This window comes from Erythrolamprus reginae, unplaced genomic scaffold (genome assembly GCF_031021105.1).
Source record: "Erythrolamprus reginae isolate rEryReg1 unplaced genomic scaffold, rEryReg1.hap1 H_23, whole genome shotgun sequence".
NCBI classification, from domain to species: domain Eukaryota; kingdom Metazoa; phylum Chordata; class Lepidosauria; order Squamata; family Dipsadidae; genus Erythrolamprus; species Erythrolamprus reginae.
Genome location: NW_027248477.1, coordinates 213,604 through 357,782, shown reverse-complemented (window position 1 = coordinate 357,782; position 144,179 = coordinate 213,604). Strand labels below are relative to the sequence as shown.

The window sequence follows — 144,179 nt, the reverse complement described above, 5'->3', positions numbered from 1 at the left end:
AAAAGGGGGAGAAGTGTCTGCTCCCACCAGGTGATGAAGTCACTGTTCCACTGGGTCTACATCTGAGTGTTAGCGAACCAAAACGGCATTCCAAGAAATAAAACAATTCCATGCTTATGCTTCTCACCAGGTTTGATTTATTAATGGCCATGTCTGGATTCGACTGGAATCATTCCAACTCTGAGTCCCTTAGATCAGAGGTCCCCAACCGCCGGTCCGCGGACCGACACCGGGCCGTTGGGGGTTTTCAGCCGGTCCGCGGCGCCAGGGCCCCCTCGGCCTTTCCGCACCACCAGCGGCGCTCCCCCCGCCAGCCAGCCAAGCCGGAACCGGCTCCTCGCTTTCCCCCCGCCGCCCGCCGCGTTTGCAGGAGGTGGGGAGGGTCGGGCGGCCCGCCAAGGCCAGGAGGGACGCCGCTGCCCCCCCCCCCTTCCCTCTCTCCGCCCGCCGCTGCGCCTCCTTGACGCCGAGAGGAAATGCCGGCGTCAAGCGGAGGTCTTCAATGTCGGGGGCACACAGGCGGTTGCACGCGCTCCCTATCTCCCTGCTAGCCCACTCGGAGTATTCAAAATAAGAAAAACCTTTGCCGGCGAAGGCTTTTCTTATTTTGAATATTCCGAGTGGGCTAGCAGGGAGATAGGGAGCGCGTGCAACCGCCTGTGTGCCCCCGACATTGAATATCACCTTCGCCGGCCCCACCTCTCCTGCAAACCCCCTTGCTGAGAGCCCGGGGCGAAAGTGCTCTCGCAAAGGTGAGGCGGGCAGGGCGTGCGCGCGTCACCGCTGAGAAGAACGGAAAACGAGAGTGAGTGATAGCAACAGACAGCAAGATAGAGAGAAAGTGAGAAAGAGAGAGTGAGAGAAAGGGGGGGAGAAAGAGATAGAAAGAGAGAGAACAAGAGAGAGAAAGAGCGTGCGAAAGAAAACAAGAAAGAGTGAGAGAGAGAGAAAGCAAAAGAGACAGAAAGAAAACAAGAGAGAGAAAGTGAGAAGAGAGAGAAAGAGGGGGGGAGAGATAGCAAGAGAGGGAGAGAGAGAGAGAGAGAGGGAAAGGGGAGAGGGGGGAGAGAAAGAGAGCGGGAGAGAGAGAGGAGATAAAGGAAGAGGAGAGAGAGAAAGGAAGAGAAAGAAAGAAAGAGGGATAGAAAGAGAGAGAGAGTGAGAGATGCTCAGTGAGCCTTTCTTTGAAGTTGCCTTTCTTTCTTTCTTTCTTTCTTTCTCTTTCTTGCTTTCTTTCTTGCTCTTTTTCTTTCTCTCTTTTACCTTCCCTTCCTCTATTTCTTCTTTTCTTTCTCCTTCCTACCTTCTTCCCTTACTCTCCCCTTTCATAAGTTTCCTTGCTTCCTTCCTCTGTTCCTGTCCCTTCCCCCCTTCTTTCTTTCTTTCCTTCCTTCCTTTCCTCCCTCCATTTCTTGCTTTCCTTTTCCTTCCTCCCTTCTTTCCTCCCTCATTCCCTTCTTTCCCTCCTTCCTCTCTTACTCTCCCCTTTCACACCTTTCCTTGCTTCCTTTGCACCCTTCTTCTGTTCCTGTCCCTTCCCTCTTTCCTTCCTTCCTTTCCACCCTCCGTCCATTCATTCACCCATTCCTCTCTTGATCGCCCCTTTTACGGCGCCGCTGACAGCTAGCTCCCCCCCCCCACCGGGCCATGGAAAACTGGTCTAGCTTAAAGCCGGTCCCTGGTGCAAAAAAGGTTGGGGACCTCTGCCTTAGATTACATCCGGGTCAAAACCCCATCTCACATCCCCACACCCACAAGCGCAGTCAAGAGGGCCAATCCTATGCAGGATTCCTGATTCCTTCCTGTGTTTGTTACTATGGCATCTGCAGAAAAGAATGTGTGGTGGTATCTCTCTCTCTCTCTCTCACACCCAAGCTGTATCAGGCCCACCTTGGACTTCACATAATGACTTTGGGCCTGACACTGAGTGTATACAATTTTCTTTTTCTTTTTTTGTGATTCAATCTCTCCAAGAAATATGTAATGTAAACCATCTTTATCTTTCTATTATTTTACAAAGAGATTTGAGTCCCTGCATGGTATAGAGTAGCTGTTGAATTACAGGCTGACGGCATCAAGAAAGCCTTTAGAGAAGGGGCTCAGTGTTTGCTTTTTTTTTTTTTATAAAATATTTTTTATTGATTTTTAACAATTTAAAATCACACAACATAAAACAGTGCGTAGTGAAATGTGAATTGTGCCCACCACCCCGACATACACACATTCCCCACCACCAAATTGGGGGTATTTCTTTTATAATCCACTTAACCCAAGAGCAATATATCTGTCTACATATTATAGAGTGATTCCAGTCTATTTCTTATAGCTTGGTCTCGGATTCTGCTCGTCATATATCGTCTTACCTTGTCCCACCGTCCCATCAGCCGTCCCAAATCAGTTTCATTATCCAAATTTATCCTTTTTCCATAATTTCAAATTGAATATGGTCCACCATGTACCTATACCAATTTTGCATTGTCCATTTTGTCGCATCCTTCCAACCCAAAACTATTACTGCTTGAGCGCTTTCTATTGCTGCTTTTTTTATTTCTCTAAATTCTCCCATCGCATTACTTTTTACTAGTACTGCCATTTCCTTAGTGATTGTCCATTGTATATTTAACATTCCATTGATATCCTCTTTCACTTTTTGCCAAAATTCCTGCACTATCGGGCATTCCCAAAACATATGCATAAACACTCCTTTATCTTGACAACCATGCCAACAATTCCCCCTGACATTCTGCTGAAAATGTGCAAATTGAATGGGAGTAAAATACCACTTATGTAATATTTTCCATCTCATTTCCCTAATTCTTGTATTTTTAATTTTCCTTATATCTTCTACTATATTTTCCATTTCTTGTACCTCTACTAATATCTCATTTTGCCACCATTTAGTCAATCCATCAATCGTGTCCCCATCTGACTGCACTAGCAGTTTGTATATATTAGTTGCTTGCGCCTTTATCCCCTCACTTTTTTCTCTTATTATTTTCTCTAACCCTGTCTCCTCCCGCCATAATACTTCTTTATTCTCCCTTTCATTTAGATATTTACATATTGCATTTATTTGTAGCCACCTTCCCTTACCTAACCACCATTCTATACGATTTCTACTTGGCCTGCCATCCTTCTCGTATAACTGTTCTATCTTAGTTATCCCTCTTCCCTTCAACTCTCCTATAACCCTATTTAAGTTAATTTTGTTTTCTCTATTTATTACATAAAGCGATGACAGTTTAGATTTATATAATCCTATTTTCCCTTGCCATTTTTTCCAAATTTCCATAGTCCCTTTCATTAGGCCTATTAATTTGCCTATATCACTCCTATTCCACTTCCTAAAAATTAATTCTCTATTGTTTATCCCATTTATCTGTTTTTCCAATTTCGCCCATTTATTTTCACTTAATTGCAACTCCATTAACTTTTCCATTTGAAAAGCTTCCCTATACAGCTCCAAACATGGAACTCCCCATCCCCCCTCTTTTTCATTCGCAATTAACCACTTTTTTCTTATTCTTGGTCTCTTATCTTCTTCAATCCAATAATTTAATTTTTTGTCCCACTCTTTAACCTTACATACCGATAACCCCCCCAACAGCACCTGAAATAGGTAAATCATCTTGGGAGCTATCATCATTTTTAAAGCTCTTATTTTATAGAGTCTCCTTAGCTTTTTATCTTTCCAGCTCCTCATCTGTTTCAACATTTTCCTCCATGTTATTCTATAATTAATCTCTTCCATTTTCACTGGGTTTTTCAATAACCAAATTCCCAAATATTTTATTTTTTTAAGTCCTAATTTCAACCCTGATTCTTTCCTAATTTCTATCTGTTCTCTCGGATCTATATTTAAACACATAATCTCTGATTTTTCCATATTAACCGACAGTCCCGATTCCTGCTTAAACTCTTGTAAAATATTTATTATACCTTTAATCATCTCCATCGGGGTCTGGGTCAATATAATTGCATCATCTGCAAATAAATTTATTTTCATTTCTAATTCCCCTATTCTATATCCTGCCCAAGTGTTATCTTGTCTTATCTTATTGGCTAAGATCTCTATTGCTATTACGAATAATTTTGGAGACAAAGGGCATCCTTGCTTGGTGCCGTTTAATATTTTAATACTCTGCGTTCTTTGCCCATTCACTCTTATATATGCTTCATTTCCTTTATAAATCTCTTTTATAGTTTCATAAAATTTTCCCCCCATATTTAATTTGTTACATAATTTATATAAGTAACTATGGTTAACTTTATTGAACGCTTTATAAACATCTAATTTCAAAATTCCCAATTTCCTTTTAGTAGCGGTAGCATGGTGCATCACATTCATTACATTTCTAATTGGTTCACTTATTTTCCTTCCCTTCACGAATCCATATTGATCCTCTTCAATTATTTTTGGTAAAATATTTTCTAATCTATTTGCCGGTATTTTCATAAATATTTTATAATCCTGATTTGCCAAACTGATCGGACGGTAAGACCCAGGCTCTCTTAAATCTCGACCCATCTTCGGAATGGTAACAATTTCTGAAAGCTTCCATGTCTGCGGGATATCACGATTTGACAATATATTATTAAACAATTTCCCCAAATGCGGCAACAAAACATTCACATAAGTTTTATAGAATTCTCCTGTAAACCCATCTGGGCCCGGTGCTTTGGCTTGTTTTAACCCTTTAATTACTCTAGCAATTTCATCTTGTGTAATTTCTGCATTCAAAATTTGTTTGTCTTCTTCACTTACTATTTTCCCAACCTTGAGGACTTCTATCTTCACTTGCTCCTCTTTATACAAATCTTCATAATATTTCCTCATTATCTCCTCTAACTGGTCATTACCATATCTAACCACTCCACTGGTGTCCCTCAATGCTAAAATACATGATTTTTCTTTCCTCTTCTTCAGATATCTCGCCATTTGCTGCATTGATCTTGTCCCCCAACTCTGTATTTTTTGTCGCATCGCCATTCTCATCTTATTCCATTTAATCTCATCATACACCATCAACTGTTTCTTTTTCAATTTCAATAAACGATTCCAATCTCTACTTTTCGTTAATCTTAACTGCTCTTGTATCAAATCTATTTCCCTTATCTTCCTTTCCCTCTCTCTACCCCACCTCTTCCTAATATCTGCTTCCATACATTGTCCCCTCATGAAGGCCTTACATGCATCCCATACAATTGATTGTTTAATACCACCCACATCATTAATTCTAAAATATTCTGATAACTCTGTTTGCAATTTCTCTTTATCTTGTTCCCTAGCAGTTACAACTGCATTATATCTCCATTTTTTTTTATTTTGTTCCTGACCTATTTCCAATTCTGCCAATAGTGGGGCATGATCTGATATCCATATACTTTTAATGTCTACTTTTTTAACTTGTATATTACCTCCCCTATTCATTAATATGTAGTCTATGCAGCTAAATGTGTGATATCTTGCTGAATAATATGTAGCTCTGTTTAAAATATCTGCATGTAGATCCACCATATTAAGTCTATTTAAATGTAACATCCTGCTATTTGCAGTCCCATTTGTTAATTGCATATTAAAATCTCCTGCCAAAAAAGTTGAGCCCTCCTTAAAATTGTCTAACTTCTTCTTAGTATTTATTATAAATTGTTTTGTTTTCCCATTTGGGGCATAAATTGCTGCTAATGTCAGCTTCTTTTGATTTATTTTCCCTTTAACAAATATCCACCTTCCTTCTCTGTCTTTCTGAATTCCGACCTCTTCAAAATTAACCCTCTGATGAATCAGAATCGCTGTGCCTCGACTATTTTGTGTTCCTCTCGACTCAAACACCCATTTCCAATTTCTATCATTAATCAAGTTATCCCTTCCTCCCCTTCTTTTATGTGTTTCTGTCAAAATCATAATATCCACCTTGTATTGCTTAGCCATCCTTAATATCCTAAAACGTTTCAAATCCGATCCCAAACCATTCACATTTAAAACCATTATCTTACACTCCGTCATAATATACCAAAATCACCCTTTTCCCCTCTTGTTTTGCCCTTGGTTTATATTTTTCCCTTTTCTTTACCCCTATTACCCCCCCCCAACGTGCCTCCCCCTGTGCTCCCCCCACTGAGAGGGGAGAAGACAAGAAAAAACCTTGCCCATACCTGAGGCACATTATCTGGATTGCGTTCCCACTCAACTAGCTCCTCTTTCAACCCTTTTTAATTTTATAAAAGAGAAAATTTCTCCCCCCCTCCTTTCTCCTTTAAATAATTCCTTCTTTAATTTCTTCTTTAATTTTAAATTCTTAAACCACCTTTTTCTCCCCCTTAGACTTCCCCCACTGAATGACAGATATACAGGAATCCCAAGGCATCTCCAAGAAAAATAATAATAATAACAACAATAATAGTAATAGTAATAGTAATAATTCTTTTCCTTTTCCTTTCCCCCCCCCCCCCCCACAACAAGACAAGGGACCAAACACCATCACTTTCTGGCTCTCTTCTCACGCAGAGCCCGTGTTCTTCTCTGCTCCTTTCTGATGGCCTCCACCTGCCCGCTTAACTCCTTCAGCTGCTCTTCCCTTCGTCTTTCCTCCTCATCTGGGGTACTCCGACCGTCAAAAGCCTCTTCTCCTTCATATGCTAGTGCTCCAGTTTCATCAAACTTAATCCCCAGTTGATCCAATAAAGCCTTTCCCTCCTCCAATGAACGTGCTCTGTACATTTTATTGTCCTGGAACACCAAGATGGCCACTGGGTAGCCCCAGCTAAATCTGGTTCCACTTTGATATAGCCGGCTTGCAATTGGTTTCAACACAGCTCTCGCTCTCAGGGTTTCCCAGGAAAGATCCCTCAGAACCCTTATCTCATTTCCGTCTTGTTTGAGGCTCGTAGAAGTCTTGAAAGTTTTATAAATCATCTCTGCTTTTTTTTCACTGAGGAAAGCGATGATCACATCTCTCTGTCTGCCGTCTCTCCTGGGGGCTGCCCAGTGAACACGCAACAGATCCTCCACGCTGACATGCACGCCTGTCTGTTTATTTAACCAAGCACAGACAGCTTCTGTTAACTTAAAATCAGAGGGCAAATCCATTCTGAACCCTCGTAAACGCAAATTCCTCCTTCTCTGTCCTCCAAATTTGCGATTCTGTCATTTATTTGTCTTATTTTTCCATCGTAATCCATCACTTGTTTCTCAACTTTCAGAGATTGCGCATGCGCCAATGGGTTTCTAGGCATTCCACCTCTGGCTCCGAATAAATATAAAATGTAAAGAGTTTTTCTCCCCCTTAAAAAGACTATAAATCTTCCTTAGAAAAAAATAGGAGAAACAAGAATCTGCCGGCATCAAAGTGAATTTGAAGATTTACGATTTCAAGCAAAGACGGAGGCGCTTTTGCTGTAACAAGGAAGTGATAAGTGAGTACAATAAGTCTTAAAATGGTGGAGGGAGGGAAAAAAGAAGACGTCTCTAGCCTGGCTAACATTGAGAAAAAGCTGGATAAACTGCTGGATATCTGTAGTGGATTTGAACAGAGATTTAATAAAGTTGAGACTAAAATGGAACAGATGGATGTAGAAGTTAAACAAATTAAAAAGGAGGGAGATTCTTCTGCTGGGGCTCAGTGTTTGCAAGACCTACAGTAGGAGCTGGCATGCAGGGGGTGGGCAAGTACCCAAGGTCAAAGATATAGCTCAGATAATAAAGCAGGGAATAAACAAAGTCCAGACTATTGCTTGAAGTAGAACGCAAAACTGACCCCATATTTTTTATTCTGTCTGTGTGTGCAAGTCTACGTAGAGAGTATTCTAGTATCCCAGGGAAGGACTCCTATCTTTTAACAGCTCAGTCCCAGGGAAAACCAAGTTGTGCTTTTTTAAAAATCCTGACAGAAATTCCTTAGTATCAGGCCAACCCAGCTGCCTACATTCCATGGACTATGACATGGTTATGGATAAATAGGCCAGTTACAAACTCTGCTTATGGAAAAGGCCAGAATGAACTCTTCAGCTCAAGTGGAAGGGACAAAGTTCTCCCTGCTTGATTCCACTCCTCCTGCTATCAAGGAAATGCAGAACAGCAAACAAGTCTCCAGGTTGTAGCAGGTGGTTTCCGACTCTGAAGCAGAGGGGAATGAGAGAAAGATCTTTCTCCCACTCCCCTAATATGAGTGGGAGAAAGTAGATCTTTGACCTGAGTCAATCCCAAGGACAGAATCAAATTCATATTTAATCAATCACGATCACAGCTATCAAAACACAGCAACCAAACTGATCTTCAAATTGTCAGCATAGTAATATATGAACCATTGCAAGTGCCCACAACCTTAGCAGCTATTCGATTTAACTTCTTGCTGTACGAGGGAACAGCTTTTCTCAAATCAAGTTATTCCCCAGGGTGAGTGATATGAAATTGCTACTTGCTAACTAACCCTTCATTGCTTAAATAAAGTACAAGGAAATACTCCATTGCTCCATGAAATATCTTACGTATCTGATAATTTGTCCTCATTGACCAAAATATCATACAAGCATCAACTGATCCATGTTAAAAAATATATGTTTAGACTTACCACTTTGCAGTGAAAAGTTACAGGAACGATCCAATCCTGAATTGCTAAGTAGACTTTGTCCGCTCACTTATATACCTTCTGTAAAGAGCAGTTTCACTTTTAAAGACATACCTATTAGTCCAACCCTCTTCTTACTTGCATTGTCTGACTGCTTATTTTTCTAGTATTGATGGCTGACCCTCAAAAGCAAAAGATATCCACCCCTTCAGTTCTTGGTTTACAGCCATAATTGACCCTGCCCATTATGGTTGTAAGTTGGGATGGTTGTAAAACAGGTCATTATGTGACTGCACCCAATTTTTACAACTGTTTTGTTGGCAGCCATTAAGCAAATGCAAGAATCGTTATTTCACGGAGAGCTTTTTACTTACAATCAGAAGATCGCCATTGTTCAGCAAAAATATAAATTGCATGTCATGTGAATTACTATATTTTTCAGACTATAAGAGGCACTGGTGTATAAGACGCACCAAGATTTCAAAGAGGTAAGTAAGGGAAAAAAGTATTTGTCCTCCCTGGACCACAAAAGTACTCTGCAAGCCTCCCAAACTCTCTGTTTGCCCCATTTTTCACAAAAAACAGTGGCATTTTTTGGCCTTCCCTAGCCCCCAAGAGCACTCCACAAGCCTTTCAAACCCTCTGCATCCCATTTTTTGCAAAGATGGACGCATTTTCACCCATTTTTGCAAAAAAGGGGTGGCATGAAAAGGGTCTGGGAAGTATGCACAGTGCTCCTGGGGGCTGGGGGCAAACATGCCCCCATTTTTGCAAAAAAAAATGGGGCTATTTTCCCCAAAATTGGGATGAAGGAGTGGGGCTCTGGAAGGCCAAAAATGGCTTTATTCGGTATATAAGACACACCAAAAATTCCACCTTCTTTTAGGGGGGAAAAGGTGCATCCTATACTCCAAAAATATGGTATATGTGACATTGAAAATAGCCATAAATGTAGACCAGTTCCTGAGTGGCCAAAATAGAGTCATGTGGGACATCTGTTGGAATTTCAGGATTGGATTGTAAATATCTTTGGATGGGGGGAGATCTGTCATAACTTCTAACTGCTGCTGAGTGACCAATCCAAAATTCAGGACTATATATTTCTTTATTGTCTGTCCTAAGGCTATTCATTAGCCTTACGACTGATAATAATAATTCCATTATTTTTCACTGTGCTCTTTAACTTTCATTACTGGCATTTACTGGCATTTACAGACACTTAGTATTTTTGGCAATCAGAGGAATGTCCAATATGGATGCTTTTGCATGGACCATGGATGAGATCATATTTTAAAATTGGTAAAGTGGGACACCATTGATTGGGGGGGGGGGGCTTGATTAAAATTTTGGTCTATATGGAGCAAAAAAAATCTTTCTTTTTTTTCTCTCTCCCTCCCTCACTTTCTCTCTATTTCTCTCTCTCTCTTTCTCCCTTTCTTTCTCTATCTTCCTTTTTTCCTCTCTTTTTCTCTCTCTCTCCCTCCTTCCCTCCCTCTGTCTCTCCTTCTCTCTCTTCCTTCCTCCCTTTCTCTCTATTTCTCTTTCTCCCTCCCTCTTTCTTTCTCTCCCTCTCTCTTTCTCTCTTCCTTCCTCTTTTTTCTTTCTCTGTCACCCCTCCTTCCCTTTCTCTCTATTTCTCTTTCTTTCTCTCCCTCCGTCCCTTCTTTCTTTCTTTCTTTCTTTCTTTCTTATTTATTTCTTTCTCTTTTCTCTCTCTCTCCTTCCCACCCTCTCACTCTTTCTTTCTCTCTCTTCCTGCCTTCCTCTCCTTTCTCTCTCTCTTTCTAGTAAAAAGAAAACTCAACCAAAAGAGCAACATGCAAACAAAAACAAATAAAACACCGGCTGCTATGGTGGCCACTGAGCACCATCCCGGGCTGGGAAAAGACCTCTCTACCAATGAAGAGGAGGAGGAGGGGAAGAATTGAAACATGCCCCTCCCCTTCTGCTCTCCCCACACTGCTGGCCCTCCCCATTTTCATTCCAAAATTGGAACATTTTGGAAACACTGTGGGACATGGGACAAATGATTAAAAAGTGGGACTGTCCCACCAAAAGCAGGACATCTGGTCACCTTAGATTATGATTATCAAAATAAAGCATTGTAGACTTTTATTTGGAGTCTGTTAAATTCAATCTTTTCTTATAGTCCCATTTTATCTAATCTTTACAAAGTGAGCAAGCAAAATTCTACAGATATAATAGAGGTTCCATCTATTTTCCATTTCCCATTTATAATAAATTCTCCATTTAATTTGTAACAAAGAGAATAATAACCTGAAGTTAATCTGTCAATAATTAATCTGCATTAGGTCTACAGTGTGACCCATCCAATCATCTTTGAGGTTGGACCCAGACCTTTGATCCACTCATTTCCATTTGTTTACTGTAACTTCAAAAAAATTATTATATTTTAATTTCTTTTGGAGTATTTCTTCCAATGGTAGGTTGCCACCGGTTCAGGTGAACTAGTAGTGAGGGCAGCGAGATGCTACGCCCTCCCATCTGGACATCTCTGCACATGCACAGAAGCCCTGCATGCACGCTCCCAATAGAGAACTGGTAGCAATAGAATTTGAAAACCACTACTGATTCCTTCCTGTAACATTCCAAAATCTATTTCTTTAGAAAGGTATTTCTGGCCATCATTATGGTCTGGGGATAGCAGAGGGCCATGCTATGTAGAAGTATTATTAACAAAAAGAGTTGGAAGCCACCTTCCAGCAGAACCTGGTGGGGAGGGGTATCACATGGCTGCTTCCTCTGTCACCGTAACATAGCTGGCTAATCCAAAGGCACAGAAGCCCCTAGCAAAGTGCAAATGTGGTTGAGGAAAGACTGATGGGAAGGATATCTGCTCTAGTAATACTAGATTTCACTTTAGCGCCAGTGTGGAGATATCTATGGCCTACAACAATATTAGGCCAATGACTTCAGATGTTAGATTACAAAGAGCCCCATAAACTAATGTTTAGCCAGTCACTAAAGTAAACTTTAGGCAGAAGAACTGTTCATTGAATATGGATGGTATTGCCTGTTAATGCTCTGAGTGTGACTAGTTTGGTGTTACAATATATAAATCAAACCAACAATGTAAGTTTAAAGATTAAGTAAAATGTTGCTTTAAGGGTTAATGATTCTGTTGGTCATAAGAGGGCATTCCTCTAGGGGGGACAATTATTTGTAACAACTACTCTGTGTAGCAGACTTTGTATTCTCACTTTGGTTTGTATTTGTATCAGTCTTGATAAGATGCATTGATGTACTGTATTTGTAAATGATTTGGATTGTTACTGACTACGATATTAGTTTTATGTAAATAATATTTATCTACTCAAGCTATCTGGTCTGGGCTATTAGCTGGTTATTCACTACCTCCACATTTACTGTGTATAGTTTGTCTTTGGAAGTATTCCTTAGCATTCTGATATTGCCCCAGACCAGAAGCAATAAGTCATTCTAGCCTCCTACCTTGACGATGACAACAACAACAACAACAACAACAACAACAACAACAACAACAACAACTAAAGGATCAGGATGCCAAAAGTTCTTCCTCTCAAGAGCGGCAACTATAAATGGAGGAGGAGGTACTACCCCAGGGAGGCTTACTTTAGAGGAACTCTACAAAGTGGGATTCCCCCACTCTTTCTCTATTTTCTGAGGTGATACATAATACTTATCTCCAGATCTTCCTTTTCCTATTTATTGTACAGTTATCTCTGCTAAGCCATGAGGACCAGAAAACATATGTCAGTACTTCAAAAATAAACTAATAAGTATGGTTGCATAGCCCAATCATATATTTTATCCTCCTCCAAATCACAAGTAGCATTCTAGTTCAATGGTGGGATTCAATTTTTTTTACTACTGGTTCTGTGGGTGTGGCTTGGTGGGCATGGCAGGGGAAGGTTACTGTGAAACTTCCTTTTCATACCAGTCAGCTGGGACTCATGAGGCAGAGAATAGATGGGATCAACCAGAGGTGGTACTTACCAGGGGTGGGTTCCAAATTTTCATGTGAGCGGGTGGGAGTGCCTTGGCAGTCATGTGACCAGGTGGGAGAGGCTTGATGGTCACGTGACTGGGTGGGAGTGGTTTCATGGTCATGTGACTGTGTGGGTAGGGCTAGGTGTCCAAGTGACTGGGTGGGCATAGCCAATTTAGCAGTCCATTTTGACAATTTAGCAGTCCATTAAACAATACACACAAATTAAACTTTAATTTGTTTTGCTCCTGGTGGTGTTTTATATGCTTTTCTCTGTATGTTGCTCTTTTGGTTAACTTTTCTTTTTACCAAATTGTTCTTTTAAGTTGATTAGGAGTCTAGTGATCCACTTCAGAAAACTCAGTTTTGCAGCAATTTTTCTCAGCCCCAAGGAGCTCACAATCAACAAATAGAACAAACCAGGGAAGGCATTGCCTCTTCTTGTTTTGGGTGGGTGGGGGGCAAGGGACTCAGAGTGAAGAGTCCTGAGACAAGGCTGGTAAAGACGGTTCCTTTATTCAGCTCTTAAAAAGGAGAAGTGACAACAGCGGGAACGTGTCTGGCTTACTTGGAGAAAAGCCGCTCTTTTATACATTTGCGGCTCCCGCCAAACGAGAGCAGTCAGCGTCTGAGCCAATCAGACGCGACTTCCTGCTTTCAGCACAGACAGCGTTTTTTCATGGAACCAACTATTTACATAGGACTCAACACCCCTCCCTCCTTAGTCAAGAATACATCAATCAAGTAAGCCATGTGACAAAATCATCCAATCTGCTCGGTCTACGCAGGACCCTCTCCGATCTGCGCAGATCATTCGAGTCCTCACTTCCAACAGTGGAGGTCGGTTCGTCTGTACCTCCCCCGTGCGGCTGGGGCCGAGTTTGGGCTCCGGCCCGCTGGGTCGAGTGGCCAGGCACAACACCGACCTCTGAGGACGAAGATGGTTCGGCGTTGCTGGAGGACCGTTCCTGACTCGATAAGTCCATTTGAATGTCCAATAAAGCGGGTTGCGCGTTAGAGTCTATTAGAGGGGAAGAGTCTGTTTCAGCGGTTTGCTCGGGGGAGGTTGCCACACGTTTCCGTACATGGTCGATGTGCCGCTTCCACATTCAACCATCTTCCAATTTTACAATGTATGTTTTAGGAGCAGTTTGTTGTACAATAGTCCCCTTCATCCAATTCAACCCCCCATCAAAATTCTTTGCAAAAACACTTTGACCCAAATACAGTTGTCTTTCAGGATTTACATACATAGGATTATGAGTACAATAACTTGGGTGTAGTCTGTCCAGTGGGGATCTAAGTTTCCTTCCCATTAATATTTCAGCAGGACTTATGTGTGTGTGGGAGTTTGGTGTAATATGTTGTGTTAACAAAAATTGGTCCAGATGTTGTTGCACATCTCCAGGGCCTGACCTGTGCAATGCTTCTTTGGCCACCCGAACGTACCGTTCTGCCAAGCCATTAGCCCAGGGCGAGTAAGGCGAGATGAGAGCATGTCTGACCCCCAAGTTGTCTAGAAACAATTCAAATTGCCTGGCAGTCAATTGGGGCCTATTGTCTGACACTAAGATGTCTGGACAGCCATGGGTGGCAAACAGATGGCGCAGAACCTTAATTGTAGCACTTGTAGTTATATTATTCATTGCAATGATTTCAACCCACTTGGAGAATGCATCTACCACTATTAAGAAGTATTGTGACCCCACTGGCCCTGCAAAATCAATATGGACCCTGGACCAAGGCCCTGCAGGTTGTTCCCACTCAGCTGGAGTTGTTTTGGGAGGATTTGGCCTAGACTCTTGGCATGGATCACACTTGGCTACCCACGTTTCAATATCGGTATCCAGACCTGGCCACCATAAGTGCCCCCTGGCTAGACCCTTCATCCTGACAATACCAGGGTGGCCCACATGTAGCATGGTGAGAACTTTGGTCTTTAGACTTTCGGGAATGATTACTCTATCCCCCCACAACAGGCAACCTTTAACATATGACAATTCCAATCTTTTGGTTTTAAAATCACTTAAGTTTGCTTCTACAGAGTCATTAGGCCACCCCTTGAGTACACAGTTTACCACCTTTTTCAAAATTGGGTCTTGCTGCGTGTGCACAGCCACCTCCCTTGCTGTTGTTAGTGGGTTATCTTCGAGTTCTATCATTAACACATCAGCAGATGGGGCAGGGTCTTCCACTAATTCTGCCATTGGGCACCTACTAAGACCATCTGCGTGGTTGATGTCCTTACCCCCCTTGTGATTGAGTTCGTACTGGTACCCTGAGAGGAACAGGGCCCACCTAATTAGTCTTGGAGACATAAATGGGGGAGTAGGTTTTTTAGGGGCTAGGAGGCCTAGTAAGGGCTTGTGGTCGGTAATCAATTCAAAACTCCTGCCGAAAAGATAGTTATGAAATTTCTTCACCCCTGCCACTAACGCTAGAGCCTCCTTATCTAGTTGGCTGTAGTTCCTCTCAGTATTTGTCATTGTTCTGGAAAAGAAAGCAATTGGGGCCTCTGTATTATTAGGCAACACATGTGCCAAGACCCCTCCCACGCCAGATGGGGACGCATCGCACGTAAGCCTGATGGGTAGCGAGGTGCTATACTGGACTACTACACTTTTAGAAGTTAGCAACTGCTTTATTTGTACAAAGGCTTCGTGCTCAGTTCTCCCCCATGTCCAAGGGGTTTCTTTCTGAAGCAATCGGTGTAGAGGCTCTGCTGCTGTTGCCTTCTGTTTTAAAAAGACAGAGTAAAAGTTAAGAAGGCCTAAGAATGCTTGCAATTCTGTCTTATTTTGTGGCTCTGGGGCTTCCCTAATGGCTTTCAATTTTTCAGTAGTGGGGTGGATGCCTTCCCCATCGATTTTATATCCTAAAAATTCCACAATGGTGGTTCCCCACACACATTTGTCAGGTTTGATTCTTAGCCCTTTATCTTGCAGCCTATGTAGTACTTCCCTTATTCTTTTGTTGAGTTGAGATTGGTTTTCCCCTGCAATTAAGATGTCATCAAAGTAGGGAATGGCCCCTTTAATCCCTGATAACAACCATTCCATTATGCTTTGAAAAATCCCTGGGGCTATGCTTACTCCAAATTGTAATCTGGTACATTTAAAAGCACCCCTGTGGGTGACAATTGTTTGTGCGCGTGCTGTCGGTTCATCGACAGGGAGTTGCTGGTAAGCTTGCGCTAAATCAATTTTCGCGAACACCTTCCCTTCCCCCAGGGAGTGAAGGAGCTGTTGTACCACTGGAATGGGGTAAGGGTGATGTTGGAGGGCTTTGTTGAGCGTTGATTTATAGTCAGCGCAAACTCTTAATGAGCCGTCCGGTTTAAGAGGCGTAACTATGGGTGTTTCCCAAGGCCCCTGTTCTACAGGGACTAAAATGCCCTGGCTAATGAGCTTATCCAGCTGTAGGTCAAGCTTGGGAAGGAGCGGGAGGGGTACCCTGCATGGTTTGAGCCGGACAGGCGGGACAGCTGGTGGGCTGAGGTCATCTGGAGCCTCCGCGCGGGAACCCGTGGAGTCGATCTTGGCGATGACTTCCCGTTTGTCGTGTTCCTTCAGTTCTTTGGCAGCAGCGTCGGCGACCTCTGCGGTTTGTGCCAGCTTGATTACTGCTTGGAGAGACGGTTCATCTTCGGTGAGGAGCTTGTTTCGGACCATGGCATTTCTCATGCCGAAGATTAGGGCGTCAGTGAGGCGAGCTTCCGGGTAATCAAACTTGCATTTTGAGAGCACCGTTTGAAGTCGCGTAGCGAACTGGTTGATGGATTCCGATTCCAGTTGGGTCATTCTCGAGAATTGGTGCCGGAAAATGACGGCTGGTTTCGTCGGCTTGAAATGGCTCGGGAGCTTGGTTTGTAGGACGTCCCAAGCGACAGATTTAGCTGGAAGCGGGTCGGTGAGAGTCTGGGCGAGATCGAATATCTCTGGGCCGCAGTAATTCAGGAAAATTGCCCGCTTCCATTCGGCGTCGGCGTCCCCTATTCTGGCAGCTTCGAGGAAAATCTCGAACTTGGCCAGGTAGGCGTCCCAGGAGGATTTCTCCGGATCAAAGAACTCAGGAGGCCGGCCGATTTGAAGGTTGTTCATCTTGCACGCGTGGTTCTTCCATCCGTCGCCGCCAGTGAAGAGTCCTGAGACAAGGCTGGTAAAGATGGTTCCTTTATTCAGCTCTTAAAAAGGAGAAGTGACAACAGCGGGAACGCGTCTGGATTACCTGGAGAAAAGCCGCTCTTTTATACATTTGCGGCTCCCGCCAAACGAGAGCAGTCAGCGTCTGAGCCAATCAGACGCGACTTCCTGCTTTCAGCACAGACAGCGTTTTTTCATGGAACCAACTATTTACATAGGATTCAACACAGAGCAAGAGCTGGGCCTCCTTAGAGATGCAAAGGAGCAGGTTTATGTCCACTCCTATAATATGGAAACAGGCACTCCTCAGCAGCAACCTCCTGCATACTTGGGACTGTTACCTGGCCAGGTCCTCCAGCCAGCATGAGCTCCTTTTGCTCTCCCTCCACTGCAGCTCAGTGCCAGATCAGCCAGGAAGGAAAAGGGGTGCTTCTCCTCTGGGCTTGATTCCTCTGCCCCCTCCCCAAGCATCAGCCATTAGAGCAAGCTCCTTCTGGCACAAGGGCCTCCTCTGTCTGCCTGAGCTGAGCTAGACTACCAAGTATATTATCCTGCCTGCCTCCTTAATGGGTGGTGGAAGGGAAAATAAGGAATTACTAGACTGAGCTGCCTTCCCAGAAAGCACTGCCTCTCCCCCTCCCCATTCCAGCCCCCAATTTGGCTATTGAAATTAAGGCTGGCTTCCCCTCAGCCCCGCTCTTGATCAGGGAGCCCATAGCCTCAATGTGGGACCTCAAAAGAAGGAAAGGAGTGCACAGGAGATGTGCTCACATTTTCCAATTTAAAAAAATCTTAAAATCTACAATGCTCATTTATTCAGAATGTTACGGCAAAACCCTTTTCTTGAGCAGGGAGGAGGAAAATCACGTTTAATTCAGGGCTCCTGCTCCCACTGTCACTGTGCAAGCCCATCTACAGCAGAAGGAAGACCCAGGGAGGCTGTCTCCCATGTGTTTCCTTCTCTCCCTGGACCTGGCCCCAGTCTCAAAGATTGGGGGCTCTGTATGGGAAGAGAAAAGACAGCAAAGCTTGCAAGAGTGGAGATAGGAGAGCAAAACAAGTGGATGAACCTTTGGCTTGCTGCCTGGCCTTTTATTTCCCCTTGCTCCCAAGGATAGCCCTTTGGAACGGCAGAAGCCCATGCAGTTGCAAGAGGAAAAGAGGCCAGGTGAGACCCAGATGCTTTCTGGCTCACCTTATCATAGAAGCATCAACCCCTCACTCTCCCTTCTTTGCTAACAGCCATCACATTGGATCACCCAGGAGGGAGAGGAGGATATAAGCATCAATCCCCTACTCTCTTGTCTCTCCTAGCAGCTCCCCCTTCCCCCTCTCCCTTGAACCCACCCCCACCCCCCATCAGCTATTCCTTACTGGGATTTGATCCTGTGGACTCTGCCTTGTAAGGCAGAGACTTAGCAGTTGTGCTATCAGATCAGATCCCTTCCAGCTGTGTACCAGGGAGGGGCTATATGTTTTTTTTTAATGTCGGATCACCCTGGTATATTTGAAGGAACGTCACAGCTCCTTTTTGCCTCTAGGCCCAACCCAGGGCCACAACTGATAGCACAACTGCTAAGCCTCTGCCTTACAAGGCAGAGTCCACAGGATCAAATCCCAGTAAGGAAGGGTGTGGCTAGCTGATGAGGCCAGAACAAGGCCGAAATGGGACCATCCTAGTCTCCCTTAATTTTAAAAATTCCAGCTAAAAAAACACAAAAAAAACATTTGACACATATAGAATATAGTTGTCGGCTATAAATAAATTAACTGCCTGAAGTGGCCCTGGGTTGGGCCTAGAGGCAAAAAGGAGCTGTGACGTTCCTTCAAATATACCAGAGTGATCCGACATTAAAAAAAACATATATATATGGCAGTGCCCAGTGACTGGTACCAACCAAACCAGGTTTTTGATGTCATCATGACATCACCAACAGGTCACTATCAGTTGTATAGAACAGTTCAAACTGGGAGAAACCCACCCTGACCTTGGGACATTCAAATATAATAGGCTCCAATTTGGTTTCAGTATTTTCCAAGGTATTATGGAAAGAGTCCTGAGCAAGCTACCAGGTGTCATCCTCTATTTCGACAAAGTACTAATAAAAGACAAAGACAAATCACAGTTGAAGGAAAGGCTGAGAGAGCTTCTGACAAGATTTAGGTCTCCTGGACTTAGAACTAAAGCTAATAAGTGCCAGATTAGGGGACCAGAGGTTGAGTTTCTGAGGTATTGAATAAATGGGTATGGGTTACACCCCACGAAGGAGAAGGTTATGGTGATCAGGGAAGCCCTAGTGCCCACCAACAATATGGAACTCCAGGTTTTCCTGGAGTTGTTGAACTTCTATAGTGTTTTTCTGGAAAATAAAGCCACGATCACTGGGCCTTTACGCAAACTACTTAAGAAAGCTCAATGAGTGTGGGGGCCAGCTCACAACACTGCATTTAGAGCTGTAAAGAAGCTCTTTTCAGAGAATAGTTTTTCATTTTTAATTTTTTTTTTAAATAGTCTTTAAATAAATATACAGTGATACCTTGTCTTATGAACTTAAATGGTTCCAGGACAAGATTCGTAAGGTGAAAAGTTTGTAAGATGAAACAATGTTTCCCACAGGAATCAATGGAAAAGCGATTAATGCGTGCAAGCCCCAAATTCACCCCTTTTGCCAGCCGAAATGCCCATTTTTGCACTGCTGGGATTCCCCTGAGGCTCCCCTCCATAGCAAAATCCTACCTCCGGACTTCCATTGCCAGCGAAGTGCCCGTTTTTGCGGTGATGCTGAGATTCCCCTGCTGGGATTCCCCTGCAGCATTGCAAAAATGTGGAAGTCCAGAGGTGGGGTTTCCCATGGAGGGGACCCTCAAGGGAATCCCAGCAGCACAAAAACAGGCACTTTGCTGGCAATGGAAGGTCATAGAATTCGGTTTCATCCTTATCTTAGAGTTCCAAAGACATTTTAGTCAATTTTACACATTCTAATACTTTATTGACAAAGTTTAGGGTAGATGGAATTGAGTCCCTTTTCTAATTTTGAGCGAATAGTATTCTAGCTGCTGTTAGGAAATGTAGAATTATGTATCTGCCTGCTTTTGTAATCTTCTCTCTAAAGATGCGCAGAAGAAAAGGTTCCTGTTTTAAAGGAATAGATTGTGCTGTGATTTGTTCAAGACAGATTTTTATCTTTATCCCAAAATTTTTCTCTCTGGGACAAGTCTACTATAAATGATAGTAAGCTCCTATACCTTTTTACATTTCCAACAATTGGGTGAGAGTTTTGGAGACATTTCGGCCAATTGCGCCAGAGGGAGGTGCCATCGGTAGAACATTTTATACAGGTTTTCCTTATAGGATATTGCCAGGGTTAGTTTGTAGTTTGTGTTCCAAAATTTCACCCATTTGGTTAAATTTATTGAGTACCCAAAATTTTGAGTCCATGCAGGTTCCGGTAGAGAACTAAAAAGTACATAGGCAATCCTGGTTTGTAATAAGTTCTTTTACTCCTCCTCTGGCACAAACTGACAAACAATATTAATGGCAAAGTGTAAATTTTGTCAAAGCTGTCTATTGTGTGCTTCCCACCACCTTTTATATTACCTGCACCACACCCCCGTGGTTACTTATCATCCAATCTTGTAAACAGGCTTGTAATCAGTAGAAGCCGTTTCTCAGTTGTTCCAGCCAGATGCAGGACAGTCTGATGTCATTGGCATGCACCCACACTGATAGCCAATCACAGCAACAAGCAATTTTCAGGTTACAGCCAACCTGTTCTCTCCCACAGCACGAATAATGGCTCTGGTCCAGCAGGCTTACTGGAGCTGACATGCAATCATAGAGCCTTTTACTTCTTCATCTATCATGTCATATTGCAGAAGAAAGTTGTATAATTTAGATATCAATTTTTCATCCGTACCTATCCAGGTTACTATTTTTTTTGAAATCCGTATTTTATTTTGACATCTTTAAATTTTGATTGCACCTGCAAGTAATGCAGGTAATTCCTTTTGCTTTGAGCATTTGTTTTGGTATCAACTCATCATCTCACCATCTAATATGTGGTCATGTGTTTCTATTTTATTAGGACCTAGAAGATTTGGGTATATTATTGCTTCTTTTAACGATAATCCATTTGGGGACTTTGTGATAATGATGTTTTTTAAAATTTTTATCCATGTATCCAGGAGAATACATGTCATTGAAAGTAAGTGTGTGTTTGATAATTTTCTCCCCATAGGAAGGCATGCCCACCCATTTGTAAGTCAAACCCTTCTAGAATTAGTAGGCTTCTATTTCTGAGGAAAATCCACTCTCTTATCCAATTGAGTGTTGTGGCTTGGTGGTAAATTTCCCAGTTTGGGAGACCAAATCCTTCCCTTTTCCTATGATCCTGTAGCAGTTTTGTGAATCATTTTGTTAATAGTGGTAAAAAAAGATGTTCAATTTTATGAGAGCAATCTGGAATAGAGTAATATCCTGGGTAGGATGTTCATTTTAATTGCTTAATTTACCCATGAGGGATAATTGACGTTTTGACCATTTTTCAAGGTCCTTATATTCTGGATTAGTCTTTCATAATTGTCTTTCTTTAGGGAGCTACATTTCATGGAGAAGACAGTTTTTTAAATATAGTTTAGCGAAACTCTGCCTGTTGTACTTGTTTGTGATGCATCACCATTTGGAAAGGGGGCTATGCTGAGCCATAGACTGCCTAATGGCCGCAAGCCCCCCCCCCCCCTTGTCTACTTCTCCAGAACTCTTTCTAGCACTGAAAGGAACTATAGCCAATTGGATTGTGAAGCTCTTGCCATTGTGGCTGGAGTTAAGTAGTTTCACAAGTACTTATTTATCCAAGACTTTGAGCTGGTCATCGACCATAAGCCCTTATTAGAGCTCATTGCAGGCAATAGGCTCACTCCAGCCTCTTTTCCCAAGACTGACTCAACGGACTATTTTCTTAGCTGCTTACTCCTATAAACTAATTCACCAGCCTGGCAAGGCCATGGGGCATGCCAATGCCCTGAGTTGGTGCCCACTACTGGACTTAGTGGACGACTCCACTCTGGGCATCTCTGTACTCTTAATTGACTGTGCAGGACTGGGCCTAATCACATCAGCCAACATTGCAGCTCAATCTGCTAAAATGCTTTATTTTGCACCATTTTGGATATGGACGGGGTGGCCACAAGGTCCAGTTAAGCCCAAGTTTAAACCATATGTACAAAGGCAGCATTCGATATCTGCGCAAGGGAGGTGCCTATTGTGGAGCGAATGCATCATTGTTCCTCTGTTTCTACAACAGGATATACTAAGGTCATTACATGATGGGCACGCAGGGATTGTTAGAATAAAGGCACTGGCATGGAGCTATGTGACATGGAGCTATGGACAATAGGGACAAACACATAGAGGAATGGATTGCAGAGTGTACTCTTTGCTAGGAGTCCTGGGCATTCCCCCCAAATCTCTGGGACATGAGTGAGAACAACCAAGGGCCTCTGGTCTTGCATTCACATTGATTTTGTGGGTCCGTTCCATGGGCAAGCCTTCATGGTAATCATAGACATATACTCAAAATGGCTCGAAATAGTGTTAATGTCTACCACAACCACTGATGCTGTTATTCAAATGCTTAGAAAACTGTTTGCTACACATGGGTTGCCAGAAACAATAGTATCAGACAATAGGCCACAACTTACAGTAATGCCTTTTGAGGAATTCCTAGCAGAATTGAGTATTAAGCATACTTTAGTAGCTCCGTTCCACCCTAGCAGCAATGGGCAGGTGAAACACATGGTACAAGCAGCAAAAGAGGCCCTCAGACACCTAGGACCCTCAGCCGCCTAGGACCGGGCTATTGGCAAGCCCAAATCGACAAGTTCCTCAGCCCAGAACAAACAAGAACGTTCAATACACATGAACCAGTGTTTGCTAGGGACTTCACAAAGGGTCTCCTATGGCTATCTGGGGAGATCCTAGAAATCACAGGGCCAAAATCACACTGGATATTGTTAGCTGGTGATAGAAAATGGTGGTGCCATACCAATTGTGCAGCTTCTATCCATTAAATGCAGACTGCGGACTAGGCTCTAATGATGATCTCCCTACAACTAAAGCTGATCCAAGGGAGCCTAAGAACTTATCTGAAGAGCTAAGTCGCCACCCCTCAACAACTTTGAGTCAGTTTCAGTCAAGCCAGTGGCCCCACTCGAACCATTCCAGGAGGCTCCATAGTCAGAGACACAAAGATAAAACCCCTCCTCTCCACCCAAAGTAAATGCCCAAACTGAGCTGCGCAGGCCAACTAGGGTTCCCCAATGTCCTGCATATGTGAAAGACTTTGTATGTAAATGTGTTGGACTGAACCAGAGGGGGAGGGGTGTTGTGTATTAGGATTTGCATGTTAGCAAACTGCTTCCACTCAGTTCCGTTCTTCAGAGCAAAAGAAAAGAGAGTGCTAATTGGTTCTTCCAGCTGGCAGCCCTTTATTTAAAAGAGAGCAGCCAGCTGGCCTTTTGCTGAAGTTTCACTTGATACTAATGAAGAGCTGTTGTCCCTAGGTCTGCCTTGTGACTCTTTAGTACGAGAACTCAACAGTTTATGTAAAGGAACGGTGTGCAAACCTGACTTTTGCTCAATAGCAGATTATTGGAAATTTATCAATCTAAGAAAGAGAAGAAAATTTGCAATGACCTTTAGCACAACTGGGGTGGAGGATGATGACCCATCCTTCTGCTGCTTTATTTTTGATGGATTTATTTTCCAAGAAGTTTTTATTTTTCTCTACTACATCACATACAGATTAATATGTATATATCTTAAAATATTAAAAGCAACATTTATATCAATTGTTCAAAAATCCATATCTTATTCTGTCCTTATGTCAACCATCATCAATCTGCCCCCTTTCTTTTCTTTCTTATGCTCCCCTCCCTCTCTATCTCTTCCTCCTACTTACTTACTCCTTCACTCCCCCTCTCCCTCTCTCCCCTCCTCTTCCTCCACCCTACTACTTCCTCTTCCACCCTCTTTACCTTTCCCAAAGTGTTTTTATCCTAATGGTTGGCAGATTGATGATGTACTCTCAAATTTAAAACTAACATTGTCTTTTCCAAAAAGCTCTTATTATTATAACATTCACTTATATAAAGAAAGCCCTCTTTATTCTATATTTCTGAAAAAAAGTTACCTTCCGAAAGAAAGTCTAATTTTGTCTTCTGGTTTCTCCATCAATTACATCCAAATTTTAACTCCAGCTTCTCACTGCTATTGGCTTAACTTTTTAAAATAATTATTGTTTCTTGTGTCTTTTAATTTTAGACCTATTGCTTCCTCCCTTTCCTTGATCTCTTTGCTCAATGTTTGTTTTTCCTGTCCCCACTTTTATCATAACTAAATGCCTCCCAAAATACATTTAGATTTATAATTAATCATATTATCTTATACTCTTATTAATTATACATTTCAACTTTTCTTATTAGTCATCAGAATTCATATATTATTTCAAATCAATTAATTCATTCAGGCTTCCATATGATGCATTTCCAAATTTCCATTTGAACTGATCTTGCTTATAAGGATAATTTCTAATTAAATATTAAATCAAAAATTAATCAACCATTATTGTCTGTTCCTTCCTTTGTTGTATAGTGTTTGTGTTATACAAATGGAACAAGGTACTACTACAAATGGCAAAAGTACTACTGTTAATTGTATATATATATCAAATAGTTGTCATCAAGATTCATTGTTATTATATTATTATGTTCATTATATTATTTCAAATCAATTGATCATTTAAAATTTCACATAATTTAAAAAAATAGAAAAAATATTTTAATATTATTATCTAATCATCCCTCTAGTATGCAAAATTATGTTATATAAGAGAAATAAAAAACCTCTTGCATGTATCAAATTTTGTAACAATTCATCATTATCATCATTAAAATTACTGTATATTGAAAAAAGAAAAAGAAACAGTTCTATTCTAACACCCATCATCCATTTCCTTTTAATTTCTCAATTCTTTCCTCTTTATATATATATTTTCTCCATCCCCATCTCCTTAGCTTCTTTTCTTTTTTTTCAGACAAAAGATGATAGATACATCTTTTTTCTTTTTTGTGGTTGTTCTGATTTGCTTTTACTTTTCCCTCTCTTACTTTTATTTTTTTCTTTTTTAGGTAACATGACTAGAAATTAGGTAGAATAAATGTTTTAGTAAAGGGTGGCATGATTAAAAGTTAGAATAAGTGACAAATTAAAAAATGGGAGAATAGTAGTATATATACTTTTATATAATAAAATAAAAGTAATATTAAGAGAAAACATGGAATAATTGAATAATAGATTGCAACTTAATATTGTGTATCATTATTAGAAATACAGGTATATAAGTTGATTTAATGTAACAAGTATGATTAATTTTACTAGTTTTATTTGTATTAGAAAGTATGACATCCAGGTGCCACACTCTTCATGCATTGATTTAATATATTCATAGAATTTTTTTTAAAAAAAATTACAGATAGTCCTCGACTTACAACCACAACTGAGCCCAAAATTTGCATTGCTAAGACAATTAAATGACTTTTGCCTCATTTTATTTCCTTTCTTGTCACTGTTAAAGGGATCACTGAAGTTCTTAGGTTAATAACATGATTGTAAAGTGAATCTGGCTTCCCCTTGACTTTCCTTGTCAGAAGGTTGCTAAAGGTGATCAATGACCCCGGGGACCGGAATGGGACATTTAGCCTCCTCCACTTGGCCGAGCCTGTTCCGTCCCCAGCCTTCAGCCCCGCAGCCATTGGTTGCTGCCTTTTCTCCTTGGCCCTTTCAATAAATGGCTCAAAAGCACTTTAGCCCTTGCCTCTTGGACGCAGGGGACACTTAGCCACCAGCCAATTAGAGGATTTGTTACTTTTCATTCCCCTCCACTCTGCCTGCCCTCCTGTCTGGAAGCAGCCTTTTTAGGAGAAGGAGCGAGATTTTGATATTTTTGCCTCCCCCCCCCTCCTTGCTTGTTTCCAGGTTTTTTTCTCCCCACACCCCACTCTGATTATTGATTATTCCTGTTAATATTTCCCTTCTGTTCTTCTTTCTCCTTTTTTCTTCAATGAGCCTCTGCCTTCCATTCCCCCACCCTACTCTCCATTATTCCTACACACCTTTCTCCTCTTTCTCCTTCAATGAGCCTCTGCCTTCCTTTCCCCCACCCTACTCTCCATTATTCCTACACACCTTTCTCCTCTTTTTTCTTCAATGAGCCTCTGCCTTCCGTTCCCCCACCCCACTCTCCATTATTCCTGCACACCTTTCTCCTCTTTTTCTTCAATGAGCCTCTGCCTTCCGTTCCCCCACCCCACTCTCCATTATTCCTACACACCTTTCTCCTCTTTCTTCTTCAATGAGCCTTTGCCTTCTGTTCCCCCACCCCACTCTCCATTATTCCTACACACCTTTCTCCTCTTTTTCTTCAATGAGCCTCTGCCTTCCGTTCCCCCACCTACTCTCCATTATTCCTGCACACCTTTCTCCTCTTTCTTCTTCAATGAGCCTCTGCCTTCCTTTCCCCCACCCTACTCTCCATTATTCCTACATGCCTTTCTCCTCTTTCTTCTTCAATGAGCCTCTGCCTTCTGTTCCCCCACCCCACTCTCCATTATTCCTGCACACCTTTCTCCTCTTTTTTCTTCAATGAGCCTCTGCCTTCCGTTCCCCCACCCCACTCTCCATTATTCCTACACACCTTTCTCCTCTTTTTCTTCAATGAGCCTCTGCCTTCTATTCCCCCACCCCACTCTCCATTATTCATGCACACCTTTCTCCTCTTTTTTCTTCAATGACCCTCTGCCTTCTGTTCCCCACCCCACTCTCCATTATTCCTGCACACCTTTCTCCTCTTTCTTCTTCAATGAGCCTCTGCCTTCCTTTCCCCCACCCCACTCTCCATTATTCCTGCACACCTTTCTCCTCTTTTTCTTCAATGAGCCTCTGCCTTCTGTTCCCCCACCCTACTCTCCATTATTCCTACATGCCTTTCCCCTCTTTTTTCTTCAATGACCCTCTGCCTTCTGTTCCCCACCCCACTCTCCATTATTCCTGCACACCTTTCTCCTCTTTCTTCTTCAATGAGCCTCTGCCTTCCTTTCCCCCACCCCACTCTCCATTATTCCTGCACACCTTTCTCCTCTTTCTTCTTCAATGAGCCTCTGCCTTCTGTTCCCCCACCCCACTCTCCATTATTCCTGCACACCTTTCTCCTCTTTTTCTTCAATGAGCCTCTGCCTTCTATTCCCCCACCCCACTCTCCATTATTCATGCACACCTTTCTCCTCTTTTTTCTTCAATGACCCTCTGCCTTCTGTTCCCCACCCCACTCTCCATTATTCCTGCACACCTTTCTCCTCTTTCTTCTTCAATAAGCCTATGCCTTCCTTTCCCCCACCCCACTCTCCATTATTCCTGCACACCTTTCTCCTCTTTTTCTTCAATGAGCCTCTGCCTTCTGTTCCCCCACCCTACTCTCCATTATTCCTACATGCCTTTCCCCTCTTTTTTCTTCAATGACCCTCTGCCTTCTGTTCCCCACCCCACTCTCCATTATTCCTGCACACCTTTCTCCTCTTTCTTCTTCAATGAGCCTCTGCCTTCCTTTCCCCCACCCCACTCTCCATTATTCCTGCACACCTTTCTCCTCTTTTTCTTCAATGAGCCTCTGCCTTCTGTTCCCCCACCCTACTCTCCATTATTCCTACATGCCTTTCCCCTCTTTCTTCTTCAATGAGCCTCTGCCTTCTGTTCCCCCACCCCACTCTCCATTATTCCTACATGCCTTTCTCCTCTTTCTCCTTCAATGAGCCTCTGCCTTCCTTTCCCCCACCCTACTCTCCATTATTCCTACATGCCTATCTCCTCTTTCTTCTTCAATGAGCCTCTGCCTTCTGTTCCCCCACCCCACTCTCCATTATTCCTGCACACCTTTCTCCTCTTTCTTCTTCAATGAGCCTCTGCCTTCTATTCCCCCACCCCACTCTCCATTATTCCTGCACACCTTTCTCCTCTTTTTCTTCTATGAGCCTCTGCCTTCTGTTCCCCCACCCCACTCTCCATTATTCCTGCACACCTTTCTCCTCTTTTTTCTTCAATGAGCCTCTGCCTTCCGTTCCCCCACCCTACTCTCCATTATTCCTACATGCCTTTCTCCTCTTTCTTCTTCAATGAGCCTCTGCCTTCTGTTCCCCCACCCCACTCTCCATTATTCCTACACACCTTTCTCCTCTTTCTTCTTCAATGAGCCTCTGCCTTCTGTTCCCCCACCCCACTCTCCATTATTCCTGCACACCTTTCTCCTCTTTTTCTTCAATGAGCCTCTGCCTTCTGTTCCCCCACCCCACTCTCCATTATTCCTACATGCCTTTCTCCTCTTTCTTCTTCAATGAGCCTCTGCCTTCTGTTCCCCACCCCACTCTCCATTATTCCTACACACCTTTCTCCTCTTTCTTCTTCAATGAGCCTCTGCCTTCTGTTCCCCCACCCCACTCTCCATTATTCCTGCACACCTTTCTCCTCTTTTTTCTTCAATGAGCCTCTGCCTTCCGTTCCCCCACCCCACTCTCCATTATTCCTGCACACCTTTCTCCTCTTTCTTCTTCAATGAGCCTCTGCCTTCCTTTCCCCCACCCCACTCTCCATTATTCCTACACACCTTTCTCCTCTTTCTTCTTCAATAAGCCTCTGCCTTCTGTTCCCCCACCCCACTCTCCATTATTCCTGCACACCTTTCTCCTCTTTTTCTTCAATGAGCCTCTGCCTTCTGTTCCTCCACCCCACTCTCCATTATTCCTGCACACCTTTCTCCTCTTTCTTCTTCAATGAGCCTCTGCCTTCCTTTCCCCCACCCTACTCTCCATTATTCCTACATGCCTTTCTCCTCTTTCTTCTTCAATGAGCCTCTGCCTTCTGTTTCCCCACCCCACTCTCCATTATTCCTGCACACCTTTCTCCTCTTTCTTCTTCAATGAGCCTCTGCCTTCCTTTCCCCCACCCTACTCTCCATTATTCCTACATGCCTTTCTCCTCTTTCTTCTTCAATGAGCCTCTGCCTTCTGTTTCCCCACCCCACTCTCCATTATTCCTGCACACCTTTCTCCTCTTTTTTCTTCAATGAGCCTCTGCCTTCCGTTCCCCCACCCCACTCTCCATTATTCCTACACACCTTTCTCCTCTTTCTTCTTCAATGAGCCTCTGCCTTCTGTTCCCCCACCCCACTCTCCATTATTCCTGCACACCTTTCTCCTCTTTTTTCTTCAATGAGCCTCTGCCTTCCGTTCCCCCACCCCACTCTCCATTATTCCTACACACCTTTCTCCTCTTTCTTCTTCAATGAGCCTCTGCCTTCTGTTCCCCCACCCCACTCTCCATTATTCCTGCACACCTTTCTCCTCTTTTTTCTTCAATGAGCCTCTGCCTTCCGTTCCCCCACCCCACTCTCCATTATTCCTGCACACCTTTCTCCTCTTTCTTCTTCAATGAGCCTCTGCCTTCCTTTCCCCCACCCCACTCTCCATTATTCCTACACACCTTTCTCCTCTTTCTTCTTCAATAAGCCTCTGCCTTCTGTTCCCCCACCCCACTCTCCATTATTCCTGCACACCTTTCTCCTCTTTTTCTTCAATGAGCCTCTGCCTTCTGTTCCTCCACCCCACTCTCCATTATTCCTGCACACCTTTCTCCTCTTTCTTCTTCAATGAGCCTCTGCCTTCCTTTCCCCCACCCTACTCTCCATTATTCCTACATGCCTTTCTCCTCTTTCTTCTTCAATGAGCCTCTGCCTTCTGTTTCCCCACCCCACTCTCCATTATTCCTGCACACCTTTCTCCTCTTTCTTCTTCAATGAGCCTCTGCCTTCCTTTCCCCCACCCTACTCTCCATTATTCCTACATGCCTTTCTCCTCTTTCTTCTTCAATGAGCCTCTGCCTTCTGTTTCCCCACCCCACTCTCCATTATTCCTGCACACCTTTCTCCTCTTTCTTCTTCAATTAGACTCTGCCTTCCTTTCCCCCACCCTACTCTCCATTATTCCTATATGCCTTTCTCCTCTTTCTTCTTCAATGAGCCTCTGCCTTCTGTTCCCCCATCCCACTCTCCATTATTCCTGCACACCTTTCTCCTCTTTTTTCTTCAATGAGCCTCTGCCTTCCGTTCCCCCACCCCACTCTCCATTATTCCTACACACCTTTCTCCTCTTTCTTCTTCAATGAGCCTCTGCCTTCTGTTCCCCCACCCCACTCTCCATTATTCCTGCACACCTTTCTCCTCTTTTTCTTCAATGAGCCTCTGCCTTCTGTTCCCCCACCCCGCTCTCCATTATTCCTGCACACCTTTCTCCTCTTTCTTCTTCAATGAGCCTCTGCCTCCCATTCTTCCCCCACCCCACAGCTGTCATTGTTGAGCTGTGTGAAATAATTCTACTTTGTCCCATGTTTCTTTCTTGCACTCTGAATTACCTTGAATTTATTTGTAGGTAGTAAAAAAAAAACCCCACCCCTAATTTAAAACTTAGAAGCTCTGTGTGCAAGCTGTCCTAATCTCTCATCTTGCATGGTTCTCCCTCCTGGCTTAGTTTGAAAATGGCATTTCTCCAGCCAGGTGTTCTGTATACATCCTCTTGAAAGCATCTGTATTTTTTGATGAGCCTCTGTCTTCCGTTCCCCCACACCCCACTCTCAGTTATTCCTCCACACTTTTCTACTCTTTTTTTCTTCAATAAACCTCTGCCTTTAACATAAATGTTAAACACATACCAAACCCAAGGTCACTTAAAATCAGCTTAAAATCAGAACGGGTGGCAGAGGCACATCAAAAAATACAGCTGCTTTCAAGATGATGGGTGGAACAGAAGGCAGAGGCTCATTGAAGAAAAAAGACGAGAATGCAAATTCATAAATGCATGCTAATTGCAAAGCATTCAAATTTTTATCGTGATCAGTTATAGATGTTAAAACAGATAGAGGACTAACTGTATGGTGCTTGAAAGAAAGATTTTTCAGACTTTCACTTGAATATACACTGCTCAAAAAAATAAAGGGAACACTTAAATAACACAATATAACTCTGAGTGAATCAAACTTTTGTGAAATCAAACTGTTCACTTAGGAAGCAACACTGATTGACAATCAATTTTTCCATGTTGTCAGCACATTCAACTTTGTATAGAACAAAGTATTCAATGAAAATATTTCATTCATTCAGATCAAGGATGTGTACTTTGAGTGTTCCCTTTATTTTTTTGAGCAGTGTATTAATGGAATATTACCATATTCTGAATGCAAATAACATACACCAATCAAACAAGAACAACATCTATAGTTAAAGCTTAGCCATTGTCAGGTTCAAGGAACACCATAAGCTGATAAGAATATTTCACTGGATGGGCTGCATTAGCTTGGGAACAGTTTAGGTTTCAGGAATTCTGAAAGTAATTAGGTCTATGTCTCTTCCTGCTCTGCAAGGATTCAAAGCTTGCCGCTCTCTTCACTCCTCCTTCCACACTAGCTGGAGATTCCACCACAGCTGTCTGGTCCATTGCATTCCATTTTCCATTCTGTATAATGTATTTTCCATTCAACCTATAATGAAAAAAAAGTATGTGAATATCTGAACAGAAATCCCTAATAATGTCCCAAAAAGGGCTGTGCTGAAATCCATCTAAGAATCTCTTTTGCGGGGAATAAATGTATTAATGGAAATAATAATCATTTATCAATTTGAAGTACAATGAAGCAAAGCTAAACCTGATAAGAATTTGTTGGTTTTTCCTTTTACCAGAAATAAAAAGGTTAAAGACACAGCAGAGTGATCCAATGCAGTGGCAAAGCATTTTAGATGCTTCCTATAATTCTTTCACCTTGCTATAGTGCAGTGATTTTCAACCTTTTTTGAGCCGCGGCACATTTTTTACATTTACAAAATCCTGGGGCACACCACCAACCAAAATGACACAAATCAAATAAATAAATAAATAAATAAATAAATACATACATACATACATACATACATACATACATACATACATACATACATAACCCCCTCGTATATACAATCCCATGTAACATCCCCTTATAAATACAGTCAATCATCAATCATCCCTACTCAAATTTATATCTCATTTCTGGGTACTTCTCCTGTCTTTCCCCCTTTTCTCTCTCATGTTTGTCATTTCTCTCTCTTCCTCCCTTTTTCCCTCATTCCTTTTCCCTCTCACTTCTCCTCTTTTTCCATCCCTGTCTCTCTCCCCCCCTTATGTGTGTGTGTGTATACACACTGGAACCATTTCCAAAACCAGTTGAGGGCTGGGGTTTTTTCTCTTTTATTCTTTTCAAAAACAGGTGTGGGCTGGGGGGCATTTCTTATTATTTGGGTGCTTTTTACCATATGCTTCAAGAATCACCCCTCTCTCTCTCTTTTGTTTCTCTCTCCTCTCATTCTCTGCCTCAATCATTTCTCCTTTTTTCTCCCCTTTTTGTTCTCATTTCTCTCTCTCCTTTCCTCTCCCTATCTGTCTCTCTTGCTTTCTCTCTCTCTTGCTATCTCTTTTTCTTTTATTTTCTTTCTCTCTCTCTCTTGTTCTCTCTTATTTTCTTTCTCTCTCTTGTTCTTTCTCTCTCTCTTTCTCTCTCCCTCCCTCTTTCTCTCTTTTTCTCACTTTCTCTCTCTTGTTTTCTCTCTCTCTCTTGCTTTCTCTCTCTCTCTGTCTTGTTTTCTTTCTCACACTCTTTCTCTCTCTTGTTCTCTCTCTTGCTATCTCTTTCTCCCCCCTTTCTCTCTCTCTCTTTCTCACTTTCTCTCTATCTTGCTGTCTGTTGCTCTCACTCACTCTCATTCTCTCTCCGTTCTTCTCAGCGGAGGCTGGTGAAGGTGATATTCAATGTCGGGAGCGCGCAGGCGGTTGCGCGCGCTCCCTACCCCCCTGCTAGCCGCTCGGAATATTCAAAATAAGAAAAGCCTTCACCGGCGAAGGTTTTTCTTATTTTGAATATTCCGAGCGGCTAGCAGGGGGGTAGGGAGCGCGCGCAACCGCCCGCGCGCTCCCGACATTGAATATCACCTTTGCTGGCCTCCGCTGAGATAACGCCTGCCCCGTCTCTCCTGCAACCCCCTTGCTGAGAGCCCAGGACAAAAGTGCTCTCGGCAAAGGTGAGACGGGCAGGGCGTGCGTTCCGGGTGCGGGAGGAGCCACGCCGAAAGGCAGGAGACAGCAGAGGAGAGGGGGAGGGCGGGGGGCAGCGCCGAAAGGCCGAAGGGGCCGGAGGCGCCGTGGGGAGGCAGGGGCAGCCGCGGCTCCCTTCCCTTCTGCTGCTGGCGCCTCCCTGCCCCCCGCGTCTGGCAGGGGGATGAGGAGCGCGCGGCCGTGAAAAAGGGTGCACGCGGGGGTATTTTGGGGTGCACGCGTGCACACAAGCGCAGCTTTCGGGGAAGCGACGAGAAGCCATGGGCGCGAGGGGGCCGACTTTCAAAGCAACCTTTGCCGGCCTCCCGTGGGAGGGTGCCAATAGCGGCGGCGGGGGAGGGCAATAGCGGGGGGGCGAGCCGCCTCGCGGCACAGCTGACCATGTCTCGCGGCACACTAGTGTGCCGCGGCACACCGGTTGAAAAACACTGCTATAGTGTATGTGTGAGTACTCATTGTGCTGTTTCTGAATACAGTGGAACCTCGACATACGAGCAGCTCTACTTACGAGCTACTCGAGATACGAGCTGGGAGAGGAGAGAAATTTTTGCTCGACTCCCGAGCTCAAATCCGGGATACGAGCCGAGAAGGGCCGGGCTGGCTTGCTTTGCTTCCTTCCCGAGCTGATGCAGAGCCGAATAAAGCGTCACGCCCCCCTGACGCTTTTGGCGGCTTCCGAAGCGACGCTGGGCTCTTTTGCCGCCAAAAGCGTCAGGGGGGCATGACGCTTTGTTTGAGTGGCTCACTCCGGAAAGGAAGGAAAGTAAACCAGCCCGGCTCTTCTCGGCTCGTATCCCGGCAGTTGGTGAGTGGAGAGGCGGTCGCCTCCCCTGCTGCCCCACTCTGGGGGTCCTTGGCTTCTGCTGGGGATGGGGGGGGTCTGCGCACATCGAAGAGGCACCTCTCGCCTTCTGCCGCTGGCCGCCCACCGTGCCGCTTTCCTTCTTCCCGTCGCGCCTTCCAAAGCAGCGCTGGGCGAAAGAGAGCGGGCGGCCAGCGGCAGAAGGCGAGAGATGCCTCTTCGTGCGCTCAATCTCGGGAGTTGGGGGCGAGCTTGCCACCAGGCTCGGCTGGGGGGGGCTTGGCTTCTGCTAGGGGGGGGCGGCGGCCGGGTCCGGCTCCCGCCGCTGACGCGCCCCTCTGACGGCGTTCGGCGGCTTCCAAAGCACAGGGAAGAGCTTAAGCCTCCGCCTTTTCCCTTCCCCGTGGGAGCGCCAGACCTCTTGTCTGCCCGGCCCGAGGCACGAAACCGCTGTTTATGCCGGGCGGATCGCCTGGAACGCCAGCAATGCCACCGGGCCGATTGCCGAGCGGGAGCTGGGCGCGGGAGGAGGCAGCGCCCCCCCGGACCCCTCAGGCCGCTCCGCCCGGGATGGGGCTCGACCCGGGTGGAGCGGCCTGAAGGGTCCGGTGCGGCGCTGCCTCCTCCCGCCCCCGCTCGGCAATTGGCCGGGCGGCATTGCTGGCGTTCCAGGCGAGCCGCCCGGCATAAGCAGCGGTTTCGTGGGTGCTGGCAAGCCCCCAGGTCGGCTGCAGTCTTTTAAAACAGCCCCGCCGCTTCTCCGCTGACTCCTGAAGCCAAAAGCCAAAGGCGAACTTCCGCGCTTCAGGAGTCAGCTGAGAAGCGGCGGGGCTGTTTTAAAAGACTGCAGCCGACCTGGGGGACTTGCCAGTACCCACCCCCCATCCCCCAACTCGGAACCGTGGCGGCGGAGGAAGGCGAATGCGGCTTGGAAGCTGGGAGGGGGGCGGAAGAGCTAAGTGGCCAAAGACGTTCCGCCCCCCTCCCAGCTTCCAAGCGGCGAAGTAACGTGAAGGATTGGAAAGCTGAAAACGCCCGGTTTCAGCTCCCCAATCCTCCACGTTCCTTCGCTCCTTTCCTGGCTAAATCGTGTGGCAGCGAACATGTTTGGGGGTTTGGAAGGTGCTACTTCTCCTCCCCAGCTAAACCCCCAAAGCATGTTCGGTGCCACACGATTTAGCGGCGAAGTAACGTGAAGGATTGGAAAGCTGAAACCGGGCGTTTTCAACTCCCCAATCCTCCACGTTCCTTCGCTCCTTTCCTGGCTAAATCGTGTGGCAGCGAACATGCTTTGGGGGTTTGGAAGGTGCTACTTCTCCTCCCCAGCTAAACCCCCAAAGCATGTTCGGTGCCACACGATTTAGCGGCGAAGTAACGTGAAGGATTGGAAAGCTGAAACCGGGCGTTTTCAGCTCCCCAATCCTCCACGTTCCTTCGCTCCTTTCCTGGCTAAATCGTGTGGCAGCGAACATGCTTTGGGGGTTTGGAAATTGCTACTTCTCCTCCCCAGCTAAACCCCCAAAGCATGTTTGCTGCCACACGCGAGCGATCCGGGAGTCCAGGAGGGGGAGAGAAAGAAAGAGAGGGATAGAAAGAGAGAGAGAGTGAGAGATGCTCAGTGAGCCTTTCTTTGAAGTTGCCTTTCTTTCTTTCTTTCTTTCTTGCTCTTTTTCTTTCTCTCTTTTACCTTCCCTTCCTCTATTTCTTCTTTTCTTTCTCCTTCCCACCTTCTACCCTCCCTCCCTCCCTTCACTCATTCCTCTCTTACTCTCCCCTTTCATAAGTTTCCTTGCTTCCTTCCTCTGTTCCTGTCCCTTCCCCCTTTCCTTCTTTCTTTCTTGCTCTTTTTCTTTCTCTCTTTTACCTTCCCTTCCTCTATTTCTTCTTTTCTTTCTCCTTCCCACCTTCTTCCCTCCCTCCCTTCACTCATTCCTCTCTTACTCTCCCCTTTCATAAGTTTCCTTGCTTCCTTCCTCTGTTCCTGTCCCTTCCCCCTTTCTTTCTTTCTTTCTTTCTTTCTTTCTTGCTCTTTTTCTTTCTCTCTTTTACCTTCCCTTCCTCTATTTCTTCTTTTCTTTCTCCTTCCCACCTTCTTCCCTCCCTCCCTTCACTCATTCCTCTCTTACTCTCCCCTTTCATAAGTTTCCTTGCTTCCTTCCTCTGTTCCTGTCCCTTCCCTCTTTCCTTCCTTCCCACCCTCCGTCCATTCATTCACCCATTCCTCTCTTGATCGCTTAAAGCCGGTCCCTGGTGCAAAAAGGGTTGGGGACCTCTGTCCTACAGGATTGGGTGGCAGAGAAGTTGAACATATGTAAATTTAAAAGTTTAAGAAAGTTTACAAGTTAAGTGAAAGAAACTTCATTATTCATTTATATGTACGTGTACATTTCTTCATTAAAAACATGTCTTTCTGCATAATTTAGACTAACTTTGTGAGTTTTTTGAGGGCTGGAACCAATTAAAATTATTTACATTAATTCCTATGGGGAAAAGTCGTTCGAGATAAGAGCTGCTCGACTTAAGAGCCCAGGTCCGGAACGAATTAAACTCTTATCTCGAGGTACCACTGTATGGGTCTAATAGATTTCTATAAAAACAGAATACCAGCCTCTAAAAATAATCTTGCTAGCAGGTCAGTGCGATGCAGAGTTACTGAATGAGAGTTACTTCCCTTCTGCTATGTCTTTTTTGGCCATACTTATTTGTCATTTGGGTTATTTGAGATATAGGTTTACTCACTATCATTCCAAAAGTGTACAAGAAAAATATTCAAAAATGCTGAGTAAGAGGTCAGAAGGACTCAGAGACAAATGTAGCAATTTTGTGCTGGATCTAAAATTTTAATTATTATCACTATAATTTTGGTATTATAGCTTCTATTGCTACATCTAACAGTTTTAATAATCTTTTAATAATGCTACTTTTTAAAATAACAAGAAAACAAGAAAAAATAAAATAACAAGAAAACAAGAAAAAAATAAAATAACAAAAAAACAAGAAAAAATAAAATACCAGGCTTCTGTTACACAAGAAAATAAAAACCACAAAGTGAGTAAATAGATTCTTATTAACAACTGTAGTTTGAAAAAGCAGAAATGAAATATTAAAACTTTATTTGAGTTAATTTAAAACACCTCTATAGCAAAAAAGAAAAACCTAAGCAATCAGATGAATAATATTTAAAACAAATATGAATGTATAAAGTGATGTTTTACCATAGCTTATTTAATTTACATTCTGAAAGTTTTAGTTTTCACATTGCAGCTTCTCCTCAATCCCAGTAATGGAGCCACAATATAAATATAACCCACTTAAAGTCTTGTTTATCCTGAGAACACTTGCAATTTTTCTTCTATACAATTCTTTAAAGCACCTTCTAGAAAGTCCTAATTTCCTAAATATATACATTTCCAACAGCATAAATAATGATGAAATGACTTAACCTTGTAAAATTTAAATTGGGACAAGTTTCCGCATTTCATCTCTTTTGTTTATTTTGGCTTTAGAAGTTCTACTAAAGATATAAAACAAGGTGAGAGAATAACGGGTAAAAGTGAATTATATTACTTAATAAATTAAGGGCATTTATAAACAATTTGGTTTTAACAGTTGAAACCCCCTTGGAAGGAATAGATGTATTAATGGAAAAACTGAAATAATTTGTGAATTATCTGAATTGAAAATTAATAATAAGGGATAATTGAAATAATAAAAAATATGAGAATGGAGAATCAAATGGACATGGAAAAGACTGTTTTCAAACTGAGTATGTGTTGTATACATGAATTGTATGCTACTGGTATTTCAGAACAATTATGTTAAAGTATAAAATGAAGTTAATATTTAAATAATGGCAAAAAAGTTTTATGCAGATTTGTATGATAGAGGAAGACACTATGTCAGGCTGAAGCCATCATTGACTTGGAGACTTTGGCCTGCCACACTTTATGCTTTAGAAAGTATTATTATTGTGGGAACTTGGGAGGGGCTGTTACATGAGGAATGTAGAGATGTAGCCAAAACAAATTCCTTCTAGATTCTCAAGGTCATCCTTGTTCAGTACCTGCCCAAAAGCTGCCGGGAGTAGCAGACACGTTGGCAAAAGACAACTGGTCAACATGATGATCTTGTGGGTGTGGGAGCAAGGCAATGAACGTTAAACTGGATGGAGAAACCCTCATAGTCTAGGACACAGCGATCCCCAAACTACAGCCTGTGGGCCGCATGCGGCCTGCTGAAGCCATTTATCCGGCCCGTGGGTGAGTGACAGGAGCACAGGATGCGTCTGCATCCTGTGCTCCTGGCCAGTGTTCTCTCTAAGGCGTACGTCCACGTGGCCACACATGCAAAAACAACCCCTCGTGCAGCCTTTTTCAAGGCTGTGCAAAGGAGCCGGGCATTGGAGTTGGGGTCGGGGAGTGACAAGGAAAGTGCGGAGGCCGACAAAGGGTATTTTTGTTTTGAATGTTGCACGTGCTCCCCATCCCCCTGCCAACCCACCAGTGGGGTGGGTGGGTAGGCCACAACCGGGAGGCTTGGCACCAGCCCATCTGCAGTAGGTGGGTGCGGCCACAGCTCCCTTTCCTTCTCCCACCACCTGTGTCTACCGCTGGCACCTCCTGCCAAACCAGCAGCTGTTGCCGCGGATTCCTTGAGTAGGAGCTGCCACTTCCCTCTGGGTAGCCCAGCCAGGCAGCCATAGAAAGTACAGAGATTATTGCCGCTGCCTCTGCCTCCACTCAGGGAGCCACCATGGTCACCGTGCCTTTTCCTCTCAAAGTGATGGAGGAATAATGATGCATTCACTCCACAATAGGCACCTCCCTTGCACCAGAGTTCATGCTGTCTCTGAGCAGATGGTTTGAATTTGGGCTTGATTGGCCCCTGTGGCCACTCCCTCCATGCCCAGTTCAAAATGGTTCAAAGTACCGGGTTCTTTCCTGTTTGAGCAGCAGTGTCGGCTAAAGTGGTCATGCCCAGCTTGGAACAGTTGATCAATAGCACTGGGACACCTGGAGTGGGGTCATCCACCACTCTGGGAGTGGGCAATGGCTCAGGCGTTCAGCATGCACCGTAACCTTACCTGGCCTGTGAATCAGTTTGTATGAATTTGCGGCCAAAAAAATTGTCCATCGAGTTATTCTTGGGGAGAGTGAAACTGGAGTGGACCTATCTCCAGCAATGAGCCCTAACAAAGGCTTATGGTCAGTGACCAGCTCAAAGTCCCGGCTGAACTCATGAAACCACTTGACCCTGGCCACAGCAGCTTCATGGTCAAGCTGACTATAATTTCTTTCAGCACTCGACAAAGTCCTAGAGAAATAGGCAATGGGAGTCCTTACGGCCATCCAGCAGTCTGTAGCTCAGCACAGCCCCCACCCCAAATGGTGGTGCAACATACGCCAGTACCACTGGCAATGTGTCACTGACCTGTAAAAAGTTTAACTGTCCTGTCTTGGGCTTGGCCCCAAACCGACAGAGTCTTTTTACTCAGCAATTTTTGCAACAGCTCAGTAGTTGTAGCTTTATCTTTCAGGAAAATACAATAGAAATTGAGGAGTCCTAAAAAGTCCTGGAGTTCAGTTTTCTTGATTACCCTGATAGAAACATAGAAGACTGACAGCAGAAAAAGACCTCATGGTCCATCTAGTCTGCCCTTATACTATTTCCTCTATTTTGTTTTAGGATGGATATATGTTTATCCCAGGCATGTTTAAATTCAGTTACTGTGGATTTACCAACCACGTCTTCTGGAAATTTGATCCAAGCATATACTACTCTTTGGGTAAAATAATATTTTCTCATGTTGCTTCTGATCTTTCTCCCAACTAACTTCAGATTTTGCCCCCTTGTTCTTGTGTTCACTTTCCTATTAAAAACACTTCCCTCCTGAACCTTATTTTTTTTTTATTATTATTATTATTATTATTATTATTATTATTATTATTTATTAGATTTGTATGCTGCCCCTCTCTGTAGACTCGAGACGGCTCACAGCAATAATAAAAACAATGTACAAATCTAATATTTAAAAAAATCTAAAAATCCCTTATTTAAAAACAAGACATACACACAAACATACCATACACTGCCTGGGAAAGGAAGCAAGGAGTCACTCGCTTTGATCTCCTCCCCGATGCCCAGCTGATGCCTCCCAGCAGCCACTGACAACCGTGAAATAGCCTCCACCAACCTGGGATTTCCCCCCCCCCCCCCGTACTCCCCAAAGCCAATGCTACTAGCCTGAGCCCCTTTCTCCCATCTGATTCCCCCCCTTCACAGAGCCTTCAAAAAAAATATACAACCTTCGTGTGACAGATGCCCAGCTGATTTCCTCCCCCTAAGCCTCCGTTAGCTTGAGATTTCCCCCCCTCTCCTTAAGCTGCCTGCCCAAGCCTCTGCCGCCCAGCTGTTTCCTCCCCCCTCACCTTTACAGAGCCATCAGTTAATCTTCAGGAGGATTCCACCTCTAAATTCCAGAAGCCCAGAGATCTCTCCTCAAAGCTCTGACTCCTGAAGACCCATCCTGCAAATCTAGCTTCTTTTGAAAGTTGTATCCACCATTAAAGAAACTTTAACCTGGTGGCTTCAAACAAAGCCACTCTTCTAACAAAGAGACGACGTGATCCCATAGGTGAAAGGGACCAAATAATTTAAATAAATCAATCAATTGGCTGCGAGGGGCACTGGAGTTTAGCAGAATCATCTCAGTTTCCAGAGACTACCATAAACTCCAATAGCCCAGCCTAATCATCCCTGATTGCTCCTAGCTTCAGAAACACAATAGACCCATCAGCAAGCTCCAAGATACTTAACCTCACTGACCTTAACAAAGAAACAACGTTTACTATTTACTGTCTAACAGCATTCTACTTCAACCCTACCTACTGACAAACATTATTTTATTAACAAGAATGCCAACCAAAAGATCAAAAAACGCCACAACCCCCTCCCAAATGGATGGTGATTGCACCAACACTGATGATTTATGCTACAAATGCATCAAATCCACCATACATAAAGAAGAATGCACTAAATGCCAAATGTGCCATAATTACATCTACAATACCTGCCTGGAAATTAGCAAAAATGTCACCAACTTCCTACAAAAAACTTCCTCATTTCTACATTTCTGCCATTCATGTTTACCTAAAATGAATGACCTAATCACCATGTCAATAAAATTTCAAAACCTCGAAACAACCATAGCTTCACAAAAAGTCCTCATAGATTCCATTGAATCACGCATTGAAGAACACTTGCAAGCCCACATTGAAGAATGCTTGCAAGCATGCTTCACATCTTTGGATAACAAAGTCTCAGCACAATCAAAAGGAAATCTAGTTCATCTAAACCATACTCCAACTGAGCAACAACAATCATCACCTCAACCATATGCCCATCAACTGCCACCTCCAACATATGTTCAGTCGCAACATCCACTACCTCAACTATCCTCAAACCATCCTAATGACATTTCCCTACTCATCAGAGACACCCTGGAACATGAACAAAAATGGAATAATGCCATTGTATTTGGGGTTGAAGTCACTAACGAATCTGATATAGACCAAATTTGAAAAATCATCACATCCAATTTTCCAGCTGATGAAATCATTGAAGTGACCAGAGATGGCCCAAGATACAAATATAGAGATGGTTCAGTAGCCCCCAAATTCTGCAGAGTAGTTCTCACAAATGAACTCAGCAAACGCAAATTCATTAAGACCATAAACTAATTAACCAGAGATTACTCAAACCCTAAAAAACTTTGCTCTAGACTGGACTTATCAATTTTACAACTCTGTGGTGGCCCCGGCCCTCTGGAACCAACTCCCCCCGGAAATTAGAATTGCCCCCACCCTCCTCACCTTTTGTAAGCTCCTTAAAACCCACCTCTGCCGTCAGGCATGGAGGAACTGAGATATTCTTTCCCCCTAGGCCTTTACAATTTATGCATGGTATGCGTGTGTGTATGTATGTTTGGTTTTACAAATAAGGGTTTTTTAGCTGTTTTAGTATTGGATTTACATGCTGTTTTTATTGCTGTTGTGAGCCGCCCCGAGTTTGCGGAGAGGGGCGGCATACAAATTCAATAAATAAATAAATAAACCAATAAACAAACAAACAGATAGACAGATAAACAAACAAACAAACAAATAAATAAATAAATAAATAAATAAATAAATAAATAAATATCCAATCCCGTGAATTACAAACAGATCTAAAAAACCGTCAAGAACAAGGTCAAACTGACCACCACAACCTCCAATCTACCCTCAACCAAGATCAACCCCTCATTAACCACTACCTTCAAACCACCATTGCCTACAATCATCCTAACTCCCAATCCATCACTACTCAAAACCAACTCTCAATAAACCAAGACTAGGTATGCACGCCCCTTACTTCCTTAACAACATCCACTGCTAATTTCAAATGTAAACTGATGAACTCAAGAAGCATCGTTAATAAAATACCTGAACTCCTTCTCTTACTACAAACTGCTAAATTCAACGTCATATTTATCTGTGAAACATGGTTAAATGAATCCCTCCCCAACTCCGTTATCACAGTAAGTGACTATCAAGTTTACCGTTCTGACCGTGAATCCCACAGAGGAGATGGTGTTGCAATCTTCTACACGAAATCACTCAATCTTTAAAAAGTGCAAGTTAAACAAGAACTTTATCTTCCTGAAACCATCATCTGTGAACTGACTTTAGATACCACACTTCACTTCTTTCTATGTTATAGAGCTCCAGATTATGATATAACACACGCGAATAAACTAACCTCACTACTAACGTGGGCAAGCTCCCACCCTCATCCTCTTATATTTCTCAGAGACTTAAACCTTCCACATATAAACTAGATCCTAAATGAATGTTCCACATTCAACCGTTTACAATGCCATTACTAGCCTAGGACTAGATCAACTATTTACTAACAACACTAGACTTAACAATTGTCTTGACCTCATCTTCTGCAACAATTTATGGACTACAAATAAAAGAACCCTTTTCTAACAGTGACCATAGCATGATTGACTTTTACCTAAACATACGCCCTCACAAAAACCATCTTAACGAAAGGACAACCAACAATAACTTCAAAAAGGCCAATTACAACCTCATCGAAGCCTACCTCTCACCTCTCGACTGGCACACAATGTTCTCTGATTGCATCACTACTGAAGACCACTACAATATGTTTTTACTTGAAATCCAAAGAGTCATCAAATTATACGTACCACTAATATTCACCAAAACTAAGAAAAACAAATAAGAAAGCTCCAAACCAAAAAAAGAACTCTTTGGCGCAATAATAAAGCAGGCCATGTTTCAAACTTCAAAAGCCAGTATAAAAATTTGTGTCACCAAATAAAGACTGAATGTACCAATTATCACATCATCCAAGAAAAAAACCTTCAACAGACAAAGTCTACTCATGCCTTCTACAACTTTGTTAACAATAAACTCAAAAACTCTAGACCCATCCCATCCCTTAAAGCAGTGATTTTCAACCTTTTTTGAGCCATGGCACATTTTTTACATTTACAAAACCCTGGGGCACATTGAGTTGGGGGGGGGGGAGCGGCTAAAAAAAGTTTGGACAAAACTTTTCTCTCTCTCTTCCTCCCTTTCGCTCTATTTCTCTCTCCCTCCCTCTTTCTCTCCCTTCTTTTTTCTCTCTCTCTCCATCACTCTTTCTCTCTTCCTTCCTCTCTTTTTTGCTCTCTTTCTCCCTCCCTCCCTCTATGTCTTTCTCTCTCCCACCTTCCCTCCCTCTCTTTCTCTCTCTCTCTTTCTTTCTTTCTCTTTCTTTCTCTCTCTTGCTCTCTCTCTTGTTCTCTTTCTCTCTCTCTCTTTCTTTCTTTCTCTCTCCTGTTTTCTTTCTCTCATTCTTTCTTTCTTTCTCTCTCTGAGTTTCACGGCACACCTGACCATGTCTCACGGCACACTAGTGTGCCACGGCACACAGGTTGAAAAACACTGCCTTAAAGGACCAAACAACATAGACCATAATGATGAATCAGTCAAAGCCAACTTCTTTAACACCTTCTTCAACTCAGTCTTTGTTAACAACAATGGCTCATGCCCAACATTTCCTAATCGCACCACAAATAACCTCAATGATCTTACACAAATTGATTTTACAGAAGATAACGTTAGAAAGGCATTACAAAACCTAAAACCATCTTTATCTATTGGACCAGATGGACTATGTGCATATTTTAAAAAAATCCTCTCCTCCACCTTGGTTAAACCTCTGTGCATTGTGATACTCATTTGAACATTTCTGAACATAATGAAATGAAAATTGAGCTGAAAAAAATGATGTTCACCCTTTTATTTTGCTCATAAAAAGGCACCCCCCATTTTTTTCAAGTACTTCACTTTATATTTTTTTAGGCTCCTAATTCCAAACATTTTCAATAACTTTGAAATTGATATACTAAAATGAACATTCCTGATCACAACCAAATGAAAATTGAACTGAAAAAAATGGGTGCTTATTTGCTTATTTTGCTCTGAAAAGCCCCCCACCAGCCTGTGCACATTTTTTTCACTTTATATATAAATTATGCTGTAAATTTAAAATTACATACTTGTTTTTAGTAAAATGGATTTCTCCCATAAAATTAGTTGTCTGTGTATCATGTACTTACTTTGCAAAAGGATATTCCAAATATTTTCAGCCAAATCTATGTAAAAATGAAAATAATTGCACACATCCAGGCCGGTAGGTGGTGGCCCTTTTCTCAGCAAAATAAACAAATAAGCATCATTTTTTTCAGTTCATTTCTATTTTTCTTATGATCAAGAATGTCCGATTTAGTATATCAACACCAAAGGGGAAAATATTTGGGATTTGGTGCCTTAAAAAATAAACAAACTGAAGAAAGTGCTCAAAATAATGGGGGGGGGGCTTTTATGAGCAAAATAAAAAGATAAGCATCAATTTTTTCAGTTCAATTTTCATATCATTATGTTCAGAAAGGTTCAAACTAGTAATCCAATGCAAAATGTTTTCAAATAGGGTGGAACTGGCAGGCTAAAAAAATTATAAAGTGGCAATGATTGCACATAGCCGGGGTGTGGTTGGGGCTTTTTTGAGCAAAATAAAAATATAAGCACCAATTTTTCACCTTAGGGAATATTTTTCTGATGATCAGGAATGTTCAGTTTAGTAGGTCAAGATCAATGCCTAGGGTATTAAAAATATTTCAGATTTGGAACCTAAAAAAAATGTCAAGTGAAACTGATTTCACACAGCCGTGGGGGGAGGCCCTATTTCTGAGCCAAATAAACCAATAAACATCATTTTTTTCAGTTCAATTTTCATATCATTATGTTCAGAAATGTTCAAACTAGTAATCCAATGCCAAAAGTTTTAATAATATTTTGAATTTGGAACCTGAAATACATATAAATTGAAAAAATGCACATAGTCGGGGGGGGAGATTTATGAGCAAAATAAAAGGATAAACATCAATTTTTTCAGTTCAATTTTCATATCATTATGTTCAGAAATGTTCAAACTAGGAATTTTCTGAACTGGTCATTCAGTCATATTCACTGGATGTTGAAAGAGTTTGGACTATCTATTGGTTTGATATACATAATTAAAAGAAAGTTTCAATGCATTGCTTGCGATTATTAAAAGGGTTAGAAAATGATTATTGACATTTAAACTGAAAAGTATGTTGAATAGAAAGAGAGAAAGAAAATGAAATTGATCTTTCTTCTTTTCTTTTTTATATATACTGTAGCTCAAGTAATTTCTAAAGTTTGGAAAATATTATTGAAAGTGAATTTGTAGATATATATATATATATTAAAAATAACTTTTTAAAAGATGCATTACTTCTAGCTCTATTCTGATTATAATTAATTAATTAATTGATTTTAGTTATAAAAATTAAATTTGTAAATAAATATTTAGAACGTTAAAATGAATATAAGTTTTCCCTTTAAAGATAAAAAAATTGAAATAATACAATGGCTTTTGTTAATGTAGATGATGTTAACCTAGGAAGATTAATAAGTATAAATAGAAATATGTATCATTTCCCACATCCAGGGGAAAAGGGATTTGGTTAAAGATGGCAATATAAACTGTTTTAAACAAAAAAAAGGTATTGTTTTCATTGGCCTATAGCTTCGAGTTTTTATGCTTGAAACAGAAAAATCAAAACTGAAATTAGTTTGAAGATTTAATAATTGTGTAGTTATAGAATTGGCTTGTAATAATTATAAGTAATATAAAAAGTTGAGACTGTAAATGCATTAGTACTATTCTGCTATGTTGGAAAAAGTCAGAAGTCAACTCCTTTTCTCTCTTTCTTTCTCTCTGTTTTCTTCATCTTGTATTTCTCCCTTCCCTTCAAAAAATCTTTTTAAAATTATATTTTATGCTACAATAAACCTTAATAAAACTATCACTTAAGTGAGGAGTGTCATGTTAACAATCTGGGATAAATTGTTTTCCTTACAAACAAGCTCAACTTTGTTTTCTTTAAATCTTAATTTCATTTCACACCACTTGCTTTGGACCAAGAGTTTCATTTTTAGGGAAAGATAATGGGGGGGGGAGGAGACTTTGGAAATAAAAGCACCACAAGAGAGAAAGGAAAAGGCACGTTCTGAATCCCCCAAATCTTCCTTGACCCAGGAAGCCCTGCTCATTCTCATTCTTCCCAATCCAATCCCTTCCCACTCCTGGATCCTTCTTACGCCGTTCCACCCCCTCGCTTGCTTTTTCTTGAAGCTTGTTTCAAGGTGGGAGGGGAAAAAAAACCAAATAAAAATGGGAAGAAGGCAAGGACAAAAAAATGGTGCATGGCTGCAAAACAGGAGAGCATTTTTCAGCCGCTTTCTAGGATTAAAAAGTTGAGGGGACCCAAGAAAGCAGCAACCGGCTGAGACTAAGATGATCCCTGCTCCCACTCCCTCCACCATCCCATGCCACCTTCTTTTTCTCTCCCTGCCCACATACTTCCCTCTCCCAGTGAAATCCCCCTCCTTTCCCCCCCACCAAACTGAAGAAAGACAGGAGATGACTGTTGCTACCGCTATCAGTCCCAGTGAAGCATCTGCATTCTCTCTCTCTCTCTCTCTCAAACACACACACACACGCATCCCTGATCTAAGATGAACTGATCCAGTGAGCTGATCCACTGATCCAGTTTCTTTCTCTCTCTCTTTCTCCCTCTTTCATTCTCTTTCTTTCTCTTTCTATTCTGTCATGTAGATGAGACTGCAGGATATTTTATCTGGGAGGGTCAATTTAGGTCTGATACTTCTAACGAGTCAATGAAGAGGGGTGGCAGCCACTCGCCTGTTTCCTCCCTCATTGTGTGGGTCATGCAGGATGGCAATAAATGCAGGACTGAGTTCTAACTTGCTTCATTGTTGCTTCACGTTCTCCATTATGGCAATGAAAAAAGTGAAAAAGCATCACTTACTGTAGCATCTCTATTGAACATTGTGGATGTTTGAGGCCATCACTGAGAACTTCCATTATTCTGGTATCTGGGTTCTTGAAGGACAAACATAACTTTCTCAATCTCTGGTTTTCCCTGAATACCTCTGTAAGAGGTCTCATGATGGATTCCTTTGCGATCTCTCCACCAAGCCTGTAGAGAAAAGTCCAACAAAGTAGAATTTTCTTGAAAAACAAACATGGAGAGCATTTTACAGCAACTGAAGGAAATATGATTATGTGTTTCCAACTGAACTGTCTCTGCCAGGATACTTTTCCAGAATATTGCCCATCAAAGGACCATTACAACAGTCAAACTGAAATGAAAAAGATTCACTTACTGTAGCATCTCTATTGAACATTGTGGATGTTTCAGCCCCTCACACAAAACTTTCATTGCTCTCTCATCTGGGTTCTTGAGGGACAACAAAACCTCTCTCAATGTTTTATTTTTTCTGAATACTTCTGTTAGATGCTTCAAGGTGGATTCCTTGGCAATCTCTCCATCAAGACTGGAGAAAACAGACCAAAAAAATTAAATTGAAGGAAATATGGTTATAATTTTGCAACTGAATTGTCCCTCCCATGATACTTTAACAGTGAAAAAGGATCATTGTGGCAATGAAACAAAAATGAAAAAGCATTACTTACTCTAGCAGCTCTATTGTACATTGTGGATGTTTCAGCCCCTCACACAGAACTTCCATTGCTCTCTCATCTGGGTTCTTGAAGGACAAAGATAAGCTTCTCAATCTCTGGTTAACCCTTAGTACCTCTGTAAGAGGCCTCATGGTGGATTCCTTAGCAATCTCTCCATCAAGCCTGCAGAGAACAGTTGGAAATTTTTAAATTGTGTTTCAAAGCAAACATGGAAGGCATTTCATAAGAATTGAAGGAAATATTATTATTTGTTTGCAATTGAATAGATAGATAGATGATAGATAGATAGATAGATAGATAGATAGATAGATAGATAGATAGATAGATAGATAGATAGATAGACCTGGTCAAACTGTAATGACAAAGCGTCACTTACACTAGCATTTCTATTGGACATTGGGGATGTTTCAGTCCCTCACACAGCACTTTTATTGCCCTCTCATCTGGGTTCTTGAGGGACAAAAATAACTCTCTCAATGTTTGATTTTCCCTGAATACTTCTGTTAGATGCCTCATGGTAGATTCCTTGGCAATCTGTCCATCAAGCCTGCAGAACAATTGAGAAAAATTAAATTGCTTTTCAAAGCAAACATGGGAGGAATTGAAGGAAATATTATTACAGTATTTGTTTGCAATTGAACTGTCCCTCCCATCAGTGGTGTATTCTCCCTGTTTGGACTGGTTCATTTCAACCGGTAGTGACCTGCTGGTGATGTCACTATGACATCATAGAATCAGTTAGGTTGATGCCAGTCTGTGGGCACCGCCATCTTTTTCTATTTTTTATTTTTAAATTTTATTTTATTTATTTGTCATTTTGAGCATGTGCAGAAGCCGGGTTTCTAGTACTGTACATATGGTCACCATTTTGTTTTCAGCTTTTTTCCCCTGGATTTTTTGTCACTGAACCTGCGTTTCCACGTGGCAGGAGAGGAAATGAACCAGCAGTAAGATAAGTTAAAACCCAACCTTGATGCGATCTCTCCTTCAAGCCTGCAGAGAACAGTTGAAAAAAAAGAAAGAAAACATTTTATTTATTTGTCATTTTGAGCATGTGCAGAAGCCGGGTTTCTAGCACTGTGCATATGGTCACCATCTTGTTTTCAGCATTTTTTCCCTGGAATTTTTGTCACTGAACCTGCGTTTCCACGTGGCAGGAGAGGAAATGAACCAGCAGCAAGTTAAATTATTTTTCAAAGCAAATATGGAAGGTATTGAATTGAACGAAATATGATTATATGTTTGCAACTGAACTGTCCCTTCCATGATAATTCAACAGTCAAAAAGGACCGTTATGGCAATGAAACAAAAATGAAAATGCATCACTTACTCTAGAGTCTCTATTGTACATTGTGGATGTTTCAGGCCCTCACAAAAAACTTCCATTGCTCTCTCGTCTGGGTTCTTGAAGGACAAAGATAAGTTTCTCAATCTCTGGTTTTCCCTCAATGCCTCTGTAAGAGGCCTCATCGTAGATTCATTGTCGATCTCTCCACCAAGCCTGCAGAAAACAGCCCAAAAACTTTAAATTGTTTTTTAAAGCAAACATGAAGAGCATTTTGTAGGATTTGAAGGAAATATGATTGTGTGCTTGTAATGGAACTTTCCTTCACATGATACTTTTCTGAAATTTAAACACTTAAAAAGGACCATCATGGCAATAAACAGAACTGAAAAAGTATCACTTACTGTACATTGTGAACGTGTGAGGCCATTCATAGGAATTTGAAGAAAATATGATTATGTGTTTGCAATTTAACTGTCCTTCCCATCAGAGGTGGGTTTATCCTGGTTTGGACCAGTTCACCTGACCTGGTAGTGAACAGCTGGTGACCTCATGCTGACATCAATGAACCAGTTTCGTCGGTGCCCATCCTCGGGCACCTATATCTTTTTTAAACATTTTTTTTGGAATTTATTTATTTATTTATTTATTTATTTTTCTGAGGGTGTGCAGAATCTGAGTCTGCAGTACTGTGCATGCTGTCAACATCTTGTTTTCTTCTCTTTCTTTGAAATTTTTTAAAGATTTTTTTTCTTCTTAATTTTTTTTCTTCCGAGGATGTGCCAAATTCAGGTTCCTGGTACCAATGTTCCTTCTAATTTTTTTTCAGTGTGGGCGGAAAAGTATAGTGTTTTAGCGACAGTCCCTTTGGGACTGGGTGGCATAGAAAAATAAATAAATAAATAAATAAGAAAAAAAATCCCTTTTTTAATTAAAAGAAATTAATAATAAAACAAAACCAAAATCTATTACTATTATTATCTTCTCTTTTTCCATCCCTGTCTCCTCCCCCCTTGTGTGTGTGTGTGTGTGTGTGTGTGTGTGTGAACTCTTGAACCATTTCCAATTAGAGGTGAGCTATTGGAAATGGTTCAAGAGTTCACATACACACACACACACACACACACACACGGCTGGTTTTTTTTTCTCTGTTATTTTTTGGGTGCTTTTTACCATATGCTTTAAATCAAGAGTCATTTCTCTCTCTTTCTCTTTCCCCCTCTTGCTTTCTCTCTCTCTCTTTGTCTCTCTCTCTCTCTTTCTCTCTCTCTATTGCTTTCTTTCTCTCACACTCTTGCTATCTCTCTCTCTCCCCCATTTCTCTCTCTCTCTTAGCAGTGGCATTGGACAGTAGCCGTGGGGCGGCGGCAGGGTGATCAGCTGTGAGGCGGAGCTCCGGAACTGAGGCACTGACAGCGAGGGGGCTGGGAGAGTGCTTTCTCCCAGCCTCCTCGCCATTGGTGCCTCAGTTCCAGAGCTCCACCTCACAGCTGATCACCCTGCCCTTCGGGAATGCCTGCCCTGCCTCTACTGCAGCCCCCTTGCTGGAAGTCTGGGAGGAAAGCGCTCCCACTGAAGGGGCTGCGAGAGGGGCGGGGTGGGCATTCCCGAAGCCCATGGAGAAAGCACTCTCTCGCAGCCCCCTGGCTGGCAGCGCTTTTGTCTCGCAGCCGCCACCGTGGGAGAAGTCGCGCGCCAAGGCAGGAAGCAGTGGAGGAGGAGAGGGGGCGGATCGGGTGAGCGGGGTGCAGGGCTGAGAAGCCAGGGGCGCGAGGGGGCCGGAGGCACAGTGGGGAGGCAGGGGCGGCCACGGCTCCCTTTCCTTTTACTGCCGGTGCCTCCCCGCCCCTCCGCAACCTGGCAGGGGGATGGGGAGTGCACACCTGTGGAAAAGGGCGTGTGCGGAGGTATTTGGGGGTGCGCGACTGCTCACGGGTGCAGCTTACGGGGAACGGTGCCCGGTACTGTGCATGTGATTGCTATCTTATTCTTTCTTGAAAAACAAAATGGAGAGCATATTACTGCAACTCAAGGAAATATGACTGTGTTTGCAACTGAACTGCCCCTGCCATGATAATTTTCCAGAATATTGCCCATTAAAGGACCATTACCAAATGCAGCCGCGCAAGTGGTCATGGGCCTTCCTACACATGGCCATGTTTCCCCAACACTCTGCGGACTGCATTGGTTGCCTGTTGGTTTTCAGACACAATTCAAAGTATTGGTAAGAATTAAATCAAATAGAAACAAATCTTCAAATAGACCCAGAAAGCAAATATCTTAAAGAAAGAAAGAATATATTAATCATAAAATTACTTTAATTGAGCAAGAAGAAATTTCAGAACAAATAAAATTAGCAAAAAATTTTGAGCAAGCAAATAAACCCGGTCACTGGTTGGCACACAAGTTGATGAAACAACGAGAAAGGAAAATTATAGATAACTAGAAGATAAAGAAGGTATCATACAACACGGTAAAGAGCAGAAAAAAATAGCATGGGAATTCTTTAAAAAATTATATGCACATGAAGAGGTGGAGGAGGATAAAATAAGAGACTTTATACAATCAATAAATATGAAACCACTTACAGAAGAATAACAACAAACATAGAAACATAGAAACATAGAAGACTGACGGCAGAAAAAGACCTCTTGGTCCATCTAGTCTGCCCTTTTACTATTTCCTGTATTTTATCTTAGGATGGATATATGTTTATCCCAGGCATGTTTAAATTCAGTTACTGTGGATTTCCCAACCACGTCTGCTGGAAGTTTGTTCCAAGGATCTACTACTCTTTCAGTAAAATAATATTTTCTCATGTTGCTTTTGATCTTTCCCCCAACTAACTTCAGATTGTGTCCCCTTGTTCTTGTGTTCACTTTCCTGTTAAAAACACTTCCCTCCTGAACCCTATTTAACCCTTTAACATATTTAAATGTTTCGATCATGTCCCCCCTTTTCCTTCTGTCTTCCAGACTATACAGATTGAGTTCATTCAGTCTTTCCTGATACGTTTTATACTTAAGACCTTCCACCATTCTTGTAGCCCGTCTTTGGACCCGTTCAATTTTGTCAATATCTTTTTGTAGGTGAGGTCTCCAGAACTGAACACAGTACTCCAAATGTGGTCTCACCAGCGCTCTATATAAGGGGATCACAATCTCCCTCTTCCTGCTTGTTATACCCCTAGCTATGCAGCCAAGCATCCTACTTGCCTTTCCTACCGCCCGACCACACTGTTCACCCATTTTGAGACTGTCAGAAATCACTACCCCTAAATCCTTCTCTTCTGAAGTTTTTGCTAACACAGAACTGCCAATGCAATACTCAGATTTAGGATTCCTTTTCCCCAAGTGCATTATTTTACATTTGGAAACATTAAACTGCAGTTTCCATTGCTTTGACCATTTATCTAGTAACGCTAAATCATTTACCATATTACAGACCCCTCCAGGAATATCAACCCTATTGCACACTTTAGAGTCATCGGCAAATAGGCAAACCTTTCCTACCAAACCTTCCCCTATGTCACTCACAAACATATTAAAAAGAATAGGACCCAGAACAGACCCTTGTGGCACACCGCTTGTAACCTGACTCTGCTCAGAATACTCGCCATTAACAATAATTCTCTGATGTCTATGCTTCAGCCAGCTTGAAATCCACTGAACTATCCAGGGATTAAGTCCAATCTTCACTAATTTATCTATCAGCTCTTTATGTGGAACCGTATCAAAGGCTTTGCTGAAGTCCAGATAGGCAATATCCACGGCACCACCTTGATCCAACACCTTTGTGACATAGTCAAAGAACTCAATGAGATTAGTCTGACACGATTTGCCTTCAGTAAAGCCATGCTGATTTGGGTCCAATAAGTTATTGTTTTTTAGATGCTGATTTATCCTCTTTTTGAGTAGAGTCTCCATCATTTTAACTACAACTGATGTCAAGCTAACTGGCCTGTAGTTACCAGCTTCTTCTCTACTGCCCTTCTTGTGGATAGGCACAACACTGGCCATTCTCCAATCCTCAGGAACATCTCCTGTTAACAGGGATTTGTTAAACAAATCAGTCAGGGGGGTAGCAATGACAGATCTGAGTTCTTTAAGAACTCTGGGGTGGATGCCATCTGGACCCATTGCCTTATTTATCTTTAATCTTTCAAGTTCTTCTAAGACATCGGCTTCTAAGATCACTGGAGCTGAATCCGTACAGCTGGAAGCAATGCTATATCCCTCTATAGTATTATTATTATTTTGTAAGGTGTCTTTTGAGAAAACTGAACAGAAGTAGCTATTGAAATGGTCAGCGATCTCCTTATTCCCATCAATGTATGTATTATTCCTGGTACTAAGCTTTGTGATGCTGCAGTTTTTCTTCTTCCTATCACTAATATATCTGAAGAAGGTTAAACCTTAAATAGACCAATAACAATCACTGAATTACAAGCAACAATAAAAGAACAGAAAAACAATAAGCACCAGGTCCGGACAGTATACCAGTTGAATTCTATAAGCAAGAAATAAGTATAATGGAAATAAATATGTTAGAAATATTTAATGAAATAGTTAATCAAGTGAAATTGCCACTGTCATGGTCTGAGGCTCTAATAACTTTGATCCCTAATTTGGGATAAATTTTACAATTGGTTTAAACAAAGAAACAGTCAAATAAGTGAAATAGAAAGCAAGGTTTAAAAGATTAATAATTAATATGTTCATCTCTTTTTTCAAAATTGGACACCAGATTTTCTCCCTTTTTTGAAGTTTTTTTCTATTCTCTTTCAAGTTCTTCTCTAAAATGTTTCTTTTCTTCTTTATTTTCTCTTACATAAAAATGTACAGAATTTACAGTGAACATAAACTGAAATGTTTTCAATTTGATGTAAAAATATGTACAACTCAGTATGTGTTTCTGATGAAAATCGGGATGTAAATCATCCCGGATATGTGTATTTTTTTATATTTGTGTGTTTTAATATGTCTGTTTTGTTTTAAATAAAAAAATATATAATAAAAAAAACAAAACAAAACAAAAAGTGTTGGTAATGACCTATAAAGACTACATGGTATTGGGCCAGATTACTTGCGGGACCGCCTTCTGCCATATGAATCCCAGTGACTGGTTAGGTCCTACAGAGTTGACCTTCTCCAGGTCTTGTGAACCACACAATGTTGCTTGGCAACGCCAAGGGGAAGAGCCTTTTCTGTGGGGCCCCGGCCCTCAGGAATCAGCTTCCTCCAGAGATTCACAATGCCGCCACCCTCCTCACCTTCTGTAAGAGTCTTAAGACTCACTTATGTGTCCAGGTTTGGAGCAATTAGATCTTGGCCCCCTAAGTGATGAATGTTATACATCACTGAGGTCTGAATGTTTACGATTGATTTTTAATATATTGGGGATTTTAGGTTAGTTATTTAGTTTAATTAATTGGATTTAGCCATTGAATTTTATTGTTTTTTATTATATGTTATAAACCGCCCCAAGTCCTCGGAGAGGGGCAGCATATAAATCAAAAAATAAACAAACAAGCAAATAAATAAATAAATAAATAAACCTGGTCAAATTGTAATGAAAAGGCATAACTTACATTAGCCTTTCTATTGGACATTGGGGATGTTTCAGTCCCTCACACAGCACTTTCATTGCTCTCTCATCTGGGTTCTTGAGGGACAAGAATAACTCTCTCAATGTTTGATTTTCCCTGAATACCTCTGTTAGATGCCTCATGGTGGATTCCTTGGCAATGTCTCCATCAAGCCTGAAGAACAGTTGAAAAAATTTAAATTGTCTTTCAAAGCAAACATTGGAGGAATTGAAGGAAATATTATTACAGTATTTGTTTGCAAATGAGCTGTCCCTTACATCAGTGGTGGATTACCCGTTTGGACTGGTTCATTGGAACTGGTAGTGACCTGCTGGTGATGTCACTATGACATCATGGAATCAGTTAAGTCAATGACAGTCCGTGGACACCACCATCTTTTTTATTTTTTAATTTTCTTTAATTAATTTTATTTATTTGTCATTTTGAGCTAGTACAGAAGCTGGCTTTCTATCACTGGTCATATGGTCACCATCTTGTTTTCAGCTTTTTCCCTGGAATTTTTGTCACTGAACCTGCGTTTCCACGTGGCAGGAGAGGAAATGAATCAGCAGCAAGGTAAGTTAGAACCCACCCCAATGCAATCACTCCATCAAGCCTGCAGAGAACAGTCAAAGTAAACATGGAAGGCATTTCATAGCAATTGAATGAAATATGATTATGTTTGCAACTGAACTGTCCCTTCTATAATAATTTAACAGTCAAAAAGGACCATTATGGCAATGAAACAAAAATGAAAAAGCATTACTTACTGTAGCATCTCTATTGTACATTGTGGATGTTTCAAGCCCTCACACAGAACTTCCATTGCTCTCTCATCTGTGTTCTTGAAGGACAAGCATAAGTTTCTCAATCTCTGGTTTTCCCTCAATACCTCCGTAAGAGGCCTCATGGTTGATTCATTGTCGATCTCTCCACCAAGTCTGCAGAGGAGAGTCCAAAATATTTAAATTGTTTTTTCAAAGCAAATATGGAAGGCATTTTGCAGGAATTTGAAGGAAATATTATTGTGTGTTTGCAACTGAATTTTCCTTCCCATGGTACTTTTCAGAAAATTAAACAGTTCAAAAGTACCATTATGGCAATGAAAGAGAAATGAAAAAGCATCACTTACTGTAACATCTCAATTGTAAATTGTGGATGTGTGAGGAAATTCATAGCAATTTGAAGAAAATATGATTACATGTTTGTAACTCCCATCAGAGGTGGGCTCATCCCAGTTTGGACTGGTTTGCCTGAACCGGTATTGACCCATTGGTGACCTCATGCTGACATTAATGAAGCAGTTTCATCAGTGCCCGTCCTTGGACACCAAGAACACATTTTTTGGAGTTTATTTATTTATTTATTTATTTATTTATTTATTTATTTATTTATTTATTTTCTGAGGGTGTGCTTAATCTGGGTCTCCAGCATATGTATGCTGTTACCATCTTGTTTTCTTCTATTTGTTTGGAATATTTTTTCTTCTGAGGATGTGCCAAATTTGAGTTTCCGGCACTGTACACATGGTTGCTATTTGTTCTTGGCTTTTTTTCATTTTTCATTTTGATTTTTTTGACACTGGGAATGGGCACCCATGTGCCTTGGGATGAAGCAAATTGGCAGCAAGGTATTTTAGAACCCAGCCCTGTCTCCCATGATACTTTTCCGAAATTTTAACATTCAAAAAGGACCGTTATGGCAGTGAAACAAACATGAAAAAGCATCACTTACTTTAGCATCTCTATTGTACATTGTGGATATTTCAGGCCCTCACACATAATTTTCATTGCTCTCTCATCTGGGTAATTGAAGGACAAGCATAAGTTTCTCAATCTCTGGTTTTCCCTGAATACCTCTCTGAGAGGTCTCATGGTGGATTCCTTGGCGATCTCTCCATCAAGCCTGAAAACGACAGTAAAAAAAAATTTAAATTGTTTTTCAAAACAAACATGAAAGGCATTTCGTAGCAATTGAAGGAAATATGAATATATGTTTGCAACTGAACTGTCTCTTCCATGATGATTTAACAATAAAAAAGGACCGTTATAGCAATGAAACAATGAAAAAGCATCACTTACTTTAGCATCTCTACTGTACAATGTGGATGTTTCAGGCCCTCACACAGAACTTCCATTGCTCTCTCATCTGGGTTCTTGAAGGATAAAGATAAGTTTCTCAATCTCTGGTTTTCCTTCAATACCTCTATAAGAGGCCTCATGGTAGATCCATTGTCGATCTCTCCGCTAAATCTGCAGAGAGGAGTCCAAAAAATTTGAATTGTTTTTCAAAGCAAACATGGAAAACATTTCATAGCAATTGAAGGAAATATGATTATATGTTTGAAATTAAACTGTCCCTCCCATGAGCCAAAAAGGACTGTTATGACCAGTTGGGGGTTCTTCCTTTCATTGCCATAGATGCACTTTCCTGGTGACTGTCATGGGCAGGCACATGCCCGGTGGGAGCACACACGTGTCGGTGTGAAATTCAACTTCTCTATATGCTCCGGAGGCCAAATCTCACATGAGAACGCATGCCGGAAGTGAGATTTTAGCTATTCTCACTGATATTTTTGCTTTAGTGCATGCGCAAAAGTGAAAATTTGTTGAAAATCACAGAACTCTTACTCTTGCACATGTCCTTGCCTGAGATTTAGCATCCAGACCATGTGCAGAACCCAAATCGTATGCCGATATGCCTGCCCACCCACTGGTAGGCTTGAGTTGTGCACGCAGTTTCATTTTTCCTATCAGGGTGGGGTATTTCCCCATTCCAGTAGGAATCCAATACTGGTTATGGCAATGAAACAATAATGAAAAGGCATCACTTACTCTAGCATCTCTATTGTACATTGTGGATGTTTCAGGCCCTCGCACAGAATTTCAATTGCTTCCTCATCTGTGTAATTGAAGGACAAGCATAAATTTCTCAATCTCTGGTTTTCTCTAAATACCTCTTTTAGATGCCTCATGGTGGATTCATTGTCAATCTCTCCACCAAACCTGCAGAAAAGAGTCCAAAATATTGAAATTGTTTTTCAAAGCAAACATGGAAGGTATTTTGTAGGAATTTGAAGGAAATATGATTATGTGTTTGCAACTGAATTTTCCCTCACATGATACTTTTCTGAAATTTAAACAGTTAAAAAGGACCGTTATGGCAATGGAACAAAAATAAAAAAGCATCTCTATTGTACATTGTTGATGTTTGAGCCCATTCATAGGAATCTGAAGGAAATATGATTATGTGTTTGCAACCAAACTGTCCCTCCCATGATACATGAACAATCAAAAAGGACCATTATGACAATGAAACAAAAATGAAAAAGCATCTTACTGTAGCTTCTCTATTGTACATTGTGGATCTTTCAGGCCCTCACAAAGAATTTCCATTGCTTTCTCATCTGGGTAATAGAAGGAGAAGTGTAAGTTTCTCAATCTCTGGTTTTCCCTGAGTACCTCTATAAGAGGCCTCATGGTGGATTCCTTGGCGATCTCTCCATCAAGCCTGCAGAGAACAGTTGAAAATCTTTAAATTGTTTTTCAAAACAAACATAGAAGTTATTTCATAGGAACTGAAGGAAATATTATTATTTATTTGCAATTTAAATGTCCTTCCCATCAGTGCAGGTTTACCAATAGGCCAGTATTACTGCTACTGGCATCAGGGGCCTGGCCAAATTGAAAAATGGGGGCCTCCAGTTTTGGCCCGCCACCGTGTGCCGGCCCCCTGGCGCCCGCATCAGTCATTGTGCCCAGCACCGTTCCCTGTAGGCTGCGCACGCCTGCGAAAGCGCATCCCAAAACGCCCCCGTGCACTCTTTTCCAAGGGCGCACACGAAGCCGCGGCTGCCCCCGCCCCCCACGCCTCTAGCCCCCTTGCACCCCTGGCTACTCGCCACTGCCCACCGCCCTATTCGTCTCTCTTTCTCCTCCGCTTCCCACCTTGGAGCGCAGCAAAGGTTTTTCTTTGAATGTTCTGGGCGGGCTGGCAAGGGGATGGGGAGAGCGCGCACCAGCCCGCGCACCCGAAATTGAAAATCACTTTCGCCAGCCTCCGGAGAATGAGAGAGAGAGAGAGAGCAACAGAGCAAGATAGAGAGAAAGTGAGAAAGAGAGAAAGAAAGAGGGGGGGAGAGAAAGAGATAGCAAGAGAGAGAGAACAAGAGAGAGAAAGAGTGTGAGAGAGAAAGCAAGAGAGAGAGAAAGAAAGCAAGAGAGGGAAAGTGAGAAAAAGAGAGAGAGCAAGAGGGGAAGAGATAGAAAAAGAGAGAGAGAGAAAGAAAGAGAGAGAGATGAGAGAGGAAAGAAGAGAGTGAGAGATAGGAATAAAGCAAGATAGAGAAAGAGAAAGAAAGAAAGAAAGAAAGAAATGAGAGAGGAAGGAAGTAAGATAGAGAAAGAAAGAGAGAGAGAAAAGAAAGAAAGAAAGAAAGAGAGATGAGAGAGAAAGCCAAGAGTGAGAGAGAGGAAGAAAGAGAGAGAAGAGTGGAAGGAAGAGAGAGAAATGATAGAAAAAAGGGGAGAAAAAAAGAGAAATTAGAAAATGATTGAGGCAGAGAATGACAGGAAAGAGAAAGAAACAGAGAGAGAATTTAAAGCATATGGTAAAAGCACTTAAGTAATAACAAAAAAACCCCCCAGCCCTCCTCACCTGTTTTTATTAATAGTTTTGCTGGTTGTTTTAGTTTTAATAGTAATGGATTTTGGCTTTTTTAAATTATTAATTTCTTTTAATAAAAAAGAAAGTATTTATTTATTCATTCATTCATTCATTCATTCATTTGTTTATTTGTTTGTTTGTTTGCCGCCCAGTCCCAAGTTTTTCCTTATTTCCAGATTGCATTTCTTCTAGGTAAGGTTCCGCCCATTACTTCTTGTACTACCTTCAGGTGGCATGGAGAATAAATAGATGCCATCTGCTCTATGGCAGCCCTTTAAGGATTGGGAAACTACTATTATATTCCCCCTCAGTTTTCTATTTGTTGAGCTAAACATACTCGTTCTCTTAGCCCTTGGTCATAGGATTTAGCCTCTAGGCCAGGGGTGTCAAACTCAATTTCATTGAGGGCCACATCAGGGCTGTGTTTGACCTCAGAGGGCTGGGGGAGGGCTTGCCCAGGGTGTGTGGCCATGGTGGGCATGGCATGGGATTTGGGGGACAGTAGTTTTAAAATGGCGTGGGGGGGAGACACTTAGGTTGTATGAGGCCCCAAAATTCCTGATGGTGGCCCTGCATCAGTGGTGGGTTCCCCCTGTTTGGACTGATTCATTGGAACTGGTAGTGACTTGCTGGTGATGTCACTATGACATCATGGAATCAGTTAGGTTGATGCCAGTCCATGGGCACCGCCATCTTTTTTTATCTTTTATTTTTAAAATTTATTTCTTTTTTGTCATTTTGAGCATGTGCAGAAGCCGGGTTTCTAGCACTGTGCATATGGTCACCATCTTGTTTTCAGCATTTTTTCCCTGGAATTTTTGTCACTGAACTTGCGTTTCCATGTGGCACGAGAGGAAATGAACCAGCAGCAAGGTAAGTTGTTTTTCAAAGCAGATATGTAAGGCATTTCATAGAAATTGAAGGAAATATGATTATTTGTTTGTAACTGAACTTTCCCTCCCATGATACTTTAACAGTCAAAAAGGACCATTATGGCAGTGAGACAAAAATGAAAAAGCATCACTTACTCTAGAGTCTCTATCGTACATTGTGGATGTTTCAGGCCTTCACACAGAATTTCCATTGGTCTCTCATCTGGGTAAAAGAAGGAGAAGTGTAATTTTCTCAATTTCTGGTTTTCCATGAGTACTTCTGTAAGAGGCCTCATGGTGGATTCCTTGGCGATCTCTCCATCAAGCCTGCAGAGAACAGTTGAAAATCTTTAAATAGCTTTTCAAAGGAAACATGGAAGGCATTTCATAGGAATTGAAGAAATATTATTGTTTGCAATTGAACTCTCTCTCTCTCCCATCAGAGCTGTGTTCCTCCCGTTTGGAACCAGGAGTGACCTGCTGGTGATGGCACTAAGACATCATGGAACTGGTTAGGTCGGTGCCAGTCTGTGGCCGCTGCCATCTTTTTTTTTTTTTAATTGATTTTTAAAATTCATTTTATTTATTTTTTCTTCTGAGCAAGGGCGGAAGGCAGGTTTCTAGCACTGTGCATGTGGTCACCATCTTGTTTTTGGCTTTTCCCCCAAGAATTTTTGTCACTGAACTTGCATGTGCACATGGCATGCGAGGAAACAAACTAGCAATAAGGTTGATTAGAACCCACCCATGACGTGATCTCTCCATTAAGCCTGCAGAGAACAGTTGAAAAAATCTAAATTGCTTTTCAAAGCAAACATGGAAAGGATTTCATAGAAATTGAATGAAATGTGATTATTTGTTTGCAACTGAACTGTCCATCCCATGATACTTTAACAGTCAAAAAGGATTGTTATGGCTAGGCAGAGGTTCCTACCTTTCGTCGTTAAGGGTTTGCTCTCCCGGCGATCGCAGTTCGCGCATGTGCAAACAGCAGGTGCACACAGGCAATGGCATAAGATTCAGTTTCTGAGCATGCTCCGGAAGTCAAATCTCATGTGAGGTAGTGCATGTGAGTGAGATTTCGGCCATTTTCACCAATATTTTTGCTTCCGTGCATGCGCAGAAGCAAAAATCATTGAAAATCACCAAAATCTCACTTGCACACACATCCTCACAGGAGATTTGACTTCCAGAGTATGCGCAGAAGCCGAATCTGGTGCCAATGCATCCTCCCATTGGTCAGTTGGAGTTGGACAGCATACTGCCACGTTCTGGTAGGAACCCAATACTGGTTGCGGTAATAAAACAAAAATGAAAAAGCATCACTTACTTTAGCATCTCTATTGTACATTGTGGATGTTTCAGGCTCTCACAAAGAACTTTCATTGCTCTCTCCTCTGGATTATTAAAGAACAAGCATAAATTTCTCAATCTCTGGCTTTCCCTGAATACCTCTGTAAGAGGTCTCATGGTGGATTCATTGTCGATCTCTCCACCAAGCCTGCAGAGAAGAGACCAAAAAACTTAAATTGTTTTTCAAAGCAAACATGGAATTTTGTAGGAATTTGAAGGAAATATGATTATGTGTTTGCAACTGAATTTCCCCTCACATGATACTGTTTGGTCCCGCCATGTCAATTATCAGGAATAAAGAGCCACACACGCTGATTCAAACTTTGATCATAAGCAAATCTATTGGTAAAACAGTTTATGCAATAAAATGGTTAACTCAAGGAATTTCATGCTGGCCACATTTCTCTAATTTGCAGGAGATATGGGAAAATATGGGATGTGAGCCAGATAAAGCTCCTGACAAGAACACTGGCCTGTGATATCCAGTACTCATTCATCTCCTGGCCTTCGAAATTCAGCTGAGCTGAATATGGACCACTCACAACACTATTCTCCACCACAGGGCCTTTCTCCTGGGTCCATTACAGGGGATGTGGTCTGGACATAACAGCCAAAAGTGTGGTGTCTTGATGAGAGCGGTCTGCAAATCTTTTGTAGTCTTCTTTAGCTTTATTCAAGTACCACTTTACCATCTCTTGAATGGACTGGAGGTTGGACAAGAAGTCTTCTGTGATTTGAACTGAAGAGTCAAGAAGCATGAGTAGAAAGAATCTGGATTGATAGCCGTAGTTAGCAATGATAAGAGCGCTCTGAGTGCTCTTGGGGGGTTGTTAAAAGCGAATTCAGCCATGGCAAAGTACTCTAACAAATAATAATAATAATAATAATAATAATAATAATAATAATAATAATAATAATAATTAAAAAAAATTAGATTTGTATGGCACCCCTCTCCGAGGACTCAGGGGGGCTCACAACAACTATAACAATACAGCACAAATCTAATAGTTAAAACTAAAATTAAAGACCCACTATCATTAAAAAAAACAATTGATACTACACAATCATTCCATACTCAAGTCTTGCTAGTCAGAAGGGGGCACATTAATCCCCCCATGCCTGGTGACATAAATGGGTCTTCAGAGTCTTGTGGAAGGTGAGGAGGTGGGGGGCAGCTCATCCCATAGATCCCAACAGATGACATTGTTTAGTCAACAGGACCCAAAATAGTCCCACTCTGTGGGACATAATTGGCTGCTGGGATTCGTGCGGCAAAAGGCGGTTCCATAGATATTCTGGTCTGATGCCATGTAGGGCTTTATAGGTTATTACCAACACTTTGAATTGTGTCCAGAAACTAATCGGCAACTAGTGCAGGCCGTGGACTGTTGATGAGACATGGGCGTATCTGGGAAGACCCATGACTGCTCGTGTGGCTGCATTCTGCATATCTGAAGTTTCCAAACACTCTTCAGAGGTAGCCCCATGTAGAGAACGTTGCAGTAGTCGAACCTCGAGGTGATGAGGACATGAGTGACTATGAACAATGACTCCCTGTACAAATAGGGCCGCAACTGGTGCACCAGGCGAACCTGGGAAAATCCCCTCCTTGCCACAACTGAAAGATGATGTTCTAATGTTAGCTGTGGATCAAGGAGGATGCCCAAGTTGCGGACCCTCTCTGAGGGGGTCAATAGTTTGCCCCCGGGTGATGGATGGGTAGATAGAATTGTCCTGGGGAGGCAAAACCCACAGCTACTTCATCTTTTCAGGGTTGAATTTGAGCCTGTTGACACCCATCTAGACCCTAACAGCCTCTAGGCACCAGCACATCACTTCCATTGCTTCGCCGACTGGACACGGGGTGGATATGTACAACTGGGTGTTATCAGCATACTGATGACACCTCACCCTTGGATGATCTCACCCAGCGGTTTCATGTAGATATTAAATAGCACGGGGGGAGAGGACTGACCCCTGAGGCACCCAACAAGGGAGACAACCAGGGGCAACTACAAGAGTTGGATGAAACCCCTGGCCACAATTTTGTCCAAACAGTCTCGTAATGCAGCCAACATTGAGTAAATGAGTCCTAATGGAAGCCTGGCATTCAGAAGAAAATCAATGGCATAATGATATGGCTGATGTGGGGACAATTAGTTCATCTCTTTCTCATTGAACACACCTGCAAATCCAAGAGGTCAGCCGGCAATGAGACATCATATTGCCCTGGCATCTGAACTTTGCAGACTTGGTGTATGTGGTTCACACACTTAAGGTTAGGAAATGACACAAAATTCTGGGACCACACAATGCAAGACTCATGGGCTCTTAGCTATGCCAAGCCAATGACCAAGGGGAAATGAAGTCCTTTGGTGACATATAACTGGATGGCCTCCTCATGTTGCCTGATGATCAATCCAGACAGTAATACACATCCATCAATTGTCTCGACCATCATCAGGGGCTTGACTGGGCACAAGGGAGTAACAAAATGTCAACAAATGCTTCATTCATGAAATTTGTGGTTGCTCCATAATCCACCAAGAATGTGCTGGAAGGCACCGGGTATGATTCTCAAGAAATACTTTGGTAGCTAGGATCAGGTGTCTCGGTGGTCCAGAATCAACTTCTGCAGAATTAGAGTCCAACTTGGTGTCTTCCTGAGCCAATGTTTCCACTAGACTGGGCTCTGGTTGTTTCCTGACATGGTTGCCTGGAACTGAATAACAGGAGCAGGGGCTGCCACACCACTTCTCTTATTGGGGCAAGAGATGGCAAATTGGCCTGTCTCCCTACAATATAAGCACAATCCCTCTGCTCGACATCTGACCTTTTCTGCATTGGACAGGTGGGCTCTGGCTGCACTGACATCGATGGGTTCCTCTCTGAAAACAGGAGCGGAGTGAATAACAGGATGCACAGATGGCATCTGAACAAAATGTCTTGGGGCTGGAACTGGCAGTATGACAGATGGCATCTGGACAACACAACATCGGACTAGAGAGGGCAATGTAACAGGAGGGACAGGGCCTAGCTGCACAGCATGAGGAGCATTCCTGGTCTGAAATTTGGCATAAATTCTTAAACAAAACTGCTCCAATTCCTCCATCTCATTGTGGGACAATTCATCCAATATTTTATCTGACAGTCCATTCTGGAACACCTCTATCAAACTGACCACATTTCAGGTTAATTCTTGGCTTAGCCGGAGAAAGTCATTGATATAGTCTGCAATAGATCTTTGGCCCTGTTTCAATTTCTTTAATTGCCTGGTAGCTGTTTGGACTCACAAAGGATCTGCAAACTGCTGTCACATCTGATCACAGAAAGCCTGATAATTTTGCACAATGGGATCATTTTAGGCCAGTAAGACCATAACCCACTGTGATGCTCTGTCAGATAACAGGCATATCGTGAAAGCAATGTTATCTTGATATTGTGGGAAATCAATAGCATGAATACTGATAAACATTCGACATTGTCCCAGAAAAGCCGAGAATAATTCACATCTCCCAGTAAATTTATCTGGTACAGCTAGATGGCAGATTCGACAAGGAGGGGGCTGAGCAACTTGATTTTGCAAAGCTCCTAACTGATTCTCCAAATTTTGTATGTCTTGGTGCAGGGCCTTGGTGCAGCTCGGTAATTTTCCATGATGTCACTGAGCTTATGATCAAAGTTTGAATCAAAGTGTGTGGTGGGCGGGATGGTGAACAATCTGTTCTGTTCAGCTGGGTCAATTACCAGAAATAAAAAGCCACACATGCTGATTCAAACTTTGATCATAAGCAAATCTTTTGGTAAAACAATTCATGCAATAAAATGGTTAACTCAAGGAATTTCATGCTGGCCGTGTTTCTCTAATTTGCAGGAGATAAGTGAAATCTGGGAAGCAAGCAAGATAGAGTCATAAATCTCCACTCCTGATGTTTTTATTGTAGTTTACCAAAACTCACAGTCCAAGGAAACTCAGCAGCACTTGAAATGGGCAGAAATAAAAGTCTGTGTAAGCCGAAAAGTCTCTCAACTTCAAGGCACCATTGTCCATGATGAAGAACGATGTTCACCACGCCCCCTTTCCCCCAGGCTGTCCCTTATATACTGGCAAGGAGTGGCCAAGTGTCCCATAGATCTATTAACACCAAGGAAACCTCCTTTGCAGATACTCATGTCTCAACCTCATCCTCCTTACTCTTTCATCTACCAGGGATCCTGCTCCTCTAATTCCCCATTGTCCTCTGAATTGGGGGTTCCTACAGTTTCTGGTGCTTCCCATTCCCCTTCACTCTTACTCTCAGACTCGGGTGACAAGAACACTAGCCTACGATGCCAGTACTCATTCATCTCCTGGTCCTCGAACTCCATAACCAGCTGAGCCAGATGTGGACATTCACAACAGATACTTTAATGAAATTTAAACAGGTAAAAAGGACCGTTATGGCAATGAAACAAAAATGAAAAAGCATCACTTACTCTAGCATCTCTATTTTACATTGTGGATGTTTCAAGCCCTCACACAGAATTTCCATTGCTCTCTCATCTGGTTTATTAAAGGACAAGCATAACTTTCTCAATCTCTGGTTTTCCCTGAATACCTCTGTAAGAGGCCTCATGGTAGATTCATTGTCGATCTCAAGACCAAGCCTGCAGAGAAGAGACCAAAAAAAATAAATTGTTTTTCAAAGAAAACATGGAAGGCATTTTGTAGGAATTTGAAGGAAATATGATTATTGTTTTGCAACTGAACTGTCCCTCTCATCAGAGGTGGGTTTATCCCACTTGGACCAATTCACTTGAACTGGTATTGACCAGCCAAATTGGAAAACAAATAGAATAGAATAGAATAGAATTTATTGGCCAAGTGTGATTGATAACTTCAATGAACCAGTTGGTGTCCTTGGACACCAACATCTTTTTTTAAAAAAAAATTTGGAATGTTTATTTATTTCTTTGTTTGTTTATCTGAAGATGTGCAGAAACTGACTCTCCAGCACTGTGTATGCTGTCGCCTTCTTGTTTTCTTCTCTTGTTTGGATTTTTAAAAGATTTTTAAATTATTATTATTTTTTATTTTGAGTATGTGCAGAATTTGAGTTTCTGTTGCCATGTATGTGGTTACTATCTTGTTTTTGGCTATTTTAATTTTGATATTTTTTTTTTGGTACTACACATGAACCCTAACCCTAACCCTAACCCTAACCCTAACCCTAACCCTAAGCAAACTGGCAGCAAGGTAAGTTAGAACCTCCATAATATTTTTCTGGGATTTTAACAGTCAAACAGGACTGTTATGAAAAAGTATCACTTCCTCTAGCATCTCTATTGAACAATGATGGATGTTTGAGGCCATCACTGAGAACTTCCATTAATCTGTCAACTGGGTTCTTGAAGGACAAGCATAATTTTTTCAATCTTTGGTTTTCCCTAATACTGTACCTCCGTAAGAGGTCTCATGGTGGATTTCTTTGCTAGTTCTCCACAAAGCCTGAAAAGAAGAGTTCAACAAAGTAGAAATATTTTTTGAAAAACAAGCCTAGAGAGCATTTTACAGGAAATATAGAACTGTCTCTACCAGGATACTTTTCCAGAAGATTGCCCATCAAAGTACCATTATGTCGGTCAAACTGAAATGAAAAAGAATCACTTACTCTAGTATCTCTATTGTACATTGTGGATGTTTCAGCCCCTCACACAGAACTTCCATTGCTCTCTCATCTGGGTTCTTAACGGACAAGGATAACTTTTTCAATCTCTGGTTTTCCCTGAATACCTCTGCAAGAGGCCTCATGATGGATTCCTTGGCAATCTCTTCACCAAGTCTGCAGAGAAAAGTCCAACAAAGTAGAAATATTTCTTGAAAAAAAGTATGGAGTGCATATTACTGCAACTGAAAGAAATATGATTATGTATATGCAACTGAACTGCTCCTCCAATGATATTTTCCAGAACATTGCCCGTCAAAGGACTATTACACTGGTCAAACTGAAATGAAAAAGAATCACTTACGTTAGCCTCTCTATTGTACATCGTTGATTTTTGAGCCCTTCACAGAGAATTTCCATTGCTCTAACATCTTGCTTTTTGAAGAACAAGAATAAATCTCTCAAAGTTTGGTTTTCCCTGAATACATCACTAAGATGCCTCATGGAGGATTCATTTTTGATCTCTCCACCAAGCCTGTAGAAAACAGTCCAAAAAATAACATTATTAAAAAAGGAAAAAGAAAATGGAAGTTGTCAGACTATTTGCAGTGTGACTAGTATTAGGAGACAACCCAGGAGGAAAAACACAGCCCACAGTGACTTAGACATTTTACAGTAGTTTATATGTGAAATATATGTGATATGCAAATACCTTACAAGCAATCCATCTTCTTCTTAATTCTTTTTTTATTTTTGTCCCTTTGATGTTATTATCTTTACGGATCTCATTTAACAGAGTTTCAAGTACTAGTATAAAAAGTAGGGGAGATAGTGGGCATCCTTGTCTAACTCCTTTATTTATTTGGAATGTTTTAGTTGTTCCGTTGTTGACAATTACTTTGGCTTTCTGAGTGGTGTATGTATTGTCTATTAGTTGTTCAAATTTGGAGTCAAATTTGATTTGCTGTATTAGTCTTTTCATATATTGCCAATTCACGTTGTTGAAAGCTTTCTGGCCATCCAGAAAGATCAATGCAGTTTGTTTATCCGGGTGTGCTTCGTAGTATTTATTATATCTAATACAATTCTTGTACTATTCCTAATTTGTTTCTTTGGTAGAAAACCATTCTGATCAATGTGTATAGTTTTGTTTAGTATTTTTTTTAATCTTTCAGCTAGTATTAAGGTGAAAATTTTGTAATCTGTGTTTAGGAGAGAAATTGGTCTATAGTCACTGACCTGGTTTGTATTGGCACCTTCTTTCAGTATCATGGTGATATATGTCTCTTTCCATGTTTCAGGTATTTTAGCTTCCAACAATGCTTTATTGTAAACTTCTAATTGTAGTTGTTCTATAGTCTTTCCAAAGTATTTATAATATTCCCCCGGGTAGCCATCCAAACCTGGCGATTTGTTACCTTTCTGTTTTTTAATTGCATTTTGAAGCTCTATTGGAGTGATCTCTCTATTTAACATTTCCCTATCTTCTTCATTAATTTCCATCATGTTATTTTGTAGCAAGTATTTATCTATTTTAGTTGTACCGATTCCCTCTTGTGAATATAATTTCTCATAATATTGTAGAATGATTTCTTTTAATTTTTGTTCATTATGTTATAATCTCCCTTCTGCACCAGTTAATTGATGTATCATCCTATTTTCCTTTTTTTTTAAAAAAATATGTGCCAGCCATCTGCCCAGTTTGTTTGCATTTCCGAAGAATGTTTGCCTGGCTAATTTGATATTCTGGCAATATTCTTGTTGGTCTAATAGGTTTAGCTCATGTTTATAACCCATTAAATATTCATATACTTCCTTTTTCCCCGGTAATTCCTGGTGTTGCTTTTCTAATTTTTTAATGTTCTCTATTACCACATTGTATTTCTGTCTTCTCTTTTTATTCCTTTCTATATTATATGCTATGGTAATACCTCTTATGTAGGCTTTAAGAGTATCCTACAGGTTTTGGATGGTTATTGGTTGTTTTTAATTTTCTTCCATAAAGAATTCAATCTCTTTTGTAATTCTTTTAGTATATTCTTCCTCTAGTAATATATTTAGATTTAATTTCCATCTTTTATTATGATTTTTAGTCCCTTTCCAGGTCACAACTAATGGGTTATGATCCGCCCAAATATTTGTATCTATTTCGACTATTTCAATGTCTTGTAGCATTTCACTACTTGCCCATATCATATCTATCCTTGAATAAGATCCATGTGGCACTGAGTAGAATGTGTATTACTCTTTTTTTGGGTGTGTTAGCCTTCATACGTCTGTCAAATTTAATTCTTCTACCATATCTTTAAATGTGTTAGGCAGCATAGTTCTATTTGTATTTTTATTTTTAGCTTTCTTATGGTCTTTATTTTTATCTATAATTCCATTATATTCTCCTGTTATGCAAGTATTTTTGTTCTCTAAAGTTAGTATTTTGTCATGTAGTTTCTTATAAAATCTTTTTTTGTTTTTTGTTTGGGTCATATATATTTATTAAATTTATTTTTCTTTCATTTAATTTGATTTCCGTAATCAAAAATCTTCCTTTCAGGTCTGAATAGGTTTCTTTTGCTGTTATTTCTTTTTTTATATATGTTTCTACTCCTTTCTCTTTTTTTGTTTCCTAATGATGTATATAATACCCCCAATTTTGGCTTCTCTAGATCTTTAGTGATAGTGGCAAATTTGGTGAAACAAATATTACAGAATTTGATCAACAGATGATCAAAACTGCAGGAATGGACACTGATAGAAACAATGTTAAGACTGAAATTGGACTGACTTCTAGAAATTACTTTCATTCTTCAGTTTTATTGATGGCATAGTGGAGGAAAGATGTTAACAGAGACATGGGATTTCACAGACTTTGTAGTTTTTGTAGTTAAAAGGATTAAAAGAAACAGAAGGTTGAGACTGGATATTCAAAAAGGAGAAAGAAAAAGAAGAGAGCGGGAGTAAAAAGATGGTTTAAAAAGAAAGAAATTTATTAACAGTAGATATAAAACTAAAACAAGATTAGCACTAAAAGGGGTGACTAACCTTGGTTATTTCTTGATAAATTTTTTAGAAATAGTTTTAAAGATGTGCTTAACATTAAGGTTAAATTTATTAGTAATGTTCTGCCGGCGTGTCTCAACCGCCTGTAATTACAGGGTAATTGGTCCAGAAAGACACACACCACACGATAGAAGGAAAACCCAAAAGTCTTTATCAACAGAAAAACAGAAACAGCTCCCTTTTTAAATGTCAAAGAGATTTTCTGGTACACACAAGGCACAGGTTAAATGCAATTGAAATTCTCACCCAATAACTGGGAAATTGAGTCCAAATCTAAAGTCCAGAAAGTCCACACATAATCTTGAACAGCAAAAATCACGATCATAATGAAACTATGAATCAGATAAACTGTCATGTGGCTAAAACAGCAGGCTGCTCTTTTATCTGTAGCACTAATTACAGCAGCCCCACCCAACTACAGATGGTCTCATTTTCTCTTGTAATAATCCTTCAGTTGTTGTCTCCTATGCATCACTCTATGCATGGGTGGATGTGTCATCAATTCTTGTTCCAAATCCAGGGATGATAAGGATGAGTTATCTCCACCTGGGCTGTCTGCCAAACTCCCCTCTTCCAAGTCACCCCCACCTTCTTCTTCTTCCAAGGAAACTTCACTACCTGCCTCTGTCAGCAATAAAACAGGCCTATGACATGTTGATGTTTCCCCTGCACCCACCTCCACATTCCTTGGGGCAGGAGCTGGGCCAGAGCCAATCACAACAAGTAAATTCATATTTTATTATCAAGGGAGAGTTTGAAAAAGTGCTAGTTTTGATGAAAATGTCTTATAACCTTCATTGTGTATTTTACTATGTGTATAGCCACTAAAACCTTCATTGTGTAATGCAGAGGTCCCCAACATTTTTTGCACCAGGGACCGGCTTTAAGCTAGACTAGTTTTCCATGGCCCGGTGCGGGGGGGGAGCTAGCTATCAGCGGCACCGTAAAAGGGGCGATCAAGAGAGGAATGGGTGAATGAATGGACGGAGGGTGGGAAGGAAGGAAGGAAAGAGGGAAGGGACAGGAACAGAAGAAGGGTGCAAAGGAAGCAAGGAAAGGTGTGAAAGGGGAGAGTAAGAGAGGAAGGAGTGAAAGAAGGGAATGAGAGAGGAAAGAAGGGAGGAAGGAAAAGGAAAGCAAGAAATGGAGGGAGGAAAGGAAGGAAGGAAGGAAAGAAAGAAAGAAAGAAAGGGGGAAGGGACAGGAACAGAGGAAGGAAGCAAGGAAACTTATGAAAGGGGAGAGTAAGAGAGGAAGGACTGAAGGGAGGGAGGGAGGGAAGAAGGTAGGAAGGAGAAAGAAAAGAAGAGAGGAAGGTAAGGTAAAAGAGAGAAAGAAAAAGAGCAAGAAAGAAAGAAAGAAAGAGAAAGAAAGAAAGAAAGGCAACTTCAAAGAAAGGCTCACTGAGCATCTCTCACTCTCTCTCTCTTTCTATCCCTCTTTCTTTCTTTCTCTTCCTTTCTCTCTCTCCTCTTCCTTTATCTCCTCTCTCTCTCCCTCTCTCTTTCTCGCCCCCCTCTCTCCGCCTTTCCATCTCTCTTTCTCTCTCTCCCTCTCTTGCTATCTCTCCCCCCTTTCCCTCTCTCTTTCTCTCTCTCCCTCTCTTGCTATCTCTCCCCCTCTCCCTCTCTCTTTCTCCCTCTCCCTCTCTTTCTCTCTCTCCCCCTCTCTCTTTCTCTCTCTCCCCCTCTTTCTCTCTCTTCTTCTCCTCACTTTCTCTCTCTTGTTTTCTTTCTGTCTCTTTTGCTTTCTCTCTCTCTCACTCTTTCCCTCTTGTTTTCTTTCTCACACTCTTTCTCTCTCTTGTTCTCTCTCTCTTGCTATCTCTTTCTCCCCCCCTTTCTCTCACTCTCTCTTTCTCACTTTCTCTCTATCTTGCTGTCTGTTGGTCTCACTCACTCTCGTTCTCTCTCCGTTCTTTTCAGCGGTGACGCGCGCACGCCCTGCCTGTCTCACCTTTGCCGAGAGCACTTTCGTCCCGGGCTCTCAGCAAGGGGTTGCAGGCATTCTCTCAGCGGAGGCCGGCAAAGGTGATATTCAATGTCGGGGGCGCACGGGCGGTTGCGCGCGCTCCCTATCTCCCTGCTAGCCCACTCGGAATATTCAAAATAAGAAAAGCCTTTGCCTGCAACCCCCTTGCTGAGAGTCCGGGACGAAAGTGCTCTCGGCAAAGGTGAGGCGGGCAGGGCGTGCGTTCCGGGTGCGGGAGGAGCTGCGGTGAAAGGCAGGAGGTGGCGGAGGAGCAGAGGGGGCAGATCGGGCGGGCAGTGGGCAGCGCGGAAAGGCCGAGGGGGCCCTGGCGCCGCGGACCGGCTGAAAAACCCCAACGGCTCGGTCCTGGCCTGCGGACCGGCGGTTGGGGACCTCTGGTGTAATGGACAAAATCAATCAATAACATAAAATAAAATAAAATGTTAATGGAATGTAAGATGAATTTGATATGTACTATGGATGGTTAAACATATATATGAATCTATCAGGTGATTGAATGTGATTAAATATATATTAAATAATAGAAAATTAGAAGTACTGTATAAGAAGTGTAGATTTTGAGTGTTAACTGTTAAATTGGGCTTTAAAAAAACTTGGGGAGTACCAAATATACATTACTAAGAGGAAGATGGGGGAAGTTTGAAATTGGATTTGTTTGTTAGTTTGTTTTTTCTTTTAGTTTTTCACATTAACAGGTTATATAGGGGTATTTAACTTTTTTAAAAAATGTATAAAGAGAGGATGAAGGCACTTTGCCTGAGTGTTTAATAAGTTAGAAATATTGTTGCTACTAAATATCTGAAGAAATATTAATGATGAAATTTAATTACATGACAATTGGTTCAACTGGATGACCAAACTAGAATAGCATGCGGGGGGGAGAATGAACTATTTACCAACCAAATATTTGTATTTCGTTGTACTAAAACTGTTTAATTCAGTTTCCAAAAGATTTTGTTGGCTAGGCGTTTGGTTCTGGAGACTAAACAGTCTTACAAACATATTAATTTCCAATGGATTCCAAAGAAAAACAATAACCAACCTAATCCAAACAGAGACACTTCCCTAGAACCGAGACAAAGAACAGGACAATGGGATCACCCTCCTCTCTTATATCAAAGGCACCACAGATAAAATTAGCAAAATTCTCCACAAACACAATATCAAGACAGCCTTTGGCACTGACTAAAAAATAACCAACAACTTAAGAAACCCCAAAGACAAAATCCAGATAGAAATCCAAGGAGTCTATGAAATACCATGCAAAATCTGGTAATTTTTACCGGAATCACACTGGTTGTGCATGCACGGCGCATGCACGCCTGGCAGAAATGGGGCTGGGCTGCACACTCCATTTCCACTGCCAGAACGGGCAGGGCCTACCCCTGCCTCTCACCTACCAGACATCTGGAAACTAGCTCTAATCAACAAATGAATCCCAGTCACGAAAACTGACACCAGACTCAGAACAGTATAGAAAGCTACCACCAATCACCCTCATCAGACCCAAACCCATACCCACCCCACAGATAAAATACAACCACCACCCAGAAGCCAAACTACAGTGGCATCTCCAACCATTGCACCCCCCTCCGACATCCACACAAAGCAAAAAGACACATGCTATAAACACATAGCCAGACACAAACTTGGAGCCAAACCAAAATCTGGGATATTACACCACAGACCTACACTACAAAACAGCTAACTAGTCTGCAGGCATCAACTGCTACAACTACTCAGGATGTCACTCCTAATTTGCAAACATTAACTAATCTGCATACATCAGCTACATCAATTACTCAAGGTTTTACCCCACCAACTAATCAAGATGTTTACCAGTTGCTTGCAGCAGCTGAGCCAGCACTCCACACCCACCAAGAAATATTTATAGAGGGATGGCAGCTCAGACCATGCTTTGTTCACCTGAGCACAAAGCACAGCCTGAAGATGATGAATAGGACCTTGTTGAAACGTCACCAGGAGTCTATCAACCTTACATGGGAAAAGACCCGAATATTCCTAGACCTAGGCTGGTGCTGACATGAGCAAAAAAGATGTTAGAGGAGACAATATGTGTACCTAAGGAAGGGAGAAATAACAACAAAGGGGAGAAAATAGTGATAGGTGCCCCAAAGTAATGCCTCATACTATGCAAAAGGGAAAAAAGCAACAGTAACTTTACCTCTTAGCATGACTAAGCTAGCAACAACAAAGCTAATTACGGGAGGGAAGGAAGGGTGAGGGCCTGCAACGCGGGCAATGAGCAAATTGAGCAGCATTATATAAGATCAAATATGTCTTCAATGGGGATTTTAATACTCTTATGAAATTAGTAGAGGACTAACGATAGCTAAGTAATTTTAGTAGCTTTAAATAAATTTTAAATGTTCCAGAGATTGCAATGGCTGTTGCCTCCTCATGTATATGTATATGTGTATGTGTATGTGTATGTGTATGTGTATGTGCATGTGTATGTGTGTGTGTGTGTGTGTATGTGTCAGAAAAAACCCTAATATATAAAAATACCCAGACCATAAAAATGGAGATACAACAGAGCTCTGATAAAAATGTATTTATTCTGTTAGGAATAAATCAAGAGTACTATATATATAGGATCGCAAGGTGCAAAGGTCTTGCGATTCTGAACAAGAAATAAGGACAAACATTTATAGTATACAACATAGCGATAATCAACCCCCTCCATTATCCATATATGGGCATATTGTTTCCAGCCAACTTCCTATTTCTCAATCCTTTCCCAATACTTCTTCAGAACCATACATCATATGTGTTTACGACCCTCCTGATAGTTCCCTGGCCCATATCTAACTTTGTCAGCAGTCTGGGTTGAAATAAACATGTTTTTCTCCGTCTTATGCAACTTCCTAACTGGCTAAGGATGCCAGGGTTGAAAAGTTCGCCCCTGCTGCTTCAGTATATCTATATACAATACACATTGGGGTTTCCAGCTTCTATATACTTCTCACAATACCTACTCCTCTTTTCATCGGACTGGTAATTTACAGTCAGATTTCCTGCATCATAATACGGACCTCCCTATTTGAGGGAAGACCATTTATAACCCCAATCCTTTTGTCACTCCTACAAGTACAGGTGCTCTTCCATAGGGTTTTCCACAAACTTATACAGCAAGGTATACATTTAATACAAATACATGTAATCAAACATAATACAATAACCACAATAACTCCTACAAACAGATTTCTCAACCATTTAAAATTTGGTAACCAAGAGGTTAATGTGTTCTAAATATCAGTAAATGCAGCATTTTCTGTAACATATTGTAAATGTGTAGTGATATTATGCAAATGCTTAAGCTTAGCTTCTATAAATTGTTTCTTATCATCTATATCAAAACAACATAAGCCCTCAAACTCTTCACAGCCATGACCTAATCTTAACAAAATATAATCAATGGCTACTCTGTTTTGCAACACTGATTTCCGCACCTCACCCATTTCATCAGCTAAAGCAGCTATGATAGATGATGTTTCATTTATGCTTTTTGCCAGGGCACATACCAGATGGCCCATCTGCTGATGGCTATATTGATTGGCAAACCAGGGAAACATGCCAATCAATCCTGCTTCTACTTTTGACAATATCACCACCTCATCACTACACCCTGCATCATATATTTCAGTAACATCCCGTTTCCCCCTATATATATTCTCGTGATCTGGATTAAACAATACAGGGGAAACCGGCCATTGTACTGGCCATTGCACTGGGATATGATCAGGAGGTATATGTTCATGAGGTGTATGTATAACCCCCTCTCCCTCCTGCTCATGTTCCTGATTAGTCTCCCTCTCTATGTTCTCCCACTCATTTGGTATAACACGATTCCCATTATATATCGTAGCATTCATCATTTCATAATAAAACCATATTTCCTGATTGATTTCGTTAATGTGTGCTATCCCCATCATTGTGGTTAATCGACCGATGGTACATGGACCCCCTATCGCGTGAGCTGGGATAAACGAATAAGCTAACAGACCACAGAATAGGAACCAACCTTTTGGGAGATATAACACATGTCCCAAAGCTTCTACTTCCTCCCTCTCTTTACAGGAAAAGGCATTATCAGTAGGGACTGCTGTGTATGTCACTTTCTCTAATTTCTTCTCAGGGTGCCTATACAATACACAATCATATGCAGGCAATATATTCTTTACTTCTATTACTAACTTCTTCTGATTAGTCCATTTTGTGGGTCTAATAGGATTCCCAAACAATGTCATCACCTTGGCCAATTTGTAATTATTTGGCTTTATAATGACCTTCACTTCATCAAAGATAAATTTCCCTGGTATTGGGACCCTGTTCTGTCTGGGTTTTCCCAGACCTCCACACCCACTGAAAAAACAGCCAGACACTCTGGTAAAATCCAAAAGTATTTTATAGCAGGAAAAAATAAGCACAAAGGAAAACCTGTCTTCACAGCAGACAGGTTACAATACGTTACAACAGGGTCCTGATGTCCAGTCAATTCCACAAGCTTCTTGCTGGCACCCCCCCCCCAAGGTTTCAATAGTCCAAGGCACAAACCAGGATTGTAGCCACCAAAGTTCACAGACAGGTCTCACGAATCTCCAAGATAAAACTCCACAAGCCAGGAAGGGTGGGGCCGCCTTTTATCCTTTCCCAAGAGCACCACACCCAAACCCAGCTGTGACCTCTAATGCTGGAAATACCTAGCCAATTGAGTTCGTCTCTGATTAGCTCTCCTTTGTCGCATATCTATGATGTCGTGAGCATCTTCCCCCAGGGAATCCAGGCTGCTTGCTGGGGAGAGCTCCCCCTGGTGGAACTCTGGCTGTCCTTCTTCTTCAGCCTGGGATTCCTCTTCCTCGTCAGTCTGCACCTCCTGGTCCTCAGCCTCTCCCTCTGAGCTGGAAGCCGACAGCAAGTCAGCCATTCCCGGAGGGGTCCCAGGCTGAACCACAACAGACCCCAACAAAACAGGTAGCAATTATATCTGATACAGTTGTATCCCCATTCACACAAAAGGAAGTACTATTTAAAGCAACTTTCATTAATTCCAGAAACACATTTTCATCTTTCTTCGCTACTTCCCTTGTCTCCCTCTTTTGTCTCTGTATTCCATTCATTACATATCCAATTGTACATCTACCCTTCCAAGTGTATGGTAATTTCCGTAAAGCTATATTGCCACAAATAAATACCAACTTGGAAGGATTCTTAATCTCATGATACGGTATCAGTAAACCTTCCTCTATTATACAAAACTTCCGATATGAAGGATTATAATTCCCATAATATTTATAACATTGTGTATATATATTTTCCATCTTAGATGCCACTTCCTTCCATCCCCTATCAACATCATATGTGTGGTTGCAGCTAGGGTATTTTCCCAAATTCATTCCCTCTCCATAAGTAGACCTAATACAAACTGCAGCATCAATGTCCTCATCATGTTCAACCAATGTAACAGCAGTTATTTGGGCATATTGCTCCTCAGATTCAGCATGGAAACAAAGCTGCTGCCAAGTAACAGGGTAACTAGGCAACACAGTCTCTGAACCCATACCCACCTGTAGGTACAATACTATTCCCCAAAATAACAACATTAGAGTTTGTATTTTACCCATACTGCTAGTCTAATGTGAACTGGCCCCCTTGTAAAGTGTATATATATGTAATGTTATGCTTTACACAGGGTGCTCCTGGTCTCGGGGACGTACATCCACAGACATCCACAGCATGGAATTCAGCCACTCAGCAATATCTTCTCTCAATAGAGCTATTATGAACAGATAGAAAACAACCACACTTAACCAAATACACAACTCCACCTCCCAAAATTCCATGAAACCCAAGTCCAAATGTAATTTTATTCAGTCTCTTTCTTCATCCCACATAAGTCAGTCCATCCATTGGGATATGGTCCAGTCCTTATCACAGTTCCTTTTAATTGTCCAGTCCTGGTACTGGTCCTTTAATCCTAGAATAATGGACCCAACCTCGTTCCTTAGTTCGAATAGCTGTTTCTGTAGTTAGCAAGACCTCGAACGGTCCTTCCCACAGAGGTTGCAATTTCCTCTCCTTTAAGGCCTTGATCAGGACCCAATCACCACTCCTGATATCATGCACATGAAAGTCAAGCGGAGGAGTCTGCGCCAACAATCCTCTAGACCTTAAATGAGAAAAACACTGCGACAATCCTCGAATATATTGCCGTAAGAACACATCTTTTAATTCTATCCTAGGCATTCCTATACTCCCGGTATATGGTATACCAAACATCATTTCATAAGGGGATATTCCTATATCCTTCCTTGGACTTGTACGAATATGAAATAGTGCTAAGGGCAAACATTTCGTCCATGGTAGTTTTAATTCAAGCATTAATTTTTTCAATGTGTTTTTTATCGTCTGGTTCTTTCTTTCCACTTTACCAGCCGAAGATGCATGATAAGCCAAATGATATTCCCAGGTAATAACTAAACAATGCATTACCTGTTTCACTACCTGGGTTGTGAAATGTGTACCTCTATCACTATCAATTGATTCAATCAGACCATACCGTGGTATTATCTGTTCCAACAGTATCTTTACAGTCATCTGTGCATTAGCGCGTGCACATGGAAAAACCTCCACCCAACCAGTCAAATGATCTACTATGACAAGTAGATACTTCAATGTTCCCACTGGAGGCATTTCAGTATAATCCACTTGAATTCTCTGGAAGGGCCATACGGCTAGATCTCGACCACCCCTTTCCTGCTGTCGACTAATCTTTTTATTTATTCTAATGCAATGTATACATTTCCTCACTATCTGCATTGCTATTATATACATGCCCCTACAAACATATTTATTTTTAATAAAGTCCACCAATGCCTGCGTTCCCCAGTGGGATCCTTCGTGTACCCTCTCCAGGATAGTCCTCATAGTTGGTTTATTCACCAACTGTAGGCCATTACTCGTATACCATTTCCCTTCAATCTCCTTTGCTCCCTCCTTCTTCATCTCACACTTTTCCTCATCTGTGAAAGATGGAACAACATCCCATTCTACAACTGGTACTAAGGACATTATCGACACCTCCACCTCACCCCTTGCCGCTTTTTTAGCTGCCCCATCAGCTAATCTGTTCCCCAATACTTCCTTTGAAGCCCCCTTCCTATGTGCTTCAACATGTATTACAGCTAACTGTGTCGGACCATCTGCTTCCCCTAACACAGCCCTTATCAGTTCCACCCGTTTCAATTCCTTCCCTTTACTAGTTACCAAACCCCTTTCCATCCATATCTTCCCAAAAGTATGCAATATGCCAAAGGCATACTTTGAGTCTGTATACACATTTCCTACCATATTCCGTAATAACTTCAGGGCTTGTAATAAAGCAAATACCTCACATGTTTGTGCTGACCATTCAGTAGGTAATTTTCCACATTCCAATACGTCATGCGTATCACCATCCACTATAGCATATCCGTTGCATCGCTTTCCATCTTCAACACGGGATGAGCCATCAATGTATAAATTCCTTCCACCATCTATTGCATGGTCTTTCAGATCTGCACGTACCTTGGTCTGCAAATCAATCACTTCTACACAGTCATGTGCTATATCCTCCCAGTCTTGTCTCACTCCAGATAGAAATTCAGCTGGATTGAGATTTCTATCTGTAGTAAGTACTAAATTATCCTGGGTTAACAGAATCACTTCATACTGTAATAAACGAGAATTGGTAAGCCATCTATGCGCCTTTTGCATCAAAACATTTCTCACCTGATGGGGGCTACTTACAACCAATGCCCCTCCAAAAGTCAATTTCCTACTTTCCTCCACCAACAAGGCAGTAGCTGCCACAGCTTGTATACACCTAGGCCATCCCCTTACAACATTATCCATCAACTTAGATAGAAAAGCTATCGCCTTCTTTTTCCCAGCCCATACCTGCGCCAATACCCCTTTAGCTATTCCATCCTCAACAGCTACAAATAGATGGAAGGGCTTCTCTAAATCAGGTAAACTCAGGACTGGTGCTTGTATTAAAGCCTTCTTCAACTCCTGCAACCGGTCCTCATCATCCTTCTTCCATCGTACCTCCCACGGTTCCTCTTCTAACAATTTTTCATATAAAAACCTCACCTTCTCTGTATATCCATCAATCCATAATCTGCAATATCCGACAAGACCTAAAAACCTCCTCACCTCTTTCTTATCTTTTGGTAGGACCTGCCTCATTATACCTTCTATTCTCTCTGGATTTATTTTCTTGCTCCCATGGCTGATTAAATGACCCAAATACTTCACCTCCAATTCAACATATTGTAATTTCCTTTTTGACACTCTCAAACCCTGTCCTCCAAGAAAATTCAATAAGGCATTTGTGCCCTTCACCATATCCTCCATCTTCTCCCCTGACAACAATAAATCATCAACATATTGGAGGAGACTCAATCCCTCCGGTACTAAAAAGTTTGCTAATACTTGTTCCAACATTTGTCCAAACAAATTAGGACTTTCAGAAAACCCCTGTGGTAACACACACCACCTAAATTGCTGAGTTCGATTAGTATCTGGATCCGTCCATTCAAAAGCAAAGATATCCCAAGATTCCTCAGCTAATGGACATGTCCAGAATGCATCCTTCAAATCAATAACACTAAAATATTTATGTTCATTTGGAATACGGCTTAAAAGAGTATATGGATTTGGTACTATAATATGCCTAGTAGCAATTAATGTATTTACTTTCCTCAAATCCTCCACTAAACGATATGAACCATCAGGTTTTCTAACAGGTAAAATTGGAGAATTAAATTGAGACATAGCCGGCTCGATTAATCCATCCCGTATCAATGTCCCTATTACTGGTTTTAAACCCTTTCTTCCTTCAATGGGGATCCTATATTGTTTTTCCTGTATAGGTTGTACTCCCTCCTTTAGATTCACAACTAAAGGAGCAATTTTCAATATTCCCCTATTTCCTGGTACTTCCCAAACCATTGGGTCTATCTCTTTCCTGTTGTTCTGTTAACATCCTCATATCACAGACTTTTGTTGTCAAAATCAACTCACATCCCAATAAAGATAAAGCATCTCTACCCAATAGATTTGTTCCGGCTTCTGGTACTATAATCACATCCAACACTATAACCTTATCTTTAAACTGTATTCTCACATTCCGTACTAACGGTACTTCAAATATAATTCCTTGCACACCTTTAATTTTCATATTGTATACACCTTTCTCTGCCCCTTTAGGTAATGCACAAAGCGAGGTTTTTACTGCAACAGTATCTATTAAAAAAAATTGGTCTTCCCTCTCTGGCCCCACCAAAAGATTTATCAAGGGTTCGGTGTGGGACCTTACTTCAAACCCCTGAGTCTGTCAATCATCCCTCATTAGGGAATATAACCTCTGATTCCTCCTCTGATCCCTGACCTTCTGGGGACAATTCCTCACCATGTGCCCTTCTCTGCCACATCCAAAACACTGTTTACTTTCTGTTCCAAGAGGCCTTTTCCAAGAAGACCCCATCCCCATCCTTCTATTGGGACCTGGTACTATTGTTCCTCTACCTTTACCAAACTCCCTTTTCTCACTTGTTTTTTCAGCTTTCAGAATTGACGCCATCAACTGTGCCTTTTGTCTACTCTTAGTCTCCGCCCTATTGACATAAACTTTCTGAGCAGCCTTTAACAATTTAGTAATATCAGCACTAGCCCAGTCCTCCAATTTATGAATCTTTTTCTGTATATCTGGCCAGGAATTCGTCACAAACTGCATTTTAAGCAAGGCCTCATATTCGGCACTACTGGGCATAAGCCCAGAAAATTTATTTAAACTATTTTTAATTCTATCTAAGAAATCATGAGGAGTCTCATCTTTATATTGCCCTACCTCAAATGCTTTCTTTAAATTAGTCCCTTGTGGCACTGCAGTTTTTACCCCTTCTATTATAATTTTCTTTAAATCCTCTAACTGTCTCCTCCCTTCTGGAGAATTTACATCCCATTCTGGATCTGCTAAAGGAAACTTTACTTCAGCAACCACAGGATTAATGACTCCTGTCTGGGACTTGGTCCAATAATTCATAGCAGCTGTTCTAATCTGAACCCTCTCTTCCGTAGTGAATAAATAACTCAAGATATACTGCAGTTCTGCAAATGTATATACATTGGGACCCAAAAACAAATTTAATGAATCTGCAGTTCCAATAGGGTCACTATTTAACTTAGGCATTACCATTTTATAATTCCGTAAATCTGAGGAGGTCAAGGGGATATTCACGAAGGTCGTGACGACATTTCCTTCAACACTCAAGCCTCCCGGGACCTCACGAAGCGGAAGAACTCGAGCCTTTGACCTAGTGACCCTTTGGGAAGGAGAATGTAATATTACAGGCTTAACCTCACTTCTTCCTGGAGATCCAGCTATCCCTGCCTGTCCGGCAGCCTGTCCATAATCAGGGGGAGGAGAAGATGGGCAGAGGGGATATTCTAAGGGGTCCCACCCCTTCCTATCTCCCTCTTTCTCATGTAGGATTTGAACCTCTCTGCCCCCTTCCAACAAGGGTCCGTCCCAGACTACAAAACCCCATGGGACTAAATAAGGTAGCTGCTCACGGAGCCCTTTAGCTTCCAGGACCTTCCTTAATGCTGTAATCCAATACTTATCTGAATCTCCATACTTATTCCATCTGTAATTTGGCTTAATCAATACATGTTTTGGCCATTCCCTAGTGCAATATGTTATCATAAGAACCTTAGACAAATCCTTTGTATAAGGAGATAGCCAAGCCTCATCCCACTGTGCCAGCAATTCTCCCAATGGGGAAATTGAAGGAATAGTGGGAACCTCAGCAACACTCCCAAAACGCTGCCACATAGCTGAAAGTCTTGACCCCATCCTACAGGTTATTCCACAAGACCTTTTTGTAGTAACAGCTACACAACACTTTGATGCATCAAAGCTATACAGGCACAAGAAATGTACCCAAACAAAAACGTACATCCCTTTCGTGTCCTCACACACACACCATACAATCAGAACGCCAGATGGTTTATACTCACCACCCCTGATGTGTGCCAGCAGCTGTCAAAACGCCACCTCGTCCCGGGACCTTGTAAAACCTAGATTCCTGGAGCCTTCCCGCAGGCAGAAGAAAAAGAAACAGGAGAAAGAAAAGAAGAGGGGGGAAACCCCCCTCCACCCCCTGTCCCTGCCTGTCTGAGGAAAAAGTCACTACGCTCCTGGCTGGCTCGCCAAAATTGTCAGAAAAAACCCTAATATATAAAAATACCCAGACCATAAAAATGGAGATACAACAGAGCTCTGATAAAAATGTATTTATTCTGTTAGGAATAAATCAAGAGTACTATATATATAGGATCGCAAGGTGCAAAGGTCTTGCGATTCTGAACAAGAAATAAGGACAAACATTTATAGTATACAACATAGCGATAATCAACCCCCTCCATTATCCATATATGGGCATATTGTTTCCAGCCAACTTCCTATTTCTCAATCCTTTCCCAATACTTCTTCAGAACCATACATCATATGTGTTTACGACCCTCCTGATAGTTCCCTGGCCCATATCTAACTTTGTCAGCAGTCTGGGTTGAAATAAACATGTTTTTCTCCGTCTTATGCAACTTCCTAACTGGCTAAGGATGCCAGGGTTGAAAAGTTCGCCCCTGCTGCTTCAGTATATCTATATACAATACACATTGGGGTTTCCAGCTTCTATATACTTCTCACAGTATGTGTATGTGTATGTTTACGTATACGTATACGTATACATATACGTATACATATATGTATACGTATATGTATACATATACGTACATGTGCATGTACATGTATTATAGCCAGGGAGAGCCTTGGCCTGCGTAGACCCATTGCTCCACAGATTGTGGGTTGCGAGTCCCTCCTTGTGAAGTTGGACTTAGGGTGGGCCTGTTTCTCACGTACCTGCCTCCCAGCTGCATGTCACAGGCCCTGCCTGTGCTACTTGAGGAGGTAGCCGGGTTGGCGGTGGAGTTCCCCAGACTTATTGTCTTGGGGGACTTCAACCTGCCATCACTCGGCGAAACCTCTGGACTGGCACAGGAGTTCATGGCCAGCATGACTTCCATGGACCTGACCCAAGTAGTATAGGGTCCGACTCACGAGGGAGGGCACGCATCCGACATGGTATTCCTCTCTGAGCAATTGAGTAATGGTCTGAGACTAAGGGGCTTAGAAGTGTTGCCTTTGTCATGGTCAGACCAGGGAGGCGGAACCGATTAAGTTGTTCTGCCCCAGACGCCTGATGGATCCAGAAGATTTTCAGAAGGCACTTGAGGTTATTCCAGATACACTCATCCACAGCTCGGCAGAGTTTCTGCTGAGGCCTGGAACAAGGCTGCAGCGGAGGCTCTGGACCGAATTGTGCCATTGCGACTTCTCCGTAGAGCTCCATGGTTCAACGATGAGCTCCGGGAGTTGAAATGCCAAAAGAGACGTCTAGAGAAGCGATGGAGGAAGAGTAAGTCCGAATCCGATCGAACACTTGTAAGAGCTCACATTAAGACTTACAATGTGGCGCTCAAGGCGGCAAGATGCGCGTATCATGCCGCCTTGATTTCATCAGCGGAATCCCACCCGGACGCTCTATTTAGGGTGACCCGCTCCCTTTGTAACCAGAGGGGAGTTGGGGAGCCCTTGCACAGTAGTGCCGAGGATTTTAACATGTTTTTCGCTGATAAAATGGCTCATATCCGGGCGGACCTCGACTCCGATTTGAAAACAGAGTCGACTGACAACGAGTCAGTCAATGTGACTGGGGCCCATACTTGGGGAGACCTGATGAAGTGGACAAGGCCATTGGAGCTGTGAGTTCCGCCACCTATTTACTGGATCCGTGTGTCTCCTGGCTGGTTTCGGCCAGCAGGGAGGTGACACGGAGCTGGGTCCAGAAGATTGTCAACGCTTCTCTGGGGAGGGGGTCCTTTCCAGATCCCTACAAGGAGGCACTTGTGTGCCCCCTCCTCAAGAAGCCTTCCCTGGACACAGCCATTCTTAATAACTATCGCCCAGTCTCCAACCTTCCCTTTATGGCGCTTCAGCTCCAGCGGTTCTTAGAAGAAGCCGATTATCTAGGTCCCCAACAGTCAGGATTCAGGCCCAGCTACAGCACGGAAACTGCTTTAGTTGCTCTGATGGATGATCTCTGGCGGGCCCAGGACAGGGGTTTATCCTCTGTCCTGGTGTTTCTTGACCTCTCAGCAGCTTTCGATACCATCGACCATGGTATCCTTCTGTGCCGGCTGGAGGGGTTGGGAGTGGGAGGCACTGTTCTTCAGTGGTTCTCCTCCTACCTCTCTGGTCAGTTGCAGTCGGTGTTAGTGGGGGTTCAGAGGTCGACCTTTAGGTTGCTCCCTTGTGGGGTACCTCAGGGGTCAGTCTTCTCCCGCCTACTATTTGATATCTACATGAAACCACTGGGTGAGATCATCCAAGGGCATGGGGTGAGGTATCATCAATATGCAGATGATACCCAGCTGTACATCTCCACCCCTTGTCCAGTCAGTGAAGCAGTATAAGTGATGTGCCGGTGTGTGGAGGCTGTTGGGGTCTGGATGGGTGTCAACAGACTCAAATTCAACCCAGATAAGATGGAGTGGCTGTAGGTTGTGCCTCCCAAGGACAATTCTATCTGTCTGTCCATAACCCTGGGGGGGGGGAATTATTGACCCCCTCAGAGGGGGTCCACAACTTGGGCGTCCTCCTCGATCCACAGCTTACATTAGAGAACCATCTTTTGGCTGTGGTGAGAGGGAAGTTTGCCCAAGTTCACCTGGTGCATCAGTTGCGGCCCTACCTGGACCGGGACTCACTGCTCACAGTCACTCATGCCCTCATCACCTCGAGGCTCAACTACTTTAATGCTCTCTACATGGGGCTACCTTTGAAAAGTGTTTGGAAACTTCAGATCGTGAAAAATGCAGCTGCGAGAGCTATCATGAGCTTTCCTAAACATGCCCATGTTAGTCCAACACTCCGCAGTCTGCATTGGTTGCCGATCGGTTTCCGGTCACAATTCAAAGTGTTGGTTATGACCTATAAAGCCCTTCATGGCATTGGACCAGAATATCTCCGGGACCGCCTTCTGCCGCATGAATCCCAGCGACCAGTTAGGTCCCACAGAGTTGGCCTTCTCCGGGTCCTGTCGACTAAACAATATCGTCTGGCGGGACCCAGGGGAAGAGCCTTCTCTGTGGCGGCCCCGACTCTCTGGAACCAACTCCCCCCAGATATCAGAGTTGCCCCCACCCTCCTTGCCTTTTGCAAGTTCCTTAAAACCCACCTCTGTCGTCAGGCATGGGGGAATTGAAATTTTCCCTTCCCCCCTAGGCTTATAGAATTTATACATGGTATGCTTGTATGTATGATTGGTTCTTTAAATTGGTGTTTTTTAGATTATTTTTAATATTAGATTTGTTTACATTGTCTTTTTTATTGTTGTTAGCCACCCCGAGTCTTCAGAGAGGGGCGGCATACAAATCTAATAAATAAATAAAATAAATAAATAAATAAATAAATTTTATTATTGTTATTATTATTATTATTATTATTATTATTATTATTATTATTATTATTATTATTATTATTATTATTATTATTATGTCAATACAACTCAGCAAACAAGATCACTATGCTGGACTTCGTATTTCATCACCAGCCGGGTGCTTCCCAAGCACCTAGGACTACGTGATGTAGCGGCGAATTATGTTTGCTGATCCCAGTAAAGCGGCCTTTTGCAATAGAAAAATGGAGATTTTGTCAATTCTGATGCCAGAGTCGTTGCAGATCAATTTTTAGATCTTCGTATTTCACTAATTTCTCTAGCTGCTTCTCCTCAATTCTGCTGTCTCCTGGGATTGTGATGTCGATGATCCATACTTTCTTTTTCTCCACAATCCGGTTGTCTGGTGTGTTATGCTTCAGAATTCGGTCAGTCTGACGTCGGAAGTCCCACAGTAATTTTGCTTGCACATTTTCGACCACTTTTTCAGGCTTATGATATCACCAGTTCTTTGCCACTGGTAAATGGTAGTTCCAGCACAAGTTCCAGTGGATCATCTGTGCCACAGCATCATGTCTATGCTTGTAGTCAGTCTGTGCAATCTTTTTGCAGCAGCAGAGCATGTGATCGATTGTTTTATCTGTTTCTTTACAGAGTCTGCACTTTGGATCGTCTGTTGATTTTTCAATTCTACCTTTGATAGCATTTGTTCTAATGGTCTGTTCTTGTGCCACCAGTATTAGTCCTTCTGTCTCCTTTTTGAGTGTTCCAGATGTAAGCCATGACCAGGTCTTTTCTTTATCCACTTTGCCTTCAATCTTCTCCAAGAACTGGCCATGCAATATTTTGTTCCGCCAACTGTCCATATGACATTGAGTTACAGTTTTTCTGTACTGGTCCTTAGTTTGCTTCACCTTGAGAAATTTCCTATTGTTGACCTCCATCAATATCGACTCTTTGCTCTCCTTCTCATAGTCAGCTAATGCATGCTTCTCTTCTTCTACTGTCTGCTTCACTTCCAAAAGTCCTCTGTTACCTATTTTCCTTGTCAACGTCACTGTGGGGGTGTAGTGTATGATGGATCGTCATTAATTTTCTGGGTTTTTTGTCCAAGTTGTCCAGCTCTGCTTGAGTCCAGTTCACTATATCAGCTGTGTATCTAATGACAGGTATGGCCCAAGTATTTATAGCCTTGATAGTGTTGCTACCATTCAGTTTGCTCTTCAAAAATTTTCTGGTCCTCTTGATGTACTCTTTGCTGATAACAGTTTTCACATGACCATGCTTGATATTATCCAGTTGCAAGATGCCCAAGCATCTACAGGTTTCTGGCTGGTGGCACTTGATGGTTTGACCATTTGGCATTTCAATGCCCTCACTTTCAGTGATTTCCCCCTTTTTCAGTGCCACTGTGGCACATTTATCCAGGCCAAACTCCATGCTGATGTCATTGCTGAAGATTTGCACAGTATTGGTTAGTGACTGTATCTCAGTTTCTGATTTTCTGCATAACTTCAGGTCTTCCATATACAGCAGGTGTGAAATTTTTGGTGAATTCCTAGCAGTTTGGTAGCCTAGATTTGTTTTCTGTAGGATGAGTGACAGCGGAATTATAGTGATAATGACAAAGACAATGTTCCCTCTAATTTTTTTTCGGTGTGGGCGGAAAAGTATAGTGTCTGAGTGGCAGTCCCTTTGGGACTGGGCAGCATAGATAAATAAATGAATGAACGAACAAACAAACAAACAAACAAACAAACAGACAAACACATAAATAAGAAAAAATCCCTTCTTTTTTATCAAAAGAAATTAATAATGAAAGAAAAACAAAATTCATTACTATTAAAACTAAAACAACCAGCAAAACCAAAAACATAACTATTAACAGGTGAGGGCTGGTTTTTTTCTCTCTGTTATTATTTAAGCTCTTTTACCATATGCTTTAAATCAAGAGTCACTTCTCTCTCTGTTTCTCTCTCTTTCCTGTCATTCTCTGTCTCAATCATTTTCTCATTTCTCATTTCTCAGCAGCAAGAAGCCAGGGGTGTGAGGGAACCGAAGGTACTGTGGGGGCGGGGGGCGCAGCTCTTTGCGCGCCACTGGAAAAAGGTGCACGGGGAGTTGGTGTGTGTGTGCATGCGTACAGCTTAGAGGGTTCAGTGGACAAAGAGTCCCCCTGGAAGATGCCCCTTCTGATGTTGATCAGCCCATAGCTTTCATTCCCAACAAAAAGCTCAGTCTTCCAATATTTCATCATCTTTTCTATGAATTTCCTGATGTTTTCATTGACTCCAATGACTTCCAGGCATTTTATGATCCAGCTGTGTGGCAATGAGTCAAAGGCTTTCTTGTAGTCAATCCAGGTCATGTAAAGGTTTGTTTTCCTGTTCTTACAGTTCTCCGAAATCATTTTATCAATTAGGAGCTGGTCTTTTGTACCTCTGCTTCATCTTTTATTGCCCTTTTGCTCCACTGGCATGATGTCATTTTCTTCTAGATAGTCCTGAATTCTGTCAGCTATGATACCTGTCAGAAGTTTGAGCATGGTCGGCAAACATGTTATTGGCCTGTGGTTTCCTGGTATGGCTTCTTCCGCTGCGTCTTTCTGTATTTAATATGTTCAGCCAGTTGTAAGCCATTCACTGATATTTCCTGTCTGCAGCATTTTGTTGAACAATTTAGCCATTTTTGTATGCAGGCTGGTCAGGCATTTCAGCCAAAAACCATGCACTTGATCAGTGCCAGGGGATGTCCAGTTCTTTACTTTCTTCACTCTTTTTGCAATCATTTCAGGTGTTATTTCCAGCTGCTGCATATTGCTCTTTGAGAATTTTTTCTCAAACTCCTTTATCCACCCAGCAGTTTTGTTATAGTCCTTTTCGACCTCCCAGAGATCTTTCCAGAACTTTGTTGTTATTTTCATCTCTGGCTCTTCAATTTTCTTATCTGTTTGCTGATGCAGGTTCTGGTAGAACTGCCTCTGGTTGGATTGAAATGATTGATTCTGCCTGTACTGGGTGATCCTAGCTTCATATCGCTCAATTTTCCTGGCTGTTGCTGTTATCTGCTGCTTTACAATTTCCAGAGCTTCCTCAATCTTTCTTGTACTAAGCCAGTACTTTTTTGACAAATAGTCTGTGATCTTCTGATTGTTCAGTTTCTGCTCCTTAATGTTCTTCAAGTTACTTGCATCTGATCTCAAGCTTTTGATTATTATTATATTATTATTATTATTATTATTATTATTATTATTATTATTATTATTATTAGAGATCGACTGACATCCATCAATCTCTCGGAGTCTTACGTCCATATTCCCATTCGGCTATCCCATCACCAATACCTGTGATTTTGCTATGCAAGGGTGCATTAAGAATACTGGGTCCTTCCCTTCGGCATGTCTTCAGTACTGAGGGCATTTATTAAAGTTCTGGCTGCCCATCTCAGGTCCATACCCTTGCATGTCCATTGTTACCTGGATGACATACTCATTTAATCTTCCTCTCTGCTCCAAACAGAGCAGGATGTCCAGGCATCCCTGAACACCCTTAAGCACCACAGGTTCCTGGTCAATCTGGGCAAGAGACAACTGACCCCATCTACTGGGCTGACCCACTAGGCTCCACTATTGACATCACTGGAGTGCAGGGTGTACCTGGCACAGGAGTGGAAGGACAACCCATTGGAGATGACCCAGCAAGTTCTGAACTAAACCTTGGTTCACTTGAACCTGTTGTCTTCCCTCCTGTGCAAGATGATTTCATCCATTCATATCACCCCTTGGGCCCATCTGCACTCCAAAGACCTCCAATGGTTTCTTCCCCCCTTTCAGTGATCGGGACACAGCACCTCACCAACCAAGGTGTGGCTTCCAGTCTCAGTTTGGAAGTCCCTCATGTGGTGGATGACACCTGCAATCAAAAAAGGGATCTGCTTCTTGGAGCCAGCTAGCTGTATCTACTGATGCCAACATGCTGGGCAGCTATGCAGGTTCTGAGGTGTTGCAAGGCACCTGGTCTCAGGAAGAGACCAGGTGCCCTGCAACCTTCTGGCACTATGTGCCATGTGGCTGGCACTCTAGATTTCAGATCCCTCCTGTTGGGCCAACATGTGCTAGTTTTAACAGACAATGTCACAATGAAGGCTGATGTAAACTGGTGGGGAGGCCATGTCTAGACAGCTGATGATAGAGGCCATGGTCCTGGGGCTAAGGGCAGACTGCCACTATGGGCAGAATGCCAGCAGTCTGGTAGCAAAAATTTTGGTAGCCCTTCACTGAATGTAAGCATTGTTTGCATATTGCCCCAAGCAATCTGAGTTCTCATTTTACCAACTTTGGAAGGCTGGAAGGCTGAATCAATCTTGAGTTCCATCAGGATTGAACTCCAGGCTGAGGGCAGAGTTTGCATGAAATTTTGCATTCTAACTACTATGCCACTAGAGCTCCTTTTTCTTTACTTTTTACACAGTAATTTTTTCTCTTTCTCTGAATGTACAACAAAATTTCTTCTTCCCATTCTCTTATTTATACTCAATTTTCCATGTCTCTGGTCAGCAAAAATGCATTGGGTTAAGGAACAACAACATAAATATTTTCAACTTCACCAAATAAAACAAGTTTACACTTCTTCCCTTTGACCTTTAATCTTTTTAAATAATCTTACAGAACTTGATTTTGTTTTTGATTTACTCTTTATTTCTTTCAGCAAACCCTTCAAAACTTTATAACCTATTTAAATAAAAAATAAAAATAAAATAAAATAAAAATTGTTGTGATCTGTCATTTTTAGATACCCCTTTACCCAGTAGAGCTTCTTCCTCTTACACAAACTTTTAAATCCAGATTTCTGATAGCAGACAATTTTAAGAGTAATTGAGTACATTGCTCCCAAATATCCTTGACTTATCCTGGAAAAAAGTAGACTATTTTCCTCCATTCTGTCTCTTCTCCTTTAATTAAATTTTAAGTTCTTTTTGGTTCCCTCTGGTGTCCAACCTTCAAAGTCCCATTTTACCACCACCACCCCCAAGCATTTCCAACAGGAAGATTTCTTGTATTTAATTTCAAAATCCACATATATTCTAAATAACAAAATTTATTTTGGTGAGGATTGAAGGAGAATCACCCAGTGTAATCAAAGTTATTATTCTGAAGGATCCTAATATACAGAAAGCAGCTAACAAGCAATTTACATAAATGATTAAGAAAGGAAATTTGCCCAAACAGGGCTGAAAATGACTTTTGCAAAGGTGGACAATCTCTTATCACCCAGGGCTCTAAATCTCCTCATGGAGAGCTGTTCTTTGGAGTGCTTGGAGATGATTCTGAGTCCTCTTTTTGTTCAGAGAGAAGTTGCCAGTGCTTCACTGGAAGTTTAGTAAGTGCAAAGTATTCAATGATAACAATAATCAAAATGCTACATAAGGAAGGCAAGTCTCTCTTGAATGTAAATGTAAATTAAAATATTTAATGTAGATTAGCAATTACCTTGCAAGTCAATGGTTATGTTAAAGCAGATTCCCAAAATCCCAAGGAGAAGGAATTTTCAGGGATCTTTACAGTATTAAAGGAAGTTAGTTAAAAATTGAAGAGAAAGTTCAAGGGATTATAATATGACATAACCACCCAAATAACAAAGATTGCACTAAATTTCAGACAAAATCTTGTTATAAAGTGTAAAACACATTAAAATATATGTGAATGACCAAACATTGTAGACCTATATTCTACACACAGCTGTACATTTTTAAAATCAGTATAATTACTGCCATATCTGCACATTGCTGAATGAACATTTATAAACTTCTGAATTCATTCCTAGGAACTGGGATTCCTCCCTCAAAAATTAGACCATCTGCCAGATTCTCCGCAGTTAACAGCTAAGAAAGTATCACACATCCCCTAGAAAACTATCTTTATATCATTTTGATTATAATCACACATTGAATTGTATTTTAGAAAACAGAAGAGAAGAGAATATGTTTAAATATCAAAACTGTAATTATTTTTCTGTGAATACTTTTCCAGAATTCAAGAGAAAGTAACACATACCAAACTGAAAAAATAATACTGATCACTCACGCTAGTGTTTCTACTTTACAGTCTTGATGTTGGAGTCCATCACACAGCAGTTCCATTGCTCTCTCATCTGTGTCCTTGAGAAACAACTGTAAATCTTTCAATCTCTGATTTTTCCTGAAGACTTCAGCAAGATGCCTGCTGCAGGACTCTGTGAAGGACCATCCAGTGAAGCTGAAAATGCAGAAGAATTCAAATTATGTCTTCTCATAAGTATTAGCAGATATAAAAATAGATGGTACAGACAATAATAATTAAAAGCAATTAAAGCAAAATCAATAATTATGGGCATGTAATCAAGAAATCTAAAGTATCATATGGTTAGAGATGGACACTACATTAAAAGTACCCTATAAATAATATGTAGATTATGACAAAGTAAAAATTGGGTTCTAGAATACAAATCTTGGACTTGGCACATTTCATATGGGTAGCTGTAATCTAAAATGTATTCCAAATAGAATGAAATTCCAAATCTAACTTCCCTTTAAAATAAGAAGTTAATTTAGACTTTGAAGTATATTCCCGTAAAGGAAAACTATGGCCAACATTGCAGTGATATGGAATTCCCTGCGCTCCATGGAAAGCCTGGATGACAAAACCTAAGCTTTGCTAGGGAGAGGTGAAGAAGTGCTGAAACTGATGAGTGTTTGGCCCGGCTTAACGATGAGCCAGGGTTGCACAGCAGGTAGAGTGCTCTACTGCAGGCCACTGAAGCTGACTGTAGATCTGTAGGTCAGTGGTTCAAATTTCATCACTGGCTCAAGGTTGACTCAACCTTCCATCCTTCCAAGGTGGGTAAAATGAGGACCCGGATTGTGGGAGCAATGTGCTGACTTTGTTAAAAAGTGCTAGTTCTAACATGTTGGAAGCCACCATGATTCTAAGGAGAAGCATAAAAATTGAATAAATAAATAAAAGAAGAAAATTAAATTTTAAAGGGAAACAAAAGTGGCTATTTAGCAAATACAGTGGTACATCTACTTAAGAACTTAATTCGTTCCGTTACCAGGTTCTTAAGTAGGAAAGTTTGTAAGTAGAAGCAATTTTTCCCATAGGAATCAATGTAAAAGCAAATAATGTGTGCAAACTCATTTGGACAAAAATAAAAGCTCAGAATTTGGATGGGAGGAAAAGGAGGAAGAGGAAGAGGAGGAGGACAGTTGCTGCTGAAGGAAGAAGGTGAGGTGAGAGAAATAAAAATAAATCTAAAATTAAGGCTTTTTAAAAAAGAGGGACTCTGAGGCGGCGAGGAAGAGCATGCATCTCTCATACACCCGGCGCAAGGCTGCCTCCCATACACTGCACCAGAGAGAGAAACCCAGGCAGGCAAGAGGGGGGAACCCCCTGCTCCTTCGATCAAAAGGAGGCTGCTGCTGCTGCTGCTGCTATCTGCTTCCTCTTCCTTTTCATGCTGAAGGGCTCCCATTTTCTCTCGCTCGCTTGCTTTGTAGCCAGCACTTTTCCTTCACTGTGGTGACTCATCGTTTTGGCTGAAGCCGAGTTGATCCAGCCAAGGCAAAGCACCCTCTTTTGCCTTTCCGTGCCCAGGCGCTCCGGGAGGCAACCTCACGCTGGGTGTATCAGAGGCAGTGCGAGGGAGTCACCACAGTGAAGTGGTTTATTCTCTCTCCAAGCACCCAGAGAAAGAAAAACTCTCCATTCACTCTTTGCTGCCTTTTTTGAAGGGAGTGTTTCTTTTCTCTGGACGCTGGCAGAGGTTTATTCCCTCTCCAAGTGCCCAGAGAAAAGAAAATGCTTTGTTCACTCTGGACTGCCAAAGCCTCCTTAAGCACCACCTAAAGGCTCCTCTGGCAGCCCAGAAAAGCCTGAGATGGCTGGGATTAAAGGGGGAATGGCAGGAAACTGACTGGGCTTTTGTGCCGCTCTCAAATTTTCTGGGAAATTTTTCCAGGCTCAGGTTCTTAAGTAGAAAATAGTTCTTAAGAACAGGCAAAAAAAAATCTTGAACACCCGGTTCTTAACTAGAAAAGTTAATAATAAATTTGGAATAAATAAATATTTGAAGAAAACATTTTATAAGTCTTACGTGGGTGGAATATCGCCAAAATGACGAGCCTATCAAATATGTCCAGATTGGGATCTGGGAAGCGATCAAATAATCAATCAATCTACTTCAGCCATACCCAGCCCCTCTTCTCAGAGATCGCTGGATGATATGCTGCCCAGAGAAAGGTCTAATTCATACAAAGACCTTCAAACCATGTTGCTTCAAATGCAGGAGTTAATGCTTAAGAACCATGAAGATATTAAAAAAGAAATAGGTGAAGTGAGAAACGATACATCCGAGTTAAAAGAAAGGATGCAAAATATGGATAAAAGGCATGAGGCTTTTGAACAACAGATGTTAAAACAAGAACAAAAAATTCAGGACCTGGAAAACAGAATTGACCAGGATCATAAACAAATGGAAGATCTGGGGGCTTCCGGTTTGGTGGAGATCGCGGCGGGACGTGTCTGGCAGGGCTCTGCCAGGCGATCCCTTTCTACCCCCTCCGAAGGTCGTTTCTGCGATCGGATCGGGCCCGGATGGCCCGATCCATGAACAGGGGGCTCCCCTCTGCCCGAGGACCCGTCGCCAGGACTCCGGAGGCAGCGGTTCGCTCCGCAGCTTCGGAGACGGGAGAACCGCTCCTCTTCGCTTAAGAGGACCGGCCAGCGCTTTCTCCCCTCACTCAGCGGGAAGAAGAAAAAACCCAAGAAGTGAAAGTACAAAATATTTTTATTGAAAAAGAATACAGCAGAAAACCCAAGGTAAAAACTTCCATTCTGTTCCGTGTTTAAACCAGAAGATCGTGAAAGTTCTAAGTAAAAGTTTTTTTCTTCAGGGCGAAAGTGAAAGTTTTTTCCCTGATTGAATACATCCGCTAACAACAGCCGGACCTAACTTTTTCCACTTTTACTTTTCCATCTTGAACGTGAACTTTTGAAGCTATAAAACAATTTTTTGACTTTATGGTTTAACAAAAGAGCTTAAATTTGACATGACTATTTAAAAAAATTTTAACTGCTAAAGGAAATTTTTAGAGATGATTAGAATTTGCTTTTGATAGACTTTTAAAATCATAATGTTCTGGGTTTAATTTTTGAAGCGGAGGAACACAATCTTGCTGCCTTTTCTTTCTTGCTGTCTTTTTTCATAATATGAAATAACTTAATAATTGTGAACTAAATGAAAACTACAAGAGATTGAACCTATTTTTTTTTTTGGATTACTTATTGCTGGATTAATTCATTTGGATTACTTGCTGACCCTTTTGGATTACTTGCTGACTTCTTTCTTTGTTTAACATCTGCCCTGCTGCACGGAATTTAACCTAACTCCATCTTGGGAATTGTTTCTCTGTTCCTGCTTTGAATTTGGAAAATAAACTGACTTCATTTTGAACATAAGCAAGCCTTTGATTTGTTTTACTCTTTGAATTTTGAATGAAAATTAAATACAACTTCACACTTTGAGACTTGGATTTTGATCTCTACTCTCTAGCAAAACCACAGGATTTACAAGAAGAACTCAAGTATACAATATTGTTATTGTCTTTTTGAATAATTATTTGTTTTTCCTTCCTGACCTTCCTTTGACTTTCTGTTTTATTCCTGGGTATTTTTACTATTAGAAGAAGTTTAGTTTGAATTATATGCATTGTTAATAACCCTTGGGTTCCTGCTCTATTTTAAATAGTTGAATTAAAATATTCCCCCTTTCTCTTTCCTTCTTTTGAACAACTCTTTTCACTCTATTTTTCTTTCCTCCTCCCTTTTTCCTTTCCTCTTCCCAAGGTCTCTTCTTCAATGCTTTTTTTCTTGTTTTTTTTTACTTACAGCTGATATTCCTTCCTTTTTTCTTATTTCTTGTTTCTTTCTTACTTGTAAAGGTTAACACCTGTTCTTTTTTCCTGTGGCATCAAATAGCAAGGTTTTTTTTTTCCATTCTTTTTTGAATCTTGTTATTAATTGAATTGCTATTGAATTGGTACAGCTATATTATAAGGGAATTTCTCTTTTTAACAAAATACACTGAACAGATTTGGAATTTATAGTAATTTTTTTCTTTTTCACTATATATAAATTAAAATCAATCTAAAAAATTTGGAACAGTGGATTCTAATTTGATAATGTCCCACACTTCAACCCTTGTTAAAACAGCAAAAAAACAAACCACACCAACCACTCTTTCTCCACAAGTCTCACCGCATTCTTCCCCCTCGCATCAGGTGTTGACCATGTCTACTAAAGATAAAGACAAAGACAAAACAATGCAGTCCAACCTTGCAACTATACACGAGACTTTAAATACCTTGAAGGATTTTATGGTTAAATCACAAGAAGACGCCACTCAACAAAGAGAGGCAATAAAGGAGGAGGCAACACAACAAAGAGAAGCCATAAAGGAGGAGGCAACACAGCAAAGAGAAGCCATCAAAGCTGACTTGGCAGAATTTAAAGTGGAGATGGCCCAAATGAAAGCTGATATGGGCGAGATGAAAGACCAGATAAAGCAGATCCAACAAACTCTTCAAGAAAGTGATGACCGAGTTAAAAAAGTTGAAGAGCAATCTGATAAAAATGAGAAAAGAATGGACTATCTCGAAGGGAGAGCTGATGAGAGATACAAAAGATATGATGAATCTATCATCCAGCTGGAGATGCAACGAGCTTCATACGGACTTCGATTTCAGAACATAAAAGAGGAAAAAGATGAAGACTTAAAAACGACCATGGCGGAAATTATTGGAGGTATACTCCAGGAGGACCCCGTGGCTTTACAGAAAGAAATCGATGAAGTATACCGAATCTCGAATAGCTATATCCGCCGACACAACCTTCCAAGAGAGATACATATAAAGTTTACAAGAAAAGCGTTGCGAGATGAGATACTTCACTATTCAAGAAACTCCCCGCCTCAACAACATGGAGTAGAAATAAAGATATTAAAACAAGTTCCAAGAAGTGTCAGAGAAAACAGAAGAGATTATCACTTTTTAACTAAAATCTTGATCAAAGAAAATATCACTTACCGTTGGCTTATTCCACAAGGACTTTCTCTGACATGGCGTTCTACAAGATACAAACTGGAAAACGTAGATCAAGCCATGTACTTTCTTGAAAGTAGTGGCATTGGCCACTTCGATCATACGAGTAAGCAACAAGTGGCCCATATACAACCAGCCCAACAGCAACCAGGGGAAAAACTACCAACCCAGCAAGAAGATCTGGGGGCTACTGCTCAAGTAATAGAGCAGGACCAAGGCTCTAGAAGAGTCCAACCCCAGCGAGAAACCAAAAAACCTATTAAATGACAACAAATAGAGACTTAAAAATTTTTTCCGTAAATGTTAATGGACTTAACGAACCAAGAAAAAGGAAGCAAATCTTTTCCAAAATCAGAAACCAAAATGCTCAGATTGCAATATTACAAGAAGTTCATATCAAAAAAGATAATAAAAAATTACTGTTGAATCCCAAAATTGGCAAAATGTATGCTGCATTAGCAGATCAAAAAAAAAGAGGTGTAGTGATGTATGTTAAAAATGCTATAAATTCCAAACAAATATATAACGATAAAGAGGGTAGGATATTGATTGTACAAGTTGATATTGAACCTAGACCTCTAGTGGTTGTTTCTATTTATGCTCCCAATGAAGATCAAATGACGTTTTATAAAAACCTACACCAAATAATAATAGACTTAGCTATTGACAATGTATTGATAATAGGTGACTTTAATGCTATCGCGAATAGACAATTAGATCATTCAGGAGGGGGAGGTAATAAAAAAAGAGGGAAAGGTAAAAAAACAAGAAGGAACTTGCTACCTAGTACTTTTCAAAAAATGAAAGCGGAACTATTACTAAGTGATATTTGGAGGGAAAGACACCCTCATAAAAGGCAATTTACCTTCTACTCCAACCCTCATAAAATTTGGACGAGAATTGATATGCTATGGGCACCAAAAATGGTTGCAGAACAAATAAGAGAGGTCGAGATAGATGTTAATACATGGGCTGATCACAACCCAATAGTGGTTTATATGACGATGAATAATAAACAGAACAACTGGCGGATGAATAGGTATATATTGAATGACAAGAAATACAAGGATTGGATTGAAAAGGAATTAAAAATATTTTTCGAAATTAACAAAACATCAGACACTACCCCACAGAACTTATGGGATACAGTTAAAGCATATATAAGAGGCTTAACAATATCTTATACAGCTAAATACAACAAGGAAAAGAAATTAGAATATTCACAATTAACAAATGAATTAAAAGAATTAGAATCTTTATCGCAGCAACATACTAAGAATAGAGATCTAAAGACAGAAATAAATGTAATTAAACATAAAATCAGAGTTATAGAACAAAATCAACTGACTGAAAAGATTAAAAGAGCAAAGCAACAATATTTTGAACATGCAAATAAACCCGGCAGGTGGCTAGCGTATAAACTTAGAAAACAGAGTCAATCAAAATTAATCCAAAAACTAGAAGACAAAGATGGTATAATAAAATATGATACAGAAGGTAAGGCAGACATTGTGTATAACTTTTATAAAGAGTTATATGCTAAAGACCATGTTATTGAAGATGAAGTTTTTAATTATTTAGAAACTTCAAATTTACCACAAATAACGGAAGATCAACAGGCCACCATGGATGGACCAATAACAATGGAGGAACTCCTAACAACAATTAAAAAACAGAAAAGCAACAAGGCCACAGGACCAGATGCCATACCTGCGGAATGGTATAAGATAGACAATGAAACAATAAGAAACCATATGTTAGAAACCTTTAATCTATGTAGACTTGAGGGGAAAATTCCTAAATCTTGGTCAGAATCACTGACAACCTTAATACATAAACAGGGTACAGAACCAGAAAAAATCAAAAACTATAGGCCTATTTCATTATTAAATGTAGACTATAAGATTTTTATTGCCATTTACGCAGAGAGACTTAAAAGAGTTATAAATGGAATAATACACCAAGACCAAAATGGGTTTCTTCCAGGGAGACAAATTAAAAACAATATTAGAATTGTAATAAATATACTAGAGTACTATGAACAACATCCAGACAAGATGGCATCTTTAATGTTTTTAGATGCTCAAAAGGCCTTTGACAACGTTAATTGGATATTTATAAAAATGCAATTAAATAAAATGAGATTTGGCCCAAAATTTGTTAACTTAATAGATACCATATATTTAAAACAAACAACGAATATAATACTGAATAATAGTCAATTACCAACACTTGACATAAATAAGGGAGTTCGCCAAGGATGTCCTATATCACCATTGCTATTTATTATGACTCTTGAAACTCTATTAATTAAAATAAGAGCAGACCCTAAAATAAAAGGTTTAACTGTAGGAGAAGAAACCTATAAACTCCAAGCCTTTGCAGATGATCTAATGTTTATAATTGAAGAACCGACCATAACAGTTCCTATCTTATTACAAACTATTGAACAATATGGAAATGTAGCAGGCTTAAAGATAAATAAAAACAAAACACACTATTTGACCAAAAATATGAATAATACATTAGAAAATAAATTAGAAAGTATTACTGGAATAAAGATTGCAAAAAAGATAAAATATCTAGGAATAAATCTAACACCGAAAACAATAACGTTAAAAAATGATAATTATATGAAATTATTAGCAGAAATTAAAAAAGATTTAGCAATGTGGAATAATTTGAAAATATCTTTTTTAGGAAGAATTGCAACAATTAAGATGAATATTTTACCTAAGGTTTTATTTCTTTTTCAGGTAATACCAATAAACCCAGGGGGAATTTTTTTGAAAACTTTAACAAACTTAATTAAAAAATTTATATGGCAAGGCAAAAAAGCAAGAATAAAAATGAATTGTTTAGAAGATATTAAAGAAAGAGGAGGATTTGGCCTTCCAAATTGGAAACTATATTATCAGGCCGCTGCATTGACATGGCTTAGAGATTGGATAACCTTAGATAATAAAAGAACACTTGACCTAGAAGGACATGATTTAATGCTTGGATGGCATGCATTTTTATGGTATGATAAGGATAAAAACCATTCATATTTCAAAAGGCATACACTAAGGAAATACTTATTAGAAGTATGGAAAGATATAAAGAAAAACCACTTTTTAAGTATCCCAGAATGGCTAGCCCCTTTAGAAGCAATAACACATCCAAAGTCTATAAAGGATAAGAAAATAACCTATAGATATAAAGAATTATTAAATGACCAGATGAAGCTTAAATCAAGAATTGAATTACAAGAAGAAGGGATAATAATAGATTGGTGGCACTACGCCCAGATCCGTTCTAGATATCAGAAGGATAAAACTCTCTATATTTTTAATAAAAGTAAGAACCCTTTAACTACTTTAATTACTACCAATCCAACAAAAATGATAGGGAAAATATATAAATTACTTATTGCTCATAAAAATATAGAGTTGACTCTAAAAGATACTATGATAAGATGGTGTAGAAATATTGGCAAGGAAATAGATATAGATACATGGGAGAAAGTGTGGATTGATAATTGGAAAATGACTAAATCAGTTTCCCTAAAAGAAAATCAAATTAAAATGTTTTATAGATGGCATCTCCCACCAAATAGGATAGCAAAAATGTTTCCCAAAACATCCCCAATATGTTGGAAATGTAAGAAGGACATAGGAACTTATTATCATCAATGGTGGACATGTGGTAAAGCAAAAATATATTGGAAGATGATTGAAAAAATATTAAAAGAAATAACAAAGCAAGATATAGATAACACCCCGGAATTTTACCTACTAGGTGTCACAAACCAGATTTACAAGAAAGAAACTCTCTATTTAATTATACATATATTAACCGCGGCTAGAATAATATATGCGCAAAATTGGAAAGGGGAGGAAATCCCCAAGGAAGAAGAGGTTATAGCTAAAATATTAGATTGCGCTGAAATGGACATGATGACAAGAAGATTAAACGATCAGGAGGATACTAAATTTTATGAAACATGGAACAATGTTTATAAATGGATAGATAAGAGAAAATAAGCTCGATTTTTAGTTGTTTCTTTTGTATTAGTTTTTACCTAGGTGATAATAATATTAATATTAGCTATGATTAGGATTTAGTAGTGTATCTATGTATAAGTATAAGCAATATATTAAGATTTTTGATGCACAATAGTTGAACCTAGTTAAATTGTTTGGATTGAATGTTTGACATTACTCTACTGTAGCAATTAGGATTATATTAAAGATATTTTTTGGTAATTATGTTATATTAACCCTACTTAACACTTATATTGAAATTAAGCTTAATTCAAATTTATTAACTTTTTTTTTTTCTTCTATAATAGTTAACATATATTCAACTATGTATTCTTTTTTTATACTTGATTGTACACTTTCATAAGAAGCGGGGGAATTACACCCCCACTTTATGTTTATTGTTTGTATGTATTTGTTTGTTCTTTTTATGAAAAATAATAAAAAAAATTCAAAAAAAAAAAAAAAAACAAAACAAATGGAAGATCTAACTGAAAAATTAGTCCATGCCAATAAAGAATTAGAACACACTGTAATCCAACTTGAGAGCGAAAAAGCTAACCACTTCCTTAGATTTCAAAACCTTATGGAGGAGAAAAGTGAGGATCTACCAGACATTATGGCCGACATTCTTTCAAAGGCGTTAGGCATTGAAAAGGATACAATGCTAAACGAAATAGACGAAGTCTACAGGATCAATACTAACTACGCCAGACGCTATAACCTCCCCAAGGAAGTCCACATTAAACTTGTTAAAAAATCAGTCAGAGACGAAATTCTTCATAGAGCACGGGAAGACCCTATAGACTACAAAGGGAGACAATTGGTTATCTTAAAACAAGTCCCGAAACACGTCAGAGACCTACGTAGACCATACACTTTCTTATCAGCGAAATTGACTAGACACAGCATTAACTTTAGATGGCTTGTCCCAGAGGGAATGCTTGTGACCTGGCAAGAGAGAAAGATTAAAATAGATTCGGTCGATAAAGCTGAGGAATTCTTTGAAAAACATTTTACAAATGACCGGACGAATGAAATAATAAACAATAAAGAAACCAGGACTATCGTATCAAATAGTGAACAACTAGTAGATCAGATTCCAAATAGACCGGAAGAAACTCTGGCAATTGATAGGATAAATATGGGAAATAATGGCTACGCAGGCTTACCAAAAGAGACTAGAAGTACCAGGGCAACTAGACCAAAATACAGATAACCAAAACTTAACACAAAATCCGTCTAGCAGGGGAATTGAGCTATACTCAATTAACATAAATGGACTGAACGCGCCAAAAAAAAGAAATCAAATTTTGAATAAAATTGCTAAATTAAACTTAGATATTATTGCAATGCAAGAAGTGCATATTAAAAACAAATTTGAACATCTTCTTAATAGGAATAAAATTGGGAATCTGTTTACATCTCTAGCCTCCGAAAAAAAGAGAGGTGTAATTTGTTATATTAATCCCAATATTCAAGCTAAACTGAAATATAAAGATAGCGAAGGTAGAGTTTTGATATTAGAACTACAAAAAGAATTAGAAACAATAACTTTAATTAATATCTATGCCCCGAATGAAGGCCAAGAAAGATTTTATAAAAAACTACTTAATACCATAAAAGAATATGCTACAGACAATATCTGCTTATTGGGGGATTTTAATGGAATAATCGATAAGGAACTGGATTACAATAACGATAAAAGAAATAAACACAAGAAAAAAATATTACCTAAAGCCTTTTTTGACCTAATTAAAGAATTAAAACTTAAAGACAGTTGGAGAGACAGAAATCCTAATCTCAAAAAATTCACTTTCTATTCAGACAGGCACCAATCTTGGTCAAGACTGGATATGGTCTGGACTACAATAGAACTTAATACCAAACTTCAATCTGTAGAGATAGAACCCAACCTTATTTCAGATCACAATGCGCTAAAAGTAACATGGAAAGGAAATAAACAATGTCCTAGATGGACACTTCAAAAATCTATGCTTAACCAGGAAAGTTTCAAGCAGAAGTTACAAACAGAAATGAAATTTTTCTTTCAAGAAAACATTAAAGAGCACACTAGCCTTCAAAATGTATGGGATACAGCCAAAGCCGTAACCAGAGGAATAGCTATTTCGTATATGGCTAAAGAACACAAAGTAAAAAAACAGAAATTAACTAAACTTGAAGAAGAATATAGATCTTTAGAAGAAAACCTACAAAAATATCCCCCCAAAAAAGAACTCAAGCAAAAAATGATACAAATAAAACACGAGTTAAATTTAATAGATCAACAAAACCTGGCACAACAAATTAAAAGCTGTAGTCAATATAACTTCGAAAATGCCAACAAACCTAGCAAATGGTTAGCTAATAAACTCAAAAAACAAAAAGAAAAGAAACTCATAAACTGCCTCAAGACAACAAATGGGGAAATATGCCATGACCTGGAGAGGAAAAAACAGATTGCTAGGGAATTTTACAGTAAACTCTATGATAATCCTGAAAATATTGCTAACATTGAACATGACCAAAAAATACTAGAAATCTTAGAACAGGCTAATCTCCCCAAAGTACCCCAGGAAATGATAGATACAATAAATAAACCAATAACTGACATAGAATTAAAAGAAGCAATTAAAGGGCAAAAAAATAATAAAGCCCCAGGTCCTGATGGCCTCCCACCCGAATTTTATAAAGATCTTCCCAAAGAAATGGAAAAGGCCCTGCTAGAAACTTTAAACGAAGCCCTAGATAGAGGCATAATTCCAACATCCTGGACTGAAGCAAACCTAGCACTAATATTAAAAAAAGATACAGACCCTACAGACATAGCTAATTACCGCCCTATCTCTCTTCTAAATGCCGATTATAAGATTTATAGCTCCATCCTAGCTAGTAGAATTAAAGGATTCCTAAATCAATTCATACATTTGGACCAAAACGGCTTTCTTCCCGGGAGACAGTTAAAGAATAATATCAGAATAGTACTAGACACCCTAGAATACTACGAAGCCCATAGTGAAAAACAAGTGGCATTAATCTTTCTTGACGCACAGAAGGCTTTTGATAACGTGTCCTGGAAATTTATATTCAAACAACTTGAATATATGGACTTTGGCCCTAAATTTATAAATGCAATAAAAGCCATCTACACAGACCAATCAGCATATATCATTCTCAATGGAGACATATCGACAAAAATTTCCCTTCACAAAGGAACGAGACAAGGCTGTTCACTGTCCCCACTATTGTTTATACTAACATTAGAAGTTCTAACTAGAATCATTAGAAAAAAGGAGGATATAAAAGGGCTAAAATGCAAAAACGAAATTTATAAGCTACAAGCTTTCGCGGACGACCTGGTATTTATCATTGAAGAACCCTTAGCATCAAGACCCAAACTACTGGCCCTCCTAGAAGAATATGGCATAGCAGCAGATCTTAAAATAAACAAAACTAAAACTCAAATTTTAACTAAAAATATGAGAGAACCGCAGAAAGCTATCTTAACAGCTAAACTTGATATCCAAATAGTTAAAAAAATCAAATATCTAGGCATTAATTTGACAAATAAAGTATCCAGTTTAAAAGAAAACAACTTCAATAAACTAATAGATAAAATACAACTCGACTTGTTGAAATGGAAAAATTTACAACTCTCCTTACTTGGGAGGATCGCGGCTATAAAACTTAGCGTTTTGCCTAAAATACTGTTCCTATTTCAAACAATCCCAATTCATTTGAAACAAGAATTCTTTATAAAATTGAACAAAATTACTAGTAACTTCATTTGGCAGAACAAACGCCCTCGAATTCGGCTAAAGTACCTACAGGACAGGAAAGATGAAGGTGGTCTGGCTCTCCCAATTTGGAAAGACTACTATATTGCCGCTTCACTAACCTGGATGAGAGAATGGATGAGCCTAGCTAACACCAGATTACTTACTTTAGAAGGTCATGACCTCCACTTAGGATGGCACTACTATCTTTGGGATGAGAAGCCGAGGACCCATAAATATTTTACTAACCATCTGATTAGGAAATCTTTAATACTTACCTGGAAAAAATTTAAGTTTAAACTTTACAAAGGAATCCCTATATGGTATGCCCCATTAGAAGCATATGTGCATCCTAATTTCCATTAAAAAAACAATATAATAAGGTATAAGGATATATTAAATTCTAACGGGGAAATTAGATCAAGAATAGAATTGGAAAATTTAGGTCAAAAAACGGAGTGGTGGGAATACTTACAGATACAAACCAAATTTAGTAAGGACAAAAGTAACCCCGGAATAATCAAAAATGCACCGTTAGACAAATTGTGTACAGAAGACCAAGAACAATTAATTAAAAAATTCTATTGCTACCTAAACTATAATGAATTGGATAATATTAACACAAAAATCAATGTAAAACAATGGAATATGGACTTCAAAAAAGAAATTAAAGAAGAGGAGTGGCAGACACTTTGGAGCAGAAATTATAAATTGACTATTGCCACATCCTATAAAGAGAATTTAGTGAAAATGTTTTACAGGTGGCATATCACTCCGATTAAATTAACAAAACTAAGCAATAAACTTTCACCTTATTGTTGGAAATGCCACCAAGAAATAGGCACCTATTTTCATCTATGGTGGCAATGCCCAAAAGCTAAAATCTATTGGAATAAAATTGGAACTTGGATTGACGAAATACTTAAATTAACAATAGAAAAAACTCCTGAATGTTTCCTGTTGGGCATCATTAAGCAAAAATTACCTAAATCCCAAACGAATTTAATTATCCACTTAACAACAGCAGCCAGATTAACCATTGCGCAGTGGTGGAAGAATGAGGAGATACCCCCAAAGGATGCAATAATTAAAAAAATTACATACTGCGCAGAGATGACGAAATTAACAACAATAGTAAAAAACTAAACCATGGATACATTTAATAACTGTTGGGACCCTTTTTATAATTGGATAAGAAAAAAGAGCGAAAATAACACGCTACAAGAATGATATGTACATATAAGCATGACAAACTACAAATCCGGTATATAACTATTTTATACTTAATATAAAATTAAGAGACTATATAGATATATTGACAGTATCCTCACTATTGTTTTATAAAATCTCTTCAATCTGACCAACTCAACACCTGCACTAACCAATCTTGATAAATAAACCGAACTATGATAACAAGCTAATGTAATATGAAACAGTTCCCGTTTTCAGTACAGCTCCCCCGGACATTCGCCAACCCTGTATCTTTTCTATCTTTTCTACGTTCTCTGCTCTTTCTATTCTTTCCTCTCTTTCTCTCCACTCCTTCCCTATCTACTTCTTTCCCTCCCCTTTTCTAGTTTTTAAAATTGTACCCTGTCAATCGACACGCCATTCGATCGTTCTCAATGGTTACGATCATTGTTTTATGTTTGTATATTATGTTATATCTTGTATTATATGTACAATAAAATTTATTAAAAATATAAAAAAATAAAAATAAAATATAAATACTTTTTTTATATAGAGTGTTTTGTTATATTGGGAATTGACAATGCCATATGCTGGCTAAAAAAAATACAACAATTTGTGGAAGCATGTTGATGCTGACAGCTGGAGACTGACCTTGACAAGAAGAAGATATCTAGGAGTTTGAAAGGATTTAAAAGCAGTTATAACCTACTATTGTATTTGATGGTATAATGTTTGGTGATAGAAGATAAGATAACTTTCAATTGGACTGGATTGAAATATATAGAGACTATATGTACTTGAAAGCTAAAATGTTTTTTTAAATGTTAACTTTGTGAACTGGAGTGGATTGATAAAGAGATTATATGGACTTATGATTCAATAAAAAAAATTATGAACTTTGTGAATTGTGAACTTGACAATATGGAGGTATGTGTTCATGACGTCTGCAGAGAGAGGTGGCATACAAATCCAATAAAGAAAATTAATAAATAAGAACTGGGCAGGATATTAAAATACATTTATGAAGATTTTAAAAATTGTCTTTTGGACTTTAGAGGTGAAGAGAAAACAGAAAAGCTGGAACAGTTAGTATTAACACTGGTGGGAAATGAAGATGAAGAAAATGAAAGACAAGAAGATGAAAAGAGAATGGAAGAGAAAAACAGATTGATGACTACACTGAGATTTACACTAACAAGAAAAATGAAAATGAAATTGAAAATAAATGACAGATTGAAGATTATATCAGAATTTATAGAGATTACACTGGGATTTACAGTGACAAGAAAAAGGCAAGAGGGAAATATTGGTATCAGAGGATGCAATTTAAAAATGGGGTGAGGTAATTGTTGTGAGTATTCCTTGTCCACCTCAGGTCATATCAGATTCTGAGGTGCCTCTGGATACCCTGGGCTAAGGGGATTGCCAGCTGATGCAGAGAGTGAGGGTGAGGGAGAAAGTGACCTGAGTGAATCCAAGGAACCCTAGAGGGGGTTGATATAACAATGGGGGAGTAGTCCCAGTTAGAGGATGAGGAAGAGATTAGAGCAATGTTTTTCAACCGGTGTGCCGCGAGACATGGTCAGGTGTGCCGCGAGGCAGTTCGCCCCCCCGCTATTGCCCCCGCCACCGCCGCTATTGGCACCCTCCCGCGGGAGGCCGGCAAAGTTTGCTTTGAAAGTCGGCCCCCTCGCGCCCATGGCTTCTCTTCGCTTCCCCGAAAGCACGCTCCTCATCTCCCTGCCAGCCCGCGGGGGGGGGGGGGCAGGGAGGCGCCGGCAGCAGAAGGGAAGGGAGCCGCGGCCGCCCATGGCTCCCCACGGTGCCTCCGGCCCCCTCGGCCTTTCGGCGCTGCCCCCCGCCCGCCCCCTCTCTTCCTCCGCTGTCTCCTGCCTTTCGGCGTGGCTCCTCCCGCACCCAGAACGCAGGAGACAAAAAATGGCCCAACTCTCGTTCTCTCTCCGTTCTTCTCAGCGGAGGCCAGCGCGCCGTGAAGGCTTTTCTTATTTTGAATATTCCGAGTGGCTAGCAGGGGGGTAGGGAGCGCGCGCAACCGCCCGCGCGCTCCCGACATTGAATATCACCTTCGCCAGCCTCCGCTGAGAAGAACGGAGAGAAAACGAGAGTGAGTGAGAGCAACAGACAGCAAGATAGAGAGAAAGTGAGAAAGAGAGAGAGAGAAAGGGGGAAGAGAAAGAGATAGCAAGAGAGAGAACAAGAGAGAGAAAGAGTGTGAGAAAGAAAACAAGAGAGAGAAAGCAAGAGAGAGAGAGAAAACAAGAGAGAAAGTGAGAGAAAGAGAGAAAGAGGGAGGGAGAGAGAAAGAGAGAGAGAGAAAGAACAAGAGAGAGAGAAAGAAAATAAGAGAGAACAAGAGAGAGAGAAAAAAAAATAAGAGAAAAAGAGATAGCAAGAGAGAGAGAAAGCAAGAGAGACAGATAGGGAGAGGAAAGGAGAGAGAGAAATGAGAACAAAAGGAAGAAAAAAGGAGAAATGATTGAGGCAGAGAATGAGAGGAGAGAGAAACAAAAGAGAGAGAGAGGGGTGATTCTTGAAGTATATGGTAAAAAGCACCCAAATAATAAGAAATGCCCCCCAGCCCACACCTCTTTTTGAAAAGAATAAAAGAGAAAAAACCCCAGCCCTCAACTGGTTTTGGAAATGGTTCCAGTGTGTATACACACACACACATAAGGGGGGGGAGAGAGACAGGGATGGAAAAAGAGGAGAAGTGAGAGGGGAAAAGGAATGAGGGAAAAAGGGAGGAAGAGAGAGAAATGACAAACATGAGAGAGAAAAGGGGGAAAGACAGGAGAAGTACCCAGAAATGAGATATAAATTTGAGTAGGGATGATTGATGATTGACTGTATTTATAAGGGGATGTTACATGGGATTGTATATACGAGGGGGTTATGTATGTATGTATGTATGTATGTATGTATGTATGTATGTATGTATGTATGTATTTATTTATTTATTTATTTATTTGATTTGTGTCATTTTGGTTGGTGGTGTGCCCCAGGATTTTGTAAATGTAAAAAATGTGCCGCGGCTCAAAAAAGGTTGAAAATCACTGCATTAGAGTGATTAGCCCCTGGATAGATCCTCGATCTAGGAGATTGCTGAGAAGGCAAGAGGAATTGCATAGTAAAAGGTATTAGCTTACAGCCTTACCTCTTTGGGGTGTGATGTCACTTCCAGGCAATACAAAAGCAAGGGATTTGGGGTAATTGGGTGTGGGGTTTCAATGCTGTTCAATAGAAGAGGCTGTAGCATTGGGGGTGCTTGAAAAAGGCTTCAAAACCATGATTTCTGCCTCAATAAAAGACATTCTCTGCTGGAGGATTTTTGCTCGGGATTTTGGTGAGCTGATTCATATGCTTAAATAATAAGTGGACTTATTATCTAAGGAATGTCAATTAGGCCAAGTTTGGCACTTTCCAGACCTTGTTGATGCTTAGCTTTGGAGATAAAAATAACTTCCTTTTCTTTGCCATTTAAATCTGCTTTTTGCTGTGTGTACTTTTATCAATAAAGAGTTTGATTTTACCATGCAATAAGGGAATTTTTGAGTCAGGGGGTTCGCTCCAAGGGCCGTGCACAGGACAGATTGAAATCCCACCCTCTCAATCCACTACACAGGCTTCTTGACATCATGGCTGTTAGAAAATATGAGGCCTACATAAAAACACTTCTCTAGACTTGTGAACTTTTGTTTCAAACAAGCAGGCCTTGCCAGAAAGAGATTGCAAGCCAGTGTAAAGGGGGGGAAACAAGTTGGTGTCGGGAAATGTTTTGATATAAAACTCTAAGAAATGATCTTATAAGGGCACATCGACTTCCTGAGTTGAGCCAGAAAATGTTCAGAAGAGTGAGGAAAAAACATGATGGATAATTTGGAAATTCCCCAAGAAAGGATGGTGAAATATTAGGGTGAAGTAACAACTTGTGTGAAAAACAACTCCAAAAATGGACAGAAGGAAGGGGTGTAAGCAAGACATCAAGAAATCTATATAAGATGATGCCTGTAGTTGAGTAATTTACCTCCAGAAGAACAAGGGTATCTTCCCGTGGCCTCTTCAGGTCCCTGTATGATCATATTGGTCTGATGTTTTCTATGTTTTCTATATTTTCTATATTTTGTTGTTGATAAAGACTTTTGCTTTTATTCTCTTGGTATCTATTCTCTTTTATTCTCTTGGTATCTAACAGTTTTGGTGCCCAATGTGGGGACCAAGAACTTTTTTCCTGGTTGGAGAACAAGGGAAACCTGGCAGGGCGCCCTTAGTGGAAATTTTTCCAGTGGTTGGTTTTCTCTTGCCCCCGTGTTCAGGAATTAGCTTCTTTTCGAACTGATGGGTCAGGAGAATAAGAAGTTTCCCAGGAAAGCTTACAAGTGTTCAATCAGATTTGGACTTACTCTTCCTCCATCGCTTCTCTAGACGTCTCTTCTGGCGTTTCAACTCCTGGAGCTCCTCGTTGAACCATGGAGCTCCACAGGGTCTAGTGCCACAGAGAGGTCACAGTGGCGCAATTCGGTCAAGAGCCTCTGCTGCAACCTTGTTCCAGGCCTCAGCAAGAGACTCTGCCAAACTGTGGACAAGTGAATCTGGTAAAACCCCAAGCGCCCTCTGAAAGCCCTCTGGGTCCATTAGGCGTCTGGGGCGGAACCTCCTAATTGGTTCCGCCTCCCTGCGGGGGAGGATTAGAGCCAGAAAATCAAGCCATAATAGGAAATGGTCTGACCATGACAAAGGCAATGTTTCTAAGCCCCTTAGTCTCAGACCATTACTCAGTTGCTCCAAGAGGAATACCATGTCGGGTGTGTGTCCCCCCCCTCATGTCAGACCCTGAACTACTTGGGTCAGGTACATGGTTGTCATGGTGGCCATGAACTCCTGTGGCGGTCCAGAGGAACCGCCAAGTGACGGCAGATTGAAGTCCCCCACGACAATAAGTCCGGGGAACTCCACCGCCAACCTGGCCACCTCCTCGAGCAGCACAGGCAGGGCTGTTGACACGCAGCTGGGAGGCAGGTACGTGAGTAACAAGCCTACCTGAACCCCTAAGTCCATCTTCACAAGGAGGGACTCACAACTTTCTGGAGTTATAATAAAATCTGGGTATGGAGGTAAATGCTTGGGAAACAGTGGCTTTTGATAAATGTGACCAGTAATGGAAGATGTGTTTCAGGTGGGTGGATGTTAATTCCAGAAATCCTTTTGCTTGTTGAATTGGAGTTAGGACTGTGTGAAGGGAATATAGTATTGCTTGTTTAAGACAAGGAATGTGAAACTATGAATGCCATATTGGAGATAAGTGGGTTGTCAGGCTGTTTTTTTTTTTAAGGAAGTAAGCTAATGATTATTGAAGGAATATTTTTCTTTTCGAGATTTTGGGTGCAGCAGATGAAGAAGGAGAATCGATCTATTGCTATAGGCAGCAGGAAATGAGGGAATTTTTTTATTATGCTTTATTTTGAAGGAGGAGATAATTTGCATATTGTAGTGGAATAGATGGCATGTGTTTAATACACAGGCGGAAGGTTTGCAGTTATATAGCTGAGTTGGTAATAAACTTACCAACTCAGCTATAAGTTTATTTATTATGTATTATTAGGGGTTTAAGGATGAGAGGGGAGTTATAAAGCTTCTTGATAGCTTTAGTTGGCAGTTGGTAGGAAAGAATTCTGTGTCAGTGAATTCTCATGTTAGTGTACAGATGTGTGCATCACAGAGGTTTATTTCATGTATAAGTAATGTGTATGATGTCCAGATTTCTGGATTTGGCTCTGTTTTAAGAAAAGAGAAAGTTGTTTGTGAGTATTTTGTTGTGCAACATTCCTTTCCTTTTACATATTGTGCTCTCTATAGTTTGTAATCTGAGAGAATGAGGGGAAGTGTAGTTGTTTCTTACGGCATGGTTTAGGTAGTATTTATGCATATGTTTGAGGTTGTTTTATTTTGTTTGTTGATGAAGATGTACTTCTATGTGAAAACTATTAGAGGACAAGATATGGGAAGTAGGATAGAAGATAATAAGTATTAGGATAATAATATTATTAGTAATAATAATAATGATGATAATAATAATAATAATTATTATTATTATTATTATTATTATTATTATTATTATTGCATGGACTACACCCCTGCAGTGACATTGACAGGCTGTATTTATCAAGGAAAATATGTGGCAGGGGACTTTTGCAAGTGAAGCAGACAGTGGAAGAAGAGAAGCATGCATTAGCTGACTATGTGAAGGAGAGCAAAGAGTCAGCATTGATGGAGGTCAACAATAGGAAACTTCTCAAGGTGAAGCAAACTAAGGACCAGTACAGAAAAACTGTAACTCAATGTCGTATGGACAGTTGGCGGAACAAAATATTGCATGGCCAGTTCTTGGAGAAGATTGAAGGCAAAGTGGATAAAGAAAAGACCTGGTCATGGCTTATAAGTGGAACACTCAAAGAAGAGACAGAAGGACTAATACTGGCGGCACAAGATCAGGCCATTAGAACAAATGCTGTCAAAGCCAGAATTGAAAAATCAACAGACAATCCAATGTGTAGATTCTGTAAAGAAACAGATGAAACAATCGATCACATACTCAGCTGCTGCAAAAAGATCGCACAGACTGACTACAAGCATAGACATGATGCTGTGGCACAGATGATCCACTGGAACTTGTGCCAGAACTACCATCTACCAGTGGCAAAGAACTGGTGGGATCATAAGCCTGAAAAAGTGGTCAAAAATGAGCGAGCAAAACTACTGTGGGACTTCCGACTTCAGACTGACCGAATTCTGAAGCATAACACACCAGACAACCTGATTGTGGGGAAAAAGAAAGCATGGATCATCAACATCGCAATCCCAGGAGACAGCAGAATTGAGGAGAAGCAGCTGCAATGACTCTGGCATAAGCCAGTGAAAGTGGTACTTGGCACGCTGGGCGCAGTGCCAAATGATCTCAGCAGACATTTGAAAACCTTCGGAATTGACAAAATCTCCATCTGTCAATTGCAAAAGGCCGCTTTACTGGGATCAGCAAACATAATTCGCCACTATATCACGCAGTCCTAGGTGCTTGGCAAGCACCTGACTGGTGATGAAATATGAAATCCAGCATAGTGACCTTGTTTGCTGTGTTGTATTGACATAATAATAATAATTTATGAGACTTTTATGCCGCCTCTCTCCAAAGACTCAGGGAGGATGCTGGAGTGTAGCCAGTGATTAAATAGTGGAGCAGTTTGCCTGTTTTAAGAAGAGATTGTCATTTGTATGAAATGGTAGAGAGATGTTTGCTGGAGCAGGGGGTTGGACTAGATGATCTTTAAGGTCCCTTCCAACTCTGGCCATTATAATAGTAATGTTGGTATTTGAGTTGTTTGTGGCAGTAAATGTCGATTTAGCTACAAAATGTAATAGAAGTGTGTAGCTACATGGGATAAGAATTAAAATCTAGTTGACAAGTGTTGCAACACCTAAGAGAACACCATCTTTACGCCAAACTGGAGGAATGTCTGGTTTACCAGACCACCATTGAGTTCCTGGGACATATTATTTCTCCCCACGGCATTGCTATCGATCCCGAAAAAGTTAAGTTATAGTGATTAATTTGGAAGAGAGTTGAAAACAAACAAACAAATTTAGTCATTTTTTCCACCACCAATTCCACATTGACCAACTATTCACACAGCCACTCTAATTCACTCCATTTGCTAAGAGAAGATTACTATTTGCCAATCAGTTCCATGGATTCAGCTATCAATTCAACCCATCCAACAGGGTGCAGTAGCCTCTTTGTTAACCTTCAATACTAACCCCCTTTAACTATCATAAACACACAAGATCTGCTGTTATGGCGCCACAAAAACAGATGGGAGAGCATGTCCTGTCCCTCTCTTTTCTCACTTCAGAGGAGGCCCTGCCATTATACCCTACCTCTAATCAAGTAATTTTCATGAAAATACGGTACCTTTCCTTAAATTTTCCTAACTCTGCTTCCTTGTTTCTCAATGTCTGTGGTAACTCAATTCCCTCCTAGGCTTCAGGAATCCCTAGTAAAACTTCTTCTATTGATGACCATGAGAAACTGATGAGAGACTCCTGTAACAGTATTTAGGTTAATATGCAAACTGCTAATATTATGTAGAGGTTTCTTTAACAACAACACCTAGAATGAAATTCTAGTAGTTTCTTACCTGAGGATACTTAGGTTTTTCAGTTTTGTCAGTTCTTTAAAGAAATCTTCCATATATCTTTCATTCAAACTCCATTCCCTAAAGGGGAAATATATTTTTATTCTTCGGACTTTCACTTCAGTGTTTCCAGTTCCTCTACTTTGCAAATATAATTGGCATTCCAGTTCATTTGAAAAGTAATCACAAATAAATGCATTCATATTGCAGTAGTAGAAAAAAAAGACTATTTTGGAAATGAAATGTTTACAAGTAGTCCTTGACCAACAGCCTGAGGGCAATAAATTTACTTCCTTGATGGCCAACTCTATGAATGGTGTGGATGTGTATGATTGTCCATGGAGAGGGATGGCATATAAGTCAAATAGGTAGATAGATGGATGGATGGATGGATGGATGGATGGATGGATGGATGGATAAACAAACAAACAAACAAACAAACAAGCAAGCAAACAAACAAACAAACAAACAGTCATATTGAAACTGTCCACTACAGTCAAAAGTTGTGATAGTCATTAAGTGAAGCTCCTATGTGGTTGCCTTACTTAAAACTTTGAAATATGAAATATTGTCTTTAAAATAAAGTATAATTATAAAAAAAGTTTTAAAACTTTTTATTGTTCTTACAGTTAACAATATAGTTCAGGAAAAAATGTGAAGGTTTCTGAGCAATCGCTAGGGAGTTTTTGCTGACAAGCACTCTGAATAAGTTATAAGCTGGTTAGTATCCAGCCAGTGGCAAACCAGGACAGTGTTGAGAACAAGAAAAGGGATATAAAAACCTGCTTTGATCTGGGTCTACCTCATGTGCACTCATATTTGTAAATACATAATAAATGTTTGCTATTTTTTGAGCAGGACATCAGTTCGCCCTGCAGCTAAAGCAGGATAAGAGATTGAAATCTGGAAAAAGAGCCAGCTTCACTTCTTACAAATAAACAAGCAGCTAAAAGCTACAATGAGGAAATTATTCTTATCATTATTACTTGTACTAGAGAAAAAAATCTATATCGAAGCCAATGTTTTATAAGACTGAAACAAGTAAAAAACATGTTTAACCATAAAGCTTTATAGGAGAAACCTTAAATGTTAATCTTATGGTTTATTGAGTATAACAATTTTCTCAACAAGAATAAAAAATGAGCCCTTTATCAATTCAGTGCTTAAGCAGAGAAAATATTCTCCCAAAAACTCAGTCCAAGTCAACCACTAGAAGAAATTTATTTAATTTCTCAATCCTCTCCTCTCATTTGACATGAAAAATGAAGTAGTGTTTGAATACAAATCTCAGATAAAACTATGTCATCATTGCCCTACTTACAACTATGAAATAAGAAGTATTGCCTTTAAAATAAAGCACCTTTTTATGTTATCTGCTATATAAGACAGAAAGTTTTACATGCAATGAAACTTTCAAATGCAGTTCCATAGAATATTTGAGGGTATTGCATGTAGCTCTTTTTTAATTAAAGGGAGAAAGATCCTGAACTTTGCTATAACTGTCAGTACTTGGCAATGCATAAAATAATCAAGTTTTGTTTATTTAAAATTGTTAGAACCTCTAGATCTCAACAATTGCCTCTCTAATCTTGAGCTGTGTTGAACACTTCCTGTTGATTATCAAGTTCTTTAAGTGTGAGAGGAATTGATGGATGTTGACCTCCCAAAGGACTGTTCATTTTAAATAATCTTTCCAGCCCACACAGCCCATCTCTTTGTCTTCGCTTAAGGATTGAGAGCCCTCTTTAAATTAGCTGCCAAAAGACATTTATGCATACTGAGTAGAATTTTTCTGGTCTATTATTGCATTTGTGACAGTAGGTTAGAGAATAGTGGTGGCAGGATGAAAAACTAAATGAAATGTTCAACAAGTTTTCGAAAATACTTACTCATTTTCTGGAAGAAATAATTCTGTCTCTTCATGATCTACAAATGCAGAACCTTCGACAAAGAGATATTTTAAATTCTGGCAGTGTTGTATACAATTGGCCAGGACCATCAATTCCATATCTGAGTTGCTCTGATAATCTATATCAGTGATACTACATATTGCATCTTTTATAAAATTGTCATCTTGTGTCTCATATAAATAACTAAACATTTCCTTTTGCAATTGAAAATTATTTCTGCTTTTTTTAATATTAATTTTCACCCAGTTTAACAAGAATTCTTTATTCTTAGGAGAAATTTCCAATCCAATAATTTCCCTCAACTCTCTCATTCTTTCTTCGTTTAAAAAACCAAAGAGGAAACGAAATCCTACTGCAAAGTCAGGCCTAAGAGACCTATGTCTTTCTAATAGTGTCTGCAAATTTTTCTTCAAATTTTCAGAATGCTGCTCATCTCCTTCTTCTAGGACATAAAACAATGCAGCAAAAAACTCCTGGAAGCTTAAGTGAATGAAGCTGAAGGTTTGAATACAACCAATGTCTCTTTTGAAGATGCTCTGATTCAGAAAAAGTGGGAGGGAGTCTCCCTGATTTAAAGTTTGCTTCTTGATTTCTTCTTCCATAAAGAATGTTTTCTGTTCCCAAACTCCTTTTTCAGCCAAAGAGCATAAATCTTTCACATGTGATTGGACATTCTGTTTGGATTTTTTATGGTGAAACGTTAACAAACTGGAGAAGTACAGCATGTAGATTGCAGTGAGGGTATAGGGTGTCTTCTGAAGATCCTTGCCTTTCTCCAGCTCCTCTTTTATCACTGTGCAAATGATCCAGCTCACAAGGGGAATGACACACATGGTGAAAAGGGTATCATTTTGTTTAACAAATCTGAGAGCTTGACTTGCTTGGTCTTCGTTTTCAAAAAACTTGTAGAAATATTCTTCTCTCTCCTTTGTGGAAAACCCCAATATTTCAACATTACGTGGGCGCTCTAAACATTCATGGAGTTTCTCCAAAGCAATTGGTCTTGTTGTGATTATAAGAGAGGATTTAGGAAGAATCTTTTTTTGAAACAAACTCCTCAAAAGAATTCCCACTGGCTCCTTCTTCCAGGGATCAAGGCAAAAGTAGTTTTCAGACAGATCAAAGGAATACCTGAATTCATCAAATCCATCTATTATGAACAAAAGCTTATCTTCATTCTTTAGTATGTTTTGAATGACATTTTTGGATTTGTGACACTGGGGCCATTCTTCTGAAACTATATCTGCAATGCTAATCTGGGACTCTGCCTGGACATTCATCTTTCTACAGCAAATATAGAAAACATAATTAAATTTGTCCTGGTAAAGTAGTTGAGAAGCCCAATCAAGTATAATTTTTTTTGCCATTATGGTTTTTCCAATTCCTGCAGCTCCCTGTAATACAACAACTTGTGGGATTAATCCATATTTATCAGGGTTAAATAATGTTTCAATGCTGGTTGAAGACTCAGCTCTTTTGCTGATGATTTCAAGATGTTTCCTTCCCATTGCCAGAATTTCATTTTCTCTCTCCTCTTTAGATGGATGATAATCTATGATGATTAACTTTGAGTATCTCTGGTTGAGGGACACATATTCACCAAGAACAGCATTAGGATCTTTCATTGTTGCAAATTTATTTTTAATGTAGTTTCTGTAATCTAAAGGAAGAATGAATTAAATTAGAAGTGTGAAAAATAAGGCCTACACAAGACATATAGATTAAGTGTTTTGACTGCATAAGATTTTCTTTATAGGCTATGGATACTGTCAGTTTGAAGTTTAATTTCCAGAGTTGCTCCCACTCTTCTAGTTGTATGTTGTAACCAAAGTTGGTCATCCATGCTGTCATGTTTTCTTTCACAGATTCTTCTATATTCTCAAAATCTAATAAATAATTATACATTCTAGCAATAATTTTTTTTCTGAGCCTATTAAAATTTTGTCTATTGTATTTATTTTCTTACATATTCCTTATTCTATTAAATCCCTCTTATATCTGCTTCGTATTTGGTAGTACGGTAACCAATCTAATCGTTTTCCTTCCTTTTCAAATTCCTCTCTTTAATGAGCCTTTTGCATCCAATATGTTATTATTAACATAATATCATATGTTATTAATCTAGTTTTATCAATTACATTGGGGTATACTTGAGCTTCTATGGTTGATAACCATCTTAGTATTTTTATATAGTTTTTTTCCTTTATCTTTCTCCATATATCTAATAGTATTTTCCTTATCATATGTGACTGAAATTGTGTATATTTAGTCGTTCCTTTCTCCCATAAATGTGCATGCCACCCATCTAGTATATTATGACCTTCTATTGTTAAAATCCTCTCATTTTCTAATTTAATCCATTCTCTTATCCATAGCAGGTTGGCCGCTTGGTGATATAATTCTAGATTAGGGAGACCAAATCCTCCCCTTGTTCTGGAGTATTGTTAAGCTTTAAGTCTAATTCTAGTCTTTTTGTTGTTCCATACAAATTTAGATATTATACGATTTAAATTGGTGAAAAATTGTTTTTCTAATTTAACTGGCACCATCTGAAAGAGATATAGCTATCTATGCAGTGTTCTGGTTTCTTGTAGAAATTTAGCAATTACAAATAACTCTATTAAATGCATTATTTCATGAATAAAGAAACTCCATTTATTTCTCTGTTCTTCTGGAATTCAAACACATTTCATATAGGAACTTATCTGTTGGTCCGTTATCTTCCTTAACTGCATTTCTCACATTCTTTCTCCTTCTCCACTTAACAAGATTTATTTTCCTAACAGCATGATTTCTAAAACAGCAGCCCTGACTGTTAATCAACACAGAATACTTTTGCTTACTTGGGAGCAGCAAGAAAAACTTCCATTTTCCTCTTTGGCAACGTTGAAATTCCACCCTTCTTCCCCACTGACCCCCTGACGTAACCAAATACATCACTACAGTATTTAACCCATTCCTCTCCTTAATATCCTCTTCCAGACACCTGTTCTCCACGTTTTTGGGCCCTTCTGAATTTAGGGTTAACCCAGCGAGCATCTGATTCTCCCTTGCTAGATCCTGAACTCATAGCCCCATCCTCCCACCTGTACTACTACCTGTAACCCTGGGCCCCCCACAAATTCATAAACACTTGTAAGAGCTCATATTAAGACTTACAAAGTGGCGCTCAAGGCGGCAAGATGCGCGTATCATGCTGCCTTGATTTCATCAGCGGAATCCCACCCAGTCGCTCTGTTTAGGGTGACCTGTTCCCTTCTTAACCAAGGGGGAGCCCTTGTAGAGCAGTGCCAAGGATTTTAACACATTTTTTGCTGATAAAGTCACTCGGATCCGAGCAGACCTCAACTCCGACTGGATAACAGAGTCAACTGACAATGAGTCAGTCGAGGTGACCAGTCATTTCCTTAATTTCACCAGAAGTACAGACTTATCTTATGTGACTTTTACGTACAGTCCTGTCCTGGCTAATGGAATAAAAGTGCACAAGGCATTTATGCTAGAAGTACAGGTATCAAATCCTATCCTAACATTATGCTACATCAGTCAGCCACACTGGGGCCCGTCCTTGTCCATATGTCTGGGAGGAGTTTGACCTGGTGACACCCGATGAAGTGGACAAGGCCATTGCAGCTGTGAGTTCTGCTACCTATTTACTGGATCCATGACCCTCTTGGTTGATTTCGGCCAGCAGAGAGGTGTCACGGAGCTGGTCCAGGAGATTGGCAATGCTTCTTTTAGGAGGGGGTCCTTTCCAGCTCCCTACAAGGAGGCACCTTTGCACCCCTTCCTGAAGAAGCCTTCCCTGGACCCAGCCATTCTCAACAACTATCATCCAGTCTCCAACCTTCCCTTTATGGGGAAGGTTGTTGAGAAGGTGGTGGCGCTCCAGCTCCATTGGTCCTTGGAAGAAGCCGATTATCTAGGCCCTCAACAGTTGGGTTTCAGGCCCAGCTACAGCATGGAAACTGCTTTGGTCGTGTTGATGGATGATCTATGGCAGGCCCGGGACAGGGGTTTATCCTGTGACCTAATGCTTCTTGACCTCTCAGTGGCTTTTGATACCATTGACCATGGTATCTTTCTGTGCTGGCTGGAGGGGTTGGGAGTGGGAGGCACTGACACTGTCCTTCAGTGGTTCTCCTCCTACTTCTCTGGTCGGTTGCACTTGGTGTTAGTGGGGGGTCAGAGGTCAACCTCTAGGTCTCTCCCTTGTGGGGTGCCTCAGGGGTCGGTGCTCTCCCCCCGGCTATTCAATATCTACATGAAACCGCTGGGTAAGATCATCCAGGGGCAGGGGGTAAGGTATCATCAGTATACTGATGATAGTTAGCTGTACATCTCCACCCCATGTCTAGTCAATGAAGCAGTGGAAGTGATGTGCCGGTGCCTTGAGGCTGTTAGGGTCTGGATGGCTGTCAACAGACTCAAGCTCAACCCTGATAAGACAGAGTGGCTGTGGGTTTTGCCTCCTGAGGACAATTTCATCTGTCTGTCCATTACCCTGGGGGAGAATTATTGACCCCCTCAAAGAGGGTCTGCAACTTGGGCATATTCCTCAATCCACAGCTTTCATTAAAGAACCATCTTTCAGCTGTGGTGAGGGGGGGGTTTGCCCAGGTTCGCCTGGTGCACCAGTTGCGGCTCTATCTAGACCGGGAGTCATTGCTCATAGTCACTCATGCCCTCATCACCTCGAGGTTCGATTACTGCAACGCTCTCTACATGAGTCTACCTTTGAAAAGTGTTTGGAAACTTCAGATCGTGCAGAACGCAGCCGCAAGAGCCATCGTGGATGCATAATCCTAAAGCATGGATTACAAAAGCCCTCACGCGGGACTGGTTTCATCAGTGCTTCATCTCACAGGTGAAGGATTATTTGGCTGGCAAAGGACTCTCCTAATGGACAATGCTGGAGGCCATAATGACCTGGCACATGAACATGATGGGGTACAAGTCGAATTCTTGCCACCAAACACCACATCGCTTATCCAGGCAATGGATCAAGGTGTTATCCGCGCATTTAAGGTGCTGTACACGCGCAATTCTTTTGGAAGTCTCATGGAAGCAATGGACGCTGATGAAAACTTCACATTGAAGGGCTACTGGCATCAGTACACGATTGCATCGTGTCTGAAGAACATTCAGAATGCCTTAATGGATATGAAGACACAGACAATGAATGCCTGCTGGAAGAAATTGTGGCCAGAAGTGGTGCATGATTACAAGGGATTTGCTCCTGAAGAAATTCAACATGCTGCAGTCCAGAAATCTGTGAAGCTGGCACAGGCACTGGGTGGAGAAGGCTTCAGTGACATGACACCTGATGAAGTCCATGGGTTGCTTGATGAGCATGGCCTACCACTGACAGACAAAGATCTGGAGGAGCTGACCAGGTCAGCGAGTGAAGAAGAGGAAGAAGAGAAAGCTGAACAAGCTGAGCAAGAAGAAGAGGTTGGCCTAACGCTTGAATGGCTTGCAGAAGTGCACAGAAGTGCTGCACATCTCCAACAGATTGTGTAACTTTGGGATCCCAACATGACTCGCTCTATACACTTTAAGACCTCCCTTGACAACATCGTTGCACCATACAGTGCCATGTTAGCCCAGAAAAAGAAACTGCGCCAACAACTACCCATAACTATGTTCATCACGAAAACCAAGAGGTCTGTCACCCCATCACCTTCAGCGTCCATTGTAGAAGTGCCCGATGAAATGGTGATTGAAGAAGATCCTTAGTTATGTTAATAATTTTTGCAAATAAAAACCAAAAAAAATGTTAATAAATATTAATATTTATAATTTATAAATATCCGGATGACTAAGTGTCTTATTCAATGGTGAGTAGTACTGTACAGGTAATGGGAAGGGGAAATGGTAATTAAGGGAACGGGAAATGGTAATTTATGGGTTTAAAGTGTTGCAACTGAGCGACATAGAAGAATGAATGAATGAGTGAATGAATGAATTCTGTATGTAAATAAATCTCCCCCCTGCCTGTGTGTGTGTGTGTTTGTGTGTTTGTGTGTGAACTCTTGAACCATTTCCAAGAACAGGTGAGGGCTGGGTTTTTTTTTCTCTGTTATTATTTAAGTGCTTTTACCATACTGTATGCTTTCAATCAAGAGTCACTTCTCTCTCTCTTTCTCTCTCTTTCCTGTCATTCTCTGCTTCAATCATTTTCTCATTTCTCTTTTTTCCTCCCCCTTTTTCTATCATTTCTCTCTCTCTCTCTCTCTACCTTCCACTCTCCCCCCTCTTGCTCTCTCTCTCTTTCTCACTCTCTCTCTCACTCTCTCCTTTCTATCTCGCTCTGTTGCTCTCTCTCTGCGAGAATGCCTGCCCCACCTCTCCTGCAGCCCCCTCGCTGACAGCTGGGACGAAAGCGCTCTCAGCTAAGGGACTGTGAGAGGGGTGGGGCAGGCATTCTCAAAGCGCTCAGAGCGGTTAGCAGCCGAATGAGGAGGACTCATGCCCCAAGAAAGCCGGTGAGAGGGGCAAATCGAGCGGGGGGGTAGCGGTGAGGGGGCCGGAGGTACTGGGGAGGCAGGGGCAGCCAACATTCAAAACAATCTTTGCCGGCCTCCGCACTTTCGTTTCTCCCTGCCTTCAAGCCCAGCTCCTTGTGCGGCCTTGGAAAAGGATGCGCGGGGGTAGTTTTTGGCTGTCCATAGCCAAAAATGATATTTTTACTTCCACACCGCTACTTCGTGGAAATTCGACTTTCGCGTGCGGTCTGGGAACTCAACCCCCGTGAAAATCGAGGGATCACTGTATTTATTTTTATGAAGAAAGGACAATATCAGCATTGTTTTGGAACAAAGGAACTTTGCAGAGACATGGTTACATAAATTGGCAACAGAACAAACTTTCACATACTGGATTTTTATATCAGAGATAGATTGGAGTTACATGTGGAGAAAGAATTATGGAGAATTATGGAGTGGAAATATGACTTATGATAACAACAGCAGTTTTAAGGAAAAAGACTGAAATTATGATCTAGCTTTATATATATAAGAATTAAATTATGCAAAAAGATGTAATGATTTAAAGATGTTAATTAAGAAATTTTAATTTTAATTGGTTTATACTATAAGGAAGTTATAATGACAAAGGGAATGAATATTGGTTAGGAGATAGAATGGTCTGATGGAGGGGGAATTAATTAAAGTGAAAAAAGTTACTTAAGTTGCATATATGATAACACTTAATTAAGATATTTTTGGATTTATAAAATTATTTTCTGGACAAAATTTTGGAATAGTGAAAAAATGAAATATTGAAAATGGAAAATGGTTATGGTTTTTTAGGGATGATTAATATTAATGGTTAGTACAATGATATTGTTTTAAATATTGGGAGGAGAGGGGTGATGCAGAAGTAGCGAAAAGAAACATAAAGGAAAATAATAACTAGAATGAGTGTTACAGTTAACAGGAATTTATTATGAATAATTATTATCAAATAAGTAAAGATTATGGAACTTATCTAGGTGGCTGATTAATGAATTTAATTATGATATATAAATTACAGAAATAGAATTATAAGAATTATGGAAATAGAAAATAATGAGGATTATTTTTGTTGTTTTTTATTTTTTAAAGAAAAGGGAAATAATGTTGGTGGTAATCATTGATTAGAGAATTTAGGGAATTACAGAAACGCAGATTATAAATTTAAAAAGCTGGACTATGATGATTTTTTTTTAAATGGTAAATTTATGAAAGGTTATAATTTAATTTGTTTTAAAGAAAGGGAACTTTTCTCTTTATCTATTGGGATCAATATATTTATATATATATATTTGGGATCGGATGGAAGGCATATATGAAATGAATGGAATGAATGATCGGATTAATTTGCGGAATGGATGGGATGGGTCGGACTATAGTATGGATGAGGTGAATGGTAATTGTAATTTATATGAGATGAATGAGCGGGGTCGGTGGGATGCTATGTATGGGTACAATGGGGATAGTTTGAATGCAGAATTTAGCCTATCTGGCGGTAGAAAGACAGGAGGGACGGGGGTATCTTTCTCCGGGGTGACAGAGAGCCAGAATATTCCGGTCCTGCTGGGAGAGGTAGATATGCCGGGAGTCACGGGGCTAGCCGTTCTGGAGGAAAAAGAGATCGCTGCTTAATAGCGATCCCTTGTTCCGGTTCCGTGAGCTCAACCCAGGGTTCTGGTGACGAGTGTAATCCAGGCCCTGGGCTCAAGCTGCTGCTGCTCAATGCCAGATCGGTAGTAAACAAAGCTCTCCTCATCCGGGATTTAATCCTGGATGAGGAGGCCAATCTGGCATGTGTGACTGAAACCTGGCTGGGCCCAAAGGGAGGAGTTCCTCTCTCGGAATTATGCCCAGCTGGGTTTCAGATATGGCATCAGCCTCAACCCCAGGGAAGGGGGGGAGTGGCTATTGTAGCCAGGGAGAACCTTCGCCTGCAGAGACTCGTTGCCCCTGAGATTGCGGGTTGTGAGTCACTCCTTGTGAAGTTGGGTTCAGGGGTTCAGGTAGGCTTGTTACTCACGTACCTGCCTCCCAGCTGCGTGTCAACAGCCCTGCCTGTGCTGCTCGAGGAGGTGGCCGGGTTGGCGGTGGAGTTCCCCAGACTTATTGTCCTGGGGGACATCAATCTGCTGTCACTCGGTGGTTCCTCTGGATTAGCACAGTAGTTCATGGCCACCATGACAGCCATGGACCTGACTCAAGTAGTTCAGGGTCCGACTCACGAGGGTGGACACACACCAGATATGACATTCCTCTCGGAGCAATTGAATAATGGTCTGAGTCTTTTTCAGCAGCCAATCAAAACCTGCCTCCTATGTTTGTCACCAGTCTCCATGCAAAGCAACTCCCTGTTTCTCCATATAGGTAGACCATTCTCATTGGTTCAAATTATCACCAGCGCCTCCTATCTTTTTCACCAGCCAATCAAAACATGGCTCCTATGTCTTTCACCTGTGAAATGTGTGATTTATACAGTATATAACATTGCTATATGAAAAGGCCTGTAATCGAATGCAATGCTGTGTCCAAATTTCAAAGTAATCTGTGAAGAACTTTAGGAGATTTGAGATCATGAACAAACTGACATTTACATTTTTATTTATATAGATAACAGGAATAACATCTCATTTTAAAATATATTTTTGCAAAGTCTTAATATTGCTATATTTGGAATAGAGGTTATTATATGTTTCAGACATATTTGAGCTTTAAATTTTGGTGATGGCTATATACTTTTGAACTATTTCATAGAAATGAATGTTGGACAACAAAAATGTATTCTCTCTGCCAATCTTAGCACCAAGAAATCTTTTGTTTAAGATTACAAAGGAACATTTATAGCCTCAATTAGCCAATGGACAGAAGACTTCATATTACTCACAAATTCTGAAAAAAAATGTGTACAAACAGAAATTATGAATAGACAATTATAATAATATACCAGAAACCTCTGCTTATTGTGTAATCATTTTAGATATTTCCTTATCTAAACAGAGAAACATAATGAAGGAAAGCTCTTGGAAACCCTTCCTCCCTCCCTCCCTTCTGCTTAGCGCTGCTTGAGTTTTCTTCATCAGGATTTTTGGGATGATTCACAATAGTTTGCATAGTTGGGGGAGGGAGAAGAGAGGAAACTGCTCTTGCTAAATTAATTTTACACATAATTCAGTGAACCTTTGAATGATTCCTGCCTTACCTGATGAATCCGGTAGTGGTTGACCATCCACATCTGCAACTGAAGATGGACTAGAATTAGTGAAATACACATTATAAAAATTGGTAAGTCATAGAGCATTTTTTTTTAAAAAAATAGGTAAATACATGGGTTCATAACTGCTATGAATGTCTACATTTATAATGTATATTGGGTTTTTAAAAATCTAATAATTCCTATGCCTTTTTATACATTTATTTTCCTTTTTCCACTTTTTTCTTTTCAAGCCAGGCTTAAATGGCCCACAATTGTGCCATTGCCCTCTCTCCAACTTCAGGGTTTCTTAGAAGAAGGAGAACTGTCATCTACTTTCCACTCATGCCACTTTTTTTTTTTAAAAAAAATATATTTTTATTGAATTTTTTGAAACAAAAAACAAACAAACAGACAAAAATAGACACATCATACAATACATACAAGCAGTTTATGGAAACTTGTGCCTTTTGAATTAATGTTTTTACATTGCCTTTTCTGCTTTGTCCTCTTATTTTGTTTGGTTTTTTCATTTCTGTTTTTTTTCTCCATCCGATTATATTATATTTCCCCATGCGGTATAATAGTCATTTCCCTGTTTATTTTGCAATTCCATTGTCATTTTACTCATTTTTGCACATTATAATATATTTCTGATTACCATTTGTTCTGTTGGTATATTTTCTTTTTTCCAATTTTGTGCAAAGCTCAATCTTGCCACTGTAAGTATATGAATTATAAGATATAAATTTGCCTTTTTATGATGCCCATTAATAATACCTAGTAGGTATTATTCCTATTTTAATTCTTGTTCATAATTTAGAATTTCTTTCAACCAATTTCTAATTAAGGTCCAAAATTTTGCTGCTTCTGGGCACGTCCACCACATATGGTAGTAGGTGCCATGTGGTGTTTTACACTTCCAACATTCACTATTTAAATTATTACAAATTTTTCCAAGTCTTGCCAGGGTGTAGTGCCACCGGTAGAACATCTTATAAAGATTTTCTTTATAGGCAATTGAATAATGGTCTGAGACTAAGGGGCTTAGAAGCATTGCCTTTGTCATGGTCAGACCATTTTCTACTGCGGCTTGATTTCCTGGCTCCAATGCTCCCCTGCAGGGAGGCGGAACCAATTAGGATGTTCCGCCCCAGACGCCTGATGGACCTTGAGGGCTTCCAGAGGGCGCTTGGGGTTTTACCAGATTCACTCGTCCACAGCTTGGCAGAGTCTCTTGCTAAGGCCTGGAACAAGGCTGCAGCGGAGGCTCTTGACCGAATTGCGCCATTGCGACCTCTCTGTGGCACTAGACCCCATAGAGCTCCATGGTTCAACGAGGAGCTCCTGGAGTTGAAATGCCAGAAGAGACGTCTATAGAAGCGATGGAGGAAGAGTAAGTCTGAATCTGACTGAACACTTGTAAGAGCTTTTATTAAGACCTACAAAGTGGCGCTCAAGACGGCAAGAGGCGTGTACCATGCCACCTTGATTTCATCAGCAGAATCCTGCTCGGCCGCCCTGTTTAGGGTGACCTGCTCCCTTCTAAATCAGGGGGGAGTTGGGGAGCCCTTGCAGGGTACTGCCAAGGAATTTAACTCATTTTTCACTGATAAAGTAACTCGGATCCGGGCTGATCTCGACTCCAATTGCATAGCAGTATCGGCTGACAATGAGTCAGTCGAGGTGACTGGGGCTAAACGTCTTTGTCCATCAGTCTGGGAGGAGTTTGACTTGGAGACACCTGATGAAGTGGACAAGGCCATTGGAGCTGTGAGTTCTGCCACCTGTCTACTGGATCTCTGTCCCTCTTGGTTGGTTTCAACCAGCCGAGAGGTGACACAGAGCTGGGCCCAGGAGATTGTCAACGCCTCCTTGGGGAGGAGGTCCTTTCTGGCCCTTTATAAGGAGGCACTTGTGCGCCCCTTCCTCAAGAAGCCTTCCCTGGACCCAGCCGTGTTTAATAACTACCGTCCAGTCTCCAACATTCCCTTTATGGGGAAGATTGTTGAGAAGGTGGTGGCGCTCCAACTCCAGCAGTCCTTGGAAGAAGCCGATTATCTTGGTCCTCAGCAGTCTGGATTCAGGCCCGGCTACAGTACGGAAACTGCTTTGGTCGTGTTCATGGATGATTTCTGGTGGGCCCAGGACAGGGGCCTGTCCTCTGTCCTGGTGCTTCTTGACCTCTCAGCGGCTTTCGATACCATCGACCATGGTATTCTTCTGCACCGGCTGGAGGGGTTGGGAGTGGGAGGCACTGTTCTTCAGTGGTTCTCCTCCCTCCTCTCTGGTCGGTCGCATTCGGTGTTAGTGGGGGGGTCAGAGGTCAACCTCTGTGGAGGTGATGTGCCAGTGCCTGGAGGCTGATGGGGCCTGGATGGGTGTTAACAAACTCAAACTCAACCCAGACAAGATGGAGTGGCTGTGGGTCTTGCCTCCCAAGGACAATTCTATCTGTCCGTCCATTACCCTGGGGGGGGGGGGAATGTTGACCGCCTCAGAGAGGGTTCGCAACTTGGGCATCATCCTCAGATCCACAGCTGACATTGGAACATCATCTTTCTGCTGTGGCGAGGAGGGCGTTTGCCCATGTTTGCCTGGTGCACCAGTTGTGGCCCTATTTGGACAGGGAGTCATTGCTCACAGTCACTCATGCCCTCATCAACTCGAGGTTCGATTACTGCAATGCTCTCTACATGGGGCTACCTTTGAAAAGTGTTCAGAAATTTCAGATCATGCAGAATGCAGCTGCGAGACCAATCATGGGCTTTCCCAAATATGCCCATGTAACACCAACACTCTGCAGTCTGCATTGGTTGCCAATCAGTTTCCAGTCACAATTCAAAGTGTTGGTTATGACCTATAAATCCTTTCATGGCACTGGACCAGATTATCTCAGGGACCACCTTCTGCTGCACGAATCCCAGCGGCCAGTTAGGTAACCACAGAGTGGGCCTTCTCCGGGTCCCGTCAACGAAACAATGTTGTTTGACAGGACCCAGGGGAAGAGCCTTCTCTGTGGCAGCCCCGGCCCTCTGGAACCAACTCCCCCCGGAGATTAGAATTGCCCCCACCCTCCTTGCCTTTTGTAAGCTCCTTAAAACCCACCTCTGCCATCAGGCATGGGGGAACTGAGATATTCTTTCCCCCTAGGCCTTTACAATTTATGCATGGTATGTTTGTATGTATGTTTGGTTTTACAATAAGATTTTTTTAGTTGTTTTAGTATTGGATTGTTACATGCTGTTTTTTATTACTGTTGTTAGCTGCCCCAAGTCTACAGAGAGGGGCGGCATACAAATCCAATAAATAAATAAATAAATAAATAAATAAATAAATAAATAAATAAATAAATAAATAAATAAATAAATAAATAAATAAATAAATAAATAAATAAATAAATAAATAAATAAATAAATAAATAAATAAATAAATAAATAAATAAAATAAATATTAATGGCAGCCAGAATTTCAATTGCACAGTACTGAAAACAAAGAGAACTACCGGATGATTCTATATTAATAAAGAAAATTATGGACTGTGCTGAAGCAGATACGCTGACGCTTAAAATAAACAATAAGGAAGACTCAGAGTATTATAAAATTTAGAACAATTTTTATGAGTGGTTAGAAATAAGAAGGAAACAAAATTGATATATAAATATGAGTTAAATATAAAATAAAAAGGATGAAGTTATCTAACTTATAACATTTCAAAGATAAATTATGAAGAATTTGATTTGCATGAATTGTGATCTAGCAATATTAATAATAATAATAATAATAATTTATTAGATTTGTATGCTGCCCCTCTCCGAAGACAATATTGATTGATCTTAGGCGTTTGAAAGCATAACAAATATGCAAATGAATTAAATAACTGAAATTAACTTTTTTTCAAAATATCATCATTCATAATAGTAAAATAACTAAGTAAGTGTTCTGTTTAATGGATGTGTATAAAATGATTGATTGAATTGATTTTTTTTCTTTTTTCTCTCTTTCTTTCTTTTTTATTTTTCTTTATATCTGTGTAAAACTGTTTGTTTTAAATGTTTATACGTTTTGTTTTTAATGTGAATATTTCAATAAAAATATTTTTTAAAAAGGAATCAATATAAAAGCAAATAATGCGTGCAAACCTATTAGGAAAGAAATAAAAACTTGGAAAGAAAAGTCGCTGCCGAAGGAAGAGGGTGAGGTGAGGGGAATAAAAAAAAATCCAAAACTTTAAGGTAAGGCTTAAAAAAAAATGAGAGACTCTGAGGCAGCAAGTTAGGAGCATGCGTTTCCAATACACCCGGAACAAGGCTTCCTCCCATACACTGCCTCCCATACACTGCCTCCCATACACTGGCTGCTGCTGCTACCTGCTGCCTTCCTCCCTCCCTCCCTCCCTTCTGGTTAGCACTGCTTGAGTTTTCTTCATCAGGATTTTTGGGATGATTCACAATAGTTTGCATAGTTGGGGGAGGGAGAAGAGAGGAAACTGCTCTTGCTAAATTAATTTTACACATAATTCAGTGAACCTTTGAATGATTCCTGCCTTACCTGATGAATCCGGTAGTGGTTGACCATCCACATCTGCAACTGAAGATGGACTAGAATTAGTGAAATACACATTATAAAAATTGGTAAGTCATAGAGCATTTTTTTAAAAAAAAATAGGTAAATACATGGGTTCATAACTGCTATGAATGTCTACATTTATAATGTATATTGGGTTTTTAAAAATCTAATAATTCCTATGCCTTTTTATACATTTATTTTCCTTTTTCCACTTTTTTCTTTTCAAGCCAGGCTTAAATGGCCCACAATTGTGCCATTGCCCTCTCTCCAACTTCAGGGTTTCTTAGAAGAAGGAGAACTGTCATCTACTTTCCACTCATGCCACTTTTTTTTTTTTTAAAAAAATATATTTTTATTGAATTTTTTGAAACAAAAAACAAACAAACAGACAAAAATAGACACATCATACAATACATACAAGCAGTTTATGGAAACTTGTGCCTTTTGAATTAATGTTTTTACATTGCCTTTTCTGCTTTGTCCTCTTATTTTGTTTGGTTTTTTCATTTCTGTTTTTTTTCTCCATCCGATTATATTATATTTTCCCATGCGGTATAATAATCATTTCCCTGTTTATTTTGCAATTCCATTGTCATTTTATTCATTTTTGCACATTCTAATATATTTCTGATTACCATTTGTTCTGTTGGTATATTTTCTTTTTTCCAATTTTGTGCAAAGCTCAATCTTGCCACTGTAAGTATATGAATTATAAGATATAAATTTGCCTTTTTATGATGCCCATTAATAATACCTAGTAGGTATTATTCCCATTTTAATTCTTGTTCATAATTTAGAATTTCTTTCAACCAATTTCTAATTAAGGTCCAAAATTTTGCTGCTTCTGGGCACGTCCACCACATATGGTAGTAGGTGCCATGTGGTGTTTTACACTTCCAACATTCACTATTTAAATTATTACAAATTTTTGCAAGTCTTGCCGGGGTGTAGTGCCACCGGTAGAACATCTTATAAAGATTTTCTTTATAGGCTATGGATACTGTCAGTTTGAAGTTTAATTTCCAGAGTTGCTCCCACTCTTCTAGTTGTATGTTGTAACCAAAGTTGGTCATCCATGCTGTCATGTTTTCTTTCACAGATTCTTCTATATTCTCAAAATCTAATAAATAATTATACATTCTAGCAATAATTTTTTTTCTGAGCCTATTAAAATTTTGTCTATTGTATTTATTTTCTTACATATTCCTTATTCTATTAAATCCCTCTTATATCTGCTTCGTATTTGGTAGTACGGTAACCAATCTAATCGTTTTCCTTCCTTTTCAAATTCCTCTCTTTAATGAGCCTTTTGCATCCAATATGTTATTATTAACATAATATCATATGTTATTAATCTAGTTTTATCAATTACATTGGGGTATACTTGAGCTTCTATGGTTGATAACCATCTTAGTATTTTTATATAGTTTTTTTTCTTTATCTTTCTCCATATATCTAATAGTATTTTCCTTATCATATGTGACTGAAATTGTGTATATTTAGTTGTTCCTTTCTCCCATAAATGTGCATGCCACCCATCTAGTATATTGTTAAAATCCTCTCATTTTCTAATTTAATCCATTCTCTTATCCATAGTAGGTTGGCCGCTTGGTGATATAATTCTAGATTAGGGAGACCAAATCCTCCCCTTGTTCTGGAGTATTGTTAAGCTTTAAGTCTAATTCTAGTCTTTTTGTTGTTCCATACAAATTTAGATATTATACAATTTAAATTGGTGGAAAAATTGTTTTTCTAATTTAACTGGCACCATCTGAAAGAGATATAGCCATCTATGCAGTATTCTGGTTTCTTGTAGAAATTTAGCAATTACAAATAACTCTATTAAATGCATTATTTCATGAATAAAGAAACTCCATTTATTTCTCTGTTCTTCTGGAATTCAAACACATTTCATATAGGAACTTATCTGTTGGTCCGTTATCTTCCTTAACTGCATTTCTCACATTCTTTCTCCTTCTCCACTCAACAAGATTTATTTTCCTAACAGCATGATTTCTAAAACAGCAGCCCTGACTGTTAATCAACACAGAATACTTTTGCTTACTTGGGAGCAGCAAGAAAAACCTCCATTTTCCTCTTTGGCAACGTTGAAATTCCACCCTTCTTCCCCACTGACCCCCTGACGTAACCAAATACATCACTACAGTATTTAACCCATTCCTCTCCTTAATATCCTCTTCCAGACACCTGTTCTCCACGTTTTTGGGCCCTTCTGAATTTAGGGTTAATCCAGCGAGCATCTGATTCTCCCTTGCTAGATCCTGAACTCATAGCCCCATCCTCCCACCTGTACTACTACCTGTAACCCTGGGCCCCCCACAAATTCATAAACACTATCTGTATCTGTGTCCTCAATATCTTCATCATCCTCCAACTGACCAGGAGTATGTACAACAGGCAGTATGTTGGACTTTTTCATATTAATTCTTCCCATTACTGCTAAATTTAATTTGGTCCATTTTCCTAAATCTTCTTTAGTTTTATTTAGCAAGTTAGTATAATTTAACACTTTTAAATATGTATATCGTGTTGTGAGCCATAACCCCAAGTATTTTATTTTTGGTTCTATCTGTAACCCTGTCAGAGCTGTTATTCTTTGTTTTTGATCATATTTACAATTTTTGGTTAACATTTTAGTTTTAGTTTTATTAATTTTAAATCCTGCAATTTTGCCATATTCACCCATGCCACTTCTAAGATAGTAAACAAAAAGGATATTATGGTCAATACTATCAAAGAATGCTGCTACTTCTATATAGAATGCTTACAAGAATACTGCAACTTCTATACAGACCAGTCTAATGCCATCCAATAAAATGTCAGGCAAACTAAAACAGCCTGAAAGGCACAAATGGGATTTCTTATTGGAATTAAGACTGGTTCTGGGACACTTCTTGCCTGTCCAGTTTAGGATTCCTGGTCTATAAATGTGCACAGGAAGTTTAGATATTTGAAGGCTGTCCTTGTTAGAATATTCATAATCGGGAGACCCAGTTTTAGCAAGGTCAGCCAATGATTTCGTCATAGTGACTAAGTCAACCAATGAGAGCTAAACACTTCTGAGTCTGTGCAAAGACTTAAACTAAAAGCTTAAGCTTAAGGTTGGGTTTGGCTACAGTCCGTACTCTTCTAAAATTCCTGTGCACTCTGCTGAAATGAAACTAACTGTTCTCTTCTGCCTGTAACTGATTGAAGAAGAATTCTACTTGTGGTATTGTAAATATATATATTGTTTATAAGGAAGTATATGAATCCAGTTGAATTAGTCATCTGTGCGTGCTTCTGGTTTTGATTTTGCAACAAACTTTAATAATCCTTCCTCAAAGTCAGTTCTCAATGTCTTTCCACTTGCTGCCTTTCTTTATTCTCTGACTCCACTCAGTACTACATGCTCTGCTCTTCCTTTTTAGTAACAATAGCATCATCATCTGTAATACACCTTAATACTCTACCATGTCAGGAAGCATGCTAGAAAAAAAAGTATGAATTAAATCCCACTGTTAAGGATCTGCCTTAAATTTAGATTAATGAACTAATTTCTTTGGCTTGAATATGGCTTATTAGTTTACTTTAACAGTGATAAGAAAATGCTAAGTTGAGTGATAGTGCAGATGCTTCTATTGTTTCTAGTCACAAAATACAAAGGAAGCCGAACTATGAAATCCCAGGGAGCTATGGTCAATCCTAGTCAACAACAAAGAAGAGTCAATGAAAAAGAAATCACAATGGGTCTTTATTGCTACTTGATCTTAAGTGGAGATCACATTTCTGTAATAAATTGGGTTTTCTTACCTTTCTGTTGAGTTTCTTCAAGTTTTTTTGCAACATCATTTATGTTGCATTTTTTAAGGACTTCAATGCATACCTTTAGAGCATCTTCTACATAATATTGAATCAGGAGCTTTGCAACATCTTGTTCATCAGCTTTGTCCAGTGAAGATTCAGGAATTTTTGGCTTTCCATTATACTTGATACAATCGAGCATATATTTAAACATTTTTAGTTGCTTCTCATTTAGTTCCTGCATTGCTCTGTAAAGTTCTTCTTTCACAATTTTATCCATGTCAAGTGTGATGGGTTATATGTGATCTAAAATTAAAATTAGAGAATTAAACTAATATGAAAAATGAGATCTGAAGGGAACGCTATTAAAGTTAAACAAGCTTGTTCCTTCACAAAGTCACAGCAATATGATTTCATTCATACTGCATACCCATTTCATACATTCTAGGAATGTTATAGCCCTAAAACATAGACAGCATTCATCCTGATTTGTGATAGCAAGATATAACTAAGAAGCCTATCATTCAGGTTTCCCCCTGTCTTTTCCAATGGTGTAAACCCAGAGCTTCCTCTTGGCTTGCACATAATGAGCAGAAATATTCTCCTTGAAGTAACATATTCCTGTCCTGTTTGGAGCCACACAATTCAGAAGGTGTAAAAACCCTGAAAATTATTCCTTCTGGATTTTATTTTATTTATTTCTCGGCTTGTAGGCTGCGCAACTCCTCTCAGACTCTGGGTGATAAACAGTAGAATAAAAACACAATATAAATATAAACTATAACACAATTTTAAACATCCTTGAATAAAACCATCCATTCATTCAGCCAAGACAAGATGGAACCTTTCATGGCTTCAGGTCTGCCAGAAAAGCCATTTTTTTACCACCGTTCAGAAGGTTAGGAGGGTGGGGATCATGCGGAACTTAAGGGGGAGTTGATTCGATAGGGCCGGAACTGCCACAGAGAAGGCCCTCCCATGTGGTCTCACCAGTCGACACTGTCTGGCTGAGGGAACCATGACCAGCCCTGTGGGCCTTAACCAGCCACTGGGAGGTATATAGAAGAATGCAGTCCCGTACATAAGCTGGTTCTAAGCCATGTAGGACTTTAAAGGTTATAACCAACAACTTGAAATGTGTCCAAATTGTATGAAGAGGCAAGTCATAGAAATGTAGAAGGTGTTCTTTCATTATCTAATCCCATTTACGGTTATGCTTCTTGAAGTGACAGATGGGCTCTATGGAAGAGGAGCTGGAGTGATGAACTCAGGGATGGGATGCTACCAATTTGCACTGGTTTGGTGGAACCTGTAAGTAATTTTATGTCTGGTTTGGCAAACCAGTAAATCTCATACCGCCCACCCACCCAAACCGACCCCTCCCAGGAGTCTCCATGCAATCCATTTTAGATCCCAGGTAAGTGTAGTGCTCATGTGGAAGGCTTCTGGAAGGCTCATGTGGAAGGCTCATGTGGAAGGACCTCTGGAAAGCCTTCGTAGGGCATCTGGAAGCCCTCCGGAGGACCTCTGAAGCCTGGGGAGAGGAGGAATGACCCTCCGGCCATAGTACAGGAGGCTGACTGGGCCACACCCACCATGGCCATGCCCACCCAGCAACCAGACATTGAACTGATTGCTGAAATTTCTTAATTAACAGAGAAGCTGTTAATTGTTTGCACTCGCAAGTTTTTCTTTATATTTCAAGGAGTTTCCCTTAAAAATCAACTGAGAAAGAGAAGCGGCAAGCTGCCAGACTCTGGTAAGATATTTGGGCACAATTTGTGGGTAGCAGATGGGGCAGGGGATGTGTGTATGTAGTTGGGGAAGGGAGCTTATTTGAGGAAAGGGGCTTATTTCAACGCATCTTCTGAAAAGTCCTGTTGGGCTTATTATCAGGATATGTTTTATTATAGGGGAAACACGGTATGTAAATTGTGTCTATTGCTATACCCTGCTTGAGTTGTGTAGTCCAAATGATTCTGCCATGTAGGAGTTGTAGATTACAAGACAATCTTTTCCTGAAACCAAACTGTTCATTAGAGAGTAGGTTGATTGTTTCTAAGTGGAAGGTAATGGTTGATTCCATGACTTTGAAGGTGACACAATATAATGAGATTGGTCTGTAATTTTTGAAGATAGGAATTACTGATGGGAATTACTAATGACCATAGGTTAGGCAAAGAGCTGGTTCTAAAATATATTTCATAAATTCTGCTTAGTGGTTCAGCTAGGGCAGGGGTTGGCAAACTTAAACACTCAAAGAGCCATTTGGACCCATTTCCCACAGAAAAAAACCACTAGGAGCCACAAAATCTGAGTGGGCATGGCCAACTGGACATTATACACTCCCATCCCGTCACATGACCCCCTAGCCATGCCAGTCATTAGGACAGAGAACTGGGAACTACAAAACCATTCTCTCTCACACACACACACACGCACTCACACTCTCTCTCTCTCCCACCTTTTCCCCTATGTCTCTTTCCCTCTCCCTCCTCTTTCTGTATCTCTTATAGAAACATAGAAGACTGACGGCAGAAAAAGACCTCATGGTCCATCTAGTCTACCCTTATACTATTTCCTGTATTTTATCTTACAATGGATATATGTTTATCCCAGGCATGTTTAAATTCAGTTACTGTGGATTTACCAACCATGTCTGCTGGAAGTTTGTTCCAAGGATCTACTACTCTTTCAGTAAAATAATATTTTCTCATGTTGCTTTTGATCTTTCCCCCAACTAACTTCAGATTATGTCTCCTTGTTCTTGTGTTCACTTTCCTATTAAAAACGCTTCCCTCCTGAAATTTATTTTACCCTTTAACATATTTAAATGTTTCGAACATGTTCCCCCTTTTCCTTCTATCCTCCAGACTATACAGATTGAGTTCATTAAGTCTTTCCTGATACGTTTTATGCTTAAGACCTTCCACCATTCTTGTAGCCCGTCTTTGGACCCGTTCAATTTAGTCAATATCTTTTTGTAGGTGAGGTCTCCAGAACTGAACACAGTATTCCAAATGTGGTCTCACCAGTGCTCTATATAAGGGGATCACAATCTCCCTCTTCTTGCTTGTTATACCTATAGCTATGCAGCCAAGCATCCTACTTGTTTTTCCTACTGTCCGACCACACTGCTCACCCATTTTGAGACTGTCAGAAATCACTACCCCTAAATCCTTCTCTTCTGAAGATTTTGCTAACACAGAACTGCCAATGCAATACTCAGATTGAGGATTCCTTTTCCCCAGGTGCATTATTTTACATTTGGAAACAGTTTCCATTGCTTTGACCATTTATCTAGTAAAGCTAAATCATTTACCATATTACAGACGCCTCCAGGAATATCAACCTTATTGCACACTTTAGAGTCATCGGCAAATAGGCAAACCTTCCCTACCAAACCTTCCCCAATGTCACTCACAAACATATTAAACAGAATAGGACCCAGAACAGACCCTTGTGGCACTCCGCTTGTAACCTATCTCTGCTCAGAATACTCACCATTAACAATAATTCTCTGATGTCTATGCTTCAGCCAGCTTGAAATCCACTGAACTATCCAGGGATTAAGTCCAATCTTCACTAATTTATCTATCAGCTCTTTATGTGGAACCGTATCAAAGGCTTTGCTGAAGTCCAGATAGGCTATATCCATGGCACCATCTTCATCCAACACCTTTGTGACATAGTCAAAGAAATCAATGAGATTAGTCTGACATGATTTTCCTTCAGTAAAGCCATGCTGATTTGGGTCTAATAAGTTATTGTTTTTTAGGTGCTGATTTATCCTCTTTTTAAGTAGAGTCTCTATCATTTTAACTATAACTGATGTCAAGCTAACTGGCCTGTAGTTACCAGCTTCTTCTCTACTGCCCTTCTTGTGGATAGGCACAACACTGGCCATTCTCCAATCTTCAGGAACATCTCCTGTTATAAGGGATTGGTTAAACAAATCAGTCAGGGGGGTAGCAATGACAGATCTGAGTTCTTTAAGAACTCTGGGGTGAATGTCATCTGGACCCATTGCCTTATTTATCTTTAATCGTTCAAGTTCTTCTAAGACATCGGCTTCTAAGATCACTGGAGCTGAATCCATAAAGATAGAAGCAATGCTATATCCCTGTATAGTATTATTTTGTAAGGTGTCTTTTGAGAAAACTGAACAGAAGTAGCTATTGAAATGGTCAGCGATCTCCTTATTCTCATCAATGCATGTATTATTTCCGGTACTAAGCTTCGTGATGCTGCAGTTTTTCTTCTTCCTATCACTAATATATCTGAAGAAGGTTTTATCCCCCTTCTTTACAGATTTTGCAATTTCTTTCTCTTTTGAGGCTTTAGCAGCATATATTATCTGTTTTGCCTCCTTCTGTCTCATTTTATACACCTCTCTATCAGCTATACTTCCAGACTTTTTATACCTCCTATAGGCAGCCTTTTTTTCATTGACTATAGCCCTTACATCATTGCTAAACCATAGTGGTTTCTTCTTCCTTTTACCTTTTGCTATTTGCCTTACATACAGTCCAGTGGCTTTTAAGATGGCCTTTTTTAATACAGTCCACTGGGTGCTCGCTCCTGCCATTTTATCCCTCCCCTTTAATTCATTATTTAAATATTCCCCCATTGCATTAAAATTTGTTTTTCTGAAATCCAATACTTTGGATGCAGTATAGGATTGCTCACAATCAGTTTTTACATCAAACCACAAACATAGATGGTCACTGCAACCTAAATTTTCTCCCACCTTGACCTCTGAAACCAAATTCCCATTCGTAAAAACTAAATCTAGAATATTCTCCCCTCTAGTTGGTGTCTTAACCAGCTGTGCCAGAGCTGCTCCTGTAAAGGCCTCTACTATATTCTTACTTTTGCATGTAAGGGCACTGGGGATATTCCAGTCAACATCAGGCATGTTGAAATCACCCATAACCACAATATCTCCCTTTACTGCCATTTGGGTAATTTCATCCACCATCTTGTTGTCATATTCCTCAGATTGCCCTGGAGGTCTATAGATCACCCCAATTCTAATGACAGAACCTTCTTTATTTTGCATGCAAATCCAGAGAGTCTCCACATCTTTACATGTATTTTGAATTAGTGTTGTTTTTAGACTTTCTTTAACACAAATGGCTACTGCACCTCCTCTTCTCTCTATTCTATCCTTCCTATACAGTGTATATCCTGGTATGGATATTTCCCATTCGTTAGAATCCTTAAACCATGTCTCAGTTATGGCAACCAGATCCAAATTATCTCTAGATATTATGGCCATTAACTCACAGATCTTGTTGCTCAAGCTTCGAGCATTCGTGCACATTACCCGAAAAACATTATTTTCATTATTAGTTTGCCCCTTATCATCAACAACTCTTATCATCTCCACCGCTCCTTCTCTCTGCATCTCTCTATGACTCTCTCTCCCATTTCCCTCTCTATCTCCCCCCACTCTCTGTATCTGTCTCCCGCTCTCCCCCTGTGTCTCTCTTCCCCCTCTCTTTATCTGTCTCTATCTATCCCACTCTGTCTGTATCTCTATCTTCCCCCTCTCCATCTTTGTGTATCTCTCTCTCTCTCTCTCGCACTCTCCCTCTCTATCTCACCCCCTCCCACTCTCTCTATATAGCTCCCCCTCTCTCTGTATTTGTGTTAAAGTTTTAAGTCTTAAAATATAGGTACACTGGATAAAACTTGATATTATAAATAATAACATTATTTATTGATAAAATTAAATTTCTTACAATTTACCTTACAATATCCATAAAATTAAATCTACCTGTGTTTAGGATCAGGTGGCATTAGCCTTACTAAGGTGTGAGTCTCAATCTGACTCGCATCTAATTGAGAGGATGTTTACACACATTAAAACTTTAACATAAAAATAGACTCACATATTGTTGAGAAGTCATTATTAATTATGGGGACAGAAATGACCTTGCAAGATTTTCACACTTCCTAATGCAGGGCTCTCCAAACTTGGCAACTTTAAGACTTGTGGACTTTAATTCTCAGAATTCTGGGAGTTGAAGTCCACAACTCTTAAAGTTGCTAAGTTTGAAGACCTTGTCCTAATGGGAAGCAGAAATTGTAAAGTACTTCCAGGGTCCTACCACCAGCAAAAGCAATAGTTGGGAACTAGAAGTATCAGTATATTTGGTTGGGGAAAAGAGCTGCCAGGTCCTGGTAAAAATCTACAGGAAACACACAATAGCATTAGTTGTAATAAGATTTTCCTTCAACATAATAAAGTCATCAGAGGAAATTTTCCAGTCTAGCTTTTTCCCTTAGTCGATCTATCCGCTTACTCCAGAAGTAAATTCCATTGAAATTCCAGGGTGGGATTGTTACAGCTAGCAGGGGGCAGAGTGGCGGTGGGAAACACACAATATCCAAGTGCTAAACTGTGAGTAGCTGCACTACTCCACCTTCCCTTTGACATCTGTGTCACTACTATCAGAATGGGGAACCCACAAGAAAGAAATGAGGAATACTGAAGCATTACAGGCAGCAAGCCACGGTGAACATCCTGTCAACCGGAGTCTCACTGCTGCTTTCATCCTTCGCCTCAAATAATAATTAAAATAAACAAAAAAAAAAGATCCCTTTTCCCCAAAAAATAGTGAGCGAAAATCTAAGCGACTAAACCTTTATTGCACCCTTTTTGTGGCTTAAATCAGATTGCATGGCTTTTAATCCACTCCTCCCCTTCCTGCTCTATTTGCCTTTCACATTATTTGATCAATCACCTGATCCATATTTCCTTCTGTTTCCCCCTCTACAGTCTGCATAATTAAAGGAGGGGAAACTGTTCAGAGAATAAATGTCTCATTTCTTTCTTTTTCATTCCCCTTCCCCCAAAATAATAAAAAATCATGTACGACATACTAAGGGGAGAGAGAGAAAAGTAGAGAGGCAGCTGCTTGCAAGCAGCATGCGCAGTGATGGAAACTCGGCTTCTGCGGAAAAGCCACACTCAAAGAGCCACACCTGAGGATTGTTGACCCCTGGGCTAGAGCAGTTGAAATCTTTTTCAAGAAGTAGGTACACAATCCATCAGGGCCAATAGATAAAGATAGTGTAGCGCCTTTTCAACATTACCTTCTGTAAAATCAATATGTAGCAAATCATTGCAATTAGTTGTGGTACGATGTTGCCTCACCTCCCTGTTCTTTGCACTGGCTGAGCGGCCCAACATGTCCCACCCTACTTCAATTGCAACAGCAGCCTGAAGTCTCCTTAGAGGGAGGGATACTTGTTCTTAGTGGTGACATTTCACTTTAATTCTGCTCCTCTTTACTGAGAAATGTTTCCCTCCTTCCTCTCATTCTCCAGTTGCAGCCGCTTTAAAGCGAGCTACCAACCTGCCCACCAGCTCCTACAGGGATTTCTCCCATCCAGATTTCAAACAATCACATACAAAAACACAAGCAAATATTCCCTGTGCCTGTCTTCCACAAACCACTCCAAACTGCATGGCTCAGAAGGTGGTTGATAGTCAAAAGAGGAGGCCATCGTTCCGCGGGAGTAAAAGATACCCTCATAGCCTGAGGCTTTCAAAAATGTCACCCTTCTTGCCCAAAATTCTATTTTCTCTGAAATTGGGGAACTGAAGGTGTGTCTGGAAATCTGACTCTGCTGTGTGGGTACCTCTGCCACTTAGCGGCACTTTCCCGCTGCCAATCTCCCCATGCCATCAGTGACCAAAAGGGTTCTTCTCTTCCCACCCTTCTTTAGCTGAAACAAGGGTGGGACAAGGAAGAGATGGCTACCACTACCCTGTTGCACTCACTCATGCAGTGCTGCTTTCCAAAGTTTTCATGATTTTCCCAGCATAGACCGGCTGGGAGAGAGACACGGTGGAACTGCCGCAGTTGAGTAAGATGCACGTCTCGAGTTTGGGCACATTTTGGGGGTGGCAGGTGGGGATGGGATGGGTTGTGAGACACGCTTCTTATTCGACTCTGGCAGTTCTGCTGCATTTCTCTCCCAGCCACACTGTGCCAGGAAACATCTTGAAATATAAAGAAAAGCTCACGGTTGCAAAAAGTTGTTAATTGCTTGACCTCATGAGATGTTTTTCTTTACATTGCAAGGTGTTTCTGTTGTATCCTGTAATGGCTACCTTGTATCTCTGTAAATAGTTTGTTTCTTGTTAAAGCGCTGTCTGAGCCTGAATCAGGAAGTCGCTCCTGATTGGCTCAGACGTGGCTGCTCTTGCTTTGGCGGGAACCGCAAATGTATAAAAGGAGCGGTTTCTCCCAGGCAGAGCAGACGGTACTAGCTGAAAGTCACTTTCCTTGCTGAGCTGAAATAAAGGTACCGTTCTCACCTAACCCTGTCTCTGGGTTCACTTCACTGGCGACGATGGACGGAAGAAACCACGCGTGCAACATGAGCAACCTCCAAATCGGCCGGGCTCCTGAGTTCTTCGATCCTGAGAAGACTTCCTGGGACGACTACTTGGCAAACTTTGAGATCTTCCTCGAGGCAGCAGGAATACGGGACGCCGACGCCGATCGGAGATGGCCCATCTCATCTTCCTAAACTACTGCGGTCCAGAGATCCGTGCCCTTGCCCAGACTCTCACCGACCCGCTGCCAGCGAGATCCGTCGCTTGGGATGTCCTGCAAGCCAAGCTCGCGAGCCATTTCAAGCCAACAAAACCAGCCATGGTTTTCCGGCACCAGTTCTCCAGAATGGCTCAGCGCGAAGCGGAATCAATCAACCAATTTGCAACCCGACTTCGAACGGTGCTTGCGAAATGCAAGTTTGACAACCTGGAAGCTCGCCTCACCGACGCCTTAGTCTTTGGCATGAGAAACGCCTCGGTCAGGAACAAACTCCTCACCGAAGACGAGCCGACCCTACAAACAGTGATTAAGCTAGCACAAACCGCAGAGGTCGCCGACGCCGCTGCTAAGGAGCTGAGGGAACA

The 144,179-nt window shown here is 40.6% G+C and overlaps 1 protein-coding gene across 1 annotated transcript; it reads right to left on the bottom strand.

Annotated features, from left to right (window-relative positions):
* Window positions 1–30,872: 30,872 nt before the first annotated feature.
* LOC139155492 (NACHT, LRR and PYD domains-containing protein 12-like) lies at window positions 30,873–135,539 on the bottom strand. Its single transcript, XM_070730641.1, has 14 exons — window positions 135,248–135,539; window positions 131,417–131,449; window positions 117,143–118,823; window positions 115,257–115,334; window positions 93,007–93,177; window positions 67,297–67,467; window positions 66,122–66,292; window positions 54,759–54,929; window positions 49,214–49,384; window positions 48,260–48,430; window positions 47,875–48,045; window positions 47,565–47,735; window positions 47,207–47,377; window positions 30,873–31,332 (listed from the first exon to the last, which is right to left on the bottom strand). The coding sequence occupies exons 1-14, from the start codon at window positions 135,516–135,518 to the stop codon at window positions 31,167–31,169; spliced, it is 3,768 nt and encodes a 1,255-aa protein (XP_070586742.1). The 5' UTR covers window positions 135,519–135,539; the 3' UTR covers window positions 30,873–31,166.
* Between the last annotated feature and the right edge of the window lie 8,640 nt (window positions 135,540–144,179).

Bases quoted from the DNA above. Each gene is read 5' to 3' on its own strand.
- LOC139155492 (XM_070730641.1), bottom strand. From the start codon at position 135,518: ATGGATAAAATTGTGAAAGAAGAACTTTACAGAGCAATGCAGGAACTA. The intron at 115,335-117,142 runs GTAAGTATTTTC...TTTCCCCTTTAG, and splicing joins TTATTTCTTCCAGAAAATGA to GGAATGGAGTTTGAATGAAA. The intron at 47,736-47,874 runs GTAAGTAATGCT...TGTTTTCTCCAG, and splicing joins TGTACAATAGAGCTGCTAGA to TCTTGATGGAGAGATTGCCA.